Below are 144,179 nucleotides of genomic sequence, written 5' to 3' on the forward strand. Positions count from 1 at the left end.
CTTTTGAATCCTTTCATCTGCCAAGAGATATATGATATATCAAAAGTATTGAAATTTAAGAAATATGAAATATAAATATTATTTTTAAAATAAAACCGTCTGTGAGTATTTTCGTTGATATTTCATAAGCTTTTGATACAGTCATTTTATTAATTAGACTAGAGGTTTGTGGTACTAAGGCTATAACACAAAAGTAAACCAAGATAATAATAAAATAAATTTATCTAAAAATAAATAACGCAGTACTTAATTGCTAACTTTATTATTTATTTATACATTCATTAATGGTTTATTGCTACTTATTTGGGCAATAAAAATACTAATCAGCTAATGGGCTTTAAGGACTAACTAACTAATTTTCAGTTCTAAATATCCCAGTATAGATATTTTAACTTTAAACTACAATTTGTTAAATTTTTAAATTGTTTCATTTTAATATACTATTGTAGATTGTTGAACTTATTTAGTTGCTAAATAATTGAACCGACTTATATTAATACGGATCCAATATAAATTAAATTTTAGGTTATTAGTAAATTATGGTCGACAGGTCTAATGCAGAATTAATGTGCCAGTAATTTTGTATCGGTTTTTAAATTTTTCTTATTAAAAATTTACGCTAAAAGGCATAAGGCGTGTTTTAGAATTTGCTTCTGAACAAACTTTTCCTTTTATCTTTTCTCAAACTTTAATGATGTAAAATAACAATGTCAATAACATATCAATAAATATTTTTGCTCCTAAAAGTTAATTTTAATAACTTGGATAATACATAATCGTATAAAAATATAGTCGCAAAAGAAATTTTAATCTATATATATAAAAGAGTTTGTCCTGACTGACTGACTCATCATCGCAGAGCCCAAACTACAATAGCTAGAAACGTGAAATTGCAACAATGTTTTTTATAATGTAGGCCCCGGATACGAACGAACTTTTTGAAATTCCACCGATAAGGGGTGTTAGCGATATGATAAATATCGCATAGCGACATAAAGCTGATTAAAAAATACGATTGAAAAAGTGCCTCTGTATTATTTATATTTTGGTAGACATAACAACAAGGCGGGTCCATGCGAGACTGATACCCGAGAGGTGACTAGACTCTCGCAAGTCTAGCCTAGACTTGCGAGTCTTACCGCTCGCTCTGCATCTAGCGAATCATTTTTAAGATTACTTTTGTCTTGGTTTTATAATAATTATATTATATTAATCGCGTCCCTTGACTTCAAGAAAAACGGCGTGGCAATTTTTTACGCGAGCAACGCCGCGGGCATTCAGCTAGTTTTAAATAAGTTGCAACTTTGGACGTGCTTCCGGAAAATGTAAATTTATGGCAAGGGGTTTCTAAAAATAAAATCTTGGTGGAAAAAGCGAAAATCAAAAAAAAAATTACATAGTAAAATATGTGTACGCAATATGACGTTTTCATGACAATTCTATGTGATACGTAATTTCAATTAAAATAACCGCAAGCTTTTAAGTATTTATACTTAAATTCTCTGTAAAAAAATACTCTCACTTTTCTCATCACTGATTTTTTTCGTAATATTCACTTATTATTGTTCTGTTTGATTCGCTGTTTTTGCATAAAAAAATAAAATACAATTTTTTGCAATAAAGCTTTTTAATTGATAATAGTTATTTTATTTTACTTAATCACTTAGAAAGTGTATTATTTTAAGCAAAAGTGAAAAATTGCATTTTGCTCAATATTAAATAATAATAACACTAATAAATAACAAATGTTCACATTCCTAAAAATACAATTAAATATTATCAAAAACATTATTTATATTTATAATGGTAATAGTTCATAAGTAGGATAATCTGATTTAGGCCTAACGACCTTTCACAAAAATGATTTTTTTTATGCAAAAAGAAACCAAAAAACTAGATAAGCTATAAAAAAAAATAAAAAAGTAGTTTTTATTACAGGAAACACCCATACCATTTTTCTTTATAAAATATTTAGTTTAAACCTTTCATGAACACATATGGAAATATAAAAATTTTAATTCATTAATGTTGTGTTGTATAATAATTTTGTGTTGATTTCTTAGGAACTCATTTTACCATTAAATTTATGGGTTCTTCTAAATTTATCTGTATATTACATAAGTAAAGGGTGTTTTAACAAGAATGCAAAATTTAAATTGCGCGCCACGTTTGACAGAGATACTGTCACATGATTCTACCATGACAGATGGGAGTTAGTAAACATAAATCATTACATAATAAAACAACGCTGTATTAATGAAATACCAGATGTAAACAATAACGTTACTAAAAATTTCGTCAAAAGGGTACGCATATGCCAGCAAAGCCGTAGCAGCTACTTACAAGATATTTTGTTTCATACATAACTCCTAAATATATATTTTCTAAATCAATAAATATTTATATATTTTGCTAGAGAAAACCATATTTTTTCGTACACTGAAATCTTATGCTCTTATTAAAACAACCTTTAGCAAAATAGGCGCGTAAGTAAATGTGGAATATAGGGTGTTCCATTAAAAAAAAATATTATATCACCTTGCGTTATTAATGTACACTGTATATTACAATTTTTTTTTTCTGGCTGACGTTGCCATAAAATTCTGTCCCTTTCGGTTACATAGTATGTCTGAACAATAGCTATTTTAGATCAAAGATATTCTATTTCTAAAACGTAAATAGTATCCAATTATACAATAATTCATGGGTACATTATCGTCAAACGTTATCTTCAGGTACATACTACCGAATAACATGTAAAAATTAAAAGCAATTTCGTGCTTTAAGTGAAGTTTTTGGCGCATAAGATCAACCTGTTAAGAGAACTAATTGTAATTTGGTCCTGAAACTTAAAAAAAACTTTCTTTAGGTAATAATATAAGCACTAGAACAACTGAAACTAGTTCTATTACTATAGACTATGCCGCGTCATCTTTTAATACGGAATTTATTGCCTCTAATGTTTATAATTCAGGTTTCTCTGATCATAAAGCAATACCAGCTATGTAGTGAATTTCTATAAAATTTAAAAATACAAATATGATATTTATATTCCGTATTTTTGGAGAGAAAAATTTTCTAAACTTCAAGCACTTATTGGAAATACATACAACTAATTAAAATGTCGCCTCTGATGAAGTCAATAATGAGTTTTCTAGGATTACTAAATTATAATCTAGCCTTGCTTTCGAAGCCTTTCCTCTTAGGCCTGTCAAAATCAAACACCCTATGCCCTGGCCTAGTTGAGGTTTACGTTTATCTGTACAGAACATGCTATTACAGAAAAATAAATTTTTTAAATGATTGTTGATGTTTATTGTTAAATTATTTGATTAAGTTAAGGGTGGCTTCTGGCAAAATAGGGGTATCCGGGGTTTAAAATTGCCTCCAGCTAGCCCACGAGAGTGGTGTGGGTAAACCTTACTAAATATGTATTTATAGGCGCCACCTGCTTTACTACCCTCATGCAATGATATCCTTAAAATCTTGCCTTAATATGGCCCTGAATGTGGCCCCGAACCGAAGCAGGAAATATCTCTAGATACTTTAAACGACACCTAATTTAGGTCCGCATTAGGAAGTATTAAAAAGTAATACGTAAATTCAGCTTTAGTATATTGACAAATAACCTAACCTTTAATTATCAAAGTTCCAAATGTGAATGTGGCAAATGCTAAATAAAGAAATGGGTATTATCATATGAAACCTACAAGTTTCAAAGTTCACTAGAGTTTACAAAAGCAATTCATAAAAGATAAATTAAACAATAACAACCGGCGGTTTATGGTTAAATAAATATGGTACAACATATACTATACCTCGCATATACGTATATGCTCAGTTCGAGGTGCCTCAAAGATTAAAGTAAACTAGTAAATATATATGCGATAAATTATTCAATTAGTACTAACTATGGCGAAAATAATGTGTCTGGCCTTGGTTTTACACTTCTAAATGGTTATGTTATTCTGTGGTCCTTGTTCTCACCCTGGTTGATGACTAGACGGCCATGGGGCTTATCTGGTGTATCTCAGGAAGGACAGTGTCTGCTGTGGTAGTTGGACAAAGTGATCCAGCCAGTACTACACTCTGTGATGGATTTCAGGATATCCAGAAGAAGCTCAAGTGTGTTCGATGGGGCTCAGACCATCAAATTCCATCAAATCCTTCACAATATCAGTGATGAATTGAACAATTAGATGAGGAGGTCCAAGTGGTAGTTATAAGGGGACAAATAGGAAAAGAAGAAGAAAGAGAAAGAAAGTCCTAAAAACGAAACTACATGTGAGAAACTGAACTGATGAATTTTTGAGGTGAGCAAAATAATTTTATATTAAAATTTCGCTTTAAAAAGTTGGATGCTTTTATAAACTTTAAATTAAAATAAAATAAATGCAAATATTAAATGGGTTATAAGAAAAATCATAAGAATAAGTTGACCATGTGCCATGTGCAACTTACCTAGGTTGGAATGTGGCCTTTCTTTGGAATTTTTATGACAAAATAACACAGGAAACCTTAAAAACACTTTAGTCTGTTTCTTTAAAACTGCCCTAGGCAAAACTTTAATTTAACTCACAAAAAAAATCAGACCTAGATAAGGTATTTCCTTTGTAAATCCGCGCAAAGCGAAACCAGCTGAAGTCTTTAACTCTCAGCTGAAAAATGACCCATTAACCCAAATCTGTCGAAATGGATCCCCTCCAGATTTTAACATGTTTAAGTCATCTGTTAACATGGGAATCTCACTCAACAAAATATAGACAATTCCTGCATGAAATAAGTAGTACTGTAAGTATGTACCAGCCACAATAAAACTTAAAGAGGTCTTGAGAAGAAAATCAATATTTGGGTTTGACAGTTACTTTGTTTACTATTTTATTGAAATGAAGATTCACTACACTTTTCCTACAATAAAATTATGTGAAAAGAAAGAGCAGCAAATTCTGCTTAACTGACTATTGCAGACATCACACATAATAAAGTCTCATTCTAATTTTCAGATCGACATTGGCCAAGGCAACCGAAAGAAATCAGACACATGTACAACCTCACAATGCAAGATCAAGGTACCAACAATATCATCCTAGTCAAGATTATGCTTTAATATAAACTTGATGCCTAATAAGTAGTTACTGCTATAAAACAAAATATATATCTATTCATTAACGTCTATATTCTATTCTGATATATTTATACATAAATTTGCCATTTAAATACATTTGCCATAAATTGGTTATTTTCTAAACTGATCAAAATTTTATAATTAATAAAACCTCACAATTATGGTTGGTTTTTCTATGGAGATTACCCTCTCTTATAAGCCCAAACCCTGTTGGTTTTGGACTTTCATAACCACTAATTTAAGACTTTGATAATTTATATTATATTATATGAAGCTTTATTAAATTATATTAAAATATTTCAAATTTGAATACATTGAGTTAAGGTTTTATGCTCACAAAAAAAAATGTAACAATGCACTCATTATTACCCTATAGAAAACTCTTTTATAATTATAAAATAATTTGCAGAAAAGCGTATCAAAAACTCTCAGGGCTACCGAGAATATTTATTATAATATCATGCTGGCCAAAGCAGGTAGTGTCGGTAGGTAGACATGGCCTATTGTGACTGAATTAAAAAATTAGGCTTCTTCCTTTGGCTCAATCCCTACTTCACCTAAGTCTCTTAACAATTATTTTGTACATTTTAAAAAAATCTCTTATAAATAATTTGTTTCATTCAAGATCAATAAAATATTGCTTAATTCTTTTTATAGTAGAATTAAGAATCACCCAACAGCAACACTTTTCCGCATTTTCTCTAAATCCTTCAACTATGTAAATCATAATATATTAATTAATAAGTCACAGCACTACGGGTTTAGAGAAACACCTACTGAATGGTTTAAATCCTATTTTAATAATAGAAGTCAGCTTGTAAGTGTTGACATAGAGTCTTTTTGTAAGACGATGAAATGTGGAGTGACTTAAATTTTATTTCTAGGACCTATTGTGTTTCTACTGTTTGGAAATTATATCGTTCATCTGGACATCAACGTTAAAATCTGTCTCTTTGCGGACGATACTAGTTTTAATTCGAGCAACTGAGGATATCAAAAGACTACACAGAATCGTATCAAATCGTCTAGTCAGCATCAAATCGATGCAATTGAAATCTTCTGCGTCTTAATGTTTCTAAAACTAAGGTTTTATTATAAAAAACTACGTTGGACCCTTCATAACACCAGTTTAGACGTCGCTGAATCTGTAGTATTTGGACTTATTGTAAGCAAATATTAAAATGGGACTTGCTTATCCATGTCTTATTCAAAAAATTAGGTTTTGCATGTTTTGCACTTGACTATTTAGGAGGTTATACTCGGCAACCTTCGATAGGTGTGAACTAAATACTGGATAGTACTGGATAACTTACTATTAGTAGTAATATTTATTTTCACCGTTTTTATTTACAACTATTTAAAACTCGTCCCAATATTCCGAACTTTACTTCACTGACAACAACTGACTTCACTGACCATACGTGATGCGGGTCCTCATATACTCGGCAGAGCGCTGTTCCGGAAGATTCTCGCAAACCTTCGAGACGGTGTGCCGTGCAAATTTATCGGTGTTTACAATATCGTTACACTGCCCCCTCCTTAAGCTCAATTCGTGCCAAAATGATGCAAAGATGGTGCATGTTGATATCGGCAGAAGGTTCGCCTCTTGCAACTGGGGCTCTTGTAGAAATAAAATGCAGCGGTTTTTTCCAGAGGACGACGTTAGAGAGTATAATATCACAACAGAACTTGCACTCCTGTAGGCCTGAAGATTACTTCTAATATGCTGCGAATCATCGTCTAATCCAGGTTATCGAGTACGCTTGCGAGTTTAGGAATTGCACCCGTGTTAAAGCATCTACTAGCTTGGTTGGATGTTTTAGTAGTAAAGCCTGCCTCATTTTACCATTGCAGAGTCTATCTAGGAGTGCTTGAACTGCCAGATGTTTCCTAATCCTTTCCTGGACCATGAAGCATTGTGGATATGCCATTCGAACCAAACGTGCTATATCGGCTTCAAATTCTTGCAAGGACTCCTCTGACTTTTGGCATCGATTGTTTAACTGCATGTAGTAGACATGATCCACATGTGACTAGCAATAACGCATCTCCAAATGCCTCACTAGCTAGTTGTATACTTCTTGTTCTTCTGGGGACATTCTCTGTTCATTTAACTTTATAGCGCAGCTCATCGATAGTGTTGACGTCGAATATTGTATTTTTTTGAACTTTTGAATCCTGTCCTCCATTAATAAATGATTTTCTTCTTTTCATTCCTCCTTGTTTTCCAAAATCTTTTCTTCCAACTTGGCAAAATTCTCTTCTAGCATCTCTACAAGCTCACTTTTTAAATTCGTATTATTTTCCAAAATCTTTTCTTCCAACCCCGCATAATTCCCTCATAGCTTTTCCTTAAGGTCAAAGAAACGGGTGAGTGCGGCAGAGTTTTCTTCTATCTTTGCAGAAATTTTCATCAATTTAGCCCCGAGTTTAGCGAAACTTTTTAGCAATTTAGCTTCCAGACCTTGCAACATTTAACCGATATCATTCGCACCAGCAAAAATAAAGTTGCCCGGGGCATCGCCCTAATAATAACTGACGTCCAAGTCATACCTCACACCTGACACCAATGTAGCGTTTTTACTATTCAAAATATGTGAATTAAATAATGGATTGCACCAAAATGTTCAACTAATTTATTTACACTATCACTTACGACTACTGGAGATATTTATTTTCACAATATTCACTTACAAATATTTAAATCTTGCGCCAATAATCAGAACTTTACTTCGCTGAAGTAACAACTCACTTCCATCGGCGATGTTGCTCTTTATGTACTCGGCAGAGCGCTGTTCCGGAAGATTCTCGCTAACCTTCAAGATGTCGTGCGGTGTGCCACTTGTGTCATTCCCCAAAGACGGATAATCAGCTGGTTTCTGACAGCTACGTACTCTACGTACGTAGATGCATGATCTTGATCTTTCAATCCCACAGTCAGAGTTAGTTGAAATTTGTACCAAAAAAAATGTATCAAAATACAAAATCATGATCAATTTCATATGATATTTTGCAGCAATCAATTGAAAGTACGCTGGGCATTATATGCAATAATATAAATATTAATTTACGAACAATTTTTTGTTTTATAGTACCAAAAATTTACATAGGGTATTGATGTGTATTTATATTTTATGTTTCTTTTAGTGTATTCTGTAGTGTATTTTTTTAGCAGATTCTTTAACACTTTTATTTTGAGAACAAAATAAAGATTATCGGAAATCCTTGGGAATCAATAACAGAGGCACGTTTTCCTGTTAAAGGTTTTAAGAGTAGAAGCTACAAGAAAAACTTAGAACTATAGCAGAGCTATGGACAAAAATCAAACGCAAGATTTCTGGCAAAGTTGCTAACGGATGTTATCTTTCATATATATTTCTTCATATATTTCTTTAAGTATCAAAATAAAAATTGTATATACAGGATGATTCATTAAGAATGGGCAATCTCTGAATTGGAGATACTACACACCAAAATATGGCGATTGAGCTTAACATGTCTTATACAAATATTGCAGATTTACGAGATACAGAGTATTTAAAGTTGGAATTTTAATTTAAAATTTCTTAATAATTTTGTCATTTTAAGCAGTATCGTCTTGAAAATAAGCGACTTTATGTGTTTTGACATGAAAATTACAAATTTTGTGATGAATTTAGCATTATTTATACAGGCCATTAGTTACTTAGGTAAATTACAACATATCTTTTTTGCCTAATCAGTTATAGCTAAAACGACTAGAAAATCTAGAAAGGAATTTAATTTTGAATAAAAAAGGTACTCCTGTTTATTTCATGAAACTCTATCAGTTTTTAAGTTATTTGCATTTTAAACATTCAGCGTAGAAAACTCTAAGCCACCGTTATTACATTGGCTTAATAGGAATTTATTCTTTTAAATTACTACTATACTGGGTAACAACAGTAAAAATAACAAATAACAATCAGTAACAATATTAAAAAAAAACTTTAAAGTAAATGCTCAAAATGCCCGCCTTGCACTTTAATTTACTTTGTAAGGCGTCTCCTTAAAGATCTTTAAATATTATATAACATTTGTCGATTATTTTTGATAATATTGGCAGCTTCTTGAGTTTTCTGTCGTAATTCTTTGATGGAATTAATTATATCTTTGTAAACCATGTCCTTCATGTGTGACCATATTGAGTCTAGAGGGTTTAACTCTGGACTAGTAAAATAGAGGAAAAGTTCATTCAGGTATTGCCGTAATGGCGGAGAAAAATGTGGTGGCGCCCCACCTTGCATAAATCACATGTTCCGCCTTATGGCTAGTGGTACATCTTCTAGTAGTAAGTTTAACTGTTATTCAAGAAAGTTTAAATAGAGGGGCCCGTTCAGATTAGGAGGATGATCAAAACGACCAATAAAAAAATCAGATATCACACCATACCAAATATTTACCTTGAATTTATGCTGAAAATGTTCCTTTAAGGGATGTGGATTTTTGATTTGAGTTCCACATATGATTGTTTTTCCAACTAAAAACACCTCGTCTAGTAAACGCCGCCTCATCGGTGAATAGAAGGTCATTAAGAAATTTCTAGTTTTCGGATTGTTTATCTAGCATAAATTGAGCAAACTATAGGTGAGGTAAATCTTGAGGTAGCAAATTTTAGAAAGGACTATAGTGATATGGACGGAGATTCTCTTACTTTAAAATTCTCCAGATAGACGATTGGCTTGAATTGAATTGACGAAACAGTGGGCTGCCAAGGCAGTTGTGCATATAGGTCTCCTGATGGACCCGTCATGCCCCACCGGGGGTTATCAAAGCCCAACGGCCTTAGAGAAACCTATAAGGCTCTCTGGTCTGAAGGACTTAAAGTCGCTCGGTACACTGAAAGTGTTACCCAAGTATTTGAACCTGGCGCGCGTGAGTGCTGGGCACTCCCCGACTACATGGTCAACGGTTCCATCCTCCTCACAGCACCATCGGCATTCCGGGTTATCCGCAATACCGATAGTATGGAGATGGCTTCTTAAGTGCCGACGATTGGCTTATTCCTGTTGTACTTAACCGACGAGTACTAAGATCTGGATTTTCCGAAATACGAGCTAAAACCTCTTCTTCATCATCGACGTTGATATTTCTTGGAGCACTATTTGGACGAGTTTTAGGACAAAAACACCCTGTTTCGCCTAGGCAGGTATAAATACATCTAAACAGTTTGTGATTGGGTTGTCTTCGATTTGGGAATTATTCTCAATACCTTCTGGCTGCACCAAGTCCACTAAAACTTGACTGAGCAAAAACGCAAATCATATCACGCATTTTATTATTGAAATATTCATTATGACGTAGCATTTTCTTATTTTAGAATTTTTACTACAAAAAATACAATCTTACTTAGTAACAGTAAAATTGTCATAAAATTTCTTTACACGAAAAATTGATTTGAAAAAAAAACCTACTTGAAAAAAAGTCAATGTAATAACGGTGACTTAGGATTCTTTACGCTGAATGTTTAAAATGCAAATAACTTAAAAACTGACCCAGTTACATGAACTAAACAAAAGTAGCTTTTTTATTAAAAATTGAACTGCCTTTTAGAATTTCTAGTCGTTTTAGCCACAACTGATTACTGATAACTGATGAGGCAAAAAAGATATGTTGTAATTTATCTTGTAACAGGCTGTAACTAACGCCCTGTATAAATAATGCTAAATTCACCACAAAATTCGTAATTTTGATGTCAAAACACATAAAGTCCTCAATTTTCAAGACGATACTGCTTAAACTGTTTTTGAAGGTGGTAGACAATGGTACAGTGAAAACATCTTGTCGAACTTGCATTGTCTTATTTATTTAATGTAACACGACGTTTCGGTTGGTAAGTATCTCCAACCGTTATCAAGTGTAAACTGACAGCAAACTACTATTCTATAGGCTTATATACTTGATGTATGCAGCGATGTGAAAGGGAAAGTCATCCGTGAAAAGAGTTGGGGGGGGAGGACACGCCTCTCTCTAGATCCTACACTGTCCTGAGAGTAGAGGCTTCCAGATGTTGGGTATATCGACGCTTGGCTGGCTGAAGATCCTCTGATTCTATGAAATGAAAGCTGCCTCTACGAACTTCCTTTTCTGCCAGTGCTGTTCCTTGTGCAGAATCTTGGCTTCTGACCAATGGATATTGTGTCCATTATGCCACGCGTGCTCTGCTATTCCGGATTTGGAAACCTCTCCTCTTTGGGTCCAGCTGCGATGTTCTTTCGCTCTGATTTCTAGGGGGCGCTTCGTTTCACCTATGTATGAGTCACCGCACTCACATGGGATCCGGTAGACGCAATTTTTGGTATCCAACATGCCATCTGGTTTGGTCTTTGATACCACGCTTCTGATAGTGGTGCTAGATCTAAAGGCAGTTCTAATATTGTACTTGCAATGCGTCGGATTTGTTCCGGTATACCCCTAATGTAAGGTATGGGTAGCAGTCTGGTTGTCGTGGTGGCCTCGTCTCTGATTTGATTTGGACGCATCCTTTGGATGGTCCTACTTATTAGCTTCTTTGGATATCCATTCTGTTGTAGGTCTTTGTAGATGGTATCTACTTCAGTCTTGAAATCCTCGTCGTTTCTACAGATGGTTCGAGCTCTATTGTAGTGGGATCTTATGATGCCTATTTTGGTGGTTGCAGGATGGTTGGACTCATAGTGCAGATACTGGCCCGTGTGTGTTGGTTTTCTATAAACTGAAGTTCGTAGATTTCCGCCGACCTTTTTAACGAGGACATCTAGGAAAGGGAAGAGCTGAGTCCTTCTCTGTCTCCATCGTGAACTTGATTCTTGGTCTGAAACTGTTGAGGTAAAGCAAAAACTCCTGAAGTGCTTTTTCCTCTTTGTCCCAGATGATGAAGGTGTCGTCCACATATCGAAGCCAGAGCTTGGGTTTGCAATGGGAGGCATCTATTGCATGTTCCTCGAACCATTCCATAAAGATGTTTGCTATTACTGGGGAAAGAGATGAACCCATCGGAAGTCCTTCGTCTTGGGCGTAGAATCTATCCTTGACCTGAAAGTAAGAATTACGAAGACAGATCTCCAAAAGTTCCATCACCCCGTCTAGAGGCAGTGTGGTCCGAGTTGAGAAAGCTGCATCCTTGCTTAGTTTGTCTCGGATGATGTTAAGAGACTCTCCTATGGGTACATTGGTGTAGAGACTTTCGACATCAAAACTCACCAATCTGTCATTGGTCTCGACTTCGATCCCTCCAAGAAGGTCTACAAAGTGGGCAGAGTTTCGCACGAAAGACGTTGCATTTCCCTGGATCGGTCTAATGATCTCCAAAAGGAATTTCGAGAGTTCTGATGTCGGCGAATTTCTAGAGCTCGTGATGGGCCGCAGAGGCATTTGCTCCTTATGAATCTTGGGTAGTCCGTATAGGTGTGGAGGTTTGCTATAATGTGGTGTCAGCCTAAAGCGTACCGCATCCGATAATGTTGAGGAGTACTTTTTAAGTGCTCTGTAAATTCGACCTTCTATGGTTGTCGTCGGACCCTTAGATAGTAGCCTGTATTCGCCTTTGTTCAAAACTTCCTTAACCTTGTTTTCGTAGGTTTCCAGGTCCATAATCACAGTTGCATTGCCCTTATCTGCAGGAAGAATTTTGATGTTCTTTTCACTTCTGAGATTCCTGAGAGCTGTTTCCTCTTCTTTGCTGATGTTGGGCGAAGGTTTCTGTTTTTTAAGTGAGCCTAGAGCAACCCTTACCTCGTGTCGAAATTCATCGGCCTCAGGACGTGGTAGGTGGATTGATTCTACTGAAGACACTATGTCTATAAAGGATGGTTTTGAGGATATGGCGAAGTTTAGTCCTCTGTTTAACACCTTTTGTTTAACATCGGGGAGGTTAGAGGTTAGTGCTGGTTGAGTCCTGTTGGTTCGTCTGGATTTAAGGTTTTTTATACTGCTTAAAATCACAGAATTATTAGGAAATTTCAAATTAAAATTCCAGCTTTAAATACCCTGTACTTCGTAAACCTGCAACAGTTGTATAAGACATGTTAAGCTCAATCGCCATATTCTGGTGTGTAGTATCTCCAGCTCAGAGATTACCTCTTCTTAATGAATCACCCTGTATTTAACCTATTTGTTTGCAGGCCTTTTATTGCATTAAATTAGGTTAAATCTTTTGTTTTGATTGAAAGAACGTCAAAATAATAACGAAAAATTCTTTTAATAACTATTTCTATTACAAACTTTCATGATAATGTTATTACTTAAGTAGTAGTATCATAGTATACTTAGCATTATTTAGTACTTTTACCAAAGATGTAAATAGCTCCGTGCGGAGCTTTTTACATCTGTGCTTATACATCTTACACTACTCAAAAAGAGCTTCTTTATATTAAATATATGGGAGGGTCGATAGCTTTTCCCTCCTGTCGTAGTTTTAAGGCACATGAAAGCACCTTAACTAAGAGTGGACTGTATAATTTCTTTCTTTCTTAGGATATCCAGATCTTCCAGCGATATCTGAGCAACCAAGCAATTAGAAAATCACAAAATAAAACACTATAGTTTTAACTTTGAATTATCTTATAATGTTTAAAAACTTTACTTGATTGAAATGTTAAAATGAGGCTGACACAAAATGCACCAGAAAACGCAGAGCGGTTCGTTTACCCTTTGAGATAATTAGGTCGACGGACTTAATCGATAAATTAAGTGCGAGCGATAAGGATGTGGTTACAGAGCAGATCTGCGTACAGTAAAGTGTCATAAGATCGGTCCGTTATGGGCGCTTCAGACGCGTTTAATTGTTATGGATATCACAACATTAACTTAGAATATTTTTGCACTCCTGATAACATCAAATTAGGTATTGTTACTATAATTGCGTATATTTTTATTCCAAATATTTATTATTTTGGATTCCCCAAATATTCTTAATATTTTTTTGACTGTTTTGTTAAGTAATCGCTTATATAAATTTGATAAAGAGCACAAATATATGCGTAAAAACTACAAAATTTCTCTCTAACCTTAGATCATTACACACAAAACCACATTTTTAAATTCTGTTAAGCAATGAAAGTAAAAGTAATATACGAGCTAATAATAAGGCACATCCAGCGGACAAAAACCTCCAAGTCATCGTTATAAATTACAACAGCTCCATTGAACGCAAAGCGCGGTAGTGTTGTTATAGCGACATTAAAAAAATCTATTAAATCTATTAAGCCGATTAATACTCTTGTCCGGTTCACTTAAACATACTTTAATCATTTGTGTTTATCTTTAAAGGCTTTGAACTGCCACTTGATCAGTTATTTTTTGTATTTTTCTGATGAAGTGCAGACTCATTCTTTATATAAACAGTATGATTACGTTGCTATCAGAATAAACGTACCTATATGGTTTTAAAAATATTTAATACAAATATTTTACCTGCAACAAAAAATAATCTAGCATACTTTAATTTCCCTTTTGGAAAATCAGAACGAGGCGTGGCACTGTGTATTATCTCGACACGGTTTTTCTATTAATCATTATTAAAACTGTCGCGGTAATCCTTCCATGTAAACTTAACCTAATTACAAGTTAATATCTTTATGCCGGGGCGCATCTGTCTGGAAAATATTCATTTAAATTTGTTCTTGCTTCCAGAATGCCGAGCCGGTGAATATTTTCCACCAGGCCCAAGAAGGCTGGAAATTAATTAGTTTAGGAAAATATCTGCGTAAGAAGTATTTTTAAAGGAAAATAAAAGGTGACTTTTTTGTTAATTTTACGGTATATCATAATATGAATTCAGTTGATTAAACAAACTTTTCAATGAAATTTTCAATGATAAAGCTAAACGAGAAAAGGTAGCAAGAAACATAATATTATATCTATATGCCAAAGCATTTACGAAAATTAAAACTAAATTTCCGGAGATTATATTAAGGTATTTCTTATACATAATTATCATCAAATGGCTGCTGTTAGAAATAACGGATAATGGTTCGAGATACTAGATAGAAAGGTAATAAGACATATTTCTTTCCTTTGAAGTCCTCGGATGGATTCTTTAATGGAGATGTTTATCATCAGTACAAAAAAAACAGAGGTTCTGTAGCTAAATAAATAAAATTATTTTTTCTTCCCATTCATTAGGTTTAGTCAACGTTATCCTTTTTTTCCTAAATGAGCAGATAAGCTTCTATTAGGGCTCTAAGTTACATTTTTTGGTTCTCGTATTATAAACTTCACTAAAAATAATTAATCCTCAAAATATGACGCTAGTGGGAGAGGTTGTTCTCTATGTTTTTTAAATTTTAATTTATGCTCTTAATATACCATAGGGCGCGTATATACGCTTTTATACTGTTTAGGGTAACTCCAAAAAAAAAAAGGAATGTCCTGCGCAAGCTGAATATGAATATGAGGAGTTCCATTCCAAAACTCGCCTTATCTATTTTTTGCGAAAAATAAGATCATGGTGTCTATAGCATCTGTTAATGTCCCTGTATACATGAGACAAACTTAACCATACCAAAACTCGCCCTTACCTACGGTAAAAGCATAGGAAAAAATTAGTATCATTTCAAAACTTGTCTTATCCATCGCTTGTATCCAAAAGTCGTCTTATCCAAGCGACCAATCAGAGTGCAGAATTTTGTTTTTATGCTGGTGTTCGCGTGATTTATTATTTTTGCCTCATTTTAATGAGTAAATCCTAAGCGTTTGGTCTACGTTTTTAAACAGCTGTTTAATAAAAATTTTAATAATTAAAACAAGAATGTCACCATTTATCGGGTAAAACCTACCGCTGTTCAACTCTTATAATGCAAGATATTAACGAGTTTCATGCCCTATTTCATTCTTTAAAAACAAAGATTGAACAAGACAATTTTATTTTAAAATATATGTCTGTTGAAATCCCATCCTGATTAATAGCGAGAAAACATGATTCATCTAGGAAGTCGGTGGCGATCAAGTATTTTATTAAAATACGAGAAACAAAGAATTTCAAAATACAGGTATGTCAAAATACATTTAAAGGTGTTCTGCAAGTTTCTAGGGATCGCATTCAAAGAATTGGACGAGTTTTTCTACAAACTGGCTTACCACCTAAAGAAATCATGGTGAATCAAAACAAAAACCTATGTATGCCCAAAAAAAAAGGCTGTTAAAATATTTATTGAGAAACTACAATGTTCTGATGTACGTTATTGTAGAGAACAAAGCAACATAGGGTATTTGGCATTTGATTTAACTATACACAAATTGTTAAATATGTATAACAACCAAGTGCCTGAAAGTGAATTAAAAGTCAAAAAAACCTTTTTTAGGAATATATTCTGCCTTGAATATAATATTGGTTTTGGATCACCAGCATCCGACATTTGCTCTCGTTGCAGTTCCTTAACAGAAAAAGTTAAACAAGAAAAGGATAATGACAAACGTAGTCAGCTTCAAATTGAAAAAAAAGTTCATATCTTAAAAGGCAAAGCCTTTTTTTCCAAGTTGAGGGAAACAAAGGAAAACATGCTCGTCTTATCTTTTGACTGTCAAAAAAACTTGGTAAACCCAAAAGTCCAAGATCAGATCGCCTAATATAGCTGCCAGCTCTACACTTATAACTTTACCATTGTTAAGGGTTCCTCAAAGACTAAATTACAAAATAATAACGTGTTCTTATACACCTGGATGGAACACGAGTTCCATAAGGGCTCGAACGAAATTGCCTCAGCTGTTTTCCATTGCCTATCAGATCTCATAAATTTGTCGGGTTACAGCAAATTAAGATTGTGTGCAGATGGCTGCGGAGGGCAAAACAGAAACTCCACAATGGTTGCAATGTGCATTTACTTCTTGAGGAATATCGCACCGCCCCATATTGGTGAAATCGAGCTGGTTTTTCCCATTAGAGGTCATTCATTCCTACCATCGGACCGTGTATTTGGAATCATTAAAAAAAAATTAAGAAAACTTAGTAAAATCACAAACCCCAAGACGTATATCAATATTTTTCTATTATTATTCTGGTGTCAAATCTTGGAAGAAAGTTGCAAAGGAGTATCTGAAAGGTGTGCAATCTTGGCACTTCAAATTTTCTAAAGTGAAAAGGATTGTTACTGAGAAAAATGGTGATAAAATAACAGTTAGAGGCGAAGAACACTACAACAGTGATGTTAAAGAATCCAAGACAACTTTTAAACGTTGGAAACGATTGAATCAAATAGAAGTGGGTAACATTGATAAAGGAGTGGCGGTTAATGAAAAAAAAGTTCAAGATGTCAAAAAGTTACTAGTTGCTCATTATGGGGAAGATTTGATGGGGAGAAATGATTTAGAATTTTATAAAAATTCAAAAGTTTAGGAGGAGTGGAAGAAGATATTTCGCTCTTAATTCTTAAGAATTTAAGTAATTACGATTTTTTAAATAATGTTATCATTTTTTAATAAAAAAAAATAAGATCAGTCATTTGCTGTACTTTTTCGTGCCAAAACTTGTCTTATCCATGCAGTCATGCCAAAACTTGTCTTGTCCATATTGTTTTAATAAATTTTATGGAATTTAAATAAACAGGATTTAAATGAATGCTAAAATTAGCACACAAATGATTATAGTAAATCTAGACATATTAAATTTGTATAAATTTGTATTTCAAAATCTTCTAAAACGTTTTTTGCCAATTGTGAAATTTTACCCAATATGGAGAAAGCAAGTTTTGGAGTGAAACCCCTCATATTCACTCAAAACTTCATAATACAATTCCTGGCCATTTAGCTGATCTTGAGACTATTATTAATTTTTTCGTAAATTCTGTGTGCTCGAATGATCCAAATCCAGAAACCTTGGCATTATATCTCTAGAATTAAAAAAAAAAGAAGTTGGAAATTTCAATCTTTAACTTGCATCTCTGGATGAAGTTAGGAAGGGTTTATTTTTATAAAATCTGAAGCCAGTACATTCTGCATTCAGAAGAGACTATACGTAAATGTGATCACTTGCTATCTAGACCCTCCTAAAGGTAATGGATGATCTTTTGCTGATCATAATGAATTATCAACTTTGATATTGTTGGACTATTCCAAGGCCATTAACAAACTAAATCATAAAGTATTATTGGCAATCTCAAGCTATTCATAATTTAGAAGAAAGGCGTGTTGCCATATTAAGGAGTATTTGAGCAGGCGAACACACTTGGTATCTATCCTTAAACCTTTATTCTTCACTTTATATCTTCTTATCTCAGATACTCGTTGTTCCATATACAGGGTGTTTCAGAACTATGGAATCAAACTTCTGGGGGTTGTTTAGTGCAACAGAAGAATCCATTTGAGTATAGGAACCCATGTCCAGAAATGCGTCACTATGCCACTACAGCCCTAAGACGCGTTAAAATTTATAAAAAACATTAATTACCTACATAATTATCTGCTGCATTTATTTTTACCTTTTGTACATGATACCATAACAACAATTGCTTAAAATCAACGCTTATCAATGTCAATTCTCAATGTCAGTTTAAAAATTTTATAGCTTACAATTTTTAAACATTTATTGCTAATGGAAAACTTTACCAATTAAGAATTGGCGGATATGCATTTGGCATACGGAGCAACAAACTGCAATGCACAAGCAGCATCGCGGTTGTATCATGAACATTATCCCGAACGACAGCATCCTGGATACAAAAAGTTTATTGCGGTTCATCGGCGGCTCGCTGAGACAGGCATGTTTAAGACCAAGATGCATGATACTGGTGTTGCTCGAACCGTAAGAACGGTCGAATTTGAAGAAGAGGTGCTTTAGAGAGTTGCCGATGGACCATCAAATAGCACACGTGACGTCGCTAAGAATATGAATACGAGTAACGCTTCTGTCTGGCGGGTACTACACGAGCAACAACTCCATCCCTACCACTTCCAAAAAGATCCAGGTATGACTGCAGCCGATTATCATCCTAGAGTTCAATTTTGTCGATGGCTTCTGGATCACATCATTGCACAACCAAATTTTTTACGATATGTTTTGTGGACCGATGAAGTCTTTTTCATAAGAGACGGTATTTTTAATAGTAGGAATAGCCATGTTTAGGACGAAGAAAATCCTTATGCAATTTTTCCAAGACAACATCAGAATCGTTGGTCTGTCAACGTATGGTCAGGCATTGTTGATAATTATTTAGTTGGGCCATACCTTCTACCGGAACGGTTAACAGGACTTATTTATCTGCGTTTCTTGAAGGAAGTTCTCCCAGAATTCCTTGAAAATCTTCCACTAAACGTTAGACAGCAAATGTGGTTTTAGCATGATGGAGCGCCGGCTCACTTTGCTGTACAAGTACGCAAGTATTTGGCTCAGCAGGTTTGGGCACCGTTGGATTGCCAGAGGTGGAGCAGTTTCTTGGCCTCCTAGGTCACCCGATTTAACGTCACTTGATTTTTTCTTGTGGGAACATGAAAAGTCTTTAGTCTACGAAACTCCAGTAGAATCAGAGCTAGACTTAATTGGACGAATAACAGCAGCATTTGAAATCATTCAAAACGAGGATCAAATTTTTAGTGTAGTTCGCCGAAATTATGTGCGGCGTTTAAATCGGTGTATTGAGGTTGGAGGAAGACATTTTGAACAATTGGTGTGATGGTATCATATACAAAAGGTAAAAATAAATGCATCAGATCCTAATTAGGTAATTAATATTTTTTTCTAAATTTAAACGCGGCTTAGGGCCGTAGTGGCGTAGTGACACATTTCCGGACATGAGTTCCTATTATACTCAAATGGATTCTACTGTTGCACTGAACAACCCCTAGAAGTTTGATCCTATAGTTCTGAAAGAACCTGTATATGAGACATATTATTATTTGTAATTTTTACCTGATAAAATTAAAGAAGCTAATAAACTTTTTTATCGAGATCTGGCCCTGCTTGCCAGAACCTCCAAAGTCCATTGTTTAAGCTTAAATCTAAATTAATGTCGAGCTCTTCTCATTGGTAGCAATAGTGGTAGAAAAAAACATAAAAACCTTGTAAAAATTAATGTCGATGGTAAAACGATTAAATGTATTACTTAAAGTAGCAAGATTTTATGTACTTAAGATTGATGGAACCTTTAATGAATTAAGTTAGTGACTTTAACCCATAAGATTCTTGCATATGAGGATACATGAAATAAATTTACAATTACAATAAACACAAGATAGCAGTTTCACATGGGTATTATGAAAAGAGTATGAACAAGAGAATTGCTAAATCTTTTTTGATTGTCAAAAAAATACCACGGAAAGATTGTCAACAAAAACCAAGCTTTTTTAGATTTTTAATAAAAGTAAAACAAAATCTTGTTAATCAACTAAAAGACTAAAAAACATTTAAATTGTTAAAATACATTGTTAGAGGTTCAACCTAATTCACTCTTAAGGTTTGGCACACTGTCCGTAAAATACCCTATACATATAAAGGAAAATGTATCAGGTCTAACTAACAGGAAGTCTTTTGGATCACACTTCCATCATTTATTTCTATGAACTGATCTATTGGCCGATAAATTTATCCTTCTCGGATTGGAACAGCAATATTAAAATTTTGTCATTCTGTCAAACAAAAACTTCGGTATATAATGAAAAATAATTTCTTTTACTATTTTGACAGTTCCTATAGTCAAGAACTTTAAACGAATAAACGTCTTAAATCAAAAATAAATCAGTTCACTGAATTACTCATTTTTATTAAGAACTGTTTTTATAAAGGAAAACGCCTTAAATTTTTGACATTAATAATAACAAAAGATCTTTAAAAAAACCAATTTTTATTTTAAGATATTTATGTATTATAACATCTAGAAAACTTTTGCATTAAACCCTTTACTAGGAAGATCTATACAATGTCTTAAAAGATAATGCATTTAAATATATTTTTTTTCTTAAAAAGGTTTTTATCATTAGGCCTTAGGAATGAACTTAAAGTACTGGCGAAGTTTGCCTGCTATTTTCTGCTAGTGGGTTTCTTGTTTCTTCCGTGAACATATTTTTTTAACGAGCTCTTCTAGTAAAGAATTCTGGAGAACATTATTATTTTAATTCAAAGATGCATTACATAATTCTTAACGTAACTATCAATTAGTTATCGATTGGTTGAAATGATCATGAAACCACTTTTAATAAAACAGGAAAAGGAAGTAAAGGATAACAGAAACGAAGAAAAAAGTAAAGTTCTCATAGTCTAAAATAAAAGTTAAGCTAAAATTAAATACCAAGATTTTAACTTTTTAAATAATAATAATAATAATAATAATGTTTATTTTCAAATGCAATATAACAAAAGAAATACAAGTAAATTTAATAAACATCGGCAATAGATACATAATGCCCCTAGCCCTCAGGAGCTAGTACGCTGTGCGAGGACTTGCTGGTATTTTTTTTCGCCTTAATATAAATATAAATTGCAAAACAAAAAAATTAATAACTAAACAAATTTTACATCCACCTGGACATACTGGAATCATTAGTATGTAAGCATAATATTACATTATAAGGGAGATTTGAAAGCTTTATTTTCTGTAAATCGTCAAAGCCTGGTCCCGTTTTTTAAGTGAGTGAGTTTTTGTAGGTAAAATTAAAGAATTTTTGTTCTTCACTAACAGAAGGAGGAATAATTTTATCAGAAAAATTCTCAAACCACTTATATATAGGTTTTAAATTAATATTCTTCCTTGACATTTTTTTTGTTTTATGGCATAACTTAATAGGATTAATGTGTTTATTTAAATTTGAACATCATAAAATCCAGGATAATCTGGCTTTTGCCTAAGATTCTTTTTATTCAAATTTAGAACATAATATTATATAATTTTCAAGAGATTTCATTACAGAGAAAGGAGGCCTTGTATTCGAATAGGGTTTATTTAAACCAATATGCAATGGTGCTGGACCATCTGTGCAATTAGTCAAATATACAAATTTATTCCCATGGTTTTCAGGAACTGAACAATTAAAAATTTTATTTTCAATAAACGTGAAGTACTTTATCTATGTGGCTTTCTTGGTATTCCATTTATTTTGTATCTATTCTTTATATTTAAATTTTTTAACGTTATATTAGTTCACCTGCTGCTCCTATCACTCTACTCCCTCTAGCATTCTACTTCTTCTCGAAAATAATTTAGTAATCATTATCGTTTAATTAGTTATTGAATACAATGCTAAGCTAATATTAGATTTTTGCATTGACTAGCTGATTGAAAAAACATAAGTTATTCCGCTTTTCATACTCAATAAAAATAAATTTATCCATAAATATGTTCTTTAAACTGTATTTTATAAGTGCGAGGCTAATTCCCATTCACTTAATAATCTGATGTAACAAATAATTAAGAGCCTCGCAGTTTTTATATCACAATATAATGGTCTCTGGTCTTCAACAAAAGGCAATTTAATAATAATTCTTCGTTCAGCATCTTCGGCGGGGCTCGTCAGGCAACATGGCCGCTGGGCTCGACCCACATACTCCCATAATTGGTCGGCATGCGAGCCTGCATCAAAAGACTGTCAGAACATAATAATATATATTTGAGCCTCGCACGAAGCCATGTCGTGCCAGGCGGTTTGGCTTTTTAAGTTATTATAGCAAAGTGCACTGGAAAGCAATTTATTTTTTGTCAGAATAAAAGATTTTGTAAGTTAAAAGTCTGTTACTAAAAGAAACTAAGTGAGGTTGATAAGTGCGGCTAATGGATATTCACTTTGGGTTGAAAAAATAGTTAGTTATATTTAGTAACCTAATGTAATATAAGCCCTTGTATTATAAAATATAACTAACTATAAGTGTTTCTAAATATTTTTTTAAAAACAAAATTATATAAACAATCCAAATTTCAAACTATTATAATTATTCTTTACTAATTTATCCTAAAATCTTTTTGATGGCCTAACGTGCAGCAGATCTTAAAAAAATATGCCCTTAAATTAAATATTTATTTATTTAACAAAAAAAAAATTGAAAAAATATTAAGCCAGTTAAATAAAGCGCTATTTTAGTATTATGGTACTATGTTTTTTATATTAAAAATACTTATTGGAAGTCCTAATATGATTTGTATTAATATAATTAACAAAACAAGTTCTATACTGAAACGGTAAATTTTTAATTACCAAGAATTTACCCTAAAATTTCTGTAGCCTCTATTTGATAACAAAAAATGTATAATATATTAAGAAGTTATACTTATAAAATTAGAATAACTCACAAAAAGAAACATTTTTTATGTTTATAATTGTTTTTATAATTTATAAAGAAATGTGTTAAAAATGTATTGGATTTTATTAATATTCAGTGTACTATAGTTTACTCAATAATGATACACGATGTTGTAGATAATCTATTTTTATTTTAAAATGTTTTTTGGTGTATGTCATTCCACTTAAATGAGCTATGTTGTTCTTGTAAATTAGTGTTTAACCGCACGGAGCGGAGCTATTTACATCTGTGGTTTAACCATAGCTACCTAGTTTTAATTTAGGTCTGATGATGCTATCAGGCAAAACATGTAACCCAATAAATAGACGCTGCATTTATAAGACTTTGACTTTGATTTTAATTTTCTCCTTGTTAAAAATAACGGTTTTAAAATTTTAACTAGAAAAGTAGTTTAAATTCCAAATAGCTCTTAACCTAGAGGCAAAAGTTTGATAATCGCAAATCGATTTCTGTGACCTCGAGAAAATACTTTCGGATGTATGGATATCGAATTTTCTTAAACATCGTAATAAATCAAATAAAAAATAAAAAGCGATTAAACATTAATATAAAAAAATTTAAGCACACACGGTAGATAGAAAAGTAGAAGAAATATTAATAAATTTCATACTTAACCTATAATCGCGTGATGAAATACGGGATGCTTTAAAACCTAATTAATCTGGTCATAGCTAAATTCTCCAGATCCGCTTTTGAAATCGGGAGTTTATAGTTTGCATCGTGCCGATTGCCCTACGATTTATGTGGGACAGTCCGGGAGGAAAATTTCAACAAGGGTACAAGAACATCTAGGTCTGGTGAACAAGTTTAAAGCCACCGATATTGTCGAGACCAAGTCAGCGTTTGCCAATCATTTATTGTCAACAGGTCAGAATTTTTCCTACCCTAATAATGTGGCAGTGGTTCATGACTGCCAGAAGCGCAACAAGCTTGATCTTCTAGAGAAGCTAGAGGTTACAAGAGCGAAGAAGAGTCTAGTTGTAACTTGCGTTAACGACGTGTTCAATTTTGAGCCAAAATTAATTTTTAATAACATCTTGTAGTCCCTTCCTTTCTTTCCAAGTTATCGCATGAACGGTGTAACCTAGCGGTCAGCGCAACAAACAGTAACAGTCTTGCTGCAAGGTTGTAGGTTCAAATCTCGATAGTTCCTTTTTACTTTTTTATTATTTTCTTGTATTTAAGTTCTATGTTATTGTCTTTTATATATTTGTGACGTCAGTTTTTTAAACTTATATTTTACCGTTCAGTGTGTGTGTATATTTGACCCAGTCGGGCGTGTTTTTAACCTTCTTGAGGCATAATTTTTTGTTTTACTTTAAGGTCTTTTTGTAATATTATTTGGTTTTGTTTGCATTATTTTTTAGGTCTGATGATGCACTTAGGAGTGAAACACGTGTCACCATTCTAACAAATTCAAAAATTTTTGAGACCGAGACTTGGTGTTGTTCTCCTTTGATTTATTTATATCAGGGTCTCTTTGAGAATATGGACGACTTCTTTCAATTTAAATTCTCCGTATCTGTGTTAAAGTAATTTGTGTTGAAAAACTAATCATTTATATAACAATTATTAATAATAGGAATAAACATAAAATATTCATCTTGGAAAAGACTTATAAAATATTAAATTCGTAAAATATTTATTTTAATTACGAACAATGCGTAGAATATTATCCGATAAATGTGCTTGTTTACTGCGTTTTGTAAATTTGGTTATGTGTTATTTTATTTGATTATATACCAGATAAAAGTTTAAAAATTTCATTTTTGGTTATAAAATGCTGTGTTTATAAGCACTCATAATAAAGCATTCTATATCCTTTTTTAATTTTAAAATATTTTTTAACCACGACTTTTTACAATTTATCCGCCTAGATTTTGTTTAGATTTATCTTAGTGTTATAATTAAATTTGTGATGTATTTTAACATTTTAATTTTTATTAAAATGTAATCATTTTATCGGCTAATTAATATTTAAATATTATGTTGCAATTTTTGTGCTTTTTTTAACTATTCTTATCTATGAAGGCAAAATTGCTAATTTTAATATCGAATCTTAATTTAGTTTCTCACTGCTTCCTTACTTGGTCTTTTAGTTGAAATTGTAATTTTTTCGTATTTCTTTCAAGCAATTAAAAATTATTTTACTTGAATCTGAACTAATTGTGTATTTTTTCTAGGCGATTTCTTCATTACCCAATTTGTAGCAATTTGGAACTATTTTTAACTTTTTTTGGGCACTAGAAGTAAACACCATTAGTCTAAAAATCATTTTCAATTGTTTTATATATTGTATTAATTTTTTTAATTTTGTAAAAAACTTAATTCAGTTGCCTGAAATATGATATTTCTATTTTTCTTAATTGCTTGGATATAAAAACTATAAAAAGTTTCTTTTGTTTAAGGTTATAGCTCTTAGTGTCTTAGTGCTGAGCTCATTGGCAACTTTTTTCAGGTAATTTTGAATACTTTTCATTTTTTTACAGGTAATTTGAGCAGTTATTTCAATAACTTCTTAAAAAAAAAATAATTTAATTTAATTGTGTGTAATAAAAATATTTCAGATGCCTGAAAGAAATATAAATGTATTCCAATTGCTTGAACCAAAATAAAAATTTAAGATTTGCAGTTATATTCTAGTCTCTATTTAGAATCATGTTAACGAATACGCTATGCTGATAAAACAAAACTTCTTTATTGCTACTCCTTTTCCCTAACACACTTATCTTTTATTTAACTCATCCTATCATCTATTCACCCATATCTTCTTTTAATCGTCGGTCCTGCATTCTCATTCTCACCTTGCCAACTTTCAACCATCCTTGTATTTCGATACTCTTATCACCTATTTTCCCCATGACCTTCATTATTCATTTAGTTGCATTAGTCACTGCCTTTTGTTTATCCTCCATGTACATAATCTTTTTGTTCACTTCTTTATGTGTGTCAGTTCGCTAATGTTTTTAAGAAATATAATAATTTTTATCTATCTTATTTAGCAAATTTACTTATTAAAGTCCTTCGTATGTTTAATCATTTGCACTAAATTATTCTTTCTCCTTTTATCCTGAGCTTATTATTTTGTGTTCTGTATACCTGATTTGACGCCTAAGATTTTAATTTAAGTTTTTTATCTGCATCTAGACTCGTCATATCTTAATCAAATGCTATCTTTCTCTCTCTCTCACTCTAGTCTTATACTTCATGGCTCAGCAAGTGTCGTGATACCTTGGTTGCCATTTAAGTTGTAGTTTGAGCAATTTTTCTCCATTTTTTCCTGTCTTAGGCATTCCTGATGGTTTCTTAAAACGTAGCACTTGTAAATTCCTCATTGTGGTCGATCCATCGTCTTGAGGAATGTCCTAGAGGTCGTTTCTCCTCCAGCTTCCCCTGCAAAATCAGTTTTTTCAGATTGCCGTTCTTCCTTTTAGTGACGTGTTCCAAGTACTCCGCCGCTTTATTTCTCTTTACACCCTTTCCTGAACTCCTAATTATTTCTCTATGCTCACATTGATTTTGTGCCATCCAAGAAATCCTCAGGAGTCTTTGCCACACCCACATCATGAAGGCAGTCAGCGCTTTAATCTAAGCAGCTTCTAAGGTTTTAACTAGCTTGTATTTTGTTGATTTCTTAGTATCTTTATGTCTCCAAATTTTTGCTAGTTTAGTCATAATCGACTTGGCAAGTGCTGTTCTTTTTATATTTATTAACAAGTTGGCTTCATTATTTATATGGGAACTTAGATAGACTATTTCACTTATATTTTCTGCATCATGAATGTTATGTGCGGGTGCTATTTTGTTATGATCTGCTATGATCAATTAACATAACTTGCTTTTTATCGGTTGAGTTTTAAGCCGAATCAAAAACTCTCTTGCACGACCATTTAAATCAACTCTGCCATCTCTTGTTCCTCGTTCGGTGATGTTATACGCATAGCGGAGTTTATTTATTTTCTTGGCGTCGATAACTATACTTTCTTCCCAGCCATCCAGGGTTTCCTAACTATGTATACATACAAGATGCACCCTTGGCAAATGCTGTAATGTAAGTTAAATTTTTTAGAGATCCTGTCATCGACCTTGATCTATGATCTATTCGTTACACTTTGTCATACTGTTGATTCATATGCCGTATAACTGTCTGAATAGTATGACAAAGTGTAACGAAGATTCCAAGTCTAGTAACACTTTCCAGAGTTGAGACCATTCCACGTAGTCAAAAGCTCTACTGTAATCGAGGGAAAATAAAAATATAGAGTTTCCAAACTCTTTTGTCTCTTTGATAATCTATCGTACCTTCATATTCTGTGATCTGCCACTCCCAAGAAATTCTTGAGTCGGTTAAATAAGATTCTAAGCATAATTTTACTATCAGTGCAAAGATTTTGTAGTTGTTACATTTTTGCTAAACCCTTTTCATTTAGAGGGATGAAGCTGGATAAACTCCATTTACTTGCCCACTGTTCAGTTTTCCACACCTTATTGCAGTTTGTCCATAATAGATTAGACCTTTCGGAGGAAGCGGTTTATCATTTCTGCACTCACATTATCTACACCTGTACTCTTCTTGTTTTTAAGTAACATGTGGCTTGCTGTTCTTCTGCTTTTAGTACATCCGGCTTCTATTTAGCTTTCCCGACAAATAGGATATCTTTGCAATATTTCTGCCAAACCTCTATTTTGTCAGATATCTCATTAATGACTCTCCCCTCTTTGTTCTCTCGTGTTTTTGGTGTAAATTATCTTGTAATTTCTTTAATGTCTTGGAAGAGGTCTCTGGTTTCGCTGGTGTTAGCTTTGCATTCGATCTCTTCGCATATTTGTTTTATATGGAGATTTTTATCTCTTCTACATATTTATAGCCGTTGTTTTAGTCTACATAGTCTCCTATATTCGGTTCTTCGTTCTTTTGTATTTGTGCTTATTTAATTAAGAGACTTTCTTTCTCCTACGTTATATTCCAAGTTTCGTGGGTCATCCATTTTTTGTTTTTTACGTTCTTTACACAAGATTACTTACCACAATAACTGAGGCGTAGACACACTTCTTGTGAATTTGACTTTATTGAGTTTGCTATAATTTTTATTTAAATTGTTTTACTTAAGTTTGCAGCAGTTTGTGATCAGCTCCACATTCTTTTTTTGAGGAGAGTTTTCGCGTTATCGACGCTTGATTTCGAATTAGCTGTTCAGTTCAGTTCAAAAAGTCAATTTGATTCTCGTACTATCGTCCTGGAGATAGCCACGGGTATTGGCGTCCTGGTTGTTGAGGGATTAGGATATTTGTAATAAATGAGTTATTTTCCATCTAAAAATCTTCTAAAACTCAAGAAAGTAGTTCATTTTTCTCAAAGAGACCTCTTAATAATAAAAATTCACATTGTGATTACAAAGATTACATGTGTTTCGCCCTAAGGCATCATCAGATCGGTAAAGCTATTAGATTAACACCACAAACATTTAAGTTAAAGCAAAATTAAATACATAAAAAATAATGAAAAAAAAATAATAAAAGTTTTTTTTTGAAAGTTTTGACACCGGATTTAATATGAACGTCAGCATTATTTTTTATTTTTTATGTATTTATTTTGGTTAGCTTAAATGTTTGTGTGTTAATCCAATAGCTTTACCGATCTGATGATGCCTTAGGGCGAAATACGTGTAATCGTTTTTTAAAAAATAAACATAATTTGAGACCATTGACTTTGTGTCCCTCCAATCTCTGAATTTTTATGTAAGACTCTTGTCCAAGCAGTAGCGTCTGATCAGATTCTTTATTTGTTTATCTTCTTGAGTTTGTCCAATTTTGACATTAAAGTTGCCTTATATGTATGTTCTTCTTTGCTGGGTATTTTTCTTATTGTTCTTTCTAATTGGTGGTAGAATTCATAAATACTTTTTCGCTGTGGACTGCAATTGGCTCGTAAATCTGGACTATATGTAGTTGCACGATTAGCATTGATCTTTATCATAATTATTTTTTTTATTAGAGTTGTAGCCCAGTACATTTGATTGTAGTTTCTTACTTAACGCTTACTCAATTATTTTTCTTTAAAATACTTGTTCTAAAAGGTAATTTACGTTAATCTTATGATATATTAACATAAATTATTACTGGTTAACGTAAAAATTAAACTAAAAAATTTTTATTAAGAAAGCCTTAAAACATCATGCATCACTTTAAAACTTTAGCTTTTATTTTAGTTTATTAAGATTAAATTGAACAGCTTAAAAAATCTAGCCTAAAAGCAGTCAGTAGTTAAATGAATAAACTCCTTGAAAACTGTCGCAAACCTTAAATAAAAGGACTTATGTAGGAACCTAAAACTTATAAGAAATTTTGAATTTAATTACCCAATTCTGAGCGCTTTAGGTGAACAAAGCACGCCGCAACAACTGCTTAGTCTATAGATATACAAGTGGAAACTGATTTTATGTCAAATATTTCTGATGCAGAAAGCCTTAGTGCTAGAAAATGCCCTAGAGTTACTACTTACCATAGAGTATACTGACAAAAATCTCACAACGTAGACAGTTTGAGACTTGGTAGCATGATTTTAAATCAACTGTTATTCAAATTTTAATAAGAGATGAGAATTTATTGAAACATGAAATTCTTCTTACTTTGTATACTTTTTTAACTTTTAAGCTTGTCGAGAAATTTAAGAATCATTTTAAATTTCCATATACAAATTGTTAAGATTCTCAATTTTATTTATATCTACGAGTATAATTAATTTTTAATTACAATTCACTCAAATTTATTATATGAAACCATTATATGCCATGCTGTTGATCAGAAGAAATTAATCTTTTTGGACCTTCAAAAAAACACAAAGGACTTTAATTATACTTATTTATTTCCAGTAAGTAGAATATATACACTTTGAATAATTTCTAACAATATTCACATTAAAAAAATCACACTGGGCTCACAACTTATGACTAACTTGTAATATGTTATATACAATATCCGTGTATTGTTGATTTAAATAATGTACAAATTTTTATTACTGTACAATGTTTAATTGTTTAACTTTAAGTTTGAAAAAAAATCTACATATATTTTAAATGATTAATTTAAAAAGCAGCGTAATACCCTATTAAGTTATGCCAAAAAAAATGCAAAAAGCATCGATAATATAATAAAAAAATTAATTAATTTCAAACTGTTGTAGACATGTTGTTAATTTCTGCTAGTTTGAATTTAACTTCAATTAATCATATATATGTTTGCCCGATATCATTTTATTCAATTCTAAAAATTTAATATGCAAATGGTTTAATTAATAAATGCCAATAGTTGGCCGCTAAATAGCACAGAAGTTTAAAAAAAAACTATTTATGGCTATTCTGATTTGCATTGCGAATAAAAGTTTAATTTTTATATATACCAATATACATGCTAACGCTTTTGTGTCATATTCGCAAACTAACTATTATTTTTTGTACCTTTTCTCATTTTCTGGTTAAAAGTACCACCAACAAAAAGAACCTTTAACTTATTTAATATAACAAAACAAACTTTTTACAAATTTCTAATATACTAGATTCTATACAAAATAGGTAACAACACAAAAATGCTTTTGGCAAAAACACAATTTTTTGTCACTTTTCTTATCTAACAGTCAAACTAAAAACTCTCAAAATTCCTACCATTACAGTGCCGTAAGATCATAGTCTGGCTTGATTACAGGCGGGTTCCCTCCACCAGGTATTCCACCACATCCGGGTGGAGAAGACATGGGAGCTATCGTATGATTTCCTATTGTACCCAGATGACTGAGGGTAGGGTCTAACATCGTATTGCTATGGTGGAGCGAGGCAGTCATAGGGTGAGCATGTGAATGACCAGATATGGTCGTGGGTAGTTGGTGGGATGTGGTAAGAGTCATGTCGAGCATATTATCACCCAGACCATCGACAGATTCTCTGCAACAATAAAAAATATGCATGAAAATTTATAAATAAATTAATAAAATGGTAAGGAAGTTTATTAATTCATACAATTAAGAATTAATGTTATATCAAAATTTAATTAAAAGAACATAAGTAAAATTATTGTATGTATAACTTTCTCCAAACCATTTTACGCGGGGAAAAGTCAGCCTAACAGTCATACTTTGTAAGTCCTAGCCAAAAAGTACTTTACTTCGTTCTCTATACTTTGCCTCATGGACAATCTCTTATTTAGTTTTATGATGAGTATTCTGGCAAGCTGCAGACAAACGGCACGGATGTTAAATACCGCTAATGAAACAAAATTTGCCTAACCTAAGTTGCAAATAAAATAGTAAGTATTATACGAATAAATTAAAACATTGGAGTTAATCTATGCTAACATATACAAAATAATCAAATTCCCGTTGTTAACGTGAGTTCGCGGTCAAAAATATGGGATGCTCTGGTACCTAATATTTGTATGGATACGACGAAGAACCGAAATACATATCGAATCTTTCGCATTTGAATAGGAGTAATTTGTAATTCAACTGTCAGTTACTAGTATTATAAACTGGATACTGACAAGTATCTGCTGCATTCTTCTACTCCTCTTTTACATATCATTGATAATCTCCTGATAGTTTGGAAAAGGGTTAGTCTATCTTTCTCGACTATAGCAGTCTTAAAAATGAAAATTAAACATCTTGAAATGGATCAACCAGCATTAATGTCTTCTTTGGAACATGTTAAATAGGGTCAAATTATTTGCTTTGAATCATATTTCTAATTTAGTAAAGCATAATCACTAGAATTTGCAAATAATTTCAATATTTTTCAGGACTCATGGCGCTTAGTTCAGAGTAAAACTCAATTAAGTTAAAGTTTTCCACTCTTTAGTTATTATTTTTGTAAAGTAGTTCATTAAAACTACATCGAAGATGCCAAACAATAAAATAAGAGCATATATTAATTAAAGGTAGAAGCCATAAGGAACGTAATTGGTGAATTAAAAATTAAAAGATCTTTAGCATCAGATAGTATCTACTCAGAAATTCTTCAGGACATTCGTAATGAGATATCAAAAGTTCATTATTACATCATGAGTATAACTTTTTATTATTATATATTGTTAAATATTTCGAAGAAAATTTTCAGATATTTTGACGAGATAAAGCCAATATAAAAAAGTGAATCAAAAAGCAAAGTTGGTAACTATAAGCCAATATCTTTTATCTTAAGTATCGACAATAGATTAAGCACTTTTGTTTTCGATAATGCAAATCAACTCAACATGCAATAACCACTGTAACTAGCGAAATTTATGTATAAGAACAGAAAACTAGTTATCCAGAGCTTTTTTTCCTAGATAATATTCTATCGTAAAATTTAGTAAATAAATTAGCCTTTATCATGATTAATGTTTTTTTTTACCGAAGTGAATATACAGAGTGTTTCAAATTTGACCCTCAACATGGGGAAGTTGAAAATTTTTAACAATATGCGGTTTAAAAAATTTGAAAATTCGGAATGGTTATAAAGATATTCGAAAAAATACGAAATTTTTAAAAATCGACTTTATTTTTTTCTGAGCTTTTTTTTTTTTAAACAAGTAACACAGGTAAACACAAGAGGAAAGTCCTATGTCACTCTTGGAGTGGTGCTTGCGCGAATATATTTGTGGGCATTTATCTTGAATCGCTGAAGGTTGTATGCGTCGGGAAATATGTGAGGTGGAACCCCGTTCCACAAAGAAGATGTTCTCCAGATGAATGAGTCCCAATACAGCGACGTCCTTGGGGTAGGCAGGTGGACTCGATGTTGATGAGCCGCAACTGCTAGACGCATCCTTCTTGCCGGAACAGCCCTGGGTAGAATCAGGCCTGCCACCTCAGACGAGCACTTACCGTGATAATAACGGTAGAATAAACAGAGATCAGACACCTTTCTCCTGTGCTCCAGACTATCTAGACTTCTTGTCAGTTCTGGTTTGTCGATAAGACGAATAGCTCTCTTCTGTATAGAATCCAGCAGGTTTAAACTATGCTTGGGTGCAGAGCTCCAGACATGCGAGCAATACTCGAGGGAAGGGCGTATTTGAGTCTTATAAAGAGTCAGCAGCTGTTCTGGTGTATACAGTTTTTTCGTTTTGAAAAGCACTCCGAGTTTTTTGGAAGCCGCCCTGGCGACCTCGGCAACGTGGTCATGCCAGGACACACTGTTGGTGACCTCGACTACTAGAAGATGTAAAGATGATTTAATTGGCAATGTTTTCCCTGCCATAACCAGCTCCGGGCCACCAAGGTTAGACTTCATCGTAAATACTGCAGCCTGCGTTTTTTAACGTTAAAATTGACCAGATTGTTACCGCCCCACTCCAAGATTGCTCTAATATCGTTGTTAGTTGAAGCTACTTGTTGCTGCCTAAGATTCTGAGAACTTGTGGCTGTCGTTGGTTTGGCGGACTTAAATGTGGAAATAAGTGTGCTATCGTCCGCAAAGCTGTAGATTGGATTGACAGTGGTTCCTAGCAAATCCTTGATATATATCAAGAAAAGGGTGGGGGATAGAATGCATCCTTAAGGGACTCCGGCGTTAATGTTAAATTTGTCGGAAAGGTATCCATCGACGGCTACTTGGATTGTTCGTTATTCAAGAAAACTTTTGATCCAATTCAATAATGAGTTTTGTATGCCGATTGAGGAGAGCTTGGTTAGTAGTCCCTCATGCCACACTCTGTCAAATGCCGTGGAAATGTCAAGAGCGACTGAGCGGGACTCGCCGTGCTTCTCCATGGCCTCCGTCCACAAGTGTGTGACGTAAGCCAGAAGATCGCCGGTGGATCTAAGCTTTCGGAAGCCGTATTGATGATCGCTGATTAGTCCAGATGATTCCAGATATCTTAACAGTTGTTGGTTGACTGCTTTCTCTATAATCTTCGATATTACTGGAACTAGTGCAATCGGGTGGTAATTGGAGGGCATCGTCTTCTTACCCTTTTTGGGTACAGCTTGCACTCGAGCAGTTTTCCAGCTTGTTGGAAATTGGCCCTGCTTATACGATGCCGTGAACAGTCTACATAAGGGAGGAGTCAATTCAGCTGCACAACGTTTTAGTATTGGGGCTGGAATTCCATCGGGTCCAGAAGCTTTGTGAAGAGGTTACCCAGTAAGTTGGCTTTTTCCCTTGCTGTTACCGCGATAGAACCATCATCTGCTGTAAGGGGTGGCAAGACCGACTGAGATTATTTCTTATCCGATTTTAAAATAATTTGTACTTTTGCATTGCTACTTTTTCGTGCTACATGATGGTGTTTTAGATTTTTATTACGACGTTTCTTCTTTTGTCAACCATCGTTGACTCTATTTTTTCTTGTGGGCGCTATATTAGACTTTTACATTTTTAAAATCTGTGCAAAATTACCTTTTTGATGATGTATCACAAATAATACTAATTTTTTGTAAAAATCCGAAAAATAAAAATTTCCGGAAAAACGAAATTAGCCGCAGTTAGATGTAATAAACTGACAAGACAATATATAAACGGTATTATCATTAATATAATATGTTTGAAATAATTGTTAATTTTCTTAGTATTGCAGTAAAAGTAAGAGGTATTTTACTAATAATTTAAAAGATTATGGTTTTTACGGATGATAAAAAGCGAGATATGATTACCATTGATTATAAATACGATAGAAAGGACATTAAAATGTCTGAAATGTATTTATTGATGTATCAATAAATATACATTTCTGACTGATATGTGAGAGCGATCATACTTTATTTGAAATTTTGGATAAAAAGATTGGTATGTTTGGTACTCTCTGTTTGGTACTCTGTGATACATCATAGTAAGGAGCGTAAAATTCTCTATTCAACGGTACCAAAAAAAAATGAAATCGGTCATTTTCGCAATCAGACATTTTCGCTAACTATTTGCTTACACATTTACCGATTTCATTTTTTTTTGGGACCGTTGAATAGAGTATTTTACGCTGCTTACTATGATATATCACACGATGGGGGTTCCCATTTGACATATTAAAGTGAGGTTAGCTGGAGGTGAGAAGGTGATTGACAGAACTTCAGTAAATGCATAATTAAACGTCCTCCTGTATATCTAATTTGACGGGTTTTTTTTTTTTTTTTTTTTTTTTTTTAAGAAAGTTCTTAAGGATGGATTGTTTTGAAATGAAAGCATGTATGCAAAAGCCAAATATAGCGTATAAAAGAAAAAACAAAGTTGATGATGTTTGGCAAAAGATGAAACGTCGTATTAAAAATCTGAAAAACCCATCATGTAGCACGAAAAAAGTGGCAATGTAAAAGTGCAAATTATTTTAAAATCGGATAAGAAGTAAGTTCAGAAAAAATAAAATCGATTTTTAAAAATTTCGGATTTTTTCGCATATATTCAGAACCATTTCAAAAAAAAATTAAATTTTTTTAAACGGCATATTCTTAGGCTCGAGAACTCTCAACTTTGCATCTTATAGATTCTGAGATCCCCATGTCAAGGGTCAAATTTGAAACGCCCTGTATACTTTTTATTGCATGTGTTAAGTCTAAATATTTGTTTATTTTTTGTCAACGGCTCTCTCTTAAGCAATTATGTTTTCTGTTTTTTATTTTTTCTTATAGATTACGATATCTGGTCTAAGGTAAATTATTTTCCGATTAGTTATAATAGCTTTGTTTCAATAGACAACTGCGTTTATGTTTTCGGCACATTCTTTGGCATTATATTTGTAATTTGGGACCATTTTTGTAATTAGTTCTTTTCGTTTACATAATTATTGGTGTGTAACTTTTGCCACATCGCCGTATTGAATTTGGTAATCTCTGGCAGCTAAGTGTAAGGAGTTTGTTGTTGGATGTTGTTTGGTTTTTAATTTTTTCCATCAAATATTGTTTCTAGTTCAAACAACCTGATCTTGTATGAGTTCCTTCTAGTATAAGGTTACTATGCTTCTTGTTGTTCCTCTCTTGTTGTTCATGTTTTCAAAAAAGGCGATCGAAGATATACTAATACCTAGGTATCGACCTATATCGCTAATTAGCAACTTCTCAAAAAAATGAGAGAATTATCTGAGATAAATGTACAATTTCTAAACAATATTCAACAATATTCCTTTTAAGTATTACTTTGACTCTCGGCAACATAAAAATACAGAGGATGCTACGCTTGAACTAATTAGCAAAATTCAATGAACTAAAAACGATAAAAATGTTTGTTTATTTGTGGCTTTATCTAAATCATTTGATACTTTTTTTTCATAAAATTCTTCTTAGAAAGATCTATCATATAGACATAAAAAAAGTAGCTTTAGAACTATTTAAATCATACCTAAATAATAAAACCCAGAAAGTGGTATTAAACAATATAATTTGTGCCAGTAAAATTGTAAAGAAAGGTAACATCGTAGAGGGAATCGCAGCTCCTAGCTAGCTCTTTTTCTTAATAAATGCTAAATTTTATCCTACGCGGACAATACCGCAATCGTATTTTCGGCAGACAGTTGTTGGCGAAATGTTTATAGTGGGACAGAAACTGAACTTGGTATAATTCAAAAATTATTAAATGGAGACTTATTAGGTCTTTATATTGATAAGACAAAATGTATAATTTTCTCTTTAACCTCCACTGATCAACTCTTAGTAAACACAATCAAAATACATGATTTTAAATGTGAAGATGTACGCCAAAAATATGTATGTCTACACCATATACTCAAAAAGGACAGCTAATTGAATTAATTAATTAATATTTAATATGAAGAAAACACATTAGAGAAACCGCTAGGAAGAATTGAAAATTTTTTATTATATGTTTTAAAAAATATTATTAATAGTGTATTCATGCTTAGTCGACTACATGTTACGATATTGCGTTATATTATAAGAATACTCTTAAAATATGTGAAAATAAAAAAGTTTATATGTAAAAAACTCAAAAGATATCCTACTGAATTACTTTATTAGAAGACAAAAATTCCGAACATCCGAGGTCTAAATATTTATAGTTCCTTGATATATTTTGCAAAAATTAAACAAGCAACGTTTAACGTTAACATTAGAAAACACAAATTAAGATCTGTCACAAATTAATGCCTTTGTTTGAAAAATCTTATCTTCAAAGAAATATATGCTTTTTGCACCTAAGCTCTATATTATCAATTAATTAATTCTACACAAATTATCATTTTGTGATGTCATAGTTTTCTTACTCGGTTAATTACACGGTCATTTATTTTTCCCTACCACAACGTTCATTCTCTTCTTTTTTATTCCTTTGTGCTTGTTATCTGGCGACTCTCTCTCTCTCTCTTTCTCATTCTCTCGGATTTTTATCCCTATTAAATTATTATGCAGAGTACTCTAACTAGTTTAGAATTATTTTTCCTAATTTTTTTCTTTTAGGTTTCAAATAAGAATTAAAGTTATTATCTTAGAATTACTCTAAGGTGTATTTTGTAAACTTATTTATGTCAACGCTAACATTGAGATATATGTTGGGGTCCCTTAAGCAAAGGGTATTCAGCCCTATATGAAATATCGCATTAATATTTCCATCCAAATCTATAGTAGCCACATAGGCAGAACATATATATCGATATACATAGAGTCTATCTTTTATTACAAGGTACTCACTATATAATGCATAAATACTCATATTCTTTTATTAAAGAAAAATAATCAAAAGAACTGACAAGAAATAGTCAGTTGCTAAGTTCCCACAGTGGGGGAATAAATGAGTAGTAATTTAGGGATAGAAGGAAAATTTAAACATGCTTTGTTATTAGAGATGGATTTTTCAGTTCTTTTCTGCATAAATGATCACCAGCAATAACTGATTTGGTCTAATGAATTACTACCCATTTTAGTTCTAAACTAATTACTTAATTTTGACTTTTTTATAGTTAAAGTTTGTAAACGTATTGTTATATAAAAAAGTTACTTTAAAGTCATTTCAAAACTATACCGTTATTTATTTAGGAGAATTTCAAGCGAAAACAATATACCTTAGTATCTTAAGTATTATATTTTGAAAATTTACTTACATAAAAATCGCTCATAAATATAAATGTAAATGATATGACACTTTAACATATTACATGTATATCCATTTCTTAACTTTTGTAGATACAAAATAAATAATTAATTAATGAATTATTCTAATCAACCTGGTTGCTATATAAATTATTGCAGTATTTTATACCCTGCAGATTGACGTTGAAATCGGGTGACTTATAGGCTTTAATCGATGTCAAAAACAATAATGGGCTTCTTTTCAGAACTTCCAGAACAGAAATTATAGCATTTTAATATAATTTGCCGAATATTTCTAAAACTATAAATAATCAAGATGGATAATTTTGTACAAACTTAATATTTGTTTTTAATTCTAAATACGACAAAGTTATAAATTTATTAAAACTAAGACTTTATTTAAACAAAGTTTTGGCTATTTTTTCACCTTAAAAGTCCACTAACGTCAATCTTCTTTTATAAGAAATCAACTCCAAATTTTTTAATAAAAATATGCATATAGCAAAATAGCTATGATTTTTCAGATTTTGATGATTTCTTAAAATATTTGTCAAACAACTATACAAGTAGACAAAATCAAAAGTGGAAAATAATATCTTCGAAGAATTGTTGATAACAAAAAGATTGCGGCAAAGTTGCTCTTTCTCCCTTCTGCAATTTAAAATATACATAAACGAAATTTTAAAACAATAGAAAAGGCTTACTGTAAAATGGGCGTACCATTAAATGAGGAGACAACACACTTGCGAGATAAAGTGTGATGATCAGATAAACAAAGCGCAAGACAAAGACCTCAAATTTATAACTTTAAGACTTTTTAAACAATATATAAATTTATGATTATCAATAGACTGTACAAAAACCCAGTATCTATGTATAGGGAATAAAAGCATATGATAAATATACATATCTAGATACAAAAATGGAAGGCAGTAAATGCACGGAAAGTACAATAAAATAAACAATTATAAAAAGAAAGCAAGTGATTTTTTAAGCAAATTAAATTTAATATTATGGTTCCTAAAACACTTCGCTACAAAGAAAACACAACCCGTTAAACTCCGTTCACAGTGCTTTATGCTTGGCATCCCTAGAGGTATCTAAACGAATATTTTTGACGAGAAAAATGCACACCACTGATTTTAGTATAATTGCATAACAACATCTAACAGTTTTTACTTGAGTAATAATTAAGAAATACGTAGCATCAAAGGTTGGAACATAATAACAACATTTAATAAAATTGTTAATTTTGTTGTTAACCTTGTTATATATATAATATAATATAATTTATTATTGGTTTTTTGTGGTTATTTTTTGTCTAAAATGGTTCAATTTACTATTAGTGAAATGCCAACGCCAAGATGTATTTATGGAGAAAGATTGCCTCAGCATGTAATACCTTACAGGCAGCTTCAAAAGATCGACGGTTATCATCGAGAGTCTGTAGCTATACGTACAGTTTAAATTGAAGAAACTGTTTTAAATTAGATGAAATGAGATGAAGCAAATTCTAATTTAAACTAGTAGCTCAACCTCTTTCAACGGGGTCAGCTCTATTGCTTAGAGAGTTGCCTTTAAGATTATGCTTGTCTGATTAATTACGAATTAAAATATAATAATAATAAGAGAAAATCCAGGTTTCATAACTGAAATATTATTTACAGATTGAGCTGGTTAATGACTAGTAATGTTGGCAGTTTAATGACGAGGCGGCTAGACGTTTGTATTGAGGCTGAAAAGGGCCACTTCCAACACTTAATTTAGTAAAATTCCTTAGTTTACATGTTTTCGTATAGTGCATTTTTATTGTTGGTTATAACTGTTAATATAACTGTTAAAACGGTAAAAACTATTAAAAAAAATATTTTTCCAAATAAAACTTCTTATGTTTTTTGTGTGGTCTAGGGATATGCAATTAGGTGCATTTAATTTTTTGTCTCAAAAATTAAGTAAAATAAACAAAAGAATTAAGAGACAAAGAAGCGTTACTTTTAATTTATTTCTTTAACAGGCAAAAAAAAATCACCGAAAATTAATGGCGTGCATTTTTCTGGTCAAAAATATTGGTTTTGGTATCGCTCGTGACGATACTGAACTTAAAAAATTAAATTAAACTATTATTAAATCCACACCAACTGTTATAAATTACACCGTTAAATTATAATAAAATTATATAAATGATATTTAGGATATTCACGAAAAACCTATATTTTTTTTTAAGTTTAACACCCTGTATCTCGTTAATGAAGCCGTTACGGACACACCTTTATTTAAATCTTTTATCTTAAATTTACTCAAAGAATTTCCTCTAAAATTTATACTACTTATGTAATTAACCTGTATGAATATATGACGCAAATCAACTAGCATTTTAGAAATCATAGTATTTTAGCATTTTCTAAAAAGAACAAGAGAATAACGGCTCGTACTGGCATTACCTAGTTTAGTGAAATTTAGATAAATTCATAGTTAAAAACTCATTTTATAGGGGATGGTTATTATTATTGCACGAAAATTTAAGGGCGTATTCCTTGGGTCAATATATTGAAAAAAATTGCTGGGGAGTTCCTTCATTTTCAATTTTTCTTTATAATTTGAAAGTAAACCGTATGAAATTATAAGATGATTTTATGAGAGGTTATAAAAGTTGTTGAAAGTGTTGCTCTCCAACTTCAATGCAAGTATCTACCCTACGAACCATTGATTGCCGCACTCGTTCACAAATGCCTACTGTGTTTCGAATTGTTGCGTAACTTGCCACTATTCTCTTTTTTAACTCTTCAACATTTTTAATTGGAGTAGTATAAACTAATTGTTTTAGGTAACCTCCTAGAGGAAAAATTCTAATGAGATCTATCCGGCGATTAGGGATATTCCCTGCCTGCACCATCGTGCATAAAATACATTTGATATCTTAGCTCAAGGGGGACTTCTTCTATAAATGCAGACAGTTCCTCTTCGAGAAAATACCGATAAACATCGTTAGATAATCGTTCTGGCAAAAAAAGGGAACAATTAAGTTATCTCCAATAATTCCCACCCATACATTACCCGAAAATTATTGCTGGTGCCGACTGTCAATAATTCCATGCGAATTGTCGTATGCCCTTTATGTGACTATGGTGAAAATTCATAATTGCGTTTTTTAAGAAATTTGCTTCATCTGTGAATAATATTCTTACTACGAACTGAGGATTTTCTCCTATTGTTTGTTATAGCCATCGACAAAATGCGAGTCTTTGAGTAAAATCACCTGGTAAGAGTGCTTGAACTCGCTGTAAATTGTACGGATGTAAGAGTTTCCTCCTCACTATTCTGAAGACGTCGATTGACTTATATTTAGTGTTGTAGCCATCTTTATTGTACTTCTGTGTGTATTTAATTTTGACTAACAATCGACTTTTTTCTTGCATTCTTTGTGACGCACGAGCGAGGCATAGATATGTTTTTTATAATAACAAAAATTAAATGAAACCCCCATATTTTTTTGAAGTTTTCTTATTATTTTTGCTTATTATTTTATTATTTTATGCATTTTGTATGCATTTTCGGAAATTTTTTCAATATTTTGACTCAAGGCATACGTCCTTAAATTTTAATGACTCACTCCATATTTTACGTAATTTGGTGAATCTGATCATAAAGAACCGATGGACAAAGCTTTTTTGAAATAAACTTGCTATATTGCTTAACCCAAACGTTTGCTCTATGACGTAACCCAAAAATAACGAATTCCCACATCCGGGCATCAGAAAATATGGAAGGAACTAATATAAATCATAGCTGATCGTCGTCTTTTCATTTCGATGTGACTCACCGTGTGTTGTTGTTCTTCCTCTTGTCATTGTTGTTGCCCTGCTGTTGGGAGGCGGCGACGGCGCTATTCTGCGCCTTACCGCCCCTGCCCCCCTTTGATGTCGATTTGCCGTTGCCGGAGGACGCCGACGTCGGCGCCCCCGACGCTGTCGTCGTGACGCCGGCGGGGTTCGTTTTCCTGCGGACGTTTTTCGTGTTTGGCAATTTGTTGTCCTTTTTCCATTTCATTCGTCTGAAATTAAAAGATATTGTTAAAAGAATATTAAACATTGGATTATATACTAACAATATTACAAACAATATAAATTTGTAATAATGTACATAAATGGCTTTGTTTATTAATACAGAAAATAGTACAAAGCTTAAGAAGACATCTAACAGCTGCTCATACAACTATCCTAATACATTATTCATTAAAATTTGCCTAATGCAATGATAATAAATATTTAAGTATAATAATATGTAAGTAATAATTATATTAATAATTAATCATCTTTAATTAAATACCACAAAATACATATTTATATAAAATAAAACTATATACTTATTGTATACAATAAGAATTTCTTTGGCATATGGGCAGGGCAGTGGCGAAGTCTAGCTGCAGTAGCTATTCTACTCAACCAATGATAATACGCATTAGTAATACGCATAAAAAACAAATTATAAAGCATAATAGTAACTAAATCTAAGATTAATTAAATTAACTTTGCCAACTGATACACAGGGGGTAGTAATGTATAAAACCCTTTCCTTTCTACGAAAACGAAATAAAGATAAAGCTAAAACAGCCTTTAAAGAATTTATCGTTGTGTTTTTGTATACAGTACCGACCACCATAATGAGTCTCAACCAAATTCGCAACATGTTAGTGAGAAAGAATGTTAAGTTTCTAATAAATGTACTTAATGCAAATGAATTTATCTGACTTTAAAGACCAAACACAAAGTATGTAACTGGTATTTTTCTCTTATAGTAAGCCAGTCGGACTCTTTTAGATGCGGCAATATACGATAAAAGATACGAACACCATAACTAAACCTCAGACATGCTTCTTGTATTTTCTGCAAAGACAAATGATCATGTTAACCACGGCATATAAACAATATTACAGTAATTCAATTGGAATAGCACTCACACAAATTGAACCTAGTGGATGCATAAAAGACTTTCCCATGCATCTATTAATCTAAGTTTTCCAAAACATTTTTGTATAACTGATGACCTGGAAATATCCAAGTTTTTGCAACTTTCTATTGGTCTTAAGGAAAACCAACTTAGGTTAACGAAAAATGATACCTAAAGTTAATGAAAAATGTGGATCTTTTAAAATAGTTTCTTCAGATTTACTAAACAAGACTAATTGGGTTTTGCTTTTATTAAGAACAAGTCTATGAGCTATGGAAACATTATGGATGATTTTCAAATCAGTATTCATGTCTCTCTATGCAAAAGAGATATTATTAGAATTAAAGCAATAATAGACTTGTGTGTCATATGCAAATTGATGGATCTTAAAATATTGCAAAAAGTGAGAACAATCTGTCATACATATACAAAACATAAAAGGACCTAGCACACTGCCCTGGGGAACACCTTGATTAATTATTTTAACTTTAGAGTTTAAGCCATTCTTTACCACAGTTTTCTAGTAATTAGTTAACTTTTAGAGAGTTGGAATATTTTAATTTAGTTAATATAATTGATGTTTTATGGTATCTTTAAAATGTCATTAGATACCTAAGGTAAAGCTCTAGTATTCTCACAAAAACAAGACCGACATACAAGTAGAATATTATTCCTATCAAAAAAAAAGGAAGCGAGTTGTTTAACTACAACTATTGGATACTAATTAGCTGAAAATCGTTTGGCTTAAAAAGATTGGTTACTTTTAGTATCAGGACTATATATGCACCTTTTTAGGTTCTCAGGATGTATATCTGTCGTTAATACACATAAAGTTTTGATATTAATATAAATGAACCGAATTTCTGACGTTAAAAAACAGCAAATAAAATATGTCGGTTCGTAGATATCCATCTACATAGAATGAAATACTAAAGACAAGATATAGTAGATACATATCTCGGCCAATATGATAAACAAAATCCATGACTCTCATGTCTGATGACTTGTGCAAGGAGCTTTAAGTGTTACTGTATAAAATAGTTATATCCTCATTTTCATGTTGTTTAAGTCTCACGTCGCGCAGTGTATTTTATATATTACGCCTGTTTAACAATATCTAAACCTGATTTCAGAGCCTCTACTTTTTTTGGAATTTTATTTAGGGTCGTAAATAAGGCAGTAAACTGACTCAGTTTATCTTCAATCAGCTTAAAACGAGCATTAAAATCTGTTCTTAGATGGTTAACGAATATCATGCAGATCTTAAATTATCTTTTTGATAGGGTCGTTATTGGTTAAGGTAGCCGGACTGCTTATTCTAGAAGCTATTCTGCGACTCTATTATTGCGAACGAGCTATTTTCTCCAAGGTAGCCGTCATTTAACTACAGAACTCTAATTTCCTAGTATTAATACTCTTTCTCAAGAATATTTTAAAATGGAAAAATTATAATTTTAAATATATCTGCATATTTACATGAAAAGTTATGGGACCAGATTAAAAAAAGGAAAAGAGCTTATCAGGATAATTTTAAAATTATCGGATATAATTTAGTTAACCTATATTGGGAAAAAGAGACAACACAAATATTAGCCACTTGATTTAAAGCAAGACAAATACGATTTATTAATATTTAAAATCAAATTCTTTTTTCTAATTAACATAAATATATAGGTCGTTTTAAAATTCAGACTTACTATTTTCTTCCATTAAATAAATAGAAATGTAAGCAGTAAATGAAGAGAAAAATAAACAATGATTTTTCAGTAGTTTAAACTACTATAAAATTTAGAGGAATTTATATAATTAAAAGAAATGTTAAAACCTAATAGTATTGTAAATACTGTGTCGACATTTTAATTTATTCAACTAAACATTATTGTTTTGCTAGTGTTTTGTTTATATATTCATTTATATTTTATTTAATAATATATTTATTTAAGAGGTAAAAGAGTAGGAGCTCCATATATACCTAGTATGTGGAAAATATTTATTGTTTTTAATTAGGCGTCATTTCTGTATAAAAAGTCTGTATAAATAAATAATAATTACAATACATAGTTTGTCAGGCCAATTCTTATAAAAAAAAATAAAATTTTAACGTAAGATATATAACTTAGAAAACAGTATTAAGATTTTGAAAGCATTGTCTCAGACGACACACTTATCATAACGCAATGCATAACTTAATTGGACACAATTTACTTTTTTTTAATTTTACCCATTCTTCTCTATGATAAACTTTTTAAAACTTTATTAAACAGCCATTAGAACTAATTTATTTAAAGCAATCACTTTAGAATTAAATAGGTGATTTATATAGTAAACATTTAAATAATAGAGGTCAGAGATAAAACGTTGCTTACATTTAAAAACAGTTGGCATTTATCTGGTTAAAGTCACGTTTACGGAGTTGTCAAATGTTTAGTTGTGTTCGATATACAGGTAAAAATGTTAAAAATGCCTCAAATAAATTTTAGAATAAACCCAAAAAAATTGGTTAAATTAGTGAATAAACCGTTCTGCAGAGAATAAAAGTAAATGCATAAATGACAACACTAACTTGTCTAGCTGTTAATTACCAAACTAATTTAAGAATTTTTCAATTTGTTTTCTGTTCCAAAGTGTCCACTATAAAAACCCTAGGCACAGTTATCGTAGTTCCTGAGATAGAGCTTTGAGTAAATGAAGAAAAATGTATAAAGTATGTATGCGTTTTTTAGAGTATTTTTACATGCCATTAGGAACATTTAAAAAATGTGTGGCTAACTATAATGGTTAATAAAAAATTGGAAATATCCATTTTAATTACTGTTTACATTATTATTTTAAGATCCATCAAAAACACTAATAAGAAACGCTTCTAATATTACTTTTAAAATTATTTATTATGCTACTTTTAGATTATGCATTTAACGATTCATTAAAAAAAATATTAATGATGATACATTTACTTGATTTTTTAATCGGACTAAAAAATATATTTCTAATTTAATTTTTTATTACGATTTCAATAATGTATCACATGTCATTTTTAAAGGAAAATACTTTAACATGTTATCAAGTCTCTTACATGTTACTTAACCTCTATTAGTAATAAATCTGAAAGAGTAAGAAAGCAAAAAAGAATATAGGGCAAAAGTTTCTCAATAGCATATTAACGCGGCTCAAGTTTTTTTGTAAAATTGTATCTCCAACGGCTCTAAGATCTCAATGCACGGGATCCTTATTTTGGACACCATGCATAAGGCTAAAATTAAAAACATGATTTCAAAAAAGTGTATTTTTTTTTATCTTGCTATAAAATATTGCTTAAAATATGCAACTTGTATATGAGACATTATCGGTTTAGAAGCAAGATGTAACAGCAAAACTCTATATTAAATATGTAATTTAGAAATAAGTTAGTAATTTGTAAAAAGTAAAAGTAAAATTTAAGTGACATATACCAATACAGCTATATTTATAAAATTTGACAAATTATAAATAATGTGTTAAAAGAGATACCAAAAACTATAATTTTATTAAATAATTCCTAATCACAAGAACCTATTACTAAAAAATTAACATTTTTACCTGTTTTGGAACCATATTTTAATTTGCCTCTCGCTGAGAACCAAAGCATGGGCGATTTCTATCCGCCTCCTTCTCGTCAGGTAGCGGTTATAATGGAACTCCTTTTCTAGTTCAAGGATTTGGTGCCTGGTGTAGGCTGTCCGTTGCCTCTTGGGTTCTATACCTGGGGCAAATGCACCGCTTGCTGAAACAGAAAAAGCTTTTATAAAAACCTGTCTGATATTCTTTTATATTTACGTAAAAATTAGGAAAATGTTTAATATTTTTAAATCAATAAAATGCAAATAGTTATTTAAATTAATTTCTGTAATTTAAATTAAAAGTAGATTAAGAACTCCCTTTGAAAAGTGAAAAATAAATTTTTTCTTCTAATCAATAATACGTCATAAAGTTATAAATGCTTCTATAAGTCATTAAGTGGAAGCAACGTATTTTCTGATGATGAAAGAAATGAAATATAGTGGCATATCTATTACCGGTACACGAGGTTAAATTAATTTGCAAATTACATCGTGTCGTATTTCCGTGTTACATAAATAAAATTTAAATTTATGATAAATTATTTTCAGCAGGATAATTAATCATTTGGGTCAAAAATTTACATCAACTGTGGAAATTACCCTTTTTTAATTTACCGTTTTTTTTTATATAAGACATACAGATAAGAAAAAAGCCACATGTAAAAAAATTATTGCGAATTTTAAAGTTAAAGTACTTTTCTATCAATTTTAAATATAAAAGAGTATTTATAAAATACTGTAGAAATATTTATGAAAAAAAGTATAGTTTGTAGTTAATAAACCATAACTGTATCTCTATCAACCGTTTAGATCTTAGTTTCGATTTTGTTTTAGGTGAATTTCATTTATTCTACTTGTCTCAATTTTTAATAATATTTTGGGTGGGTGAACACAATTGATAATTCAAGCTTTTCATGTTATATCTATTTACTTAGAATTTACTATTGTAACCTATAAAAAATTATTGCTTAAGTTTTAAGCAAAGCTACTTTTTTATCGGTAAATATGAAAGTGGATTTATAAATTAATATATAAACATAAATATATTGAAGTTTGTAGTAATTGAATCATAACTGTACCTCCTTTAAACGTTTCAGTCATTAGTTTTTGATTTTTTTAGACTAGTTTTTTGTGTTTTATTTGCCTCATTTGATTTTTAATTATATTTTGAGTAAGCGAACACTATTGGTCACACAGGCTTTTTGTTTGATGATTTATTTATTTAGAATTTACTGAAAACTTGAAAAATTAAGGTTAAATAATTATTATTATTATTATTCAGCTACATGACTCGCACTCTCTTCTTGGAAAACATTTACTCATCCCAGACAGTTTCCAACTATCAAAAGGCTTGAGCTGTGTGGAGGCTCTTTTCAAGTTATTCAAGAATTGCTTTTTACATAGGCTTGTAAGGCTTCAGAGGATAGTGCATATTATTAGAATAATAATTGGAACCACTTGAATCTTTCTCATCTTCTACTGCCTCTTTATCTATATTTCTAAATTTCTGTACCTAGATTTCTTGTGTTATTAAATATATTGGTGCTCTTTGGTAGAGCTACATCGGCAAGAGTTGTCTGCCTAGTATTCTTATCTAAAAGGATGAGATCTGGTCTAATATGCATCACGTGCTGATTTATCCTACGATCCTAGTATAGCTTATATTTATTGTTTTCGAGAAAAGATTCAGGGATGTACTTGTAGTAGGGAAGATTACGCTTTTGCAGAAGTTTTAGGTGCTTTGCCAGCTCTTGACGCAGTATATTTCCCACGGAACCTTGCGTTTTTTTATATTTTGTCAGAACGTATGCCTGAAAGCCTCCAGTCAAGTGTTGGATGGTTTCTTGCGCCTGGTATCCATAGCGATATTTATCACTTTGTACAGATGGGTCCTTTGCGATGTAGCGGCATAGCTAAGATAGCGATGTTCGCTTTTCACTGTACAGCGACGGTGATGTTTATGCGTTTTTGTTAAAAGGGTTCTAATCTTCCGTTGTAAGTTCTCGATATTAATTTTACTCTAGTTGATTATACTGGAGGAGTAACCAAGTGCAGAGCATGCGTATGTGTTTAATGCTTTGAACATATGCTTGTTTTTTAGATAGGTTCGTAAAACTTGTCCCACCCTTTTTTTCATTGCTTGATGGTTAACTTTTCGCGTCTGCTTCGCACCTACATATTTGTAAAGGTGCTCATTACCGATTGCCTCGATCTTTGGTCTCCATTCTCCATATCGTACCCCCCTCGGTTGTATTTGTCCTTTGATTATATTGAGAACACGTCATTTGTCCAGTCTTCATCACACTACATGCCAATGTCGTTAGAGAACCCTTTAATTACATTCAGCATTTGCATCTATATACAAAAGATGATTAAGCCTAGTTAATTCTGTGTCGCTATTTTTAATACTATAATATTTTTTTTGTTAATATACTCGAGTTTACTTGGTTAATTTCAGGTGATGTATCGGCTTTCACAGCAGGATACGTACGCTACTTTACGCTTCTTAAATTGACCTTACGATGTGCGTTGTGTTCAGGATTACAGATTTTTGCATAGTCTGGTAAGTATGTTTTGATAATTTTAATTTTGTTTCAGGTTTAATTTTGACACGCACAATCTTCCCTAATTTCGTTTTTTAAAAGTTCATAATTTTTTTTAAATTTTTGCCTCAATATTGTGACTGTTAGGGATTGAAATATCAACAAGCATTTTTGATGATTTCTAATGTTGATTACATTGTCTTGGATACTCAGCATAAACCCTTTCGTTTCAGGAAAGATACTCAATATTTTTTCAAAGCACAGAAGTCGATACTATCCCGGTTTAGGTCATTTTGCAATCTACCATGCAGCTTTTTTGACAGCAGTTGAGTTCTGAGATTAAGAGGTGCCATTTTTATATCTGCTTCAGCTATTTTATTATAGAATGTGTTACTGTTTTTGTAAAAATACTTTCTCAGAGACTGTATTTGTTTGGCATATTGCTGAACGACGTCAAAGATTCCTCTGCCTTCATGTTCTTGTAGCAATGTTAATCGTTCCTTGGAAGCCTTGAGGTGGTGCATTCTATGTGAAGTCATTTTGTTATTTTGTGTTCTTATGTTGATGTTTACTAGCTTTGTCTGTGTCCAATGAACAACTCTAAATGAGTAGGATAATGTACGCATGGCATAGCTGTTTATTGCTATAGTGAGTTGCAATGAATTTAGACTTGTCTTAAGAAGTGATACTAGCCTGTCTCAAAACTTCTTTGTAAGCTTTTCTTTGATATTCTTGTGTTCAATATGGATTGTTTGAAGGTATCCAGATCCATAAATTAAAAATATGGGTCCTCAGACATAGTCGATGGTAGTATCATCATCAAGTCCAATTTCACGACCCTCTGCGAGTTTACCTTTTTCCACAGTAACTATTCGGCATTTGCTAATTCCCAATATCATTATTCTTGGAAATGAACCACATCATTGACTCTAGGTGTTGTTGTATGTCATTCATGTAAAACAGATGATTAACTATTAGTGATTTTCTTGCAGATTTAACTTCAAATCCATATCCACTAGAGTTCAACGTGTCTAAAAAGGATTTCAACGCGAGACAAGACCACTATACGCTGAAGCTATCTCCTTGATAAATGCCTCTCTTGAGTGAGACGTTGTCAACTATAATCAGACCTGCTTTAGATTTTATTTGCAGTTTTGTGCACCAATTTTTCATGAATTCTGTGAATAACTTTGGGATCGATACCATATCGATCGAAGAGTGTTTCAAAGCCAGCTATGAGAGATAGAATTAAATGCTTTTTGATAGTTAACATAGCCCATATGTATATTTCGACATCTGTTTTCGACTCAATTATTGCCTGTTCCTTTCACCCCATAGCTTTGTACCTACATCCTTCTTGTTTAGGTAAGTATTTAGTTTTTTTATAGGTAAGTATATATTTTGTTGCAAAGCATTGATGAAAGTAAATAGTGGGTAAGCAAGTGATTGAGCGATATTGGGCTGGATTTAATTTATCTTCAGATTTCGGTATCAGATCTAATAATCCCTGAGTTATAAATGGATGTAAAAGAGCCATGTTGGTAAGGATCGTATTAAATGATTACTATTATTATTATGTATTGAGGTATATAAAATTTTTTTTCACGTCTTCGGTTAAAACAACAAAAATTTTTTTATCTATTATTTTCAAATTGATTTTTGTAATTTTGTCTAGGTTTTAAATAAAATAAATACATATAAAAGACTTTATTTTTGGCTCGGTGAATTTGATAGTAGCTAGTTTCAGGTAAGTATTCTTAAATGCAAGGTTCTATAATTGTAAAACCTAATAAAAAAACAACAGTATGAAGAAGAAAAATTTTTAGAACATATACAAAAAAAGAACAATTGTAAGAAAAATGTACTCTAAAATTAGTGCCTTTCACAAGCGAACTATAAAATACATGAAAATAAAAATATAATATAAGGAAAAAAATATTCACTTTAAATTCCGCAAGTAATAAAATGCTTTTAGTATATATATTCTATTTAAAAATTAACAAATTTTGAATTTTGGTATATTTTGCTCCAAAAGATATTTCAAAAACCAAATAAAATGTAACTTTTTGTTCAATTTTATGATTTTGCTTAAAATTTGTATTTCAAATAATAAAAAACCGCTAATAATAAAATGCTTGCTTTAGAGATTAATCAAAAATTAACTTGTAGGCACACTTTAACAACATGGAACTTGAATCAATTTTTTTTTTATTTATACTATATTTTTTTTTTCTATATATTCATATTTCAGTAGATTTTTACATTAGGTTCAGAATAAATATCACCAAAGAATTATATACCAGATTTATTTTTATTTATTTTATTTTTTTTCCTAAATACCTTACACTCATCAGCAATATACGTGTTTTGGTAATGCGCAGTCAGTAATTTGAATCTTGAAAATATAGTTAAATAGGATACAAGCAATTTTCAAGTGAGATATGCAAAAAAATTATAAATTTAATGCTATTCCTCAATATTAATTTAATCGAGTATATACCAATATCTGATAATAATTTATTTTTTCTGATAATATAATGCATAACATAATTGAATGATTTCATGCTTTTATCTCTTTTCTACTTAGAGCCTCTGTACTGGAAGTTCTCCTATGTTTATAGTATATATATAATATTTAGGATACATGAATTAAGCGATAAATCTTTCAGTAATATAGAAATTTTGTACTCATGCTAAATGTAATGGCTTATAAATCTTAAAAGCAGATGTTCCTCAACACATTGCTATTTTGACGAATCTGGCGGAAATTCATCTCATTTATTTAATTTTTTTGTTAAAATATTTATTATAAAATAAATAAAAAAACGCCTTAATTTCTGTAATTTTCTTTTTAATTTTTTTTTTTATATTTCTGGTATCTACTTCCAAATACCAAAACTAATTTTTATAAAATATATTAAGTATGACATTATACCAAATGATACTAGTAATCAGGAGAAACTAGATTGAGAACTTTTGTAAAGCTCTTTTGTTGATATTTGAAATGTAAATGCCAAAGTTGAACTTTTGAACTTTTAGCAAAAGCATATTAGGTTTAGTGCTACCAAGTATCACGTATGTTTGCAAAATATTTCCACCAAACCTTAATTTGCTACACATGCAAAGGTATAAAAGCTGTACTTTTTTCGAAAAAAATTCTCTGCAGAATTTGTCTTTTTGTCCAAAAGACGTCAATCTACTTGTATGATATTCTAATCTTCAATGCTAATGATTATTTTCTGTAAATAGATTAGAAAATTTCTAATTTCATTAAAACTTAAGGCACTTAAAAGATATACCTTTTTTATTTATGGAGCACTAGAAAGTATCCTGAGACCGAAGGTAGATTTTTTAGTCTACAAATTAATATACATAAACAAATTTTATATAAGCAGTTAGTAACTTTTCATCTCCTACTATTTATTTTTTCACTTTATTTAACAATATAATATAAACAAACAAATAAATATAAAAAAGTAGCCTAAAGCAAACCCAAGGCAATCAAAAGACGAAAGTCATTCTATCCGATGTTCGGCCTGTCACCACTTCGGTACCACAGAGAGTGTACCGCTGGCTGCCACACATGCGGGGGAATATTTGAATAACATTTAATTAGGTAAAATGAACAATAAAGGCCACTTTCATTGTTAGAGTACTATATGCTTAAGTCCACTGGTATGCTGACGATGAACGGCATAAATTTGCTTAGGAGTTTGTGATGTGCCGCTAGAAATTTTACAGTGGCGTAGAAATTTGTGAGTATATCCTTAATTGATTATAATTTTATGTTGAGATTTTTATAAAACAAAAGTTGAAGTTCTTGAGAAGTACATAATATTAAATATGGTATTTCTTAGCACGTATTTCTATCTATGGCTGAGTACCATTTTTTAAAAAGATTGAGAAAACTCCAGACAACACTTGACAATAGTATAATATCCCTTCGGTCTAATTTCCACAATGGTAATACTTTTCCAATGGTATTGGTACAGAGTCCAAATATTAACCTTAAGAAAATTACAGACCGGATACATTTAAGTTATGCATTTAATATAAATAATGCGGATCTTTGACTTTAAAATGAAATTATTAATTTAAAGAACATTAATCAAAATAATATGCTACTAATTAAAAATATGGCTTAAAAAACCGGCAGAATTTTTTGATTTATTTTTTTTTATAAAATAACTAATATCCTAATAATTCCGTCCCTGTCCGGTCCCGAATTTCATTAATTTGAGAGGTAGGATGCAACGAACGGACCATGAACATTGACGCGACATGGTCGGCATAAAACTCAAAAAGAAGTCCTGCTTGGCATGACGCTGAATTACGATTTTCATGGTGATTCAGCAAAATCAAGGAACAAATAAAATTAAACTGCAGATGCCAATACTGTCCGCCGACGGCTGTGCAAAAGTATATTTCTTATGACCGTAAATTTTGTTCATAAAGAACTTATATAATATTGATATTGATATTTACAAGATTTGCTCTCTTTGGTTACGCAACGAAAGGATGCAATAAAACACTGATTTAAAACAGATTTATCTTTAAAAAAAAAACAAATTTAGAACTTATAACTTGTTTATAGCTATTATATTTACTCCTATTTATGAGAAAGTATATTGGACTCATAAGAAATAAAAGAAAATTCACTGAAAATTAGTATTTTAAATATTTTTTCAATGTTATTTTAAACGACCAAATTTATTAATAATTTAATTTAAACAATTTAAAATCCAGTTTACATATAAATAATATAAACGTAAATTACGAAATCTTTCGAGTCGTATCCAATTAGGTTATGCATAAAAAAAGCTTTGTATGCATATAAAGGTTTTATGTTTTTTTAAGTGAAGCTGATAAATTAACTTAAATATTATGCCTAGTGATAATCTACTTACTTTTGCACGGACAAATACTAATTATGCACATATATAAAATTAATAAATAAATAATAAGTCTAGTGCAGTAAACAAATAAAAATAGCAAAACAAGCAGTGTAGGAAAAAACCAATTCCAAAAGCATAACAGTTAGAGTTAAAGAAAATGAAGCATTAGTATTTTTTGAATAAAGTATAAGTAACACTTACTGCCATTAGATGAAATGTCATGCGCATTCGAAACTGAAAGATAAAATGAAAAAACGTTAATATTTTAAAATAATTAATAGAACATAGATGTACGTCTAATGCCTTTTCTATTAAGATTTTTAGATTTTTTTAAAAATATGTATTAGTATTTGTGCGAAATTTAAAAATTTACGAAAGAATAATTTCCAAGTTATTACCATTAATTGAAAATACGCTCCCATTGTATTGAGCAGAAGTATTTTCTGAAGTTATTTAAATGTCACATTGAAGAGATAACTTTTATCAATGTATTATTTTTTTCAAGAGAGTTGCAGATAATTTAAATTATAGGTTTGAAATTTAGTTAACAATAAATTAAAGATACTAGATTTGCAGTTAATTATCTTACAGTGTACTGAATAGGAAACTGAATAAAGTTTTTAAAGTTTTAATTATTATTTCAATTTGTGTAATTGATATGTATTCCTTAATATTTATACTATACATAAGATTTTTAGGAAAATAAGTATTTTAATATTATTAAAAATTTAAATATTTAGTTAAATAAACTCATTCATTTTAAATAATTTCATTATTTTAAGTGGCCTATAAATGGGACACTTACGTTAAACTTATATCGTAATTTTCAGTTAATTACTTATTATTTTTTTAATCTTCGGCGCACATTATTACAAAGTGAAAATGATAACTGAAACTATAACCTCTGAATCTGGCTTAAAATTACTATCTTTATATGTTAGCATCAAATAAAAATTATCAAAAGTTCTTTAAATTAATATGACAAAACAAACAGTATAATTTTAAAATATTATTAAGCAGACTCAAGGCTGTAGCCCGCTGTTGAAAACCTACATCATTAAACAGTAATACTAATATATTCATTAAAAGAGGTCCTGTTAATTTCCTTTTGTTTAGGCATCTTAGCATAAATAATGATGGTAAAACTATGACCAAAGGCTTACGTCAATGGCATAAAAAATCGACTATAAGTAAGCAAGCTTAGTTTCTATATACTAGGTCATTGTCATACTCTTTATAAAAAATGAGACGAAAATGTGCTCAACTAAATAAAATATTTCGAGACAAGGTCACAGATCAAAGAGGGATTCCTTTCAGACAAGATGGTTACAAATTGGCTGTTAAATTTAATGGCACAATACCTTCTTAAGTACCTTCAATTTATTTCACTTTATTTGCTAAGCCAGGCTATTTGTAAATCTTGAGTTTGTTGTGACATTTAATGGGAGGTCTACACAGGTCTTTTGTTATAGATTTTTGGCATATTTAAGTGGTTAATAAAATTATTTGTGGAAAAGACACAATGGACATTTTTTATAAGAAATAGAAAGTAATTATTTATTTATATAAAATTATATTTCATGATTGAATTTGGGATAGCTGCACAAAAGTACTGTAATTCCAACTCGAGTTCTTCAATATAAAAGTAGTATACCACCAAATGTTAATGGAAGAAATACCAAATTCATAACATGAAAAACTAGTATTATGAAAAATATTACTGTATTATTCTTATACAATATAATTCTAGATATTTATTATGTACGAATAACATATTAATTATCTACGTAAACATTTACGTAAAGGGTAAAGTATAGCGGCAATACCAAAGGTCATTAAGTTTTGAAACTTTAACACAGGTTTTCCAATGAATAGAATGCTAAGTGCTCTGACCATTTATTTACAATATAAAAGTCTCTTTCATTTTTAAGTCTTATTAGACTAATTTAGTAACTCAGTGTTTAATATTACAAACTAAATAAGAATCGAAATTTTTTAGAGCCAAAAAATCTATAAAAATATTTTTTCATATATTGCATAAAAGAACATTTTTGTAATCATGGAAAAGTAAACACCTTTGGTTAAAATAATTGTCGTTGTAATAAGTAATAATTTGGTTGGTAATAATTGTAATAAGTAATAATAAAGTCGTTGGATGGGGAATATTTAACTATAATCAAACTATATTGACAATCTATTAGGTACTAAATTATTAAATATCAGAATAAATTTAAAAATGAACATTCCCAAAGCATTTAGAAAAAAAAGGAAATTTTTTGAAACATTTAAATTGCATATGACCAAGTGGGGTTACATTGTTGATTTTTTTAAAATGAAATTTACATTCTAAAACTAAATATTTATATAATTACCCCTAGTTGAGAGAAACTGAAATACATCTGACTGAATAAAATAATTGATAGCCTATCAAGGTAATATTATAACCTAGGCAATAAAAGTAGTATAGACAAAACTAACTTTGAATTCAAATATTAAAATTAGTCTGTTATGAGGAATGTTCAATTATGAAGAGATGTGAGATAAAGAGTATTTAGGATTTATTTACGTATACACTTAGTAAACTAAAAACTACTAAATCTAAGCTTTTTTTGAAAGTGGCAAAAATTGATATATTTTTATAGCACAAAATACTTAAAACAAGTTATAAAAAGCGAATATTTTAATTTAAAAAAAAATATTATAAAAAAGAAATTTAGCGATGTTTTAATAAAGAAATTACAATTGGTCAATAGTGAGAATATGGTACCTTTATGAAAGTTTGTTCAAGAAGTATCATACAAATATTTTAAATTTCCTGATAAAATCTCAAGATTTATTATCAATAAATAAAGAAATAATAAATTTAGTAAAACTATTTTTGAAATACAACATTTTAAAATATAAATATTTATACGATAAATTACAAGTAATTTAATTAATTCAAGTTAACTAAAAAGTGATGTGTAAAATACCTTTTATTAACCACATTTTCTGACCATATCTCAAAATAAATGATCTGAGAATATAATTTAGGAAAGCGTAAATGAAAATAATAATAAACCTAATTAAAATATTTTGAAGCCAAAGTATTTTAATAATTGAACCCTATTCTGGAACAACGTTGTAACCGCCAAATATTGTTTTATTGGGAAATCGAAAGAAACGAAAAATAACCGATTGCTTAATTAAATGAATTTAATATTTGGCTAATATAAATAACACTAAAGAACTTAACCGTAGAGAGGCATTGCAGACTTGACCACATACAGAATTCGGATTTACGAGAATATTTTCCTTATTTTAATAAAACAACGTTGTATATCCACGTCGGTTACAACATTGTTTTAGGGAAATAAGGCTGTTACAACGTTGTTTTAGGATTAAAAATAATGTTAAAATTAAAGTGAAAAAATAAATTTATTTTTCATGTCAATCAAAAATAAAACGGAACTACATATTTTCAGCCACCGCTTTTAATATAATGATGGAAATTGATATATTTTAATGGAATATGATGGATGATTTTAGCGAATACGACATCCATGGTTGAATTGTGTTATGGGATTTTCTTATCCGGATACTGTTCGGGTCATCCGATGTTATTTGAATCCACACTCCCTGTGTTATTTTGCATTTAGGATCCTTCCAAATTGAATTTTCTGCATCAGTAAAATCTTTAAAAAATATGTGATGCATGTAAATAACTGTGAAGGAATTGTTTACTTTTGATTCGGCGATCACATCTGCCCACTGGAATGGAACATAAACCGAGGAAAGTTTTCTGACCCTTTCAATCTGAGCAAAGTCTCTATCACAGAGTAAAAAGCTATGTCCACTAATCCAAAACTTTTGCTCAACCTGGGTAAATTATGTTTCTTTCAGTACTAGTCGAAGCCATGTTATCATCTTCCAATTGTTGTTTTGTCGTACGCATCGGTCCGACCAAACCACAAGTTTTCTTTCCTGCCCTCGACCAAGACGATTGAAATTTTGGGTGACATAAAATAGTAATGCCGATGCAATCTCAGTAGAACCTCGATGTGCCATAGGTAGAAAATAGGTAGAAAATTGCCTCTGATAGAAAATGGACGAATGAGTTAGGCTTGGGCAAAAAAGTACTTGCTGCAAATCTGTGCATAAAACCACATAATTAGGATTTATCTTAGCCATTTCAGTATCTTGTCTTAATGCCTGGTAGCCTGCTTTTGCTCGCATGTAATGGATTTTACTTTGACTTTCGATTTCCTTTATTTCGTGTTCATCGTTCGTTGAGCAAAGTTTCATGAACAGCTTGTCACAGTATGAACAGGTGTCTGATCTGGGAAGTCCGAAACGTAGGTTAAATTTGCTTTTTAATATATCATGATAAGTCCTTAATGAGACTTTACTTTGTGGGTATTTTTCCAAGAACAGTCTATACATTTTTCAGATGCTTAAATCAGCTGGGAGGCAGTTCTTTGTGGATGCATTTCTGCTATAATGATTTTCCTGCTATGGAAATGAATTAATATGTTCACATATTCTCTCTGCATCTGTTAGCTTTAGTTTTTTTGGCCTATTCATATGCTTTCCACGTTGGTCAGTTATATTTGCACCAGATTTTATTTTATCCACAAGGCACTGAAGTCGTCTCTGGGTGATGCAAACACGTTTCTAAAAATTAACACTCTTACTGAATTTTAAATGGTAGGTACTTTAAATTAACTTACTTCATATGGGCGTTTTAAAGCTTCTTTAGGGATTTCTAGATGAAACGTAAGCGTCTCCACTGTCTCTGCACTTGCACTACGTTTTCTGGCATTCTGCTTCCAATTGTCAATCTGCATCTTTCGCCTTTTTCCCCTATTAATCTGTGTTATCACAGAGCTTGTCAAAGTAACATCCATTTCGGCTTATAACAATGAACAGCGCACCTAACACACATATTAATAAAACACGTGTCTGAAACTTTAAAACGTTGGCGGCACATACAACGTTGTTCCACAGAACGAATGAATTAGACTAATTAAAATATTAAAATTTTTTTTAAGTATTTATATACTATATACTATTTAAAGAATTCTGTAAACACGAATAATAAGAAGTATTTATAAAAATTATAAAAATTAAACAAAAATAAATATTTCATCAAAGTAAACTTTACAAAAAGATTTTACACATAACTCTTAATAAAAAAACTTAATATAAATAACTAAAAAAAATTAAATATCTAATAAAAAATTAAAAAAATCTAGAAAAACAAGATTTCTAGAAGAAGACTCCATGGATTCATCAAAATATTGCTTTTTTTTTTAATTCAAATTAATCACAATAATTTTTTTTTTAATAGATTGTCACATTTAATAGTCGTACATACATCACACATTCACGTTGAATAGCGAATTTGTAAAATATTTAAGCCTCTTAAAGGACCCCTATTTATAAAGCCTGATGTCTGATCTTGAAACCGCATCACGTCCAAAGGGACAGCAACAAGAGAATCTGAGAAAGATATAAATTGCCTATCATTTGTTTAAATGGGAGATCCTTTCAGATTTTAAAGAGGTACTTATTTTTTATTTCAAACAACACTGTTGTCATCCAGAGACGGTATTTAGACAACAATGGGATGTTACCTTGAGGAGTTTTGAATATTACAAATTGGCGGTCGTTTAATGGAACTTATACTCGAATTTACAGGAGAATAATGTAAGGGAGAGTCGAAGTGTGAGAATGGGTCTTTAAATTACCTAAGAATTGGTTACAGATTAGGATAAATTATTGGTAAAGGGCCTTTATAATATAAGTGGCTCTTGGTACTATTTTAAACACATAAAAATGTATAATGTATGAATAACATTTAAAAAAAAATACATGCTATTAATTGGGTATTTGATAAATTACCTTCCTAAATTATTAGCGTTTCTGACGATTAAAATCCTAAACGGGCTTTAGAAAAATCTGTCTTTTATTTTGGGACATTATTATTAAGTTATCGATAATAAGCTAAATATTCAATTGTATGAATAACAGGCAAAAAGTGCTTTAAGTAAAAATGGGAGAAATGTGAAAATTTTTAAAGTGAATAAAAAGAAAACCAAATATCGGTTAACTCGTGTCGACGTTTTAGTTTATATAAAGCGATCTTCATCTGCCAACAAATCTTCTTTAATTTTTTTTTAAAGAAGAATAATAAAACTTATCCTGATTTAAAATTAAAAAACAAAAGAATTTAATCCTTTGTATTGAATTTTATCAAAAAATCATCTTGTTTGGAACATATGAAAAAGTGGATGCTATAGCCACACAAAACAAAACAAAATAAAAAATTAACAAGCTTAAAATTCAAGAAAAAAATTAAGTTCAAGTTTAAAGGTCACTTAAATTAAAAATAATACTTAATGAGAATATTATATAAAAAAAACATTTGGGTAATAATTATTAGATAAATGTACATAAATAAATGTTTGATGCTTATAGTCTAAAATACCCTTCAAATAGATCCCAGATTGTTTATATAGAATAAAACTCTAACATCTTTAGTTTTGATAGAATACTTTCACAGATAATTAAAGTTTGTAATAAAATAGTTATAATAAAGATGGCGTGAAAATATTTAAAGAAGCTTAAAAATCTAAACTATTTACGGTTGTATTAATATAGCAATGTACTAGAAAAAGGCCTAACAAAATAGTAGAAGGGTGTAATATTGGATTAAAAAGTGAACTGATATTACTAAATGGTACTACATGCAGAATTAATTAAGACAATATTTTTTTTAAATTGAACGCAGACGAAAAAAAAATCTGTACAATGGACAAAAAACGAACTTTGGCAAACAATTTCCTAATTTCTGCGACCTTAGACCAATTTTAATTATATCTGTTATCTCTAAACTTTTGGAAATTAAAATCAATAAAAAATTAATAAATTAACTTTTTATTTTCAACAATATTATTCCACATTAGCAATCTGGGTTTAAAAGACAGCATAACACGACATCTGTCTTACCGAACCCAGGAGACAATTTCCGCAATCAATAAAGGTGACTCCAAGGCACTTATAATGCTTGTCTTTTCCAAAGCATTTGACACCTTAGATCATTATTTGCTTTTGGCAAAAATGGCTTTTTATGACCTTGGTAATATTTCTCAAATGTGTTTTAGATCCTACTTATGCAACAGACAGCAAATGGTGGTCTTGGAAGATGAAGCTTTCTCAAATACCACATATATAACATCAGGAGTACATCAGATAACTGTTTTGGGACCTGTCCTATTTCTGATGTATGTTTCTGACTTGTTTTTTATCTAAGGTTATAAAATATGGTCTGTTTTGCAAATATTACGCAAATTTATCAATTTGTTTGAGGCTGTATCTGTATATGCGGCAACTAATAAAATAAACGGCGATCTTTTAACAATTTTCCCTTTTTTTCTTTTAAAATAATTTAAAATTTAACCCATCAAAGTGTCGTTTTATATGCTCTATTTCTAAAAATAAAAAGGGGGTTGCATTAATTAATTCAAAGTTTTTTCTGTTTTTTTTTTTCAAACTCAATCTGCGAAAAATCTTGGAGGATTGGTTTTTAATGATGAATTGCACTTTAAGCTCACCTATATGTCCCAATCAGCCTTTAGTCGTTGTAGTTTTCTGAATAATGCATAAGATAATAATTTCATTCGGCGTTTTATAAAAAAAAATTCAGTAGTGGGTTTAAAAAAAAATCCTAAAGCTACATTTCGTAACAACAAAACAACTTTTTAAATTGTCTGTAGGTATTTTTATTTATATAATTTTTCATTATTATGGACCTATAAGTGTATTTCTGTTTTTTTATTGCTCTTTTGTGGTGCTATCTAAAACGATTTTGCTTATAGATTAAGTACATTAGCCTTTGGCTAGACTTCGCCTATGTAAATTATTGGAAAGCACAAATAATTCCATTATATATTTATATAATAAAATTTAAATGATTCCAACTGAACCAGGAAGTAAGTATTACAATGATATTTCTTATACACAGTAAGAAGTACCAAAGGGGTAAAAAAATTAAATAAAAGAATATATCGTCAGTGTCCAGGCAAAGTATCGTAAGCGACATTTTTTGCAAAATTGCGATGTTGGTGTTTCCGGAATTGTCTAGGTGAGTTGCATCGACATAGAAAAACATCGTTAGCGCCACAGGTCACAGAACGTCATAATTTAATTTTTTAAATTTACGATCGTATGCGCCTTTAATATGTAAAATATCGCAAGCTAGATTATTATCAATCAGAGTAAACTTATTATCCACCAAATAATTTAAAATATCGTAAGCTGGTGTCGCTTACATTTTATTCGATAGCGAAACTCTTAAAACAGTTACCAAAAGATTCAGCATAAATATTGTAACCGCCCGTCCCTTACATTATTTTGCTTTTTTAATCGTTATGTTTCGCGCCAAAATTAGGGTATGAAATATCGCAACCGCCCAAATATTTGTAGAAATAAACATATCCGCCTGTCGATTACGATATATTGGAAATCGTGGTATATCAGACACGTTGGTTCTCGTCGGATGTTAAATAATCGTAACGACCAAACTAAATCAGTTTTTTAACCCTCCTCGTGGAAAGCGGACGTGTTTTTAGTGTGCTTTGTTGTTATACTGTTATTTATTTATCCTAAAAATGTCTAGGGGCTTACGGTGTCTAAATTTGTGTATTAAAAGTAAAGAAGCTGTTGAAACCCTGAAATTGCGACTCACAAACGAAGAGTTTTCCGAAGGAACAATAATGTTTCAAAAGGTACGTTATTTTTAAATTAAATTCGCGTAATAATGATAAATTACAAAAATTAATTAACTAAATTAATGTTGTTCAATTAACAAACGGTGCCATTTTATTATTGTAAATAATTATAAATTTTTAGACGTTGGCGGTACTCCCACAAACAAAGGGAGACGAATCTAAAGATGCTCCAGACCCCATGGCTATTCTTGACAATGTTAATGACAATGCTTTTTTTGAGATAAGCAACTGAAAGCTCCAACCATAATACGTCGTATGTACAATCTTATAAAGTAGAAAAAACGGAAAACAAAATTTGATTTTTTTAGCAAAATCCAGAATTATCCTTTCAACCCAAGCCTGATCAAGAAATTATTGTTAATAAATTAGCGGAACATGAAGCTACGGTACATTCACAAACAAACAGAGATGAACCTAAAAATGATCCAGAAACAATTATGACCTACACTATTCTCGAAAATGTTATTGACAGTGTTATTTCTGAGGAAACTGTGAGAACTCCACTCTAACAGGACGTAGACGGGACGTTAAGATATCATAAGCGACCTTTATTTAACATAATATTAATAGTTTTTGGAAATTGGCTTTAAAATAATAAAACAATACCTCATCCCCATACATCCTTCACAACAAAACAAAAATTTATTAAAAATAATGAAAAATAAACGTTTTTTGCGTTTCCTGTAAAATTACTAAAATGGCGCATAAGATATTTTGCCTGGACAGTGACAATATTATAAATCTTTACAAACAAGTAATGATCACCACCACTTTGATGATGCAAAAGTAAAGATATATGGAATAAAACTATACTGTTTCACAAGTTAGTTAAGGAAAATATAAAATATTTGAAACACAATCATGATACATCAGGTCTTACTTATTTATAACTATCCTCATCATCTTCATTATCACATATGTTTTTATTTAATAAAAACCGTTGCAACCAATAATAACTCTTCGACTTATCTAAATAAAAATAAAAATTGAGAGGATTTTAGATGGCAAATAATAAATTAGCAAAAAAGGCATGATGCTGATTTGGGTCTTTTTTGCACAGATAATGTAGTTATTCTAAAAATATATAAATGTAATTAATTATATTTATGATCTATAGGAGTAATCTAAAGATATTTATTTTTTTTAATTGGCTAAATGCAGTGGCAAAACCATAAAGCCATACACAAAAAAAAACTAAGATAATGATTAGAGGAAAGTTTGTAAAAAAGGTGGAAAAGTTCATGTTTCAACTTCATGTAGGATTCCGAAGCCGAATAAAATTAGATGAATGATCGATTACAAAGCATGGTTTTTTTAAAGGTCATAAATTACTGATTCAAGATTTGTTAAGAGGTAATTCTACCTTGTGGGCACTAAATCATAGCTATAATAGAATGAAGGAAATTGCTATAAATACATACTGTAGTATACAATTGATTTTTATGCAGTCAATACATATAGTATTATTATTAATAATAATAAACGGCTTTATTTATTTATCGATAAAGTAAACTTTCTATAAAGCTGAAAAAGACAAATGGGTGGCGGCATCCAACTAAAGTTGCGCATACAACCACCCAAAAATATATATGCAAAACTAAAACGATATAAACATAAAATTAAGCTATGTAATTAGGGAAAAAATTAAGAACTAAATTCGGAGAGATAATAAATATTTCTTCGTCCCTTCTCGGAAGCTCACTAAAGACGAACTTTGATTTATATTAGTGAAAAGTGAGTTAAATAATTATTGTGCAGGTGAGTAGCTAAAACTTCGCTTAAAGAATTAATTACTATGCCTTGGTACACATAGAAACCCACCATGGCAAGTGTGTAGCCCATTTTAAGAAATTTTTTTGATTTTATTTATAATTTCAAAAACTTAGTCTATTTCTTAAAATAGGTTTTTTTTATTAATGAAATACCATCCAATATTTTTTAAGCTGCCATTTATGCCCGTATCTCCAAGGTAGGATTATAAAAAAAAATTAGAGAATTACGAAGTAAAATTATGCTAAAACCCTTCTTATCCACCTTATAAAGTTTATTTATATAGTATGATTATCAAGTCGGCTCGACCATGCTGTAACAGATTTACTCTGCTTCCCATAGGGTCTAATATTTTTAAATTTATCTTTTATAGATAATAATAATTTTATATTTATCTAAGTTTCAAATTCAATGAAGGACTGAATGGCATCCAGTAGAAAAAATTACCTCATACAAATATCTTGGCCACTAAATCCGTATAAACAGAGATAAGCAAACTTGCAAATTGTTTAGACGAATAGGAATAACTTAAGAATTTGGATACCTAAGGCACATATAAAAGATCAATTTATCTGAAGAGAAATGTTTTTAACGAATAAGTTCTACCTATCCTAACTTATTATAATCCTGGGACGACCCTCAGAGTATTCATTACAAACGATTAGCTATACAGAATATACAGAAGAGGGAGACTGATTAAGTGCAGGAGAAAAAATAGCAATCTTAAAGTGGAACTGGGCGAAAATAAATTGACCAATAGGACCATAAAGTGGAGGTCTTAATAGGAGGTATATAGAAGCAGAGTACAGCCATCAACAAATGAACTCATTGATATTAAACAGATTGGCACAATCGTCGGAATGCTGATGTCCAGCAGTAAACCGATATGGCCTGATTAAAGGTTCCTATATAGTATGTTGTGTACTAATGCTAGGTTTTTTAGCTCTACTGTAAAATTTGATCGACTTCGGTTATAAACTCACCGGCACGAAAAACGCAGCACTTAATATATTATTTCTTTTTAGATTTTTTTTAATGTTTTGCAAATTTGCATTGTTCTAATAACTTAAACACCAATATGACAACATGTTTTACAAAATTTCTAACAATTAGCTATTTTTTGTTACGACATTACAAAAACACATAAATTGGTAAGTAAATTGGTAGTTTGCTAAAGAGACCTTAAGTTCTTAAAAATAAAACATATTACATGCAAAAACTGCGGAGGGGCATTTTTAATGTTACCTTTACGCCACCAAATGACAAATGATGAATGTCTGCTTGAGGAATTATATACTACTTCTCTAGAAGAGCGTATTGTAATTAATTTAAGGTAAAGGAGCAGGAATATAATTTCGTAGCCAAGCATGTTCCAAGCAGGTTCAGTTGGATCCGCATTTGGACTTAACGCGGGAATGTCTACATCGTTATTCTATACGTCGAATATTCTTGAGCAATCTTTTGGGCATTCTTGAATATTCTTGAGCATTTAGTCCTTCGTTCGGGGCTAGCAAACATCTGCCAAATTTATTAAAAACAATAAAACCCAATTGTCAAGTATAGGCAGTTTTTAACATGCTTTTGGTTCAAACCAGTTTGTTTGTTTGATTGTTGTAAGAAGTTACTTAAAACACGTTGTTTTATTATTGTGTAAGTTATTGGAGTATTAGATCACAAATATATATATTTTTTAATTAAGAAGATATTATATCTGAAATCTCCTTGTACTTCATTTTTCGTGCCGGTTAGTGTATTATTAATGAGGCATTATTTCATTTTCTTATACATAATAAGAAAAAACTAAAACTCACTTAAATCAGTTAACATCAAAAAATCAAATTAAAAAACAAATGTAGTACACTCTAAAGCTATATTTTGCAAAATTGGATTTTGATTTTAATATGGCCTAAGTCTAGCAACATACCGAACACAGTTTTAAATATTTTTCTTAAATTATTGCCATTAGTATTAGATTACTGTTGCGAAGCAAGATGCAAAACTTTAGACCATGTGGTAAGAAACGCAATAGACAAAAACCAGTCAATAGAACCTGCTTAAAAAAAGAAAAATGTTAATCGGCCGCCGGCGTGCAGACGCGACATGGTAGATTGGTCGAACTATCGACACGTAAAAAAAAGTTAATTAATCTTTGCACAAAAATCTAGACCGGCCCCGGATGGTACTACTAATCCAAAAACCCCTAAAAGTGCCTCATCACGCTGTACAGGTAAACATAAATATTAATATTGCCCCTTTATTTTTCCGATGACTGGCAACAAATATTTAATAGGCTATGAAGTAGGCGCCTGCTTTTTCTGCCGCTTTATCGAGATCATTGTTTTATTAAATTAATGCAGATTTTTTTATCTGTTTTTTAGCAACATCGTATTATTTGGTGCTAGAGGTTAAAAATCTAGCTGAATTTTTTATTTACATTTTTTATTTGTATATCTTAATAATAAATAATAATTTTCATTGCAAAAACTATGAAGGGAGAACACTCATTTGTACAGTAATGTTGTTCCATAAATGTTATTAATAGTTGTTTACAAAATAGAAAAGTAGGAGTCAGAGAAAATATATAGATATGTGATAACGTGAATAAAAATGCTCATATTATACAAACAATATATTTTGTAATATTAATTGTCGTAGATACACTGCCTGTGAGCGGAATGAATTGAGCAGTTCTGGATTAAGCCAAAACGCAAAACCACTAGAATAACCTCATGCAATGTTAGGGATGAGGAAATAGTCCTGGAGATGAACAAGCACAAGGTAGATATGTGCGGATTATAAGAGACAAAAGGTAAAAATCAGGGCAAGACAAAGTATGAAAACAATATCCCACTTTATAGTGAAAGATCGAAACAAGAGTCGATATTCTTTTACACGAAACATACACTGACATATTAAAAAACGTCGACTACGTAAGCGATAGAATATTAAAAGTCACACTTACTTTCCCCAAAGGCCCACTGCATCTTGTAAGTATCTACGCCTCGGACATGTCCAAACCAAGAAAGAAATCAGATAGATTTTATAAAAAGCTACAAAACACCATTGATTAAATAGATAGCAAAAAGTAATTTCAATGGGACACTAAAAGATTTAAAGAACACATATTAAACAGTAACAGAGACTCAATAACTTATACGCAAGAAATCAATTGTGGATAACAAACACCTATTTTCTTTACAAAGAACAACATAAATACACGTCTTATAACACTAGAGGCTAGAAATCAACCATCAATAATGTAATAATAAATAGATATACTACATCGATTGATGAACACAAAATATAAGAGTACTAACCTCTGCTAATAGCGGCACAGATCACAATCTGAGTTATAAAGAATTCATCAATGATGTATTTTTAATTATAATGATTGAAAATACAGCATAGAATCATTGGATGACGACTACACCAAATATCTATATGAAAGCAGACTGTGGAAAACTTACATCGGGAAACATAACAAACAAGAATATGGAAGACTAATAGAAGAATATAGAAGTTCCTCTAAATAGATGGGAAATATATTTTAGAAACCTATATGACAATACTGACAATACGGTAGAACCTCACCGTCACAGAAAACAGGGAAACTTTACGAATGGATTAATTATACCAAAGGAGGAAGTTAATGTGAAGACTAAATATAAGAGTCGAATGAGTGCTAAAAAGAAAGTTAACGAAACTATTTAACAAAATAATAACTACATCCCGCATACCAATAGAACGGCACTAAAGTATCAACATAGAAATTCTTAAAAAGGGACGAAAAACCCATCCGGAGGACTGCAGAGTCATTAACATTGTCAAAAGCATCCTAGAATACGTTAAGTTGCAAAAAAAAATTAATAACGGAAGAACAGAGTGACAACTGATTCAGAAACCTAAACAAAGGCAACAGTCAGACAGACAACACAAAAAAAGTGAACCATCAAAGAACACAAAGCATACCGATACTAACAGGAATAAGATAGGCTGATAGTCTTAGCACATTCCTTTTTAACCTCATCATAGTACATATACTCATATAATATATAATATAATATACGCATCATATAATATAATATCTGTATATGGCGAGGTTATACAGTATGACAGCAATGAACTGGGTATACAGACTGTTCAACCAACTAATCAGTATGATGTGCTATGCGGATAATTCTTGCCGAAACGGAAAACGACTGCAAAGGCAAACAGATCAATTTTACCAGACTAGAAATAAAAAAAACAATAGTCAATCTCTATTGATATAAAGCCATGGACAACAAAGCCGCAACAATTTTAGAATATCTGAGATATATTATCTAGAAAAACAACTGCATGCGCATTGATAGTAAAGTGCGGATATATAAGTCCTGTGTTAGATCGGTGCTACCCTATGGGATCGAGACTAGAGCTGATACGAATAAGACATAGATCATCCTCAGAACAGCCGAGATGAAATCATTAAGAACCATCTCAGTGCATTTAGAGACAGGAATAGAAACAGCGATATAAGAAAGGCATGGAAGATGACATAGTGACAACTTAGACAGAATGGACAATGAGAGACTAGCATACATCGCTAAAGATGGAAAATTAGCAAACGACGACCGCTAGGAAGACTACTTAAGAGATGGAAAGATTAACATACCGTAAGGTCATCATGAAGTAAAAGAAGAAGAATTGTCCTGGAATGTGTTGGATAATCATTTAATTTCATCTTTTTCAACTTTGGTGATAATACTGATAATTTTTAAATAAAATAATGCAGCGTTTGGTTTAATGGATGTCACTTCAAGAAACGGACGTTACTTAGATATCTTTGGTTATTAGATAAGCAACTTTTATTAATAATTAGGCACATTTTTCTATATAATATTCTTTTTGTTTGATAAAAATAGTGTCATTCTTTTTTTATATTTAGATATAAGAACTTTATTTTCAAGATTATAGATCATTACCTGAATTTTAATATTTCTAAAATTTTTACCTAAATGCTTAAGAATACTTAATCCTGACTTAAAAATTGAACAAACAAAAATATTATAAGAGTGTTTTACATTTTAAAGCAGATGATCACTTTAAAAACTAGAAATAATCTTTAGACACCACTCCTTAAAAAAATACGGTTTACTTGGATAATTTATAAACTATAATAAATGTTTAAAGGAAATACTCGTCCTAATTTTTTAGTATTTATATAATTTAGAGATTTTATTTAACATATCATTTCCAAGATTAGATGCTGGCTTAACATTGAGTTAATTTCATTAATCCGGTGATTTAAAATAGTTGTTTAAACTAATTTAAATCTATAATCAATAAACTATTATCAATCTTTCTTTCTTAAATATTACAATTTTCATTCACTGGTAATGGAATTTTGATTTCCTATTAGTTTTTTAGAATATAGTCTTTAAAGTAAATACAAAAATATTCATAAATAAACTAGCAAGTTTAAGATTAGTTAGCTCTAAATAGTATTTTAAGTGAATACTCTTGTGAATATCACACTTTATAGTTTACGAAAATATATTTTTTATTTCTCAAATTTGAATTCTAAAGCAAGTGGTGATTGTTAACGTCATTACTTTTCTCAAATGTCACTAAATGTTAACAACTCTTTTTTTCTGCTTTTTAACTAGAAGTTATCAGAATACATATATTTTCCTATAATAAAGTCTTCTTGGCTTGCCTCTAAGTTTAACTTATTAGCTATTAATCAACTCAGAAGATTCTATTTCAAAATATAATGAATAGCACATTTGTATTAGTTAGATGTTAAAGGTTTTTTGCGATAAACAAATTTTAGAGTTCATATACATTTTCGTTACTCTGAGTTCTCTTTCTGTAATATAATATTTATAGATCATCTAAACCGGTGTCTCTCTGACAATTTAATATGTAGTCCCTAATTTCTTTGGAATATTAACAAACAATCTTGTTCTATCTTTCTTTATGGGTTTCCTGACAAAAAAATGATTTGCAGCTATCTTAAATAGTATTTTAACTTAAAGTTTTGAGCCATTAAACTATATTGTAGGATTGGTAGTCTAAATTTGATTGCCAGTAATATCCTAAATTCGTAAAACTGATATGACTTTTCAGGTATATTCTTAAACCTATTATTAAAATTAGGCATTTGAGTTAAAGATTACACAAAATTTGTTACTATAAAAAGGACCTTAAAGCCTTCCATAATTAATTTATTAAATTGTAATAAACATTTTGTAATATATGTTGACCAAAAACAAGTTGATTTTTTGCATTAAGTCTGCCAAAGCTTAATCTAAAGAAACATAAGACAGATTTCTTTATTCTTTAATAGTTGTCCCTTCTTAAATAATATTTTTTGTATGATAAGTATTCAATTTTTTAACCCTTATAATAATTTAATAGTGATATTACAACTATAGAAATATGAATAACAAGCTTTTTTCTAAATCATATATAATTTTTAAAATTTTAGAAAGGTGGCCATATATTTGAGTAATAACCGACTTAAAATAAAAACAGGGAAATTATTTATTAAAAAAAAGGAATATTGAAAATAAACAAAAATTAAAAAATTATTGAATGTTTATGATCATCCAACAGAATGTAATTAAAGATTCTAAATATAAATTAAGACTAGCATTAACTAATACGTTTATGTTAAAACTGATACATTAATAAGCATTTTTAGCTATTATTATTTTTGGTTGTAAAAAATAATTTTTGAACTGTTAATGTTCGATACATGGTTGTATACATGTAACGGATATTCTCGGCTTTTGTAATAAAAGGTCCAAAATATATAATTCCTAAAATCAATATTTAAAAGGTATTTGAGTGAATTTAAAAATTGTTATATAGAAAATTTAATTAAAATAGAATTTAAATTAATAAAAATTCTTGCATCAAATTTGTATTTTACATTAATATAAAAGAATTAAATACGTATATTCCTGTATGATAATTTGAGTATTATATTCGATTTTATAACACTTTCAGTAACGTATGTCTTATCCGAGCTGAATATACAAGTATCTTATCAATATTTAAACATTCTTATTACTCACGTCACACTACACTTTGATTTATTAGCCAGAATAGAGCTTGTCATGTAAAATAATAATTAAAGGGTTAACATTCTGCATAACTTGTGCAGCTATGAGACACAAACCTGTTATATTAACAAGTTTAAATTCTTAATAATTAACATAATAAATAAGAGTATTTCAAGTGAATATTTTATTGAAATGTATAAAACATTTTCTGTAAAATTTATAAAAATATATAAAAATATAAAAAAAATACTTAAGTCTACCAAAGTTTCATATGAAATAGTAAATAAAATTGATTTGTCTAATTCTCAAATTAAAGAATATATGCTTTTTATGTTGCATTTTTTATAATACTTTCAGAGAGTAGGCCATGGTAATGAGTAATAAGCGACTTGTACTTGACATAAAAATAGAGAAAATATTTAATGCAAAAAAAGAAATATTCAAAATAAACAAAAATTATTAAATGTTTAAATTTGTAAGATCCTCTAATCTAAGGCCTAAAATGTTTGTCATTTATTTTAATTTTTGTCATTTATCAGAATGAAATTAAAAATTCTAAATATAAATTGAGACTTGCATTAACTAATAAATTTATGTTAAAATTTATACATTAGTAAGCATTTTTAGATACTAGGATTATAGCATATTTAGGATAATACCAGAAACCCGCTTATATACCTTAGTAACAAAATTTACAATCGTATTCCTCTACGTATTAGACAAAATTCAAATGCAAGTTAAAATCACTTTAATTAACTAAAGCATATTCTAGCCTTGGTGAATTTCTCAATGATACTTTTTGACCTATGCTCTTACATCATTTTCATATTTTGTATTACTCTTTGGTTTGTTCTATTATTATTGTTGAATTTACTTCGTCTAGATTCTGTTTCTGCAGCAGTTCTACTTATTTTTATGGCTTTTTTTTAATGGTTTAGAAATATGCATTAGTGTTTCTGTAAATTTGTAATTTTTTAGGATGCTTGTGTACAAGATTCTACCTTGTGCACCAGCAATGTAATACACATGCACATTTTCTTTTTTTCTTTCTATGATTGTAAAAAGTCATTTTTGTTTTGATAATGTTCGATACATAGTTGTATATAAAAGTATCTGATAAACTCGATGTTTTTATTCAAAAGTCTAAAATATATTATTAATAATTGAAATAATTTTTTAAAAGGTGTTTTAATTAATATAAATAATTAATTTAATTTAAGATTTTTAATACCGAAAATTTAATTGAAAATTGTTTCTTCTAAATATATAGAATTTAAATTTTAGTAAAAATGTTTACACGAAATTTATATTATTATATTCTGTTGACAATTAAAGTATTATATTCGGTTTTTATCATTTTTAGTTATTTATATTCCATTCAAGCTAAATATGCAAGTATATTATTAATAATGAAAAAAATTTTAATTCTCACATTATAATTTATTTTAGTATTAAAAATCGAACTTAGGATATAAAATCCGAATTAAAGGGTTAAAATTTTGCAACTTGTAGAGGTATGAGGCATAAGTCTATTATATTAACAGGTTCAAATTCTTAACAATTATTACAATAAATAAGGAATTAGAGAAAAATTGTCAGCTTCCTTTTTTGGTTATATTATTTCCTTGCTGAATATAGAATTATTTATATATTAATATATTTATAAAATAATTTAGTTTCAGTTTTTTTATTACTAAATTCCAAATGCTAATTACATTATACACTTACATGCTCCAGCCACATGGACTTTTTTTTTTTTTTTTGGTTATATTATTTCCTTGCTGAATATAGAATTATTTATATATTAATATATTTATAAAATAATTTAGTTTCAGTTTTTTTATTACTAAATTCCAAATGCTAATTACATTATACACTTACATGCTCCAGCCACATGGACTTTCCTCATCCAGGGATAAATCTGCCTATCACCATTTTCATCATCATCATCATCTTCGTCGTTGTTTGTCGAACTTCCCTGCCCATCATCAAGGTCATCGTGGTCATCAGATACACCATCCTCCAGTCTCAAACCTAGTTCTTGTAAGGAATGACCTCCAGGAGGTGATCCTCTGGAATCTTGCCCATGCCCTACAGAGGCCGGGCTGCACACACTACTATTCACATCACTAGGCTGTGACACGTTCGGGGTAATGTCTGTAATATTGTGAAGGATATTAGAAGGAGTCGTCGTTGGAGGCGGATGATTGGGATGCCCTTCTGCTAAGGAGGCGCAATTAAGAAGCTGATTTTGAGGTTCATGGATGGGTTGGACGGGTCGTACTTGGTGCACTGGAGGTGCCGTGTGGTGTAGCTGCGGATGATAGTAGTTTCCGTACCCCCCATAACCGGAGTTAGATAGAGGCAGGGAAGAAGCGTAGGTCCCTTGATGGTGGTGATTGTGGTATCCATAGTTCAGATGTTGCGGTTGATTAAGATGGTGGTTTCCGAAAAAATTATCGGTCGCGGACGGTATGTAACTACTTTGACTATACTCCTCGCTCGGTGGGAACTTCGGGTCCACCACCACCCCCGCCGAGATATGCTGCGGCTGTTGATAACCCGAAACGGGGTTCATCAGAAACGAACTCATAGTCATTAATAATTTTACCGGAATTCTCCAAAGGCAACGACTTGTCGGGAGACGACCACCCTTCTTGCCCCACTCCGCACACGATTCCCGCCCACCGGGTCCAATTAACTAACCACGTGACAAGCCTACAACCAATCGGAGGTTATGACGTCACCGGCATGATGGATGGCGATTCCGCGCGTTGGAAGAAGGGGAAATAAACAACCCGATATAGAACAACCCTAGTGAACTTGTTTTGAAATTATTTTAACGAAAAAGCCTATACAAAGTTACTTAAAATTAACTTATTCTATATGTTGATTATATAAATATTTAGCATAAGCTCTTGAGTTTATCGAACAGGGCTTCAGAAGATTCTGCACTCACTAATCTGGATAGCACTTAGCCACAAAAGTCTTTAGTCCACAATGAAATTAATGTTCAGTAAGTTCACAAATCTCAACAATTTACTAACAATACGTCGATTTCATCTCATACTAAACTCGCGTGACTGTCGCGAAGAGACTGACTAAAGTAAAAGAATAAAATCTAGGGGCTCCCATACCGTTCTTTACTCCACCCATTTCTGCTTGCCACTTATCGCTTTATTCTACCTTCGGAAAGCTCCGGTCAGATTGGGGCTCCCATAAGTGTAAGAGAGAGGGCAAGATGCGTAGCGGTGTTTTGCAGTCGGTCGAATACAAAAGCTCTGTGAAAGCTTTCAAGTCTATCTCTCTCTATTTTGGGGCGTTCTTTCATATCGTTTTCTATTTGGCCTGCGGAACGGTTTCATGGCGGAGTGCATGCATGCATGCATTCCCTTTTTGCGAACTTCTTTTTTTTATTAAAAGTTAAGCATATTGTTTATATAAATAATAACTTTAATATTTTGGAAATTAAAGGTCTAAATACTTTTGAATTTTTGTAGTTTATTAAAAATTAAAAAAAAAACAACATAACTATCATCCCAGACAGCACAAATTTGTCCTAAGAACATCCAAACGTTTTTTTTGTTTTTATAAATATAATTATCCAATGTACAATCATTAATCTATTTACAAAATCTAATGGATATCCATAGGATGAGACAAATGTCACAAAAGTAGTCGCACATAGGACCGGTAAATCAAGTTGTCCACTGACAAATGATTGGTCAATGCAAAGGGATATATTATAAAATAGCATATCCAGTGGCCTTCTAGATGAACCCATCCAATGGATGAGGCAAACTTATTCTCATTCATATAATACAGGGTGTTTAAAAAAAGTATTTTAAATATCCAAATAATTATGAAACAAAAAATGGAAGGAATTATCTCAGATGGCACAAATATACCTTTAAAAAGTCTTAAAGCCATCTTATTTAAAACATTGATATCTGAAAGACTTTTTTGCAATAAAATACATTTCTGAGGTGTGAAAAAAAGCATTTATTTTAATTTTGCAACTTGCAACTGTTTTACTACATAATTACAAAAGCCTAAACTACGAGATATGTAATAAAGAGACCCGTATATAAAAATTTGTATTGTAAATATATATATTTCAATCATCATCCTTCTTTCTTCTCTTTCATTCATCCTTCTTATCCACAACTTGGAAGTTTTCAGGGCCTTTAAAAAACCAACAACTCAAATATAAAAAAATTACAAAAATTCACAAAAATGACTCTGATTATTTCAAATTGTTAAGTGCTATTTTCATTTAATAATTTGCAACTCGCACAAAACCTTCATGATTTTTTTGCTTTATATTTATTCATTGGTTTAATTACTCTTGCCCAAAAGGCCTAAATATTTAGGCTTTATTTTGCTAAGTTTCGAAACCTAAAAAATTATTAGACAAACTATCTGTTTGTCAAAAAATTTCTAACAACAATATTCCAACCTGTACTTACTCCTTTATTGAAATTGGTATATTGGATTTTCTAAGTGCTCACTGATGTAAAAGGCTTCACTAAACTGGAAATTATTTTTTAGCCAGTTCTTGCCTCAGTTCCTTAGTCTACTAACTTGTAGGAGGTTTCTAAATCTTTATCTACAAAAAAAAGTAAATTACATTATGTTTCCAAGCACTAACAATATGGATTGCGTACATATATATGTACTTTGTGCTTCAACCATATGTAGTGCCTGTAATGCTTTCCCAGTATAAGTGTAAAAATTTATTGCACATACTTTTACTATTGGCACTACTATTTTCATTATTAAAAATCACTTTAATAATTATGTCGAAAATAGATAAAAATAAATGCTTGCTGATAAAAAGGTTCGATAATTTTCTATTGCAATAAAATTCAAGATGTGTGAAAAGAATATGCATCTAGAAATCAATTAATACATGATTGTAGCTATTTACAGGGGCATAGTTCGAGAAAAATTCATATGCCGTATGATACTAAAATATACAGGTTGTCCGGAAAAAGGAGGCCAATCCGCCAGCCGCATATAGGGTGGATCAAAATAATGCGACTTTCGTTATGCCATTTTTTAATTGGACGCTCGGTATTCAATATACAGGGCGTCAAAATGAGAAATATAAAATCGTTTTAAGATATTAAATTAAAATTTGGTGTGAGGGGGTTTTTGGGGAACGAGAAATTGAAATCCGTTGACGGATTCGCTATACCTTGTAGAGGGCGCCACCTGCGGTATATTGCATGTGTTAAAAATACCAAAACTTTTTTCTACCCCTGTATAATAAAATTCTAGTAAAAAATTCTAATTATTCAATCTTTTCTTGTAAAAAAAGTATTCTTAGTAAATGTTTTGAGAATCCGTTTATTAGATATCTTAATTTTAAAATCTGGATACATTTTATCAAGTTAACAAAATAAACGTAAATTATTTATTCTTTCTTAATTAATGATAAATTACTTATTATAATAAAAATCATAGAATAATGACACTAAATTACTTTTTCTACGTAACCTCCATTCATTTGTTTACACATACGAGCCCTCTTTATTAAAGAAAGTCCAAAGGTGTAAGGTCGGGCGAACGGGGTGGCCACGGAACAGGAGCATTTCGATCCCGACCAATCCAGCGATTAGGAAATACTTGATGTAAATAGTTCCCACCATTTATAGCAAAATGAGCCGGAGCAACATCGAGTTGAAACCAAACATATTGTCTTAAATTTAGAGACAAATCATTAAGCAAATCGGGCAGTATTTCGTGTAAAAACAACAGAAATGAATCACCAGTTAAATTACCTGGTAAAATGACAGTTCCTAAAAGAAAGTTATCCGCAACACCTGCCCACACATTGACTTTAAAATTTACTTGATGATGTTTGTCAACTATGACCCTAGGATTCTCTTCAGCCCATATTTGTGCGTTATGGATATTTGTCATGCCGTTTCTCGTGAACGTGGCTTTGTCAGTAAACAGAATGGCCCTTATAAAATCCACATTTTTATTATTCATTTCACATAACTTTCTACAAAAAGCAAATCTTGCCTTGGGATCGTCAGATCGCTAAATATTTTTCAAAGCCTTAGATTTTCTTTAATAAAGAGGGCTCGTATGTGTATACAAATAAATGGAGATCACGTAGAACAAATAATTTAGAGTAATTATTGTTTGTTTTATTATAATAAGTGTTTTATTATTTTATTATAATTTAGAAAAAATAATTTACATTTATTTTGCTAACTTGTTAAAATGTATCTAGATTTTAAAATTAAGATATCTAATAAACGGATTCTCAAAACGACATTTACTAAGAATACTTTTTTTCACAAGAAAAGATTGGATAATTAGAATTTTTTACTAGCATTTTATTATACAGGGGTGGAAAAAAGTTTTCGGTATTTTTAACACATGCAATATACCGCAGGTGGCGCCCTCTGCAAGGTATAGCGAATCTGTGAACGGATTTCAATTTCTCGTTCCAAAAAACTCCCTCACACCAAATTTTAATTTAATATCTTATGAAACACTCGACTTACTTTAAAAAAACCGATTTTATATTTCTCATTTTGACGCCCTGTATATTGAATACCGAGCGCTCAATTAAAAAAAGGCATAACGAAAGCCGCATTATTTTGGTCCACCCTATATGTGGCCGACGGATTGGCTTCCTTTTTCCGGACATCCTGTACATATATCATAAATATTTTAAAATGTAAATGGAACATGAAACTGTGAAGGCCAACAGCGTCACTTCACAAGCCTTTACCCCATCCCATTACCTCTACTCGATGTGTCGATGTAATTATTGCCGATTGGCAAATAAATAATAATATGGTTAATAACGCGTCGTTCGACTTTCGTCTAAAAATTGACATGTAGGGGATTTTTGAAAATATCACTTCAATGGATTTTTTATTTATTCAATTACTTGTCCCTTTTTAAACTATGAGATTAAGAAATTCATATAAGCATGGTATGTACTGTACATTTATGAAACGCTTTTCTACTAGAGGTGCACATCTTATGTATATCTATAAAAACAAGAGCTCAATGGCTTCCCAAGAAAATGTATCCACTGAACTCAAGTTAACTAATTATGATTTTCAAAGCATCTTTTGAAGAGTCAACGGAATTCCATTGGACAAAGTCATTTTGAAATCATTGGATTGGCCAAAATTATTATCCATAAGATGTTCGTTATTAATCCATGGAGATTTGGACTTGGACCAATACTATAGATTCATTGGAGGACGTTGCACGACAAAGTAAACAAGTATACACGGCCTTAATAAACTCCTACAAACATTAACCATCGAATCCTTTTTTAATTAAGGTCAATTAGACAGATATTCATATGAATCTGGATCCGCAACAGTTTGTTTTCAAAGTAGAATACTATAACTCCACTACGCTCGTGGAGCGTACATATAGATGATGATATCGAGTACTTTCTGAAAAATTACATGACATCGATTTGTTTTGATTATAATACTTTTATAATCAAAACATTGTTATGTACCTATCTAGATATTTATGACGTACGTTTAAGTTAATTTATTTTCTCAAATAGTTCAAATATGTATTTTTTCTCTGCTCATTCTTAGACTCCAAATATTTCTAAGTTTCGGTAATTGTTGTAATGGTCGAGTTCAATAATCAAGAATTGACAAATATGCATTTTGCTTACGGAATGGCTCTGGGTAACGCTCGATGAGAACGACGATTATATGGAGACCCAATTAGCAATTTTTCGATGCGACAACGTTGCAAATTGTAACGCAACGTTGCATTGTTACGTTGTCTTAACCGTAGAGCCAACCCTGTTTTACAACAATTTGAAAGAGATTTTTTTGGTTGTCTCAACATTACGCAGTGACTACCCGTTAACTTTCTAAACGCTTTTGCAACGTTTTTAGAGTGACTGATTTTTGGACGGATGGACGCCATAACGACAGAAAAATTAATTACTTAATAGTTTACTGTGAAAAGATGTTATTTTAGCCCTAAATAACACGCGCACCCTGAATTTATAGCGAAATTCGAAAAAAAAAATAAGTAATTTTTTTTATTGGTTAGATAAGAAACCCGCTGTCGTTGTCCCTGGTTGGCCTGAAGCAAGAGGAAGAACGGATGGACCTAACCTAAAATTTTAATATTTCAATTATTGTTTACAGTTTGTTGCGCGTATGCAGCTCGTTTTTTTTTACAATCTTTAATAAACAAAAACTTTAACTTTTACAAAAAAGAGTCATAAGCTTTCGAAAAATATAAACTCAGAATGTAATGTTAACATTACATTCTGAGTTCTCATTGCTGCTGCTGTTATATAAATCCTAAAAAATAAAACTTTCTAAAATTTACCATTGTTTTCAAACTGGTTAGTCTCTTGTGTAAAGAAAGGCTATAAAGTAGGATATAGGAACCATGAAGGAAACCATTTACAAAGAGTAAACCCAGTATTTTAAACTTTAAATATGTAAAATTTAATACAAACCTTTTCACTGCTATCTTCCGCCACTTCCATTGGTTCTACATAATCCATATCAAGTTCAGATAAGCTAGCTGTAGGCATTTTTGCTTCCATTGCAAGTTTTTTTTTGCGTCTGTAGTAAGTTGCAGAATATTTAGTCTTTATATCTCTTCATTTTTTACAGCAAAACAAAAATAATAAATTCCAATAATTTTAAGCATGAATTATAAAATTAAAAATATAAATTAAGTAGGTTATGTTGAATTGAATATTTTTTCTTCCTCTTATTCTCTCTACCTTTGTTTTTCATCTTCTTCCTAAAACTCTTAACATGTCAAAAAGTTCCCTCTACAGCGAAATATACTAATTCGCTAACGAGGGGTAAAGTTGTTCTTACTGGGTTTTTGATTCGAAAAATTGTACACGTCTGCACGTCGTCGTTTTAAGTGTAAATTACTACTGCTACCATCTATAGTAAAAAAACACGTTGTAAAAACAGCAGAGTTTTACAACAGTTGCGATACGGGTGCAATACCTCAAAGTTTGGTCGAAAATTAACGTCGTTGCAAAACCAACTAAATTTTGCACTGAAAATAACATTGCAACTAGTGAAAATAAGAGTAATCTCAACTTAGGTGACTGCAAATTGTTACTTGGGTATCGATTTCCCCAACGCCTTCTGCCTAATGTACAAAATATTCACGCTCAGCTATGTGAAACTTACTTAAGGATAAAGTGTACCGACGATTTTTGAAATTTAAGCTACCTGGATTAATGGCGGAAATTCCTCTTAGAGAACAACGCCACGCATCAGTTTTGGTTGCGCGAGAATTCCTAGATGATAATTATCCAACTCGATGGACAGGAAGACGAAGGCAACAGCCATGGGCTCTTAGATCGCCCGATATGTCCTCTTGATTTTTTTTATAAGAACATTTAAATTCATCAGTATGCAAGACTCCTGTTCAAAGCGTGGAGGACTTATGCGTGGAGTAAGAACTGTCGAGTAATGTCCTTACTATAGGAAATACGCTAGCTGAGTTCGTCAGTCAATGCTTAAGAGACTAGATGTCTGTATTGGCGTTGTAAGCGGCAATTTTTAACATTTATTGTAAATAAACTATACTATATTTTCTATTATTGTCGTTTATTTCCAAAAATTCATTATCTTTATATTATTTTTATCCACTTTCGTATTGAGCCTCAGCAACTTGTAGAACATGCAAAATCGATAGGTTATACCCACTGTTAAATAAAAATAATAATAATAATAAAGTTTATTTGTCATCAGTTTCAATGGAAACATCACAATTGTCAAATAATTAAAGCAGAAGTTTACAATATATCATATTATATTATTACAACTACCCATCTACATAAGTTAATCAAATAAATAGACAAGAAAGATAATTCATATAAAGAATCATAACAATAATTGACTCCAAACAGTTAATTTAAGACAGGCGTGAGTTTAGTGTCTGCGATATGTGGATATAATATTCATCAAGTGAATAAAAGGGATTTTCACATAATAATTGTTTAAGTCTAGATTTAAATACTTTATGACTTGACACATTTTTAAAATTATCAGGTAAAGCATTATACACCTTGATAAAATGCTATAATGAAATTATAGCAGGGACATCTTTTAAACATTGCCGTTCGGTGTGAGGGAATTCTAAGACTATTGCATTGCCTTGTCGTCATTACATTATAGACATCTGAATTTTTTAGAAAGGACGTAAAATGATTTCTTGCTATCATGGAAATATTCAAAATGTACAAGCATGGCACTGTCAATATTTTAAGTCTTTGAAAGTTTGATCTACAAGATTCGGTATTTTTACTGAAAATGGTAATGCATCTTATTACCATTTTTTGTGCTAATATGACTTTATCTGAACCAGCTGAGTTGCACCAAAATATTAAACCGTACTAAATAATTGATTGTACATGTGCATAATAGTACGATAATAAAGACTCTAAACACAACTGGTCTCTCAAATACCTTATTACATAACAAGCTCTGGGAATTTTCCCAATCAACGCTTCAATTTCCCCTCTCCAGGAAAGTTCCCGATCAATTAACACTCCCAGAAACTTTCTCACTAAGGATGCAAAAGCGACCTATCATGATGCCTGTATGAGACAATACTTGTTTTCGAGATATTAAGTTTCAGTCTATTCTGGCAACACCATCTTGACATTTCGGTTATGGCAATGATTGTTTTCTTTGCTAGTATGGATTAATTTTCAGCAATAAGAATACAAGACATGTCATCAGCAAACTGAAAAACTGAATTAGAAATTATTACTTCACTTAACTCATTTACAAACAACAGAAATAAAACAGGCCCCAATATAGATCCCTGAGGAACACCTAAGGAAATATCGAATACTTGCGAAAAAGTATCTCCCCGAGTGTTTCTGTTTTCATTAGGAACATATATGGCCTGCCCTCTATTACCGTAATAAGACCTGATGAGGTTATTAACTGAACCTCTCAAGCCATAGCATCACTATAAATCCTCAATTTTGGTTAAAAGTAGGTTATGATCTATCATGTTAAAGGCTTTTGACAAATTAAAAAAACTTACAAGATGGCCTCTGTCAATTTGTGCCATTATTTTGTTCACAAAACAAAATATTGCATTTAGGTAGTATATTTCGACCTTTTAGGTAGAAAACCAATCTGGTTCGGAGAAAAAAACCTTATTTTGTTGCAAAAAGTGAAGTAACCTATTATTACTCTTTCTATTATTTTTGAAAATACACATAAAAAGAGAAACAGGTCTATTATTATTGCAGTCCTGTTTATCGCCTTTGTTTTTATAGATCGGTATAACCTTGGCTTTTTTTAACGCATTAGGAAATACCGCTTGCTCAAAACACGCCTTCAAGATTTGTGCCAATGGATAACATATTATGAAACTATTTTTAATGTGGCTGCCGGTATTTCATCAATGCCCGTTGAATATTTAGGTGGGAGTTGCATTATAATACCTGTAACTTCTTCGGGTGTACAAGGACTTAGATAGTGTCTTGTGTACTTTTGTCTAATTTCATAGGAAAAACCTCAGAATGAACGTTCTTGGGTTGATGATCTATAATTTTTCTCGAGACTTTGCTGGTATTCACTTGCCCAAAGTTATTCCCAAATATTTCAGCCACTAAATTAGGATTTTCAACAATTTTATTTTCGTGTGATAGAGTAAGAGGTTCTTTACTCGTACTAGACCGCAATCCTTTATTTATGAGACCCCACATACTTTTAGACTTATTTTAAGAATTCTGGATTATATTGTCATTAAGTGTTTTACGAAAATTTTGGAATTCTTTTTTTTCCCATTTGTATTTATCCAAAATAATCTGGAAACCCATTCTTTTATAAAGAGCATACCAATCTCTTATACTTTGTGACCACTTACGTTTATTATACGTTTTATTATTCTGGACGTACTTAGAAGAACGTTACTTGCATTTCTTTAGTGATAGTGCTTGTGTTCGAATACAAAGCCGGTCCCATGTTCATATAAACATCTTGTCTTCAAATTGACCAAGAATTCGATGTTTAAAGTTTGTCTTTATATTTTATTAACACCCTGTTTAACAGTGTCGTTCAATTTATTTATTTATTCAATTTTTGCTGTTGAAATTTAAAAAGAATTTGTTAGGATGTTGACCATTAGAAAAACTAAGGCCTGAATGCATGCGGAAAAAATTAATTCGGGGGTCATGATAATGAATGGCTGTATATTATGGAACAAGAATGACTCCGACGTAAATATACTAGCTGACTCATTGATCTATCTATTATTAAGATGCAGAATATTGAGAATGAAAAATATGTGGATAAAAATTGAATAACGTGTGATAATGATGCCAGATTTTACAAGTCTGATCAAGTACAAATTTAAAAAATTTAAGAAATTCCTAAAAATTAATTAATGTTGGACGTGATGGAAATGGCATATCTAAGTAAGTCTTGTTTGATCTATCGTGTGCTGTCGGTGATCGTGTTTTGGATGTTGTTACACTTCTTTAAAAAATATTGTCTTCTCGGAATTTTGAAAACTGCCTACTGTAATTGTTGTTCCCAAAGTACCATGCGATGGTTAATTTCGACTAATCATTACTGTCTATGAAAAGCTCCTTAAATTAATTAATAACAGAACAACTCCTAAATTACTCTAACGAAAATTCTATTAATTTTAAAAATCAGTTCGGCTTTCGTGATTGTCACTCATGTGAGTCTGTTATCGTTAATATATGTGATAATTTTTTCAGAGGTGAAACCAATCAGCAGAAGCACAAGTCGGCAGCTACTTCTTGTCTTAATACCAGAATATCCGACCTAATAATCAGTTTCAAAAACTCGTAAAAGATTAAATGTGCCAAAACATCTAACAACTTTAGTAAATAATTTAATTCTCTTTACTATTTACAAGTTCAACAAATATGGTATACCATACTAATTACTAATTTAAGATAGATTTTTTTAAATACGAATACATATGTCATTATACATATGACACTTACTAATAGGGATATTCATAAGTCTGCGAATTCGAAAACAGAGACAATTACGTGGTATAAATATTGTTTGTCTGGTTGTTATGATCTGAAGAAGAAGTGTTATAAGCACACACATGGCGGCAACTACGTTAGAAAATACAAATACAAATTAAATACGCAATAACTTAGGTACTAGCTTTCTTGTTGAAAACTAAATTTAATAATATTTTTTATATATAAATGAAAATATCTTAATCTTTACTAATCACAAATTTTAATAACTGACCTTATCTAAATAATTCTTAAAGCTTAATAGACTTAAAAAAACTTTTTGGAATTATAAAAATATTTTGGCAAATTAGTTTCTAAGTTAGTGTATTAAATGTAAAACTCAAGTAAAGGTTGTATTTTTTTTAGTAAATAAATGAAATAAGCACCTTAATAAACGAAATTTTATTTTTATTTAATAATTGAAATATAAAAATAAAAAATATTTATTTAAAGATAACCAGGCCTTAAAATACTGCAATACCTATAGTTGTGACCTATAAGTAATTGCTTAAATAAACTTCTTATTAAACAGCAATTACCAGAGTTATCAAATTAAAAAAAAGCAAAAAATTAATGCTTAATTTTTTATTAAGAATAAGGGAATACGTCGATTTTAATCTTATCGTAATATAAATAAGAAATTTAAATATTAATAATAGAATAGTTTTTTAAAAATGCAATAAAAGTTAAAGTTAAAGGAAAAGGAGAGTAAATTTATAACCTTGATTTAAAAATGAAAATTTTAATCTTTGTTGGTTTTTTAACCATATTGAGTTAATTTTGTGGTAATTTAATTCTTAGTAGACCAGGGGCTTATCAAGTTTTTTACAGTTTTATCCAACTTTGCAAAAATTAAGTTGAATACACAATTCTCGTCTAACATGAGTTTCAAATTATTTAATTTGTAGTATAATAAGAAAAAGAACTTTAACATTATAAAAAAAAATATTGTTAGAGTTTATTTAAAAATGTATTTCTTGCTGAGATAATTTAATTCATTAAATATATTATAAGTAATATATTATATTTGAAGTAAGAAAAAAGTATATCTAAAATTTTTGAAAATAAAATAAGTAAAAAGGTAACATGCTAATTTTATTAGCCAAATAACCTGTAACGTATTAACCTTGTCTGTCGTGTGCGGCAAAAGCAAAACTTACTTTATCTCAGCGACATTTCCTCAAACTAATTGAAACATTTTTTGTATGCGTCGAAAGATTTTGCTCTATAATATTAAAAAAAAATAAAATATTTAAAGTTATCTATTCACAATTTAAATTAAATATTTACAATTATTAAAATTGTAAATAACTTTTGAAAGACTGATCTTATGTAAAAACGTTAGAAGACTTTTTTTTTGTATATCATTAAATTACTTTTAAGAATCTATATTGTTCTTTTCGTTAATTATAAAATTTTTAAATGCTCTCTTTATCATTAATGAATAAGGCTTATGACTGTCAAAATAATAATTGGTTTATTTTTTTAGAGTTTATTTACTTGTCTCTATACAATATAAAGCTATATCGTATGTATAAAAATCCGTATATGTATGTACATATATCAGTTAATATGATATCTTTTAATCCTAAAACACCCCCAATCTCTAAATTCCCCAACTATTAATTTTAAATGAAATGACAGAAACTGTCCAATATCCAATACTTTAATTTTGTTAATGTTGGTATTTATCCATATCTTTCATCTCAGTTTTTATTATACTTATAAAGATAATAATAATAATAATATGTGCATTTGATTTTAAGAATATTTACGTCTCGATATTCCTTAGCAAAAACATTTTAATTTTGCCTATTATTAAAGACATATACTTTGTTTAGAATTACATAATCGTGAATATCTTCTAGTTGCAATAGATAAAACCTAGAACATCAATTTTGGGTATGCAACAGAATATTTAGAATTAATATTAAGAGGAAAAAAAAAGACCTTAAAATTAATTAAAATATTTGTTACTTATACTAAACTTTAATTTTATTATTTATACATTCACATAAATTAGGTAATATTATTCTTTGAAAAAAGGTTTATATTATAGGACAAATTTTGTTATATTAAATATCCAATTTATCCTACACATAGGCACACAACCTTAGGTCAATTTAACTAGAAATTTCTAATACTATTAGTTTCCCCTTACCATTTAAGAATTATTAAGGGATTTTGACGTTTGCCTCCATATTTCATCCTCTCCAGGGACAAGGCGGCAACCAAAAATAAAACATTAGAATTCAAGAGAGTAGATCGACTACTGACGTCACGAAATAGAAGTTCGTTTCCGACCGATGATTGATTTCATATTTCAAAATGACAATTTTGCGATGACAACACGCCCCAGCAATTTAGTTCATTATTCGTTTAGGCTTTGGATTTGCATTTGGTCATTTTAAATAACATTTATCTTTTGCGAATTAAGGGTCGGTTGACTTAGAGCTTCAAGAACGGTATTTGGGTAAAGCAAACTATTTTAAATTAGTTTAAAATAGCGAGTTAGGAGAATTTATTTAATAATTTTTATCACTTTTGAATTTCTAAAAACAGTTTATATGATCTGAAACTATTGTTTTTCTGTCGTAGTTTTTACATAAAAGGCCTCGCAAATGAAATTAAATTAATTTCCAGTTTGAGCTTGGAAATATTTATTTTTGATAATTAACATAGATTTATGATATAATTATACTTGGTTAAAAGAATAAAGATTGACGTATAATTTTTGATAGTCATATATTTTAAAGGTTTTAAATGAATGTTTTACCTAATTATTAAATCGATTTGCGAATAGGCTCTATGTCTTGCGTCACAATTGCCTAATAAATATTCAACCAACAAGAGATAAGGTAATCATTATAGGCAATGAATAATAAAATAATGATGAAATTATGGGAATGTATATTTTCTGTATTAGGAAATACCGGCGATTAATATAATAATTTCCCTTGCTATAAAGATAGAAGAGGCCTTGTAATGACAAAAGAAAATTAATTTTCTTAATTATTATAGTTATAGTTTTATCTATTCTTCAGATGGTACCAATTAATATCAGTGCATGAAATAATTAAAAATATAATAGACTTAAACAAAGGCTAATAGTAAAAAAAAAACTATCCATCGGACCAAAACAAAATATGATTAATAAAAATAATATTAATCACGCCATATCCTCACGTTCTTTTGCAGTTATTTATTAAACTACGGAAACAAAGCGCAGCATTTTCGAGAATCGTCTCAGCACGAAATGATTGTTTCGCTGCGCTGAGAGTGATTGCAGTCAAAGGGTTAACATTGGCTGTCTATGATTTATTACCGACATTAGTTCCGGGATTCAAATGTTGGTCAAGGATTTTTAAGAAATTTAAAGACAAGCAATAAATTATCTTTAGGTACAATTACCGAGACAAATCAAAAATATTAGCGTTCAAGTGAGCAAGATATTATAAAATTTTTATATAATAGAAAACTGGTTACAAATTTGATAAAACACTTTATTATCAAATGTGTATTAATATTCATCGTTTTTAATATTGTCCTATTAAAATAACCATTTAGATGGACCAGTAACCCTGTATCTTTTTCTTTTATAACGCCTAGGTGTAAAATGCACCTGTGTGCGTTACACGTTATTCATTAACACGTTGAAGGGCGCAGCCAGCTTGATAAAATTTGAAAATTTAAACAGTACCTTTTTTATAAGAAATGAAAAATTATCCATATACTAATTACTCCACAATGTTATTTCTGACCGAGAAAAATGTAGAAATCAATCGCTTTTTTGGAAATTTTTTGCTTTTTTTTTGAGGCGTTGCAATCTATTTAAAAGTTATTTTTACATGATATAACACAATGCAGATAGACGTCAGAGGCTGTACAGAAAGTCCTAAATTCGACCCTTATCATTGGGATCTCGGAAACCGAGATACAAGGTCGGTTAAATTATGGCAAAGTTGCTAAATTTGGTACTAAACAAAATGCCGTTTTAAAATTTAAAAAATTTCGAATAGTTACAAAGATATCCGAAAAAAACCGAAATCTTAATTTTTTTTATATTTTTTGTGACGTTATTCAAAACCGTATAATAAAATAAATAACACTTTATGAAGAACACTTTTTCTCCTCTACAAGATGACGTTTTTAGCATTAAAATACGACGTTTTGTTGTTGAGATACCATCATCAACAATTTTTTTTTCAATTACGGCCCTAAATTTCTATTACCTTATTTTGTTGAAATACACTTTTACAAAATCTATGACGTATCAAACTTTTTTATTTTTAACCGATTTAATAGCAAAAACTGACAATTTCCATAATTAAAAAAAAACTTAATACGGGCCTGCTTTTTTTAAACTTAGTACTAATTAAATATTTAGTATTGACTTATTATTAATAAAAACTAACGCACTCGTATATTTTTGCAATTGGCAATTTTATCAACAACTATCAATAAGCTGGCGAATGTAAGCAAATGTGGAGGAAATTCAACGCATTAATATTTTTTGATTGCCAATGCACATGTATATGTAATAATTTACTGGAGCTGTTCTGTTTCAGTTAACATTCCCGAAACATGTAATTTAGCAAAAAATTGTCTTATTTCCCCTCCTTGGATGATTTTTGGTTTAGTCTACCTCCTTTTTTACTCAATATCACATTGCATTTTTGTATTGCTATCAGTATCATCTGCACTATACTTTTTTTTTGCATTATTTAACGAAATATTTAAAAAAAATTACCTAAGATACTTTTTTATCGTAGAGATAGAAGAGGATACATGAGAAACAAAAATATATTGGAGACTGCGGCATATCTGAAACTCTGTTATACTCACTCGCGATTATCCGGACTGATAAGCACAAGTGATTTCTTTAGTTTAATTCATGCTTGCACTAGAATGTATAACCAAACCGTTTAAAAATAAATTTTTCAGTCACTTATATGATAACAAGTGACTACAACATATATTTGTAAGTAATTAAAAGCTGAAGTAATTAAAATTATAGTTTTAATTTTCTTCCGAAGATGCTAACATCGTCAGCGAAATAGGTGACTATAGTAAAATAAAGAAATTTGGTTAGTGGTAAAACTGTCTCGTAATTCCAATCAAATGTGTTATTAAGAATAAATTAAGGTAATTTTTTTACATAAGATTAAGTTTTTCCGCGTAAAAAAGACTGTGTCATCGGTAAAGCTAAAAATACTTCCCGTTCAATTGCATATAAGTAAATCATTCATCTATGCAGTGAATATGAGTGGTCCCTTTTTCTTTTATAATAATAGATTTGACCGGTAAGGTCAGCTACAGCATCTCCGAGAACCCACGGAAGTGGGTTCTCCTGTCTAAATGCAAATTACTATTTATCAGAAATAATATTTTGCCCATCTAAATGTAAAACCACTTTACAATTAATTAATTTCATATATTTTTTTCACTTTAAGTGATTCTGATCGAGTATCATCTGTCCTGATTTTTTTTTAATTTCAGATGCTTATTATATTCTTAACCTCTAGATTATTTGTCTCTTTAAAAAATAGGCTTATTTGATCATTTGCCGAGTTTACAAAAATACTAAGGCCTATTTATTTATTTAGCGAAAGTTTCATCTACTTCACAAAAATAGCTATGGGTAGCGGTAATTTCAGACTAATCCATGATAAGTTTATCGTTAGCCAACATTATGTTTTTATAATTATTATTATTGTGCATGGCTTATTACACAATTAAATAAAATAAAATAAAAAATAAAATAATCTTTATTGTATGCATTAAATAAATTACATCTATTCTATATACAGTATCGGACAAAATTAGAGAGACTTCTCTATTTGCCAACTCCAATTTTTTGTACTTGAAATAATATTAATATTTGTTAAGCAGTGTATACCGGAGTTGACAAGAATTCTATTATCAACAATTCATTTTTATAGCTCATGTTTACATTTATTTAAAGAATGTTTTTAACATTGATAAAAAATTACTGCGACAGAATTAAAGAGACTCATTTTGTATTTAGTTTCGCTGAAGTCGCGATTAGTTTAATTTCTGTTTATTAGTTTGAGAATATCATTAGCAATGCCTCGTGGTAAACATTATTCCATAGACCTAAAAGAAAAAATTATAAAAGCCTATAACTCAGGTCGCTCACAAAAATTAATAAAAGAGCAATTCAACGTCAGTAAACAAATGGTTTCCAGAACAATAAAAAATTATCAGCTCCGTGGAAGAGTGACATACCTTAAAAGAGGTGGCCGCAAGAGAAAAACCTCAGTACTGCTGGACAGGAGAATTAAACGACTAAGTCAGAATAATCCGCGTCTATCTTCAACACAGATTTTGGCTGAATTGGAGGCGCCTGGGGTTTCATTCAGGACTGTGCAGCGGCGATTAGTGAAGGCGGGGCTTCCTGGAAGGAGACCAGCAAAAAAACCCCATCTATCAAAAAAAAATGTAGCTGTAGAATGTTATTTGCAACACGTCACCGTTACTGGACAGCTAAGGACTGGAATAAGGTTTTGTTTAGTGACGAGTCTAAATATAATATTTTTGGAAGTGATGGAGCGCAGTTCGTACATCGCCCAGCAAACAAAAGGCTTGATCCAAAATATGTTTCTGGTACTGTGAAGCACGGAGGTGGCAATTTAATGGTTTGGGGTTGTTTTTCGGGTTATGGAATGGGTCCTATCCACAAAATTGAGGGCACTATGGATAGATTCATGTATCGGACTATACTGGAAGATGTAATGTTGCCTTACGCCGAATGGAAAATGCCGCTAAGATTCACGTTCCAACACGATAACGACCCCAAACATACGGCCAAACTTGTGAAGGAATGATTTTTGGCTAACAAAATTCAAGTTTTAAAATGGCCACCGCAATCGCCGGACTTGAACCCAATTGAAAATCTTTGAGAGATTATAGAGAAAAAAATTTGCACTAAAAACATCGGGATTTGTGCTTAATTATTTGAAGAAATCGAGAATGCCTGGAAATCAATGGATCCGGCTGTAATTTCGAATCTCATTAGATCGATGCCAAATAGATGTGAAAGAGTTATCCAGAATAAATGGTACTGGACAAAGTATTAGGTTAGTTTCATTAGTATAGGGTACAAATGTACTTTAAGGATAAGTCTCTCTAATTTTGTCGCACAGAATTTTTTGCATTTTTTTATTTTTCCTAATAAATCTTGAGAAATGTTTTTTTTTTTTAATTTATTTTAGTGCCTTTTTAAACTACTTCAAAACATAACATCCTTCAGCACAAAAAGAGGAATTTAATCATTTTTATCTTACATAAAAGACGTAAGTAGTCGAGTCTCTCTAATTTTGTCCGATACTGTACATACAAAGGTGGAGAGTACCGCTAGGCGTGTTTTAATAACCACCACAATAAATAATAAAAGGACATTTTTCAACATACAATTATCTTAAAAATAAAAATTTAAACAAAAATGATTCAGAGAACCAACCATACCAGAATCAAAGTTACACCCGTATTAAAATATCAGCAGTCTCCAAAATTTTTTTAAATTTAGACTTAAAAGAGGCCATGCCTAAATCTTTAATTTCTGCAGGTAGGCCATTGCAAATACAGGCAGAAGTATATATGAAAGAATTTTTCAGAAATTCAGTCTTATGCTGGGGGATTGCCAGTGTGCTTTTATAGCGAATATTTACATTATGTGTATCTCCCCTTTGAATAAGAAATTCTGACAGATATTCTGGTTCATGAAAATTAAGTAATTAATGTACATACAGTGCAGCTTATACCCAAAAATTTTCTTTGGGTCATATTAAGACTATAGACTTGCCTTACATGCTCACTCATACAAACCCTCCGAGGCAAATTTCTAGTAAATCTTATACAGGAATTTTGATTTTCTGGATTTTATATTTATTTTGTTCAGCTAAAAAAGGACCATATACAATATTTCAGTATCCAGCAATACTAAGCACTAAACTCTCTGTAAGGATTTTTTTTGTACCTGCAGGCAAAATATCCTTAAATTCATATAATGACTAATTTATAATATGACTGTTGACAGATCTTATTTACATGCGCATTAAATGACATTCGATTATCCATGCAAAGGCCCAGGTTTTTTACTTGATCTACCCATTCCAATTCAACACCCTTAATATTTAATTTACTTGGTGCTCCATCAATCATCCAATTCTTAATGGAGGACTTTCCTTTTTCATGTCTCAACTAAGACTATAGGCCTAATAATAGACGTCAAGCTAAAGTTCACAGATCACATTACAAGTTGTCTTAAGAAAGGATTTTCAATGCTGAAAAAACTTTACAAGCATAGATCTTATTTGTCAAAAGAAACAAAAATAATTTTATGCGACTTAATAATTTTATCCCATTTTAATTACGCAGATACAGTATAGGGACCATTTTTAGACTGCGCTAACTCTGCAAGAATTCAAAAATTACAGAATTCGTGCATAAGGTTTATTTGTGGAATTAGACGTAGGGAAAGAGTATCACATAAAATAGTTGATCTTAAATGGCTTAATATGTTAAATCGCCGAGAGTTCCACTCCATATGTTTTTTTTATAAAATAATAAAATTTAAAGCACCACCATCTCTATAATAAGCTCAGATATCGTCCTGACATTCATAATATAAATATTCGCAGACATGATCTTTTGTCTATACCTTTACATAAGAAAGAAATGTTTAAAAAGTCATTTTCTTATAATATTGTGTCTAAAATTAATAAATACAAAATTCGAAATTTTTCTAAATCTAAACATCGACTTTTAAAAAATCAATAAAAATGGTTCTTTCATCTAAACAAAATAATATTTAATGCATTGAAATAATTTATGTTATTTCTTGTTAATACTGACATATCTGATAAATCAGTCGCCCTGGTTCTGCTCTCTTTTGTGTCGGTATTCCGTGTTTGGATGTGGCGCGCGTTTGGAAATATAAATTTTTATATGTATATTTTTCTCTACGATAAGAGTCTTTAACAGAAATTTAGTCAATATACCTATCCCTCTCGTTCCTTCTTTCCTGCCTCCTATTAGTAATTAATCAGTTTAGTAAGCTAGGATAATTTAGATTTCTTTTCTTTTCGGTTAGTTATGGATGTAGGGTATGTATGCTATTCGTACAGTTTATAATGCGATTCGCGACTTTTTTTGTTTTAAATTATAAATGTTTCAAGGTCCTAACAGCTCCTTCTTCTGAGGGTGGCTGAAACATGACCTTTATTTCCTCTTTACAGTTACATGCTGAATTAATACACACTGATGGATTTTTTTTTCTTTGTATTTATATTGTAAACTTATTTATATCTATGAGTGAGCATATGTAATATCTTATGACGAAATATAAACTGTCTATTATTATTATTATTATTATTATTATTAATATTATTCAAGGTACTTTCATTTCTTGAGAACAGGATTGCCTGTGTTACCAGAATTTATAAAAAGTGAGTTTTTGTCAGCCCAATCAGAGATCCTTTGTAAGTCAGCATTAATTAAATCCAAAGCTTCAGGCAGGCAACCAATGAATAATGGTTGTACAACAACTTAATTCATTAATATTGGTTGGATTGTTCACTTTAGGTACTGGAGTAACAAGGGCTTTCTTCCAGATGTCAGGGACACACCCAGAAGATAAAGAATTAGTAGTAATGTTCACTTGAGGTTTTAGGCAAATAGGAATGCAAGCTTTTAACATTTTTATAGAGATCTCATCTACCCCAATAGCATTGCCTCTAATACTGTTTATGGTTTTATAAACATTTTTAGAGACTAGTTTAAAATGAAACGGCTCCCCATCGTTTTAGGAATTAAGAAATGTATCCAAATTATCTGGATCAATCTGTAATTAAGGCACACTATCCAGAAAATGATTATTAACAAGTGTTGGCGCTCTTAGATTAGAAAAAATTTCTGCAGGTGCAATGTTATTGAATTTCCAATTAGAGATTTTTTCCAAAAGTCCCTAGTTTAATGTGGTCCTTGACACTTGTTAATTTCATGAGAATAATATGCCTTTTTTTCTGCCTTTACTGCCACATTTACACAATTCTTAAGATCGGTTTAATTCTTTCTACTATCATCAGTCTTTAGATAAAGATATTTTTAAACGCATTATGTTTTAACTTTTTCATTTTTTAAAAATTATGTGTTAACCACAATGGTTTAAACCCTCTTTGTTTGAGTGGTTTTAAGGGACAACAAACATCAAACAGGGACAGGATATTTTCATTGAATATTTGATTTTTTATATTTATATCATTAGAATAGTAAAGTATGCCAATCTACCTGTTATAAACCTGCCCTAAACTCCTCAGAATATTCCAGTCTTAGATCTCTACTTTTATCACAGAATTCTTACTTATTTTCAATTTATCACATACATATACAAAATACTGCTTCATGATCTGTTGAAACTGGATTACATGGTACAACACCATAACTTTTGACTAGATTTATGTTATTTAAAATTATGAGATCAATTAAAGTTTCATTGTTGGGTGTTATTCTGGTTGGTTTCTGAATTAGCTGAGACCAAAACTTTCTAAAATATTATTAAAAAACTTAAACTCTACGGACTTATATACGGACTTTATTAAAATTGGAAGTATCAATGAGTGTTGACTTGCGTTTAGACTTAACATATATTGCAACTACATTTTTGGAAAAGTTCTAAACAGTCAGGGCAGAGATGTACCAAGGTTCGAGTTTGACTTGGAATAACTCTTACCTTTTATGCCTAGGTTCTATTACAATCCTGACAAATCACTCTTCGGCATATATGACAAGGATAACTAAACTGGGTCAAACCTGTTTTATCCTCTTTAAAAGCACAGGTTGATTTGCACTGGTAACATTTTCAAGACATCTTATTTAATTCACAATCTTGCAACAGGGCAGGTTTATGGTTTAGTTTCTTTTGTATATGTTAACCTCACATTCAGAGTTTGACAATTAATTATTTTGGCGGGAAAACTCGCGATGTTTTGATTCCCTTGATTTTAACAGAAAAATACAGGTTAACCACTAAACTATTAATGAAATATGTAGCACTTCACTTAGAAACTGTTTACAGATAAAAATATTATATTTATTGCCACTATTTACAGCACTTTTTAGCTTATTTTAGGGAGCCAAAATTGTAAACAAACTACAAGGAGCATGCAACGTTGCCTTTCCGTAATCACACATTTCCAAAGCGATTAAGGTTTCTTTTCATACTTTGCTATTTTATTTTTGTAATTGCATTTTTCAGTTGATTATACTGAGATTTAAGTTGAATATTTTTATAATCTTTTAGACTTTTTCTATATAAAGCATTTTTTCATTTAATTTGTCGCAACTGTTTGTTACCCACTTCTTATTGCTATTTCTTTTAATATTTTGTTTTCATGTTCTGAAATTTTATTTCATTTGATTGATATATTTTTCTTTGTCTAAGTCTTTGTAAGCATCCAGTGATCTTAGTTTCTTTTTACATGATCGCAAATTCATCTATTACACATGTAATAGATTACTCTGTGCTAATAAGCTATAACTTAATAAAATATATAATAATATGATAACTCATTCCATCTCAATTGCAAGTATTGCAACACTTTACATAAAAAGAATTAATATTAGTTAAACCATTGTGAAAAATATATGTGAAGCTATGAAATAATAAATAGCCAAGTTCTTTCTTCTCATACGGATTACCTAAAAGTGTTCTCAGTTCTATAGTGTTTTGTTATTTTTATGTTTTATTATCCATTTTACAAACTTTATATTCCTTATCTACTAAAATATATACTTAGAATGATTTAGGCACTTTCCATAAGAATATAATTTATATAATATATTTTTATGAAGAACAATCTTTTTACACATTATCCTTGGAGTATTTGGAGGCAAATTTTACATCACCATCCAGCAAAATTTTCTATTCACAGTAATTTATCAATAATTAAAGTTTAAATGTTCATAGCTGATATATTCCTAATGATGTTTTAGTTAAATAAATCTAGGACATTAAAATACTAATAAATCTTTAAATATTTACTATTGATAATAATAAATTGACAGAAAAAATTGAACAAAATATATATCCCTTGTTTTATGTTTTTAAAATATGTATTTTAAAAATTTAATTTTTATAATAAAATGTTATTTACGTTTCTCAAGTTTTTTCGGGAAAAAATTTAAAAAATCCTACCGGTATTTTAAGGTTAACTTTGTCAAATTTCGAAAATATTATAAAAATACAATTAAAAATTGAACTTTTTTTAAAATACCACGTGTAGTGAAATACTTAACGGGTTACAAAAAATAAAATGTTGCAAATTTCAAAATATTTAAAACTAAATTATGAATATTTTAATTTTTTTTTGTATAAAATCAAAAATTATTGTAGTGTTTTGAAAAAAAATATAAGAAGGCTAATGCGCAGGTAAGCCCAAATATATCACACATTTCGGACTTTTAAGAAATGAAAAAGGTTGAGCTTTGTTAAGTTTTTATTTTAATTAATACTTTTTTCTTAGGCAAAACTATACTTTAACGAACGTATTTAATTATCATTAATAATCAACTCCATATAATATATATTTTATGCTAATATAATTTATAAAACATATGTATGTGGATTACAAAGTAGGTCGAAAGATAGGTTAGAGTTTATTGTGGATGTTATATTAATCTGTACATTTTAAGAAAATCTATGATGATGTTGATTTTTTCCGAGAATATTTTTGTACAGACTATTATGATCTAAGTTAAAAATATCTATCCAAAGCCTATATTTTGATTTAATCTTTCTTACGTATCTGCCCCTTATTCCTAACTATAATAATAATCCTTATACCTTCTATAGGATTTTAATTTTACGTTAAACTTAACCCAATTAGACACAAAGAAGGTAAAATTTTTGTGGGATGTAGAAAATAAGAAAAAATATATTCCAATTAGATTTTGTAAACCAGACGTTGAAAATAATAGGGCCGTGCTTGAGCGACGTTTAAGGCTGTAATAACAGACAAATCGACACAAAATTAATGATTTTTCTGATTTTATAATAAATGAAACGTCTGACAGGAGAATAAAGTAATCCAGTGAGTTTAACCGGCACAAAGGTCCCTTCTCAAGCCGGGATGAGGAATCGCTGCCAGCGACATAACGCGGGAAGTGTCTGAAGTGTCTTTTGTAGGCCTCACATCCGGGGATTTCTCGAAAAGCTATTTTAAAACCTTGTCTAAGACATGGTCTCGTAGATCATGAATACAAAGTAGAATCTATTTCAAGGTATAAACTTAAATTTTGTCTAAGTGCAATGAATAGAGGATTTGCAAATGAGCTTTAAATATTTAGTGCTTCATAAAGAGTTATGAAGATTAATAAATTATTCTTTATAGCAGTTTCACATCGGGAATTTTATCTATAATTTTTGTTTGATAACAATGACATAAGCTAAATATATGATTTAATATAAATATAATAATACAGGGTGTCATTGAAATGGTGTAAAAAAATTCGGGAGGTGATAGTACTCCTAAAAATTTTAAAAAAAGTTCCTATAACTATAGGGCGGAAAATGCATATTAAGGGAGTTAGGGGCACTGAAAAGGTCAATTTAAAAAACGGTTTTTTGAAATTGTAGGCTTAAAAAACGAGATAAAATTTCGAAAAAAAATCCTCTGCCATAAATTTTGACCCAAAATCAAATGGTGATACTGAAAAATAATTTGGAAAATCGGAAAGGGTAGTTTTTGCAAGGGTAGGGGGTTAATTCGTGAATAACTTTTTTTAGGTTATTTTTTTCGCAACGTGGGTTCATTTTTTAAAAACTACATACTTTTTCCTACAAAAAAGGTACTCTTGTTGCACATCGCCCAGAACGATGGTTTTCGAGAAAATTGAAGGCAAAAAGTTTGCTCTGATGGGTTGCTAACTGGTTAAACAACATAAACCTATGAAAGTTATGGGGTTTCAAAAGTAAACACGTAGTTATTAAATAATTAATTGAAAAATCTAAATTTTATGATTTTTAAAACATCTTATTGCTTTAAAAAACGAAATAAACCAATTACCAAAATTCCTTATTAAAATAATGCATTTCTTAATTCATTCATAGTAAATGTTCAAAGTGACCACCATTCATTTCAATGCAGACATCTGCTCTTCTTCTCCATGATCTGCGTACCCTGTGAAATATCCCTGGGGTTGTACGAATTTGATTGGAACAGTCGATAATGCGTTAACGTAGTTGCTCTTCAGTATTAATCGGCACTGAGTAAACCAAAGTTTTCAAGTGGCCCCAGAAGTAGAAATCTAATGGATTAAGATCTGGTGATCTTGCTGGCCAAGCTTGTGGACCACCACGTCCTATCCAACGCCTCTCAAAAACTTGGTTTAAATGATTCCTCACCGCTAGCGGAAAATGAGCTGGTGCACCATCATGCATAAAATACGTGATCTGCCTCTGTGCTATGGGAACTTCCTCCAAAAGTGCTGGTAGATCATGTATTAGAAAATTAAGGTAACTTTGACCATTTAGCCTAAAATGTTTATTATTATAAATAACAAGCGACTTTTCAAAAGGTGTCAAATTAACCTCGGGGGTAGAAAAAATGGTCCAATAAGTCTATCGCCAAGAATTCCCGCCCAAACATTAACTGAGAATCGAATTTGGTGTCGACTTTCCACAACAGCATGAGGGTTCTCATCGGACCAGTGATGTGTATTATGGTAATTGAAAATTCCATTTCTTGTAAACCCAGCTTCATCCGTGCATAAAATATTTGCCAAAAAAAGGGGTTCTTGTACCTGTTTTCTTAATAACCAACGACAGAAGATGACTGGTACTCGCGGTGTAAACTAGGCTAATGAATCAAATAAGTATGCATTTAATAAGGAATTTTGGTAATTGGTTTATTTCGTTTTTTTAAAGCAATACGATGTTTTAAAAATCATGAAATTTAGATTTTTCAATTAATTATTTAATAACTACTTGTTTACTTTTAAAATCCCATAACTTTCATAAGTTTATGTTGTTTAACCAGTTAGCAGCCCATCAGAGCAAATTTTTAGATATTTAATTAATATCAGTTCATATAATTAATATAATTCAATTAATATCGCGGTGATCGATCGCGGCTAAATCTTAAGACGAAAAAAATCGTTAATAGGGGGAATTTTATATTTATTTAGAGGAGCTACTTTTTAAAATTAGTTTGGTTGATAAAGGGTGTCTCAAAAAAGCGTAGTACATAATTTGATTTTTATTTAAATAAACCACCTATATTGTTTTTCCAAAATGGAAGTCTTATTTAACTCTCTCTTTAACCCTAGAATGCGACGTTGCTTAGTCATTAACAATTTAAAAACAATTTCACGAACATCTATAATTTTAATATATACCAAGGACGTTTTTCATGTTTTGGAAAAATCTATGTAAAATCCTTAGTTAAGTTCATTTTACTTTTCAAAATCCTAAAATTTATTATTTTTTATACGGGATGACCAAAATCGTTACTCAAATAAAATTTTCAATTCAATTCTGCGCTATTTTTTAAATGGAATGCCCTGTATCTAGTAACGCATTCTTTTATGTTAAATTTGATACCAACGAGCTTGCCTTTATCTCTAACCGTTTTCTCAAAACTTGTTCTTAACGGAAGAGTGACACATTTTTGGCATTACAACACTTACGACGGAGAGCAATTAATAGATATTTTATGCAATCAGAGTGAAAAATTCTATTTCGAATAGTTTTTAGTAAGAAAAAATCAATAGTTGTAATAATAGTAGTAAAAACAAGTACTATTAATCTCTAATGCTTACTTCATTTAAAAATATGCAAGTAAAAAATTGGCCATGATTTATTTATTTTTTGTTGTGTGACGTATGTCAATTATAATGTTCACTTGTCATTTATGTTAAGTAAGTTTTTGTCAAATCAGCAGATAATTTATGCTATTTACTCATAAATGTAAGTTCTGCAGAAATGGTTATGTAAATCGACATACTTTTATTTTGACGACACAGAAAATACCCATCAAGTTTTTTTCAATAATTTCTAACACAGATAAAGCATCTATGTTTGAGGGTAATAGTACATGATTTTGCTATTGGTCCATACTTTTTTGAAAATCATGTAACAGTAACAAATCACACACCAATTTCCCAATAGATGGATTGGAAGGCTAGGTTAGTTATTTAAATTAACTTTGGTATTCATATTTATTAAACTTGATAATGAATAAATCCCACTGGATGGACTTCTAGATCACCAGATTTAACGCTTCGGGCTCTATTTCTTCTTGTGGGGAGTGTTACATCAGAAGTTTATCGACTTACACCCACAACTAGAAAAGATATGGTGGAGCGCATACAAGAGTCCTTTAGACAGATTACACATGTTACGCTTTGTGCAGTTAAAAGATCTTTCGCACGTAAAGTTAGTTTGTGTTTGGAACAAAACGGGGGATATTTTGAGCAATTTTTGTAATAGAACATTTTTATAATGTTTTTAATTAATGTTGGTAATGTTTTTGCTGAATTCTTGATATAGCTGAACTTGATGGGAGTGATCATTGTTTGCTTCTGGCAATGTCCTACGGATGATTTCTGTATTTGTAAGTCCCTACTTATTTGTCTTACTTTAATTTTTAGATTTCTATGCTTCCAGTATGCTCTAATTATTCTCAAGTAAAAATAAACGTTGTATAAAAAATAATCATCTTTTTAAGAACAAATTTTGAGAAAACGGTTAGAGATAAAGGCAAACTTGTTGGTATCAAATTAAAGATAAAGCAACGCTCTATTAAAATACATTACTAGATGTAGGGTGCTCCATTTAAAAAAAATACTGCAAACTTTATTTGAAAATATTATTACACGCCACGTATAACAAATAAATTAATTTTGGAATTTCGAAAGATAAAATGAACTTAGCCAAGGACTGGATTTTTTAAAAAGATAAAAACGTCAATAGTAAATAATACAATTTAAGTGATGTGTTTGTTTCTATTTACAAAAAAATTAAATTATGTACCACACTTTTTTGGGACACCCTGTATTAACTAAATTAATTTTAAAAATTGGCTCGCGTAACTCAATTAACATTTCCTCTATTAAAGGTTTTTTTCTTTTTAAGAATTAGCCGCAATATATGTGAAGATACAATGGCAATTATCAAGATACAAACATTAACATACAATATGATGATAATCTGTGGTGTCTAAGAAAGACACAATCTTTTTAAAAAAGAAATGCCATGCAATAGATGGAGTACCGGCAATACTATTTAAATTAAATTAATTAGAAATTAGGTAGAAGTAGAATTTAGGTAAAAGTAGATTAAACATAATTTTACCTGTGAAATCTATATATTATTTGTAGCATAAAGAAGGAACGATAAAGATTAGAAAATTAAAGAATTATCCTAATTACTATTTATAATAATTATACTATTAAAAATATTTTTACAGCTTTAGGATTATTTTAACTTCTTTTCATATATTTTAAATAAAATGAGTACAACCTAGTTCCGTTTTACGCAAAAACCATTCAAATATGGTGAGTTTTTTATCCGGCCACCTAAATAATGTATTTTTTTAGAATAAGAATCGCTGTTGGAAGATAATTTTTTATTTTAGTAAATGGATAAATACTCTTTTATTGCATTCTTGAAACAAGTATTTCTTAGTGGCTACTTGTGTAAGTTAGGTTCAAATAATGGACCCAACATTTCCTTTCTCTTAATCTCAAATACGCAAATTCTATTTATACTTATGAGGAGATGACTAATAATCAATTCTAAATACCATTTAGATTACGGACTATGAAACAAGATTTTTCATTCCAAAAATTATATTAACAAAATACGCATTATTAGGAAAAAAATCTTTTAAGAGTGCCCTTACTTTCTCAAATTCCATATTTTGTTCTATTATTACAAAGACAATATACTACTTTAATATTCGGAAATATAAATATACCCTGGAAATTACAATTTCACACTTATAAATATTAAATAGTTAAGAATATTCGAGAAATACGATTAATTTTTAGAGGTTTTATTTTTCCATTTTTTCTATCTAGGCTCCTATCTAGGCTTAAAATATTTATATTTTATATATTTCAATCATGTATAGGATTACCGTAGGGTAATGCAAGTAGTTATTAATTTTAAGCAGAACAGAAAAATGAACAGCATAAAAATATGTGATAAAAACTGAATTTGCAGCAGGTAAAGATTTAAATATTGATAAAGAGACAAATTGAACATTATTAAAAGCATATTTTTTAGAAACTTTACAAAATTAGTTAAGTAGTACATTAGTAGTTTGAGCGCAGTATTTATAAATTTCGATTTCATTCTCTTTATCTGTAGGTAACTGATGTTTATTCCTTTTTGTCTTCGCATACTACCTCTCGATAATCCCAATTCTTAACTCCTTTTTTCAATTAGTTTCTTATACTGAGGTTCTAGTATCTATTTATTTATTTTCTGGCCCTCTTCGTATAATAATAATAATAATAATAATATTAATAATAAACAGCTTATATTTTCTCATAAGATATTATATATGCTTACTTATATATAGGTATATAGATAAGTTTACAATATTAATATAAATACAAAAAAAATACATCAGTGTGTATTAATTCAGCATGTAACTGTAAAGAGGAAATAAAGGTCATGTTTCAGCTACTCTCAGATGTAGGAGCTGCTAGGACCTTGGATATTACACTTATAATTTAGAAAATAAATCGCGATCTTATAGTAGAAAAAAATTTACATCATTTATATTTCCAAACGCGCGCCAGATACAAATGAAAATACAGATACAAACAACAGAATGCTGACACAAAAGAGAGCAGAACCAGGGCTACAGATTTACTAAAGATGTCAGTATTAACAAGAAATAATATAAATTGTTTTTCAATGCACTAAATATTATTTTGTTTAGATGAAAGAACCATTTTTATTGATTTTTTTAAAGTTGGTATAGACTTAGAAAAATCCCAAATTTTGTATTTATTAATTTTGGACACAATGTTGTAAGAAAATGTCTTTTTAAAAATTTCTTTTTGATGTAAAGATATAGACAAAGGGTCATGTCTGTAAATATTTATATTGTGAACGTCAGTACGATATCTGAGCTTTTTATAGAGATATGGTGGTGCTTTAAATTTCATTATTTTGTAAAAAAAAACATATGGAGTGCAACTATTGGCGATTTAACATATTAAGCCATTTCAGATCAAGTAATTTATGTAATACCCTTTCACTACGTCTAATTCCACAAATAAACCTTATGCACGAGTTCTGTAATTTTTGAATTCTTGTAATTTTTGAGTTAACGCAGTCTAAAAATGGTCCATATACTGTTTCTTCATAATTAAAATAAGATAGAATTAATGAGTCACATAATTTTTTTTTTGTTTCTTTTGACAAAGAAAATCTATGCTTGTAAAGTTTTTTTAGCATTGAAAATCCTTTCTTAAGTCAAATTTTAATGTGATCTGTGAACTTTAGCTTGACGTCTATCATTAGGCCTAGATGTTTAGTTGAGACATGAAAAGGAATAAGCTATCCATTAAGAATTAGTTGGACATGATTCAAAACCGCCCTCTTGCTATTATCACTACAAAATAATATTACCACGCTCTTGCTTGGAATTAATTTAAGAAAATGATCTGTCGAGACTTTATTTACTAGAGCAAGGGCAGCATTGAAACAAAAATTAGCTCTTTTAACATTACTAGCATTAAATGACAAAATAATGAAAATTGCAATTTATCTATGAAAGCCGACGTAAAAATGCTATACAACAAAAGACCCAGAATGCTACCTTGAGGGACGCCAGACCTTACTATTGCCACCCTAGACTTATCTTCTCCAATTAAAACTCGTTGTATTCTATCACTTAAAAAAGATAATATTGTCCCGACTGTTTCTGTAACATATTATTCTTATCAGTAATATATAAGATAGTGGTAATTTCTTTTTCCATTACTTTTTCCAAGATTTTTGAACGGGCTGGTAAAATTGAAGTTCGCCATAATTTAAGGCATTATTATTTTTAGGAAGTGGCAAAGTAAATGCAGACTTCCAAGATTTTGGAAAGTAGGAGTTTAACAAATAACTATCAATAATATGGGTGATAAACGGTCTTCTAAATAGTAAATGGTATTATCAATATAAATGGTATAATAAATGGTATTATAAAGAAAAAATTATTAATGTTGTGTTTAAATTATCAGGCCCAAACGCCTTAGATTTAATAGTTAAATTTGATACTACATTTTCATCGACTGGTGTAAAAGAAAATATTGGTGGAAACTTCTGATTATATTTATAGAAATTAAAGGTCTCGTTTGTCGGAGGAGAAATATTAGAAGTTAAATAACTAAACCTTTTAGATGTTCGGGAATTTGTTTAGATTTGTAATTTATTATTTTCAACTTATAAAGCTCCTGCCATTTGTCTCGAGTAGTGCAGTTTTGAAATTTGTTATTTAAATAAGCTTTTTTTCATTACGTATGGCAGTGGTGGTAAAATTTCTTATCTGCTTATAAGTTCCAATGTTCCAAATTTCTTGTTTTTCGAGAGGAAAGCCTTTTTTCGAAAGCCCGATTTCTGTGTTGCTTCATTATTTTTATATTATCAGTAATCCAAGGACAGTAAAGTCTATTTTTACAATTTTTAACAGTAAGAGGTGCGTGAATATCTAGTAAATTAACCATATGATTATTGAGGATAGAAAATGTTTTATCAATATCTTCAGTATCATAAATTTGATGCCAGGGTGCACTTTCCAGATCAATCTGAAAATTATCAAAGTTAATTCTTGTTAAAGGTCTGTAAAAAAACGTATTGTTTTTGATATTTTATTTATTTAGCTGTAGATTACAGCATGTTAAAAAATGATCCGATATATGTATATTCATAATCAACTAAATTATCCGAATTATAGCATATTAGATGGAGGAGAGTTAACGAACTATTAGACTCTCGTTGGTTCAGAAATATACTGTTTTAAATCAAAAGTATCAAGAATCCCATTTAAGTCATCAACCCTACTCGACTCCAACTTAAGCATGTCTACGTTAAAGTCCCCAAAATATAAAATTTTATCACATAATGTGTTAAGACTTTCTAAAATGTCTTCAAATATTGACACAAATTCACTATAATTTCCCCTTGGCGGCCTATAAATAACTCCAACCATAATTGTTTCATTCTCAATCTTTACTTTAACCCATAAATGCTCGATTGCATCAACACACTCGCGGTATATAATTGAGTAATTTAATGTGTTGTGGATATATAATCCAACCTCTAGTGTGTCGATCTTGCCTTACAAAGTTGTAGTTTTCAATAAAAGTAGCCTGATCGTCAATGCCCTGACTATAGCTCTCCGTTATGCCAATAACACCGTAGTCCTGGCCCGCCACACGATTCTTAAGAATATCAAAGTTAGTGATCTGACATTAACATGAGTACACAACATAAAATAAAGAAATTATAATTTAACAGTTAAAGTCCAGTTCAGAGATCTATTAAAATCTTTGATGTGTCGCAGATGCCGCACTAACTAGTCCGTGCGCCTATGTCGTAGTTATTGTCGCATTATATACATGTTTAAATGGTAAAATTTTATATTGTGTATCTATGAAATCATTTTAAATATACGTAAGACCCCATCTTTTACACTATTTTTTATTTTTCTTTCGAAAATGTCCATTTTTAGAAAGAAAATAATGTCACAAGAAAATAATATAAAAAAATTGAGCGCGGCCTAAAATCCAAGTGTCTTACAAAATATTTTAAATACTTCCAGCACTCACAAACTTGTCACCTCTTTTTAGCCAGTCTATTAAACAAAGATAAAACACTTGCGTTCTGGCTATTCCTACTTCGGTCTGTGCAAGGGATTGTGTATCTCTCCCTATCACACTGATTTTGAGGATTACGGGGCCGTACCCAGATAAATTTTTGGGCTGTTTTTGTATTACTTTCGTTGTGTTTAAAGAGATCTTTAAGGATTGGTCTATCGCCTTTAAAATAGTTGTTAGATGGGTCTATCACGTTTAATAGTTGGGAGGGGGGCCATGTGAGGTTTTTATTATTAGATGGGTTTTGCCGGTTTTGCTTTTTACACATTTACAAAAGTGAAGAATTTAGAATTTGGCCTGTATTCGTCTAAATTTTTTGTAGTTTTTACTGTGAGGAAGTGTTTTTTTTTTTACTTGTGTTTGTGGATTTGTTTTGGTATTACACCTAAAGACCTTAAAATGTTTCGACCCTGGGAAAATAGGCAGGAAAATTTGGCAAATGAAGAGGAAAATGTTTGTGCGGGCTTATGAAGACCGTAAGTGCAAAAAAAGACAATAACATTTATGATGAAGACAATAAAAATGATCTGGACAGTGATTTAGTCTTACATAGTTCTGATAGTTCATTTTCTAGTGTTGAGGAAGCAAAAAGAAGCAAGGGAAGTAGAAGCTTTAGGTGAAAATCAAGCAGTTTTAAAACGTAATTGTTTAAGTACAGACGCCAAACAAATTTATCCAAATGTTATGATTTTCATTCTCTGAGAAATAGCCTTTTTTGCTATGGTAAGAAAAACACTGTTTTTATTAAGAAAACAAGTTTAAAACTTTGTTTTTTTACAGCTTACTGCCCCTGTTGTCCTTCAGCGACACAATAAAGACTGCTTCTTCCTCCATTATCTAGAAAAAGTCCCTTTTTTGCCATAGTAAGAAAACCCTATTTTTATTAATTAAACAAGTTTATAGTTTTGTTTTTTCAGCTTACTGCCTCTGTTTGTCCTTCAGCGACACAATAAAGTATATATAATGTAATGCTTTAGTATCCATATGCTGATGTGCGAGATGAAGTTGGAATCCATAGCAGCAACAGAGAAACTGTTTTCTTCCTTAATGGAAGAAACTGCTAAAGAACAAAGGCAAAAAAACAGAATTTAGAAAATTGTATTAACTCCTTGGCCACATTCAAAAGGATGGTTAAATATATAAAAGTATTTAGTATCCTCACTGTAGTTTAAGGATCCAGTATACTTAAAATGTAGTGTTTTGTATAAGATTTTTAGTTTTTAGTATAAGCATTTATTTTTGTTAATTTTCATCTTATCTCTCCCAATATGAACAATCACTAAATATGAGGCAAACAAATTAAAAAATAGGTATTACATTCAGGATGTAAAGTGTGTTTTTTTTATAAGTAAAAGTTGTGTCTTTTACACGCATAAAATATAGATAGCTAGATGATTTTTAATGTAAAAGTTTATTTTGAAAAATATTCTTCTACTTTTCTGACTACATAATTACTTTTTATCAAAAGATGTTGGTATCAAATATAGAGATGGGGATTTTCATGACTATATTATTATAATAATATATAATATGTATTAATTAAAAAAACAATAATAAAGGACACTGAATATGGCAGCCAAAATCCCAAATTAATTATCACCACCAAGTAAAAATAAATTTCCATACCCAAAAAAAGGAAATATATTAAATTTTAAGACAAACCAAAACATTTTACCCTTTTGTGTCAAAACGTAAATATTTAACGCCTTAATCCACAGAATAAATGGGCCTAAGTAATTCGTACCACCTATTCTCTCAACACTTGTTATAAACACCCCACTGATGGCGCTAAAAACTAAACTTATTAAATTATGATTTTTGGTTAAACTCATTTTACGTACTTAAGTCTTATATTTAAATTAAATATTATATTGCTACTAATTATCCTGAATTTCTAACTTAATAAAATTAAACGCAAAAATCCCGAATAAAAAAGTTTTAAATACAAATAAATTTTAAGGTCGGACCTGTGCAACTTTTCACGCTTGAGTGGCTGTGACTGAGGTCAGACGTCTAACAAAATAGTACGTGGGCGCATGTAGTCAAATTTTACGAATCAAATGTATAAATTCTTAAAAAAATGCTTAAAACATTTATTTATTTAATGGAATGATTAAATATCGCTTAGAATATTACTTTATAACTCTTTTCACGTAAAATTTTGCGATTTAAACATGCATGTCCTGTGACAATACAAGCAACGCCAGCACACGGACTATTCGCGTATCAAAGATTCTAATAGATCTCTGAACTGAACTATATAAGGGGGTGGTAAGAAAAGGAGAGGATTTATTTCTTGTCAATTTATATCCTTATTTTCTTTGTTAAGTTTCTTTTAGAGTTATTTAATTTTTTATTATTAAGTATTAATAACGTCTTATCCTTTTTTTTCTTTATCTATTTTCTGCTATTTTTTTCTGAAGCTAAACCTTTTTTTAAAAGCTTGTTTGATGAAGCATAGATGTAACTAAATTTATATAAACTTATCTTTGTATTTTATGCTAATTTTTGCTTGCTGGCTTTCTTGGTGTTTTAAGAGCAGTACTAATATTAAGTTATTATGGTTAAGCTTATACCTATCGACAGATTGATAAAAAATTTTGCATATGCTAATACTTCTTAATAAAAACATACATATTCTATTAGTTTTTGCCGTAATAACCTACTAATACTAAATTGCAGTTATAAGTCCCCCTCGTTACCTCAGCGAGTTCACTTTGTGTTAAAAATATTACTAATAACTGTTAGATGTTTGCCAATTTAACGCCGCAGCGTAGTATTTAGATTGTATTATTTTTACACTTGAGCTTTCTCATTTTAATAATTTTTGATTTACTACTTCGGCATCCTTTAGCTTCAAAGGAGATAACTCCATTTCTATGGCTACTTATAGAAAGAGTGGGTGGCTCTTATATAAGGATTTTAAATATCCTTGACACACGTTTCTTATTCATTTTTTTTCTAGGTACAACATACCAATTGGAGATAAGATAAGAGCAGGGATGATGCAGCCTAATTCAACTTAAAAAAAATATATTAGATAGTCACGTTTTTCAGGATAAACTGTACCCTATTTCAATATTGTAAAGCTCAAAATTTTATTATTGCAATTGATAATTTGATAATTATTTATTAATATTTTTTGTTTTAGCTTATAGGGTTTTATTTAAATAACCATTAGCTTATATTTTTAAAATAATTTTTAAGAATATTTAATATATTAATGTTTAAATAAAGAACATATAAGGTATTTTGTGTCGAGTTAATTCTTTGTAGATATTTTAAAATATACCTACGTTTAATTCAATATCATATTTGTAATAAGCAGTTAGAACTAAATGTCTAAATTTACTGCCAGCATATTTAGTCATTTTCACATTTGGGTTTGCATGTTGTGAAATTATTTCAGGAAGAGTTTTTGTTATCATAAATAAATACTTCTGCTTCGATTATTTGTGATCTGTAATCAGGACTTTTAAAAATAGTAGCGGCACTCTCTATTCTAATAAAATTAGCAAAATTTAATGATAGTTATATAGCCTCACATATGTTAGATATTTATTGCAATAAAATATTAATTATAATTTTAAAGAATTCTTCCAATTTTTTTTATAATGCCATAATTGAGGAGCAACTTTTCAAATCGCATTTTGTCCAAAAAATACTTTTTTGGGTATTGACGAAAAACGATTTTCTTTTAAATCCTGCTATATATTTTTACAACATGGAGTTATTTTGATAGAAATTAACATAAAAACCCATTAAGTTATCTCAGTTAAATCAATATTTATTAGAAAATCTGGAAAAGTCGAAAAAATGTTTGAACTTAATGCGTGTTGATTCCTAACAATGTATAAAATTTGTTTTGTTTCGTTCAAAATTGTTTTACAAAAAACTGGTTTTGGTAGTGAAATTATTCGACTTTAAGGATAAAATGTCAACTAAGTACCAGGAATATGTTTTTTTTTGTTTTTGTTTAATTTCTTTGAAAAATGCAAACTTACAAAATAATACTAATGTTAATAACATAAAAAGTCCTCTTGAAAAAAAAAATCAAATTTGTTTCTGGTTAGGGTCTTCTTCGAGGCAGTCGCACATGACATTTTCTTCACCTACATCATCTGCAGGATCTGGAATTTCAGCTTCTGGCTCCGTCGTGGTGTTTAAAGCATGATCAAAAAACAAGAGCGAACAAAGCGGCACTTTAAATTCCCAGTCTTATCCAAATCCTGCACAAAGCAGCTTTCGCACATCAGTTTTCTTTTCTTCTTTGATGCTATTTACCAGTGGTATCTTACAGTGATCCTGCATATCCCTTATCAAAGTTTGGCCTCGTTTTGTTATTGCCATTGGGTGCTTCGAAGCGTCGTCAAACATATAGGTGGGCTCAAGTTTTATCTTAATATCAACGAAGCTGTTTTTTATAATTTTTTGTAAAAATATTCTGTTCATGTCACTTATTCCATTAATTTTTTTCAGTATTTCTCTGAGATCTTTGTAGTTTTTAAGGAACCAGTCTTCGCCTAAAACCCTGACAATTCCGTATTGTTGGTAAATTTTGATATAAGCTATGGGGCAACAACACCTCTTCAGAGTGGCCGCGAACTGGGAAATATATTACTATCTGTTTTATGTTTCTTGGGGACTTTTTATGTAGCCAGTATGTTAAGGCATGGATGACGTGTTGGTTTTTGTTTTGGCCTGCGCAGCCGTCCGCAAAAAGCCTAATTTGCGATACCGAATCTTCAATATGTACTTTTTCTAAAAACTCTATCAAAGCTGAAGACATTTCTTGAGCACCTCTTGCAGGTTGTGTCCCGTTCCAGACATAAAGATGTGGGTTTTTAGTTGCAACATCAGTCACACAAAAATGAAATTTGTCTGGAAGAGAAAGCCTCACCAATACTGACTTTGGGAATTGCTTGCACTTGTTGCAAGTCAAATACGTACGTTATGCTCGCTTCTGGGATTTGCTTCATTAAAGTATGGAAAGCTATAGCTCTCTTTTTGTGAATTACGATGTTTGAAATTAAACCTTCTTTGATAACACCATTTTCACAAGACTGAATTTCACTTTTAAGTCTAGCGCTATAGCTACGGGTATCGGAAGCGGGAGACCCAAACCCTAGATTAAACTTTGTCTCAAAAATGTTTACGAAAAACGTTTTTTTTTTTACTTTCAACTCGTCTTCAACGGTAATAGGTGAAAAAGTCGATTTATGTTCAAAGATGAATGCAAGTAAAGTCGACGGCTTTTATTTCGTGCATAATGACTTTCGCAACCTCGCAAATTTGAAATAAACTCGTACACTTGTTTTCTTTTTGCAGAAAATTTCCGAAGTTTATGATCCCCTCCTCGTTTCTCTACGATCCCGATTCCAGATAAAATTCCGTCAGCAATCGCGTTTAGTCTTCGCTGACCAACCCCAAACAACTTAGCAAAAAACTTGGAGCATACAGGTAGTCTTTGTTTTTCTGTAGATATCAAGAAATATTTAACTGCAACGCGATGTGGCTTGTTTTTTCTCACCTCACCACGAACTCGGCTGCGTTTTGGTTGAGCAACATCCACTAAAAATGACAGTCTTTTATCTTGCTCCTTTCTGTCTGGTTTATAAAAAACTTTTTTTTTTGCTTTTGTTAGGATGCTTCTTGAAATACTGAGACAGTTAAATTTTCCTTCTCTGTGGAGGCAGGGTGGTTGAAAATTAAGCAACAAAGGGTCAGGGTCTTGATATCTATAAAAAATAAGTATATGTGTGAATATTTTTATTGTAACAAACGAGCAATACTTACCTCTTCTCATAATCCATTTCCCTTTTTGTCTTTTGTCGTTGCCTTTTCCTTGAGCCTTCATTATAGTTGCCCACAATAACACTGTTATCGAGGTTTTCCATTATAACGCACTTTAGCACCTACACTTTCTAGTTCCTAAATATTTTATTTAAAGAATGTAACTGGATAATATACACCTGTTCCACTGCAGAAACTTACTGAATTGCAGGTTATAACAAACAAAACTAACACAACACTAGCTTTATATATCAGCTATTTTGTTCGAGACAGCGCCTTCTACTGGCGAAATAACATAATGCGTTTTGAAAAGTTGCTCCCCAATTGTCATAATCTGTAAATCTGGGATAGACTGTATTAACTAGTAATACGGTAATAAAAATAACCGTTATGAAATAATCGGCAAAACGTTTTTAAACCAAACCTCTAATTATCTCCTAAAAAAAATATTTTTTTATGAGATATTTAATTAAAACAAAAAAACCAAAAACGTTTTTTAACCGAAAATTGCGCGATTAAAACCCCATTCGATTTCATCGCCCAAAGCAACTAATAAAAGCAGACCGAGTGGCCGCGGCAAACAAAAGCCCATTCGACCAATAAAAAAGGAACGTGTTTAAAAATGCATTATCTGCATCCTGCTCCGACCAAAGTCAGAGGGAGCATCATTTATCTTCTTGCTCAAATGTGGGCAAATGCCAAATTAAAAACGCCTAACAGGTGCGTTCAAAGGCTGCTTTAATTTGATTATGGGCCTGCCTTAAATTTTCCCTTTTCTAAAGATATTTTCACTCTTTTCTCACACCATAAACATTCATAATTATACATCCCTAAGATATAACGGGGTGGTCTGTAGACGGTACGCGTTGGGGGTTGATAGGTAGGAATTTTAATAATATAACTTAGCCCATTTAATTTTCTAGTCTTTTTTTATTGTAAATGTAACTACGGATACAATAAAAAAACTAAACTACGAATTAATGTGAACTATTTTATTTTTAGAACTGTAATATACATGTACATATATTAAGAACAAAAAGGTCTTAGTTCAACAAAAATAAGATAACTACGAATTGAAAAAGTGCTAGAATTACCATAAAAGGAAGCTGAAATGTATTTGTGAAATTTGTATAATCAAGTAGAGTTAACTACCTCATTGTTTTATTTAATTTTATAAGAAAACTGATTATTTTTTTTTAAGTTTTGCCAATTTCTTTGGTATTTTGGAATATAATAAAAATTAATTGTTTAATGAGTTATGTTAAATAGATTAGGTATATTTAAATACAAATTAACCCTAGACTATTAACTCTATATTATAAGTGACGTAGATACTATTCACAATTTTTACTTATAAAAACTTAATGGAACATATCGTCGCCTTAATGCAGAACTATTCCAAGTCCAGTATTACCTTTTTTCGTTTATTTGCGGAAACCTATAGCTCAGCATACGTTAAGATACAAATATGCCTAGCCAATGAGAGCGCTTCGGCATCCGCGAGGGCGTGGTATGCGAACCGCCAAATTCAAAATAGGAAATTTATAATCTATGTAGAGTTTTCCATTCATATTTATATTTAATTAGGTTTTTATGATGCGTATATATTTTAGATGAAGAAAAGTGCAATATGCATTAAAAACATTTAATAAGAAGATATTTTAGCTATTATTAGTAAATGGATTATTGATTTTTTTTAAATATTTACAGCGTGTGATCAATTATTATTTAAAAAATATTTTATAAATACTAACCAAATTTGGTTTTTATAGCAAATTATCTCTTTTATTGACGAAATTTGTTAATCATTTGGTATACCGGTATATGTAAGCGCAATGTATGAATGATTTAATTATTATTGTTAGTTAAATATTAAAAATGGGGTGATACGAAATTGAATTGATGTGTAGAGCTGATAAATTAATTGGTTAATAGGTGGATGAGTGGATAAATAAAAAAGTTAGAAAATAAAAATAAATGGCAATTAAATTTTTTAACAATATACGGTGAACATTTTAAAGTTCGCATTTTTACATACCTCTATGTCATAATTCTAATATGCACCTTAGTAATATAATAATTGTCAATAGTTATTTGAAAGTATAATATTATATTTTAATTTTTTTAAATTGTCCACTACCACTATACATATTCTATACATTATATTTTAGTGGTTGATATAAAGTATATATATGGTTGGAAAAGCTGGATAAAGGGTAAATATGATTTATATCAAGTATAAGAACAGAAAAGAAAAAAAAACGTAGAAATTATATTTCAACTTTGTTTATTTCAAATAATAAAAATCCATAAATTTATTTGTTATTTAAATATAATAATTCATAGTATTTTTAATACCAACAACCTCAAAATTAAATGCAAAGAGGCTAAATGTATTAATCTGGTATATAGTATGTGGACTCGCACTTCTTTAGCTTATTTGTCATCTCTGCTAGTCATGTTTATACAGCCCAAACCATTCAAACTTCCATTCAATAGTTTTTTTTGTAGTAACATGAAAAAAAGATTACTGCTCTGTATACATTTTAATTAATAAATATATACTCACAGAGGATCTTCCCCCTCGTTTCATGTCAATTTCAAGTTAATCCAATTAGCTTTTCTGCACCCTAAAAAATATTAAAAACATAGCACACAAAATGTAATAGAAAATGATTAGTTGAATATTAATATACAAAATAAGCTAACATTTTAGTCTTAAAATAAAATATATAAAAATAGTTATACAGAAATCAACACCTATGACGTCTTAAAATTTGTTTCTACAATTTGAAACCTACACCAAATTAAGCTTTACAAAAACTATACCTAGTTATATATATGACCTCTTACATAAAATTTGTATTTACAATTTGAAACCTGCACCAACACCTTAAAAAAATATACTTAGTTATATTCCTAAAATCTTTGAGGGACATGTTCCTTGAATGCGAATGCTTCCCCAGACTTCTCACTTTGCACGCGCTATTAAATTCTAAAAGTAAACACAACAAAACATACTTATGTATGTTTGATAATGATAACTAAGACTTTGTACAACCTCTGATATCTCTCCTGTTGCAATTGTAAAATATGTGTTCTACCCCATTCTTAAACTGGTTTCGGATCTGACAAGCACAATCTACTTCCCTATTATCTTGTGCCCTCCAAGATGTGAATTCTTCAAAATTCTTAAAATTTAAAATTGATTCTTTGACAGTTATATGGTGAATATCAAGCAAATGTTTGTTTAAACAGTTAAAATATGAAAATGTCTGGATATCATTAGTACACATTGGACATATAATGTGTTTTATTTGTTTCTTCCCAACAAATTCAGGGTGAAACTTTTTCCACTGCCTGTTTCTGGTAGATGTGCTTGAAAATTCCTTATCACAAACTTCACAGATTGCATTTTGTTGACTGCAAAATAAATAAATATTCAAATTAGAACTAAAAAAATTATATGTATCTTACCTTAGTGATGCCATAATTGTCTAACAGACAGCAACAGATAAGTGCAAATATTGGTTTAAGTGGAGGCAAATTATGCACTAAGAAACACTGGCAAATTTATTGAAAGGTAATGAAAGTCAAACACTAAATTGTTTATTTTTGATCCCAAAACCGTGATATGGATTGTATAGAAAATGTTTCAAAAAATGAATCAATTATTAGGAAGCAAGCAAAGCAAATAAAATCTGCAATATAGGTTAAGTTAAACAAAACCAATCCGTTGATTTTCAATTTCCGTAGATAATCGGCAACGAAATTTGACGTACGAACTTTCACGAAAGGATCAGCAGTGCTGCTCAACTCTCAATTTCTCTGATTGGCTGGGCATATTTGTATTTTAACGTATGCTCTATAGCTCCAGGCGCTTCCTATTGAATGCAGTACTATTGTATGTCCAAGTGACGAAACACCCCCACCATCCGCCTAAACAATTTAAATGGTAATACCACGACTTGCATTCAGTCGAATGCAGAACTAGTTCAAGTCAAGATCATACTCTGTGTCCAATAGGGTGGAGCGAAAAAAAATTTTTTGAAACTTAATATGCCTATATGCGGAAAAGTTGCGTTTCGTTATTACAAATTGGTGTGCAAAATTTTAGATTTCTACGACGTCACCTTTGGCTGCCCAAATGACCTTGAAAATTGGCTTTTTATATTACGTGGGCCTTTTATATAAAGATTTTAAAAAATGTGCCTGCAAGACCAAAGTGCCTGTAGCTGAACGGGATTTTCTGTTAGATCAGCGAACCACTCAAAAAATAGCAATTGGCAATGTTGACGCCAAGGTTGGTAAAATAATCCAAAAAAAATTAGAGCGTAAAACTAAGGCGGAAGAAAGAAAACAGCGACATCTCTTGAAAGAAACTGAAACAGATAACCAGTCGGAAGTACCTTCTTCTTCCAGTAAAAATAGTAATATTATAGAAAAAGAATATTCCCAGGCAAATAGCGAAAGTTCTATAGAAAAAAGCTGCCCCTCAACTTCTCAAATGAGTCTAAAACTTCCAAGTTTAGCGCAAGCTTGCGATAGAATAGGCGTATCCGATAGATCTGCCGCAATTATTGTAAATGCAGCTCTAACAGATATGGAAATTTTAATCAAAGAAGACCCCTCCAAGATCGTCGATCGAAGCAAAATAAGAAGAGGGAGAACAAAAGCGCGTAGTGACCTAAAAAGAAAAGATAAGGAAATATCATTTCCATTATATGGTTTATATTTTGACGGACGGAAAGACCAAACAATAATTCAAGTCAAAGGCGAAAATACATGTTCAAGAAAAACCATAAAAAAGCATTTTAGAATTCCTAGAGAAAAACATGTATCTTTCTAAACTTCAGGCTATTGGATGTAATGGTACAGTAGTCAATACTGGTGTAAAAAATTGAATATTGAGACAAATTGAAGTTTCTCTTAGACGACCTTTACAATGGTTCGTTTGTTTGTTACATGCAAACGAACTTCCTTTGCGTCATCTACTGCAAAATTTGGACGGCGGTACTATTGGGCCTAAAGGATATAGCGGCGAAATAGGAAAACATTTGGGAAACTGTAAAAAAATGCCTGTTAAAAAGTTTGAAAAAATCGAAACTACTTTGCCTGCAATTGCTCCAAGTGAACTTAGTACCGACCAGCAATACCTTTATGAAATCTGTACTGCAATTTCAACAAGAAACATTTCTTTGAGTTTGTCGCAGAGAGGACCAGGAAAATTGAATCATTCCAGGTGGTTAATTACAGCCAATCGAATTTTGAGATTATATGTTGGTACCGAAAATCCATCAACAAATCTTAAAATTTTAACGCAATATATTATGAAAGTGTATGCTATTTCATGGTTTGAAATAAAATCTAAACCTTCCTGTAGGCATGGCAGCAAACATGTTTTTGGAATTATTCAAAAATGCAGATTCTTACCAGAAGAAATTATAAATATTATTGATCCTGTCATTCAAAGAAACGGGAACTTTGCTCACCCAGAAAACATGTTGTTAGTTATGCTCTCTGATAGTAGAAAAGCAGTAAGAGAATTAGGTTTAAGAAGACTGCTAAAATGTAGACAACACAAGCCATTAGGACTAAAAGTACGTGAGTTTAAGGTACCCTTATTAAATTTCAAGGCCACAGACTACATTAACCTAATTGATTGGCAGTCGATAACAATTACCGAGCCTCCTCTTACAGTGTCGATTTCCGATAGCAACTCAACAAGTTATAAGTGAAATTGACATTTTAAAGTTTCCATGCCATTTACAAGCAGTGGAACGCTGCGTCAAATTGGTAACTGAAGCATCAACTGCAGTCTGTGGCTTTGATGCACGTGATAGTTATATAAGATCCACAATAGCTTCTAGAGCCGCATTGCCAATATTTGAAACAAAAAGTCAATATTATAAAGTTTTAGAGAACTAAAAAAAATATGAGCATATAATAAAGTGGTGAGTTCTGAGTTATTTTCTTTTAAAAAACTAGTTTCAATAAAATTTTAAAAGGAAATAAGCGAAGAGCTGCATAGAAATTTGGAAAAATTTTGATTTTTTTTTTTAAATATTCATGCCTCGTTGGGCAGCCAAAGATAAGGTCACACCAAACCCAGATTTTGTGCAGTAATCAGCGATTTGAAAAGGCAACTTTTTCAAATATAGGCATCGCCATATCTCACAAATAAAAAAATCGGCCATTTTCACTCCACCCAAGTGTTCAATCTGTCCATGGACATAGCCTAGCTCTGCTCTAAAAAGAAGGGACTTACTTTTGCGTAATTAATAAGTTTGGATAATTAGATCGAACATGGCACTAAGCAGAGCAGGAAAATTCTTACAATTCTGCAAGAAAAATGAACAGTTATATATGTAAAAAATTCTTTTGTCCTAATATTAAAAATTTGTAATAAGAAAACCGATAAATACAATATTTTTCTTGATGTCCAGGATTCTCGCAATTTGTAATAAAATTTATTTCTTTTACCCAAAAAACACTAGATTTTAAAAAAGGTTGTTTTTTTTTAACTACTTTAAAATATAGGTTTAAATAGGTAAGGCATTAATTGCTAAAAAACCTATCTGAAGTTAAAAAAGGGATATTCAGTGATCGATAATATTTTTGTCTACAGGCAATCATGATGCAAATGATTAATAAAAATAGTCATGAGGTTTGCTCAATAAAAACCGCCTCTTTATGAGTCGCCACTGCAAAGAGATATTTCATAAAGGTTTATTGCTCTAATAATACATTTAGTTTTAAAAATCTAATTTTTCCAAGCTAAAAATATTAATATAAATCAAATATAAAGTTTTAATTTTAAAGTGAATGATGATCTTTAGATTTTTTTAAAACTATTTACTTACAAAACATTCCAACTAAACTCATTTTATATATATTTTCTTTTAACATATGTTTACGCAAATTGTCAGAAACAAGTACTCATAACTAATTAAAATGCCAAGAAAAATGTATACGCTTGAACCGCAAGACACTCGTCAACAATGTTACGTTTGAATGTCAGTTTCACAAAACATCATTAATAATATGAGACGTTTTAGAAATATGCCGCAAGTTTTTTTTTTCAATTTTTTGTTTTTGCTTTTCGTTATATGTGACGCTGTCTTATTAGCTTCTCTTGCGACGAGTGAAGTAAGACAAATGATTCGGTGAAGTATTACCATAACGAGATAAGCAGTTAGATTGTAAAGGGGTATAATTTTTTTTTAACCAAGTTCGCTTGTGCTTGTAAGAGTTTATGCACTATCAAAGATGGGTTTGTGTATATTATAATGCTTTTTATGAATACATTTTTCGAACTTATATAAAGGATATACTAAAATCTTCCTTAGCCTTTAGCAATTTAATTTAAAACTAGATAAAATGACTATAAGCTTTGTTTGGAAAACACATTCCAAACAAGTTAAACCCCAAATAAAATTGTGCCGCCACTGTGTTTTAGACAAAGAAATCTTTTGCGTATGTTCGTCCCTCTTTAACACAATCAGACCGCCAAATTCCCGAAATCGGGGCAAATTAGATGCGGCGCGGACAAGTACGTAACGATTTACTACAGCCCCCGTTCCCCGTCGCGACAGTCACTTTTCACACTCGCTTAAAGACACATCTCTCTTGTTTCTAGCTCAAATTTTCCTCTCGCCACAAATTGTCGAGTGACAATTATTTGCTCTAATTGCAGAAAAATTGCAATTTATATATTTTATTTGCTCTTAATCGTTAAGATAACGATTTTTATATTAAACCTATATATTTTTATGCGAAGTGTGCTCAATTTAAGTAACATTTTGTGTTCACAAATAACTGTATGATAGTTATTTTTGGCTCGGTAATTAAACCAATTGATAACATAAAACGACGTAAGACGTTGTCTCGTTACTTGTGTTTGATGTTGATGGCTGCTGCTCGTGGTACCTGTGCATTGATACTTACCTGTTCTGGGTTCCGATGGTGAGCAAACCATACAAGGTAACCTTTTAAGTTTATTGTACTGTATGGCTGACCAATCTACTCAGATTTCATAAAGTTACGTGTAATTAATGTAAAGTACCTACAAAACAAAAACATTCAGTGTAGTGCTTTCCTGATTTAAACCTAGAGTACTGGTGGATTAGTGTCTCAATAGGTGTTATAGAAATAAAGAGACAGTTTTTCAATCGCTCTCCTTATATTTAAATTAAATTGAATTATAACTTGATACCAAATTCATGTAAAAAAAGGGTATCAAATTTTGCTGGTATTTTTGATAATTTGTTTTGTTCTATATTAATAATTTTACTGTTGTTATTTTAGTTAAGAAAAGCATGAATGGATGAGCGCATGACTTAAATTTAAGATTATTTGTTTTTGTTGAAATACACCCCAGTTTTCTTATTTTAACACTGACTGGGTGACTACAAAGATATTTATTTTATAACAAATAAATATTCTCACAAATGTAATTATTTGGTGTTTTATTTGCTAGTTGCAGTCGAGCCTAAATAAAGGTAAAGTAGCTCAGGGTTTTGGTTAAAGTATATCCGAATAAAATTAGACTTGATCCGGTTGCCTCTGGTAAAAAAGTTCTTCTATTTGTACATTCAAAATAGAACCCCTACGGTAGTAGTGGCGGAGCAGATACAAAAATTTGATTTGTCCACTCTATTGTATGGTCCTTCGAGCCGGATTATCGGTTTAATTAAAATCCTTATTTTCTTTTGCACAAATATTAAAAAATATACTTTTTATATTCTCATTTTTTAAAGCACACACTACTTTGTGTCTCTATCTCTCTCCTAACACACTTTGTGACTCGCTCAACTCGCTCTATTGATCTCATAAGAAAATAATACACACACTCTCATTATTGATTGTGACTGCAACTAGTAAATTAATTTAATTTATTTTACACTGTTATTTATTTATGTACTGCTCGCTCCTCACCTATTTAATTATTTATTTGCCGTCGCTTCTTGTTAAGGTTTAAAGCGCTCGCTCACTAATGTTTATTATAAAAAACAATATTCGCTCATTCAAATTTGTGTAAATTGTTACATATTTCTCAATATTTGTTATAAATTCTCATTCTCAAAATGGATTTTAAACAATTAAAAAATAAGCGCAAATATATTAAAGGAATGATTACTCGCATCGGAACTTGGGTAACAGATCACATAGAAACAGAAACAAATGTGCAAAATATTCAAGTTAGGCATGTTAAATTACAAAAATTATTTGACGATTATGATGAAATTCAGCTCTCTATTCAGGCACAAATTGATGAGACAAACATTGACTCAGAAGATAGTGACGTCACAGAAACTTTGGTTTATGATCTGCTCGCACAATTACAGGGGGCTATTAGTAAGTTAACGAAAACTACACACACACCTCCACCCTTAAGTTCTAATCCACCCCCTAACCCTCACTCTAACTCTAACGAAAGTCAAATTTCAACTAATATGAGACTGCCTGAAATTAAAATTCAACCATTTAGTGGAGAGTTTTCTGAGTGGACAGGTTTCTTACAATTATTTACCACATTGATTACTGAAAATAAATCAATTTCAGATGTACAACGTTTGTTATACTTACGTAGTTTTTTGCGCGGTGAACCTTTAGAAATTATAAAAAGCTTACCCTCAACAAATGAAAGTTTTCAAATTGCAATTGACTTACTCAAAAAAAGGTATGAAAATAAATTGACCGTAGTCAACACTCTTTTTGCTTCCTTATTTGAGGGCTCGCCTTTCTCAAAAGGCACAGCGGAAACACTCAGAAAATTTGTCACTGATTTAAGAAAAAATTTAGAGTTACTGAATAGCTTAAAATATGAGTTTTCAGACTTATGGGAACTTTTGTTAATTTATTTACTACAAAAACGTTTAGATTTTCCAACGTTAAAGGCTTATGAACTTGAAAGAAATTTGGAAGAATTGCCAAGCATTAATTCATTTTTAGAATTTTTAGATAAAAGGGCTACCATCTTGGAAAATTTAAACTCTGTAAGCTTCAATAACAAACCTGACAAAAAAGCCTTAAATAAAGTTGGGTTGCATGTACAAAATTTTGCAAACTCATCAAATTCTCTAAACCCTAACAACAAACAAGTCTTAACTTCATGCATTTTTTGTAATCACACTTCACACAAAATTTATCAATGTGATAAATTTAAACAGTTGGGTTTAAATGAAAAAAGACAATTTGTTAGTAGTAAAAACGTTTGTTTTAATTGTCTAGGTACTAAACATTCTAGAAATGAGTGTCCTTTAGGTGGATGTCGGGCTTGCTCTGGTCGACACCACACTCTTCTTCACGATCCTACCTACCGATCTTTTGGTGGAAACGCACCATCTTCTCAAACAAACAATTATTCTCGAAATGGAGAAAATCGCACTGCTCATTCCAATCAACGGCAATCCTCTTTCGCGCAACAAAATAGAAATCAATGTCAAACTACTTATCAAAGAAATTCTCAGGCTCAAAATATATCTCACAGAAATATCTCTCAAACTTCAGCTCTTACCTCAGAAAGAAACCTTCCAAATGACGTTCAAGAAAATATGTCGCAACCCCCTTTAATTGAAAATCAATCCTTGCTCACAAACAGTTTGACCTTGTCAACCTTCTCTTCCACACCCTCTCTAGTACTCCTAGCAACTGCTGTGGTTACTATATATGACAAATATGGAGTCCCTACAAAGGCTAGAATTTTGTTAGATTCAGCAAGTCAAAACTCGTTTGTAACTGAAAATTTAGTCCAACGCCTTAACTATGTCCCTTACAATCAACCCTTAAGAATAAGTGGTATTTCCAAAGGCTCACTTGAATGTAACAAAATGGTGAATATTATGATTCATTCAAATGTCTATGAAAACCAAAGTTTTTCGTTATCTTGTGCTGTTCTTCCTGTGATAACCTGTAAACTCCCTCAAATACCAATTAATAAAGAAAAGTTAAAAATTCCCCACCACTTTAGACTAAGCGACCCCAACTACGACTCCCCCTCTGAAATAGATATGCTCATTGGCGCAGATTTATATTATAATCTGTATACCAACGATACATATCATTTAGGAAAGAATCTTCCAGTGTTAATAAATACCTACCTGGGCTGGGTTATTGCAGGACATGCTCCTATTTTGTATGGTCAACATACAATGTCAAAGTCCCTCGTAAATTGTGCCTCTGTTCATACAGCAACTATGGAAAGTGTTTCTATGCTCACCTTTGAAACTCCCTCTCTGGATTCCATCATGGAAAAATTTTGGAAAATAGAAGAACTCCCCCAAAAAGTACACCATTCAGAAGATGATATTCTTACTGAGGAAATATTCGTGTCAACTACCAAGTTGTTACCAAGCGGTAGATTTCAAGTAAATCTCCCCTTAAAAGTCCCAGCTGAGAATCTAGGTGATTCATTTTTTATTGCTCAGAAAAGATTTGAAAACCTTGAAAAAAAGTTTAAACATGACCCCGAATATTTTTGTAAATATCAAGATTTCATTCATGAATACCTAACCTTAGGTCATGCAAAAATTGTCCCTCTTTCACTGAGTGACAAGAATGTAGTTAAATATTTTTTCCCCCATCATGCTGTTTTAAATCAACATAGCACGACCACTAAATTCAGGGTGGTTTTTGATGGTTCGTGTAAGTCCTCTTCAAACTTGTCGATAAATGACATAATGCACAAAGGCTATCAGGTACAACCTGAGTTATTTGATATTATATGTCGCTTCAGGACATATAAATATGTACTCACATGCGATATTGAGAAAATGTATCGCCAAATACAAATCAATCCTAGTCAAACATCCCTACAAAATATTCTGTGGCGAGATGACCAAAACTCCCCCTTGAATTGTATCGAGCTGCTGACGGTCACCTACGGCACAAATTGTGCACCCTTTCTGGCTACTAGAGTTTTACTTGAGATAGCTACTCAAAATAAAGAAATGTATCCTCTTGCGTCATATGCTCTTCTACACCAATTTTATGTAGACGATGGATTATCCGGAGTAGATAAATTTAATGATTTAAAATTACTTTATAATCAACTGACTACTCTTCTAAAATCTCATGGATTTTTATTGCATAAATGGTGCTCCAACTCTCAAGAATTTTTATCATCAATTGCACAAGGAAAACCCAAAGAATATGACTTAAACTTTGGTGACACTCCTAACAAAGTATTGGGACTTATATGGAATCCTATCCACGATTTGTTAGGTATTGCACTTCCCTGCACGCAATTAGTTGGTCCATTTTCAAAGAGAAAAATTTTATCCATTATCGCACAATGTTACGATCCCTTGGGATTATTATCTCCCGTAATCGTAATTGGAAAACTGATCATCCAAAAACTTTGGATGTCTCAATTAGATTGGGATACAGAGATCACGGAAAAGCCCCTTATTGAGGAATGGACTAATCTAATCTCAAATCTGAACACTCTTGCCAATTTAAAAATTCCTAGATGGTTGTTCTCTAATAAAATCATAAAAAGAATAGAATTCCATGGATTTGCTGATGCCAGTACAAAGGCATATGCGGCATGTGTTTATGTTCGAACGATAGTAGAAGATACCACAGTTCATACCTCATTAGTCTCCTCAAAATCTCGAGTATGTCCTCTTAAGGTGGTATCTCTCCCCAGGCTCGAATTATGTGCTATGCTCTTGTTGTCACAATTAGTGGTCAAACTTATTAAAATTTTCGAACAACGCATTACTCCTGAAATAGTACATTTGTGGTCTGACTCCCAAATAGCTTTATGCTGGATAAAATCTCATCCGAGTAATTGGACCACATTTGTAGCTAATAGGGTGTCTCAAATCCAGGAGATGACATCAAGTTTCTGTTGGCATCACATAAGATCAGCCGATAATCCGGCGGATCTCCCTTCTCGAGGTGTTTTGCCACAAGATATTATCGACTGTGATTTATGGTGGCATGGCCCTAAATTTCTGAAAACCCCTATTATTGATTTTGACAACCTATATGAATTCTCTATACCCAATAATATCCCAGAAGCAAAAAAGACTTCTCATTTAAACGTTGAAAATATCAACCCTCATGTTTTCTCTAATCTTTTTTCTCATTTCTCACGGTTTGAACGTTTGCATCGTTCTGTTGCATACATTTTAAGGTTCATCCATAACTCATCAAAACCAGCTCTAAAGGTTACTGGCATTTTGTCAGTTCCAGAACTCCAAAACTCTCTCAAATTAATTGTGAAAATCTTACAAGAACAACATTTTCCAAATGAACGAAAGGCTCTTTTAAACAAGCAGTTAATTAAAGATAAACATATTTTAGTCCTCAATCCATTTATAGACAGGGATGGAATAATTCGTGTTGGTGGAAGATTAAGCAACGCGAATGTTGATTTCGATCAAAAACACCCGATGTTACTGCCATCACATAACACTGTAGTGTCCATGATGTTACATCAGGAACACATAAGACTCGGACATGCTGGTCCACAAACTGTCCTGTCTAACTTCAGATTAAGATTCTGGCCTCTCAATGGGCTCAGGGAAACAAAACGTCTCATCAGAAAATGTGTAAAATGTTTTCGTTTCAGAGCATCCCCAGCTCAACAAATAATGTCTGAATTACCTGAGTCCCGAGTTACTGTATCTCGACCTTTTAATAAGGTAGGAGTGGATTATGGAGGTCCCTTCTTAATTAAATCCTCAAATCTTCGAAAGGCTCCTCTTAGTAAGTCTTACATCGCAATATTTGTATGTATGGCTACTAAATCTGTACATATAGAGTTAGTGACAGATGTTTCAACTGAAGGATTCATTTCGTCTCTTAAACGTTTCATTGCACGTAGGGGAAATCCTGCACAGATATTTAGCGATAATGCTACAAACTTTTTGGGTGCAAGTAACCAAATAAAGGAAATATTTGACTTTTTCAAAAATTCTGATAATTCAAGTAAACTCGAAACTTTCACCGCTACACAAGGGATTGAGTTTAAATTTATACCACCAAGAAGTCCACATTGGGGTGGCATTTGGGAAAGTGCCATAAAAAGCGTAAAGTATCACATAAAAAGGTTAATTGGTGAATCCCGTATGACTTACGAACAATTTTCTACAATACTCTGTGAGATTGAAGCCATACTCAATTCGAGACCCTTGAGTGCTCTGTCCAACGACCCTAACGATTTGACACCGCTCACTCCCGGACACTTCTTGATAGGCACTAGTCTCACATCAATTCCTGAAAAAGATATAACAGCTATCCCCGAAAACCGACTGAAGTACTGGCAACGCTGTTCCCAAATTAAACAGTGCTTTTGGAAAAGGTGGACTGTAGACTATTTTAATCGGCTTCAGACTCGACCAAAATGGTTGAAACCCTTGCCCAATCTTCAAGTCAATGATCTTGTTTTGATAAAAGAGGATGACACACCCCCACTCAAATGGCCTTTAGGTCGTATTATAGAAACGATGCCTGGTAAGGATGGCAAAGTTCGTGTCGTTAAATTAAGGACTCAGCACGGAGTCTATACACGTTCGATTGCTAAGGTGTGTCCTCTCCCAAATTCTGACTCTGAGGAATCTGATCTTCCTGGATTCAACGATGCAACAACTTGTATTGTTGACCCTTAAGTATTTCTTCTTTCCTTTTGTTGCTGGCGGGCAGTATGTTTGGAAAACACATTCCAAACAAGTTAAACCCCAAATAAAATTGTGCCGCCACTGTGTTTTAGACAAAGAAATCTTTTGCGTATGTTCGTCCCTCTTTAACACAATCAGACCGCCAAATTCCCGAAATCGGGGCAAATTAGATGCGGCGCGGACAAGTACGTAACGATTTACTACAGCCCCCGTTCCCCGTCGCGACAGTCACTTTTCACACTCGCTTAAAGACACATCTCTCTTGTTTCTAGCTCAAATTTTCCTCTCGCCACAAATTGTCGAGTGACAATTATTTGCTCTAATTGCAGAAAAATTGCAATTTATATATTTTATTTGCTCTTAATCGTTAAGATAACGATTTTTATATTAAACCTATATATTTTTATGCGAAGTGTGCTCAATTTAAGTAACATTTTGTGTTCACAAATAACTGTATGATAGTTATTTTTGGCTCGGTAATTAAACCAATTGATAACATAAAACGACGTAAGACGTTGTCTCGTTACTTGTGTTTGATGTTGATGGCTGCTGCTCGTGGTACCTGTGCATTGATACTTACCTGTTCTGGGTTCCGATGGTGAGCAAACCATACAAGGTAACCTTTTAAGTTTATTGTACTGTATGGCTGACCAATCTACTCAGATTTCATAAAGTTACGTGTAATTAATGTAAAGTACCTACAAAACAAAAACATTCAGTGTAGTGCTTTCCTGATTTAAACCTAGAGTACTGGTGGATTAGTGTCTCAATAGGTGTTATAGAAATAAAGAGACAGTTTTTCAATCGCTCTCCTTATATTTAAATTAAATTGAATTATAACTTGATACCAAATTCATGTAAAAAAAGGGTATCAAATTTTGCTGGTATTTTTGATAATTTGTTTTGTTCTATATTAATAATTTTACTGTTGTTATTTTAGTTGAAGAAAAGCATGAATGGATGAGCGCATGACTTAAATTTAAGATTATTTGTTTTTGTTGAAATACACCCCAGTTTTCTTATTTTAACACTGACTGGGTGACTACAAAGATATTTATTTTATAACAAATAAATATTCTCACAAATGTAATTATTTGGTGTTTTATTTGCTAGTTGCAGTCGAGCCTAAATAAAGGTAAAGTAGCTCAGGGTTTTGGTTAAAGTATATCCGAATAAAATTAGACTTGATCCGGTTGCCTCTGGTAAAAAAGTTCTTCTATTTGTACATTCAAAATAGAACCCCTACGGTAGTAGTGGCGGAGCAGATACAAAAATTTGATTTGTCCACTCTAAGCTTCTTAAAAAGTTGTGGTGTAAGTAGCTTCCTAGTATACTGTAGTGCATATTTAATTAAAAGATACCTACAAGTTACAATTTATAGTACAAGTTGTAGAAGTTGAGGGCTCAATATTAAATTTAGCATTCGTACTTTATTCTTAAAATCTCATCACTAGTTTTCACTAGTTCTTCTCGTTTTTACCCTGCATTTACAATCATTATCTAAATATCCTATTGGATATTTTTACATTGAAAAGTCTTGTTTTATGAAATGTAAAATATTACTAAATAATTAAACAAAACAGTAACAAAAAAGTCCTTACATCCATTTAACTTATGCATTTAAATAGGAAATTTCGAATCCAGAGCTTTATAACTTAAAGGTGAAAGATCACAGCATTAAAGTCCATATATTTCATTGAATTATATATATTTTGATAGTATTACATTATATTTATTGCCTGTTTCATAAAGTTCTAAATGTAATTAAATTAATTATAATAATAATACAACCATAAAAAACTTAATGTCGCCATATCAGATTTTAATATTTTTAACAATTTAGTATACTAATATATATTTTGTTTTAGAAAACATTGCAAAAATTTCTCTTTTTATTTTAATCCACTTAATTTGATATTTGTCTAGTAAAAATTAAAGAAATCCTAACTGCAGTTTTCCTTGCATATTAATGCATATTTTTTTGCCGAAAAGATTCATTTAAATTTAAAATTTAAAAAAAAAACATATATTTAGGCAAATAAACAACAAATTTGTTAATTTTTTAAAGTAAACTAGTTAAAAAAGGTCTCACCTATTTAAAAATAGTTGATATTTAGGGAAAGCGTAGCAACTTTTTTTTTTTTTTAATATTTAACTTAATAAAAAATACTTTGTTACAAGAAAAATATAAAATACTCGTTAAGAGCTAAAAATAGAACCAAGATTTAAAACAAAGGCAGTCACAATTCTCTTTGTATCCGATATGGTCTAGTGGCTAGGATACCTGGCTTTCACCCAGGAGGCTCGGGTTCGATTCCCGGTATCGGAATAACTTTTTTCATTTTTTTTTAAATGTAATTTCAGCTTTTACAATACTAGGAAGATTGCTGATTTTGCAGAATATGGAAGTCTCTATAAAACATTTTTTACTACCTAATACTTAATATTACTGATTTAAAACATTCAAGTTTAAAAAGTTGCAAATATTATTACAGTAGGGAAAGAAAACCTATATTTATTAATGTACCTATAACACACTTCATATATATGATGTTTACATGTTTTACGTTTCCAATAATCACATGCTAGTTAATTGCATATTAATAACTTCTATATACCAAACTGTACTTAATTATGCATAATCTAAATAAAAATTATGCCATGCTATTTTAAAAAATATATTTTATGTTTGAAACTTGTTTATGTTAGTAATATTATTAAATTTTTACTTTTGCTTGTTAATTTTTGTTCTATATTAAAGAGAGTACGTCTAAGTATACTAAAGTCATTTAGTAGGAAATCACTTAAATGTGACAAGATTATGTATACTAACCACTTAAAATTCTGAAAAAGCTGAAGAGAATTTATTTTATATAACACTTTTTTAATCTTTAATTGGTAGGCATATTCTGTTAAATTATTTTCTAAATTTCCATTTAGTTGTGTAATTTACGTGTATTCTGGCATTATTAGTATAGTATCATATTCGTAAATAATTATTATAATAATAGAAAATAACAATTATTTAATAGAAAAATGAATATTATTAATACAAAACCGATAGATGTATTTTATTTCAGAAATATTTGCCTATAGCTAAGAGAGTTTCCTAACTATAATAATTAATTTTTTTGATTTTTATTTATCGGAATATACGAATAATTTAAATTAATTATAAGTTTTTAAATTATTGATAGGCAGTAATATTATTTCCAAGAATCATATTTATGCACAAACTTATGCATATAATTTTTTTAAACTTAAGAAAATATAAAAAATGTTTTGACAAAAATTAGGTCTGAGTTTATTTAACCAAATATTATATTACTTGTTTGTTTTTCTGCACATTTAGTACAGTCAATCTGTCATTTACAACCCCATGCATTATGTAATTTAAAAAAATCGATGCAGCCATTATATTTTGTCGGTTGTTGTAGTCAATAAAAAAGCATGAAAGCAAAAAAAAAACTGTCATTATAAAACCAAAAATTAAGCTAGTTAAATTTTCTACCATTATAACCATTATGTTCTTCTTCTTTTAGGCCCTCTTTTAACCAATACCATTTCTTGTATTATGGTTTGCTGTAGGGAATGTCGATCTTCATTTTCTATATCAGGCCCTAGGTAACCTAGTTTTTTTTAATAGTGTACATGACCTTTGCATTTTGTTTTCATTCTTCTTAGCACTTCTATGTTTGTAATGTGAACTGCCCATGGTATTCTAACCATTCCCCCATACAGCCACATCTCAAATGCTTCGAGATTTTTAGTGGTGGCTTTTGTAAGTACCCAGCATTCTACGTCTTACAATAAAACAAAAGAATATAATATCTTAGGTCTCTTAATTTTTACTTTCGTTTTATGATATATGTTATGACTTTTGGCCAAAATCACTAAAATTATTTGTTTTTTAGGTAACTGTTTTGTACTTTTGGAGTTTTTGAGTGCTCAATTCATTTTAAAAAACTTTCTTCGACATCTCATTTTCTTAAATTTCATGTCTACAAAAAAAAAACATAATTTTCTAAATTTAAATCTTATATTGTCAGTAAACTTTAAATTGTGTATACAAGACAATAATAAATATTTTTTGTCAGTGCAATTAAATATATTTTTATACATTTTTATTTATTTTATTTATAAAATGTATTTTAAATCTGTAGATATCCGTTTTTAATTCCTGGTAAAAGATCCATTATTTTTTTAGCTAAGTTTATCACAAAAACTAATATAAAAACCAATTTTCCGTATATGTACCGAAATCAGATTTCCGTATTGACTCCTATTAGCAATTCGTGTAAGAAATTGAAACATATCATCCATTCTTTCTCCAAGAGACCACACAAAAAACAAAACAAAAGTAAAAACCTTCAGGTCAAGTCAGTGTCGCATTAGAACCAGAAAATAATACAGCTCAACAATGCCTGGATACTCTAAAACAGAAACTTTCCTTATTTTCAGGGCGCCTACGAAGATACAAGACCAGTAATAACCGAAAACGTGACAATCTTCGTTTTGAAAAGGCCGAAAAACAATTTTATAGAGAGCTAAATTCAAAATCAGATCACCCAGATAAGCAATACCCCACGAAAGAACAAATTCAAGATTTTTGGGCCAAACAACTTGCAACTCAAACAACATGCAATATCAACGCAAGCTGGGTTACTGAAGAGAAACAAAATAGTAATAAATATAACCAGATGGAACATCGACCATTCACTATCGAGGAAGTCAACCAGATTATCCAAAAACTGCATAATTGGAAATCACCTGGCCCAGATGGAGTTCATAACTTTTGGCTAAAGAAACTACGGAGTGTGCATCCTAAACTCTCAGAATTAATTAACCACGTTATTCTTAACCCACAGGAAATGCCAGCGTTCCTAACGCAAGGAGTAACCTATCTACTGCCTAAAGACCAGAACAACACACAAGATCCGTCTAAGTACCGACCGGTAACGTGCCTACCTACTTTGTATAAAATTATCACTTCATGTTTAACACAGCGCATTTATCAACACTGTGAGAAAAACAACATCATATCCGCACAACAAAAAGGATGCGCTAAAGGGTCTATGGGCTGTAAAGAACAACTTATTATCGACTCTGTCATCAACAACCAGGCATATATTTTTACTGCCTACGTCGACTATAAGAAAGCCTTTGACTCAGTACCACACGAATGGCTTATAAACATATTAAAAATGTATAAAGTTGATGGTAATTTTTTGTCTTTTCTAGAGAGCGCTATGACAAGTTGGAGAACAACGATCCAGCTCGAAGTACAGGGTAAAAGCACAGTAAGTACAAACAACATTCCAATTCGAACAGGAATCTTCCAAGGGGACTCACTGAGCCCATTATGGTTCTGCCTTGCTATGAATCCTCTTTCGAACCGTCTTAACTCTACCAACTATGGGTTTAGCATCCGAGATAATAACACCGAGATTGCAAAGTTAAATCACTTACTGTATATGGATGATTTAAAAATAATGGCTGCAACTAGGAACCAACTAAACCAAATGCTGCATATAGTAGAAGAGTTCTCCAATGACATCGGCATGCAATTTGGACTAGATAAATGGCGTACTCTCAATATAATCCGAGGAAAAATTCAGCCAGGAGAATATCAGATGCAGAATGTCCAGACCATCGAGGCCATGGGCGAACACGAAATTTACAAATACTTGGGGATGAAACAATCACAAACGATTGAACAACAAACAATGAAATGCGAACTGACTAACGAGTTTGTGAAAAGGGTAAGACAAGTTTTGAGAACCAATCTCAACAGCAAAAATATGTTTAAGGCACTTAACTCCTACGCATGTTCAGCTCTTAGTTATTCTTTTGGGGTAATTAATTGGAGTAGGACAGACATAGAAAGGCTACAAAGAAAAGTGAGGACCCTACTTACTAAAACGCACAACCACCACCCTCGAAGTGCCACTGAAAGAACAATGCTTCCCCGCCACCTTGGAGGAAGAGGATTAATAGATCTGGGTAAACAACTTGAAAAACAAATCACTAACTTAAGATCCTATTTTTACAGGCAAGGAGAAAATTCCACGCTGCTGCGCGATGCAGCAATAAATCAAATAGACGATTCCACTCCTCTACAACTTAAGAGCGAGGAAGCGTGCAGCTACCATCATACGGACCAGGAAAAACTCCGCATCTGGATGGAGAAGCCCCTTCATGGGTGGCATCCTAATGAGATCAGCCAAAATCATGTCGATACTGCTTCGTCGAACTATTGGTTGGTATCAGGCAAGATGTTTCCAGAAACCGAGGGCTTTCTACTCGCCATCCAAGATCAGGATATACCAACAAGAAATTATCTCAAGCACATCGTCAGAGATCCGTCCGTACAAAACGACAAATGCCGGTATGGATGCCAAACATCAGAGACAATCCAGCACATAATAGGAGGATGTCAGGCCTTTGCAGCGACAGAATACAAAAAACGGCACGACTCAGTTGGGAAAATTTTACATCAAGAGTTGGCAATGAAGTTGGAACTTATTACAACAGAGAAGGTTCCGTATTATAAATATACTCCAGAACCCGTAGTGGAAAATGACCGATATAAGTTATATTGGGACCGCAGTGTACTTACCGATCAACATGTAAGGCATAATAGACCAGATCTTATTTTAATAGATAAAATTTCCAGGAAAACAACTCTAATTGACGTAGCCATACCGAACAACAATAATCTGCAAGAGAAACACACTGAGAAAATCGCCAAATACAGAGATCTAGAAATTCAAATCGGAAGGCAATGGAGAATGGATAATGTTCAGACCATCCCAATTGTTATATCGACAACGGGTGTAATACCGAAGAGTCTACTGGAATACCTTAAACAACTAGGAACTGGCGAACATCTATATAAGCACATGCAAAAGGCAGTACTACTGGCAACTGCTCGCAGCAGCCGGAAATTTCTAGGAGATAACTTTACATTTCAGGTCACTTAAGGACACCGAAAAGGCTCCCACAGACCACAGAGCTTAATCCTTTTGATATCGCAGGTATCTGGGATAAGTAAATGATCCCCCCCCTTAGAGGGAGTGCGAGCCTTAACTGGCTGTAAATAATAATAATAATAATAATATTAATATTAATAATAAAAGATATTGGCCAACTCACCGCCTACATTAAAGGACAAAGAAGCAGTAAGTTAACCAAGCAAGTCGAGAGTGTTATGCGGCAAAACAAAACCCATGCCACATATAACCCTCCCAACCATAATATAGCAGAAGTTTTAGACACTCTCAAACAAAAACTAAGCGTTGCTGCACAACGACTTCGAAGATATAAAGAATCTAACCTTAGGAAAACATCCAATACGCTGTTTCAGAACAACGAGAAACAGTTTAATCGAAGGCTCGAAATGTAGTCAACAACGACAGCGGTAAACCACCACCTAAACGACAAGTCATGGAGTTTTGAGAGTCAATACATACCTACAACTCATAATGTCGAAACACCCTGGATACAAAAAGAGATTGTATCCAGGATGAGCCGATAATATCTCCTGAGCTGTTCAGGCAGATAGTCGAGAATTCCTTTAACTGGAAAGTAGCTGGAAACTACCGAATTCATAACTTTTGGTACAAACAGTTTAAATGCACCCGTACACATTTAGCTCGTCATTTCAACAGATTTTTGCAGCAACCAACCACAATACCAACTTACATTGCGCAAGGACTAACATATTTGCTACCAAAAGATAACTATACTGAAAATCCTGCAAAATATAGGCCTATCACCTGCCTGCCTACAATCTGTAAACTGCTTACAGCATGCATTGCAAAAATAATTTATAAGCACTGCGAAGACCACGGAATTATCGCTCTAGAACAAAAGGGCTGCATTAAGAGGTCTCAAGGATATAAAGAACAGTTACTTATAGATACTGTAATTATGGAACAAGCAATACAGAAGCAGAGAAACCTATACACCGCCTTTATAGATTACCGTAAGGCTTTCGATACCGTTCCACACACTTGGCTGCTTAAGGTCCTTGAGAATTATAAAGTCGCTCCACCGCTTATCAATTTATTAAAACATATGATGGATTTCTGGACCACAGAGTTGAATCTTAACTGCAGAAATTAAAATTTTGCGATTGAGCCTATTAAAGTACAACAAGGCCTTTTCCAAGGAGATTCCCTGAGACCCCTCTGGTTTTGTCTGGCTTTGAATCCCCTCTCTCATATGCTTAATCAAAGTGGATTCAATATGGATTTAACGTTAAAGATAACAGGGAAAACCTATATAATAATACACTTCTAATGTACATGGATGGTATCAAAGTCTATGCTGGGACATTAACGCATATCAACTCATTGGTGGGAACAATTGAAATATTTTCCTACGACATTAAAATGAGCTTTGGTATCGATCAATGCAAAACTGAAACAGTTATCAAAGGTAAACACAACACCAACAACTTTGAATTACAAGATGATAGTCTCATTCGGGCTATGGAAGAAGGGGAAACTTATAAGTACTTGGGCGTACATCAGTTAGCCCATACAAAGCACAAGAAAATAAAGCAGAACCTCCAAAAGGAATATATCAATCGTCTTAAGCAAATTTTAAAAACTAAAGTGAATGGTAAGGACATGATTAAAGCGGTTAATACCTACGCTATCCCCATACGTATTCTTTTGGAGTCATTAGGTGGACAACGACTTATATAGAAGAAATTGAGAGGAAGACCAGAACAACCCTCACGACGTTTGGAGCACACCACCCTCAATCAGCCATCAAAAGACTTACTCTTCCCAGATCCAAGGGTGGCAGAGGACTAACTGATATTTCTTTTCTCTTCAAAAAACAAGTAAAAAATCTTCAGAAATACTTCCTCAGTATAAGAGAAATCTCTTCTCTTCATAGAGCAGTGGTGCTAGCGGATAACGGATACACACCCTTGAATCTCCGTGCAGATATAGCCGAACACATTACTGTAACAAGATCAGAGCACACAGCCAATAAAGTGAACACATGGAAGCAGAAGGCAATACACGGAAAGCATCCTCAGGAACTTAATGCCGAACATGTCGATTATGAAACATCGAACTACTGGTTGACTCATGGAGATCTATTTCCTGAAACTAAAGGCTTTATGATGGCTATACAAGACCAAGTGATTGCTACAAGAAATTACCTTAAGTACATTACTAAAGATGAGAAAGTGATCGACGATCGATGTAGAAAATGCCTGCGCGTACCGGAGACAATTCAACATATAACATCAGGATGCATATCTCTATCGGCTGCCGAATATCTGCACCGACATAACTGTGTGGCAAAAATGATTCATCAAGAACTGGCAAAACTTTATCATCTAATTGGCGAAACTTGCCCCTCTTACCAGTTCAAACCAGAAACTGTACTTGAAAATGACGACTTTCGCCTCTACTGGGACAGAACTGTTTTGACCGATAGGACGCTGACTTTAAACAGACCAGATATAATCTTAATAAACAAAGCCCAAAAGAAAACCTTTCTACTTGACATAGCAGTGCCAAATACCAATAATGTCCTAGAAACGACACACACTAAACTTGCTAAATACGCAGATCTGACTCATAAGATAAAACAACAATGGAGGCAAGATAATCTATATATACTCTCTCTAGTTATTTCATCCACTGGAATTGTCCCTTTAACACTGTCCAAAAATCTTAACGCATTGGGTCTTTCCTCCTGGACGATTGTCACTATATAGAAATCTGTTATACTGAATACATGCGACATTGTTCGAAAGTTCCTAAGTCTACCATAGCAAAATTCATCTTGCCTTCAGGCCGATGAAATTGACAACACCGCTATCAGCGAGCTAAAACAGAATAATAATAATAATAATATTAATAATAATAATAATAATAATAATAATAATAATAATAATAATAATAATAGTAATAATAATAATAATAATAATAATAATAATAATAATAATAATAATAATAATAATAATAATAATAATATAAAATAATAAAATTCTAGACATCTGACAGCTACAAAAAAACAATACATATCCTACTAAAGAAGTTATTCAGCAGCTCTGGAAAGACCAGCTTGAAATACCGGCACAATGCAATCAACTTCTCAAGTAGATTAATGAAGAGACAGAAAGTGTCGCAAATATCCCTGGAATGAAACATAATCCTTTGATAACCAACGAAGTCACAAATATTATAAAAAATGCACATAATTGAAATGCACCGAGACCTGATGCACCGAGACTTCTTACGTACGGCCAATTAACGAAGTTTTTTAATGACATATTGATTAAGCTTCAATTAAAGCCCTTTTTTTCTACACAGGGATCAACTTTCTTATTAAATAGGATCCCGCAATTTTTAGAGCACGCAATGTCAACGTGGAATACTATTATTATGTAACTAAATGAAGCAACCTGCAGTATCATGATGCAACCCATCCGAATAAAAAAGAGGTTATATTTTTAGGAGACGTGCTAAGTCTCCTTTAATCATGACTAGCAATGAACCCTGTATCACGAAGATTAAACTCGACTAACTATGGATATTCTATCAAAAACAACAAAGCCAATATCAATAAAATAAACCATCTGGTTTATATGGATGACCTAAAACTACTGGCAGCCTCAAAACATCAATGAACCAAATATTTAAAACCGTTGAAGAATTTTCGATAGACAATAGCATGGATTTTAGGATGGATAAGTGTCTGGCTCTTAATATCCAAAAAGGTAAAGTTAATCAAGGTAGTTTTGAGATGGAGAATGGAAACTGGATCCAGTCAATGCAAGTAGGAGAGACCAATAAGTACTTAGGGGTTTAACAAGCATAAAGAATCTATCATGGGATCATGAAAGAGGAACTTATAACAGAATTTCAAAAAAGGATGAGATGGGTGCTACGTACTGGACTTAATATCAAAAATCTGTCTAAGGCAATTATTAGTAACACATACGCCTGTTCAGTGCTTGACTACTCATTTGGGATAATTACATGGAGTAGAACGGATATTGCGAATTTACAAAGGAAAATGAGAACCCTCCTTACTAAATATAAATACCATCATCTCAAAAGTGCGGTTGAAAGAACAACGCTAGAAAAGCAATTGGACCAACAAATTAATAATTTAAGAATTTATTTTTTTAGAAAGTCTGTGGATTCATCTTTTCATGTAGCTATTTGCCAAATAAACGAGTTAACCCCACTTAAACTGAAAAATGAAGAAAACGTAATAAACCATCAAACAACAAATAACAAAATACAGAACTGGAAACAGACTCAGCACGGAATGCAGAACAACCTCTGCACGGAAGACATATTACCGAGCTCATGCAAGAACATGTTGACAAATGTGCGTCAAACTATTGGCTGACCTCAGGACAAATGTTTCCCGAAACAGAGGGTTCACTCTTAGCTATCCAAAATCAAGATGTTCCAACGTGTAATTATTTAAAAATCATAGCAAAAGACTTAGCCATTGAAGATGACCGATGTAAATATGGATACCAAACATCTGAGGCAATCCAGCACGTAACAGGAGGTTGCCAAATATTTGCGCCCACGGAATACAAAAAAAGACACGATGCGGTAGCAAAAATTATACATCAAGGGCTCGCTCTAAGACTGAAACTTCTGCAGAATAAAAAGCATCCTTATTATAAGTATGTTCCAGAAAGAAAGCTGTAAAGTAAACTTTAGGCTTTATTGGGATAGTAGGTACTGTTTTAACTGATTAAACTATAAGTAGTAACAGACCTGGCTTAGTTTTAGTGGATAAGCAACATAAGATAACATCTTTTATTGAAGTGGCTATTCCCAATACTAACAATTTAGTTCAAAAGCACGCAGAAAAATGTTTAAAGTACCGTGACCTAGAACTACGGTTACAGAGGCAATGGCAAATGAATATTGTTAGAACGATACTAATGATAATGTCGACTACGGGAGTCATACCAAAGAACCTGAAGAGAAGCATGAAAGAACTAGGTCTTAATCAACATACATACAGAGAGCTACAGAAACTGGTGCTATTAAATACAGTCCGAATTATAAGAAAATTTTACACAAACATCAATGATCGTCATTACGGGCCCGATAACCTGGTAAGGATCCCCACAGAGCTCATTCCCTATGATACTTAAATATCTGGGATGAGTGATTATGCCCTAAAAAAAATTGAAAACGAAAACAAAAAAAGAAATAAGAAAACAATTAAAAGCAAACCAGTTTATATGTATATGTAACATTATTATGAAAACAATTTAAAAGAAATAGAAAGAAACACTACCAGTGTTTTTCACACTTTACCCGTACATTAAATTGATTATTAAAATTAAATTTTCTACAAGTTTTACGAAATCCACTTTCTGTCAAAACCTTTGTACTTACAGGAATTTTATTGTAAATAATGATAGCATTGTACGAAAAATCTCTTAATTGCATTTTCCTAGATTTTCATGCGATCAATACTTCTTAATTTAAATCTTATAATAGCAGTTAACATTAAATTCTGTATATAAAACAAAAATATTTATTTATTTGTCAATATTTTTAAATATATTTGGTATGTTTTAATATATTTTATTCTTAGAAGATATTTTTTTTATTATAATATATAAATAATATTCTTTAATTGTTAGAAAAATATCAATTTTTTTAATAGATTTTTAAATTCATCATAAAAACTAATATAAAAACCAATTTTTCTTATATGTACCGAAATGAAATTTCTCGAATTTTAGTATCAAGATCTGATTCATATAAGCTATATTCCACCACAACCCTATATGATGAAAAACATTATATTTCGTTTAAACGAACCGGACTTCAGTTCTGGCAGAACGCATTCACCGTAAAAGCTCGAGATCGGAAATGCCTTTCGCTTAGCTGAGCAAAAGCAGCAAAAGTTGCACACGAAAACAACAAAAATATCCCAAGAATCGAAGATCATTTATCTTAAAACGTCGTGTGGTCCGGTGACTCCCACCATATTGAATATCGGGCACGGAATGACATTTACAAATGAATAATAATTGTGGCCCTTCTGATGCTCACAATAGCATATCAGGGTCTTTCGTGCCAAGAATGCGATTTTCATCTTTGTACCCGTGTGCTGCTTGTGCATGTTCGAACGGACAGCGAATATATTATAGATCATGTTTGTAAGGTGTTTTGTACGCGTTATGTATACTTTATATCTAAATTATTTTTAATGCATTTAAAATAGAGATAAGTTTATTTAGTAATATATCATTTTTGCCTTATGTTAAAATATTATTTAACAAAGTTTTTTAAATTAAAAACTTGATCTAAATAGGTTAAAAACGTTAATAAATAATTTTTATCAAACCTATTTGCCTCTAATTTATTCTAAATCGTGATCAACACTAAAATATGTTTACTACTGCTTATTACAATAGATTATCATGAATCAGTATATTGTAGTGTAATAGCATGATCTCCTAATGAACACAGCCAGCTAAATTATTAATAATAATACTCTTTATTCAAACAAAAAGATAGAATTATAGTTTACCTTAGTAATACTCAGTTTTCACTAAAGTATTCTTCCACTTAACCCTTATAATGAACCTAATTAAACATAACTTATATCCACAAATATTAACTGATAAATAATAGTAATATTAAATGCACATTTAAAATAAAATTGAAGAATAGGAGTACATACTGATACTGTAAAAAAAGACAAAAAGTTATGCGAGAAACATTTAATTCAGTTTGTCAGTAAAATCCAATTTACAATAAAGTTTAAAACGACAATAGTACGACTAAATTCTTAATATATTATTTAGTGAAGAGAAACTATTAAATACTGCATAAGTGTCAACATCGTTTAATTGAAGATCATTAACATTCTTCTCTAACATTGACTTTCAAATTTCTTCGAAAATATAATTTCTTGTATCCACTCGCTCTCATTTCTTAAAAAAGCTAGACCTTTCCAGGAAGAATTACTACAATGTACTGATTCCATAGGATCCATAACACGAGTTTTGATATCCGCAGAATTCACTTTGGTATTTACATAATTCCCAGCTTCTAACTTGGCTAAATTTGTTAATTCGAATACTCTATTGACTACAGCACTAGCAACTTTTTGGTGGTAGATGTTGTCCACTTGCATCGCCCGGTTCAATACCACCACATAGGACGCAGGCGGCGTGAAGTGATTTCATGGAACTCACTTTTCGCCGCCATGTCGATGTGTCCGGTTTCCAAAGGGGAAATGGAGTAAAAAAATAAATGCATGATGGCGCCCTCACGACCAAAATTTTCCGGAGGTAAACTCGCCTCCCATTCGGATCTCCGGGCGGAGGCTGGTCGGAGGGGGTCCATCAAGCGGGATTAAAAGCCTAAAAATCAATTTCTGCAACATCAGAGGCCTGAACACCAATATAAATGCAGTACACCAACGCCTGCAATTAAATAAGCCTCACATTCTGGCATTGGCAGAAACAAAGGTGAAACCTTCAACAACAAATGTTCACCTCATTTATCCTGGATACGATCTACACACCCGATTTCGACTAAACTTTGGATTGGCAGTATTTGTCAAGAGCGATTTGAGTTGCCAGCGGGAGGAAACGCTTGAACCTGCGGACTTCGACGTCATGTGGTTCAAAATAATATCCAGTGGAGCCACAAAATTTATCTGCTGTATCTACAGACCACCAAGCGACACCCAATATAGGCGGCTCTTTTTGAACCTGGTTGATTGCATTAACCAACTGCAAATTGACTCCCCAAGCGCAGAAATCATCGTCATGGGTGATTTTAACGTTCACAATATCAACTGGCTGCGCTTCTGCAACAAAAACGACGATGAAGGACGAGAAGCTGAGCTATTTGCCACCATATGCGGGCTTACGCAGCTTGTGGAGGAACCTACCAGAATCCCCGATCGAGACGGCGAGTTCGCGAGTCTCTTAGATCTGGTCTTGGCTTCAGACCCTGACTCGTACACTGTATCAGTACAGGCCCCCCTAGGAACATCGGAACACAAATTGATAATAGTCTCTTGCCAGTTAGATGTTAAAACGCAGGATCCTCCGATGCCGCGGAAGGTATGGCACTATAAATCAGCAGAGTGGAACCATCTTCGGGAATTTTATCGCTCATTCCCTTGGAAAGAAGTCTGCTTTAGAACCAATAACATCTCACAATGTGCAAACTAAATTACAGAGACGATCTTGGCAGGAATAGAAGCTTATATCCCTTTTTCTACTAAATGCGGATCAAACAACAAGCAATGGTTCAACCTGATTTTCAAAAAGGCAGTAAATACTAAAAACGCAGCAAATGGCGTCAACATCCTTCCACCGAAAATCGGAGGAATTTTGTAACCTCCAGAACTAGCTGCAAGCGAATTATTGATGAATGCAAAGAGAGTCACAACAACAGGATCAAAAACAAATTGCTAAACTGCCCAAATGGAACAAGATCTTTCTGGTCGGTATCGAAAGCCGTTAGTCAATGATTTGCTAAGTCGGCCTTGCCACCCCTAACAGCAGATGATGGTTCTATCGCGGTAACAGCAAGAGAAAAAGCCAACTTACTGGGTAAACTCTTCGCGTCCAATTCTACTCTGCGCTCGCAAGGCAAAACACCGCCATATTTGTCAAGGGTGAATTCATCGATGGGAGAAATTTCGTTTCCCCAACGAATTTTAAATAAAATTCTTAAAAGCGTAGACACCAACAAAGCTTCTGGACCCGATGGAATTCCAGCCCTAGTACTAAAACGTTGTGCAGACGAATTGTTTCCTCCCTTATGTAGGCTGTTCACGGCATCGTATAAGCAGGGCTCATTTCCAACAAGCTGGAAAACTACTCGAGTGCAAGCTGTACCCAAAAAAGGTAAGAAGACGATGCCCTCCAATTACTGCCCGATTGCACTAGTTCCAGTAATATCGAAGATTATGGAGAAGGCAGTCAACCAACAACTGGTAAAATATCTGGAATCATCTGAACTAATCAGCGATCATCAATACGGCTTCCGAAAGCTTAGATCCACCGGCGATCTTCTGGCTTACGTCACACACTTGTGGACGGAGGCCATGGAGAAGCACGGCGAGTCCCGCTCAGTCGCTTTTAACATTTCCAAGGCATTTGATAGTGTGGCATGAGGGACTACTAACCAAGCTCTCCTCAATCGGCATACGAAACTCGTTATTGAATTGGATCAAAAGTTTTCTTGAACAACGAACAATCCAAGTAGCCGTCGATGGACACCTCTCCGACAAATTTAACATTAACGCTGGAGTCCCTCAAGGATGCATTCTATCCCCCACCCTTTTCTTGATATATATCAACGATTTGCTAGGAACCACTGTCAATTCAATCTACAGCTTTGCGGACGATAGCACACTTATTTCCACATTTAAGTCCGCTAAACCAACGACAGCCGCAAGTTCTCAGAATCTTAGGCAGCAACAAGTAGCTTCAACCAACAACGATATTAGAGCAATCTTGGAGTGGGACGGTAACAATCTGGTCAATTTTAACGCCAAAAAAACGCAGGCTGCAGTATTTACGATGAAGACTAACCTTGGTGGCCCGGAGCTGGTTATGGCAAGGAAAACATTGCCAATGAAATCATCTTTACATCTTCTAGGAGTCGAAGTCACCAACAGTGTGTCCTGGCATGACCACGTTGCCGAGATTGCCAGGGCAGCTTCCAAAAAACTCGGAGTGCTTTTCAAAACGAAAAAACTGTATACACCAGAACGGCTACTGACTCTTTATAAGGCTCAAATACGCTCTTCCCTCGAGTATTGCTCGCATGTCTGGAGCTCTGCACCCAAGCATAGTTTAAAGCTGCTAGATTCTTTACAGAAGAGAGCTATTCGTCTTATCGACAAACCAGAACTGACAAAG

The 144,179-nt window shown here is 31.4% G+C and overlaps 2 protein-coding genes, 1 long non-coding RNA gene and 1 other non-coding gene across 5 annotated transcripts; 2 read left to right on the forward strand and 2 right to left on the reverse strand.

The window, feature by feature from the left end:
* Positions 1-30,456: 30,456 nt before the first annotated feature.
* Positions 30,457-74,994, reverse strand: LOC126736564 (homeobox protein Hox-C4). 2 transcript variants are annotated; one of them, XM_050440962.1, is made up of 5 exons: positions 73,793-74,994; positions 54,523-54,555; positions 46,864-47,047; positions 42,161-42,391; positions 30,457-31,279 (listed from the first exon to the last, which is right to left on the reverse strand). In XM_050440962.1, exons 1-5 carry the CDS (start codon positions 74,508-74,510, stop codon positions 31,006-31,008), a joined length of 1,440 nt encoding a protein of 479 aa, XP_050296919.1. In that variant the 5' UTR covers positions 74,511-74,994; the 3' UTR covers positions 30,457-31,005. The 2 variants fall into 2 exon arrangements, with proteins under 2 accessions (XP_050296919.1, XP_050296920.1); XM_050440963.1 differs by lacking the exon at positions 54,523-54,555.
* Positions 74,995-76,041: 1,047 nt separating this feature from the next.
* Positions 76,042-87,238, reverse strand: LOC126736560 (uncharacterized). The gene is made up of 3 exons (XR_007660698.1): positions 87,097-87,238; positions 76,381-76,520; positions 76,042-76,309 (listed from the first exon to the last, which is right to left on the reverse strand). It is a non-coding gene; the product is annotated as an uncharacterized LOC126736560 (long non-coding RNA).
* Positions 87,239-116,781: 29,543 nt separating this feature from the next.
* Positions 116,782-127,255, forward strand: LOC126736210 (uncharacterized). Its single transcript, XM_050440462.1, has 4 exons — positions 116,782-117,361; positions 117,558-118,238; positions 121,764-121,991; positions 122,868-127,255. The coding sequence occupies exons 1-4, from the start codon at positions 116,782-116,784 to the stop codon at positions 127,253-127,255; spliced, it is 5,877 nt and encodes a 1,958-aa protein (XP_050296419.1).
* Positions 127,256-129,521: 2,266 nt separating this feature from the next.
* Positions 129,522-129,593, forward strand: Trnae-uuc (transfer RNA glutamic acid (anticodon UUC)). The gene has a single exon. It is a non-coding gene; the product is annotated as a tRNA-Glu (tRNA).
* The last annotated feature ends 14,586 nt before the right edge of the window (positions 129,594-144,179 follow it).

This window comes from Anthonomus grandis, chromosome 5, assembly GCF_022605725.1.
Source record: "Anthonomus grandis grandis chromosome 5, icAntGran1.3, whole genome shotgun sequence".
Classification (NCBI taxonomy): Eukaryota; Metazoa; Arthropoda; class Insecta; order Coleoptera; family Curculionidae; genus Anthonomus; species Anthonomus grandis.

What these genes read in the sequence shown, in the direction of transcription:
- LOC126736564 (XM_050440962.1), bottom strand. Translation starts at nt 74,510, where the DNA reads ATGACTATGAGTTCGTTTCTGATGAACCCCGTTTCGGGTTATCAACAG. An exon ending in AGTCCATGTGGCTGGAGCAT is followed by an intron (nt 54,556 to 73,792) that starts GTAAGTGTATAA and finishes TTTATCTTTCAG; the next exon opens with TTTCGAATGCGCATGACATT. An exon ending in AGGAAGAACAACAACACACG is followed by an intron (nt 31,280 to 42,160) that starts GTGAGTCACATC and finishes TTATTGTTGCAG; the next exon opens with AGAATCTGTCGATGGTCTGG.
- LOC126736210 (XM_050440462.1), top strand. Translation starts at nt 116,782, where the DNA reads ATGACCTTGAAAATTGGCTTTTTATATTACGTGGGCCTTTTATATAAA. An exon ending in GCCATTAGGACTAAAAGTAC is followed by an intron (nt 118,239 to 121,763) that starts GTGAGTTTAAGG and finishes AATATATTAAAG; the next exon opens with GAATGATTACTCGCATCGGA. An exon ending in ACAATTACAGGGGGCTATTA is followed by an intron (nt 121,992 to 122,867) that starts GTAAGTTAACGA and finishes TTAATTGTCTAG; the next exon opens with GTACTAAACATTCTAGAAAT.